The sequence below is a fragment of the Lissotriton vulgaris genome, chromosome 2_1 (genome assembly GCF_964263255.1).
Source record: "Lissotriton vulgaris chromosome 2_1, aLisVul1.2, whole genome shotgun sequence".
Lineage (NCBI taxonomy): Eukaryota > Metazoa > Chordata > Amphibia > Caudata > Salamandridae > Lissotriton > Lissotriton vulgaris.
The window spans coordinates 184,839,262-184,983,440 of NC_141687.1; the positions used below are offsets into that span (position 1 = coordinate 184,839,262).

Below are 144,179 nucleotides of genomic sequence, written 5' to 3' on the forward strand. Positions count from 1 at the left end.
CCATACCCACTGCACGCTCTTACATCTTCAGCGGGCGACATTCCAGGGCTTTATACACCTTCCTACAACCGGCCCTTGCTGGTTTCTTTTGTGTTAGGGCAGGTGTCCTGGACACGAGATATCTTACACACCTCTGCTTGCCTGGATTGCCACGCCAGAACACTATCACCTATCCTACTACACAGTCATGAACTGCCTCTTCGTTGCTACCTAGTTGGGGTGTTTTGTTTACTGTTCTGACCTTCAACAAAACGGGGAGAATCTTCTCTCGAAAAAACTCTGTTCAACTGCTGCTCATCCTTGCTTGTCCTACACCACCAGCTGCGGAACAAGTTTACCATGTATGTATGACGCGCCGCCGGGCCCCCGGGATGCCGGCTACATGGCTGTGTACTGACCATTCCATTCTGCTGCCGGCCTCCTGGTTGTGGGCAAAACAAGCTGTGTATTGCACTTCGTCTCATACAATAAAGCAGATTTGAACCCCCCCCAAAAAAAAAAAGAATTTAAAATATGTTCATCCTCGGCCCAGGACCAAATCTTATTAAACAGGATTCTCCCAAGTATTGTTGTATTATCAATCAGGGAGATCGGTCTGTAGCAGCTAGGGTCGGAACGATCACCTTTTTTTAAAAATAGGGACAATAATACTGGTAGACCATGTGCAAGGAATTGAGGCGACAGTTAAATTATTAAAAACATTCAGTAGGAGGGGTGCCCAGAAATCAGGTTTATATTTGATGAGATCTATCGGTAGCCCATCAGGACCGGGGGCTTTATTGCTCATGCTTTGGTGTATAGCATGCTCTACTTCTGATACAGATATCTCAAACTTAGAGGGTCTTCGATAGTTATATAGTTCCTCATTCCTTGATGTGGCTTCATAGATCTTTGAAAAATGGGATACCCACGCTTCACTGGAAATTGGGCAACTTATGGAAGTTAATGTGTGGCTTGCAGTTCTCATATCCTTCACTGAAAACCAAAAGCTATTCCCATTATTAAGTGTAGCAGCACATGCAAGGCTATTCTATCTCTCGTTTAAGACCATGTCTTTCCGTTGTTTCGAGATACACTTATATTGATTTCTCTGGGATTTTACGAGTACTGGGTCCCTCTGGTTCATCGCAAGGGCCTCGCGAAGATCTCTATTAGCTCTAGAGCAAGCACTATTAAACCAGCGTGGACCTTGATTGGACTCAGTTATTGGTCTAGATAGCATTTGTTTGATGCCCCCACACAATTGGAAAAAGGCTTCAATTACCACAGGGTTATGATCACCTGGTGACAAGCAACTGTCAATGAGTGTTGGATGAGTTTTTATCATTCTAGGAAATAGGTCATTACTATCAACACCTCGCCAGGCCAATCTTAGATTGTCAGTGGAGGGCATTGGGTTACTAGCCCCGCATTCTTCCACACATTTTGGCCCGGGGCGACTCTTAATGTTGTGGCAATAGGATTGTGATCGCCCAAGAAGGTTGGTATGACCTCAGCCATTAACAGACATTCTTCCAGTGGGGCAGATATAAACACGCAGTCGATAGTGGAGGCGCAACCTCGCCCTCTATATGTTGGTACATTATGACTATCTTTATGGGATACAGCCGCAATTTCCATTACATTTATCAAATTGTAATTGGACAAACGAACTAACAATTTTGCCCCCCTAATACACGGGCGTTTATCTGTGGTGGGTTCCTTGTCTAGTATGTTATTGCTTGCAATCCTGACATTAAAATCACCACCTAGTCAAATAACAACTAGCTTATCAAACAACCTTTGCAAATTTAAAAGAAAATTAAACAAATTTGTAAAATTGGCATTTGGGATAGTATGAAAATCATTATTATAAAAATTAATAAAACAAATGGAAACGCCCGAGTATAAATTAGCCCCTGAAAGTTGTCATTGTCAGTTGGCAGGGCCCTGATGCTGCAAACCTGCGGAGATTTTGATAGAAAGACCGCCTGATGGGCGGCCGATCTAAGGGGCAATTATATTATATTGTGGAGAAGTGTGGCTCACTGGTTATAGCAGGCAGACCCTGAAGCAGAGGGGAGACCTGGGACCAGGGTTCAATTCCCGACGCGGCAGGGTCTTGAGCTCAAATGTCCACGGACTCGATAATTCTCGCTTCGGTGCCTGACCTAATCATGGGTTCACACTCTGCAACTCTGGGCATTAAGCTTGCTTAATCTCCACAATGGCCCCCCGCGGCGGGATGCCTGGCTTTAACCTTGGGGATGCCCTGTAGGGGCTATCTCACAGGGAAAAACAGGACGGGTTCCCAAGGCAAGCGCTTAGAGACCCCTGGGTGATAAGCGCTATATAAATTCCAATATACAATACAATACAATACAATAACATTCGAACCCATCTTGATGTAATTCCTGTGTTGCCCAGGTTTCTTGCAACATAAGAATGTTATATGCCTGAACTGTTTTTGCCCATTCATTCAATTCAATTTTAGAGGCCATGCAAGCAATATTCCAACTCAAAATGTTTAAATTAAGTTTGTTGTGTATTTGTATTTGAGCTTGTAAAGCGCACTGCTACCCGTAGGTTTCCTGACGCTGTATAACGCTGGGGAACCCGTCCTGGCTTTCCCTGTGAGATGGTCCCTATTGGGCACCCCCAAGGTGAAGCCAGGCATCCCCGGAGTTGATGGGGCCGTTTGTGGAGATTAAGCAAGCTATTGCCCAGAGTTGCTGAGTGGAACCCATGGTTAGAGTGGCACCGAAGACGAGATTTATCAAGCCCGCTGACATTGGCCCAACACCCTGCTGCGTCGGGAATTGAACCCTGGTCCTGGGCCGACCTCTGCTTCTGGGTCTGCCGCCTCTAACCAGTGAGCCAACCGATTGTTCTCAACAATCGGTTGGGGATCTTGGCCTGGGCATACAAGCATGGTTGGTGAGGGAATAATCGTGTCAGATAATGATAGAGGTGCCAGTCAATCCTGGTTATCAAGGCCGGAAAGGGTGGAAAACCTTTTATGCATAGTCAATGGAGGGGCCCCATGAATTACTGTTCCTGGCACTGGCTTGTAAAAACAACCCAGTGGCAATGACCAAATAAGGGTGGGATGCACTGTGTTGAGCTCCTCCATGGTTAATAATATTTTTTTTACCAGTGCTGGTTTTCTAAAATTGATGACTATGCAGTCACCCTTGATTTTCTTTGGTGAGTTACCAACCAATCCTATACTCCGTACCATGATAATATCATTAATGTTTGATGCCTGCAGCCCTCTGTGTTTTCCAAGCCAGTCAGCACATTTATTGCGTAACTGGACCCAAGATTCTGTCTGGTCGTTTCTGAGGTGGCGTACTCCAGCTAAAACCAATACATATGGGCAAGCTGCCTGGGGAAGACTGAGAACTTCCCTACTGCCTTCTGTCATTTCCCTGCTCAGGCAACTGGGGACTCCACCACTTTGTGTATTATACATGCTATGTGGGCTATCCCTTGAACTTGCCGAGTTTACTTGCGCTGCAGTGCTCACTTGGGCATTGTGTGGGGCTGATGGCCCACGTAATGGGATAACAGGTGGGCAGCTCATTAGCCCTGTACTAAGTTGGTCACCGTGGATAGTGATAGATTTAGATAAAAACATTCCTTAACTTTGTGGCATGTGACAAGTTTCTGAAGAGGCTGTAGCTGTTGTGACTGGTGTCTGTGATTGCTGACCATCAGTCGATATACCAACAAAACTAGAATTTGACCCATGTTGTGAAATAGCTTTAGGGGTGATTATTTGGGAATTCGACTTGTCTGACAGTATCTCCAAATGATCTAATCATCGCCAAAGAGCGGAAAAGTTCTTATCCACAATATCTTTAAAGCGTTCACATACAGTCTCCACAATGGAATTGATTGAGGCCTCACCCAGTCCGTAGCTGGTGGAAAAGGTTGTGGCGGCGTCAGTTTGTGTGCTGGTGGAGCAAGTTGTTACCTTAGTTTGTGTTGGCTCTGCTATTAAATCAGCCGCGGCGCCGTCGGAAGCGTTTGCAGTACCGTGGATCCATGCACTGATAGCAGTGCAGGGATGGGTTAAACGGGGCGGTTGTTTCCTCTTGGAGACAATAGGTTTTGTTGGCTTCCTTTTCCGATTTGCTCCTGTTGATGTTGTTATGGGAAGGACAACACCATCCAAAGCGCCGTTACAGGGTGCCACCAATACATCCTCATTGTTACAGTCACTAGATCTTGTTGATGGCTGGGTACTGGACATTGCGGACTGTGTATTGAGTGCCATTAACTTATCGGCATTGTCTGTGGCTTCCCCGACACTGAGGCTGCATGGTGGTGCCGCTAAACCCAATGACAAGTGCCTCTCAGTCAGTTCTATTTCGTATTGACTGCTTTCTCCAACATGCTATTGATACTTGTCGTGGTCCGAGGGTTTAAGCTTAATACTCAATTGCGTTTCCCCATATATATGTATTTAGCAGCACTTGCAGGAGGTTAGATGGGATTTTATCACACCTCCTGGCGCGCTGCCCCATGTCAGAGTTGTGGTCCCGGCACGGAAGAAACCACAGTGTTGTTGCCCTCACGGCGATGGTGCTGGCGTTGTTGCCCTCACGGCAGTGACGGTAGCTGTCCGGTTCACCCTCAGCTCAGTTTCGGCATCTCACGCTGCGGGAGGTTAGATGGGATTTTATCACGTCTCCTGGCGCTGCCCCGCATCAGAGCAGGAGACAAAACCAGGATTCCTGGGAGTTGTGGTCCCAGCAAGGAAGAAACCACAGTGCTGTTGCCCTCATGGCGATGGTGCTGGCGTTGTTGCCCTCACGGCAATGGCGGTAGTTGTCCGGTTCACCCTCAGTTCACCATGCAGGACATCTGCATAGATCTTCTTCTGCCTTACTATGGTTTTCCTGTGAAATATTTGATACAGAAATCATATGGTTATTTCCTGTTCAACAACTGTTGACATTGGATAACAAATAATTAGTGGTGACTCGTGGCTGTAGACTCATTTCGCCCTGAGGAAGTCCTAGGTCAAGAGAACAAAACATGTTGGCTGACGATTTTGTACAAACAGAACAATAAAGAGGAATGAGATTCTTTTGACTACCTGGGAGACAGGGTAAATAGCCGGATGAAATGGAAAGATCACTTGGCCAAAATTGTTATTAAACCACAAAAGAGTCTCAGGGGTGGTATTAAGGGAACAGCGGTAGTCGATTAGTAAACCTGTGGCCCCGACCCTAGCAATATATGATGGCCAAGTATTACCGGCAGCTCTATACAGCTCTGAGCTATGGGGGTTTGAGAACATAACGGTGTTAGCCACATCGGAAAATAAATTCATGTGAGATCTGGTGGCCCTCCCAGTCTCCACCCCGTTAATCCCGCTAGACCTAGGTAGGCGCACCCTTAAAGATAAAGTACGTTTGCGCCCACTACTTTTTTGGGTGCGACTAAGAAGGACCCAAGAGCTACATAATTATGCTGCAGTTCTAGATGAACTTATTTTGCTCAATACAGGTAACAAAATCAAGTGGCTGTGCAACCTGAGACAGCTGGTTGTGCAACTGGGCCTAGGCGAAACATGGTTGAGCCAAACACCGCCCCCTAAGGCAGTGATTAAGAAACTCTATTGGGACTGGTACAGGAGACGTCCATATGCAGGAGCGAAGGGGGGCCCCTCTCCCAGCGATTTTTGGAGATCAAATGGATAAGGAAGTCGGAACCCTTCCTTGACTTTATTGAGAAACCCTTGGACAGAGCACTTTACCTCAAACTCAGGCATAGGACTTTGCCGGTGAATGACTTTTCTTCTGGGTGGAAAAATAATTGTGTTCGTCCTAAATCATGCCCCGGCTGTGCAGCCCCTAATGAGTCAGTAGCGCACTTTTTGTTTGCTTGCCCGGCTTATAGGGTTGCTAGGAAAATATGGTTAAAACCTTTATGCATGGGGCTGGGCCTTAGATGTCACAAAATGGCCCTACGGGTCCTTCGTACTGACACATCTTCTACTGCTGTGGTGTGTGGGGTAGCCAAATTTCTGGGTAGTGCATGGCAGACCCGCACTAGGAGGGCCAAGCGTTCCACCCATTTAACCTAACTGACGGACAGTATTACTGACGGACAGTATTATGACATGAATTGTTTTTTATGGTTTTTATGTAACAAGCCTTGAGCTTGATTTTAGATAATTTAAACTGAGTAGTATAGGAGGATGTTTGTATATACACGAGTGTTATGTCCCTCCTCTTTTATTTTTTTTATGTATTGTATAAACTGTATACTTTTATGATGAATTTTCCATCGAATAAAGTAAATACAACAACACAACCTTACTATAGCAACCACTTTCAGCATGGAATCAGATTATTTGATTATTCAGGCGTATGTATATATATATATTTTTTTTTTTAATGGACGTCTACTTTGACAATTTGTGGTGCAGTTCTGATTAAGTGGCTTTATATTGTATCCCCTAGTGGGGGGGGGGCGCTTCTGGACAGGGGGTGCATTTAGGACTTAGCACACAAAATTGTCTTCTGCACATACCATTTGGGTCATTGATGGTAAGGGTGCGTACTTTTCATATGGCCCACTGTCCAATTTGTTTAGTCTTAAATAGTTTGTGTTTACTGTTGTTTTAATTGGCTAGTGTCTGTAATTGTATTTATATTGTGTTTACTACCCTTGACAAGGCATCAAAGCACTTTTCGGCGAGTAGCACGCTACCCCAGAACCCAAAAGGAGTAGTTAATTAGTATAGCGAAATATTAATTAATTTGAACAGTGGACATGTGAGTCTGTAAATTGGATTGGAAAGCATAAGGGAGCGATAGAAGAGGGAAGAGTCTAGAAAGTTTTTAGTGGGAGTTTTTGTAGTAGGTTTGGGATAAGTAAAGGAAAGATGGAGGAGGTGTAGGAAGCTGGCTCTGTACATACTACACCAAAGTAAGGTATAGTTTGCACAGAGTGCAGTGGATCCCCAAAGGCTTACAGAGGTAAAAGTAGATAATACCTTACTCTCTATTTGTGGTAGGGTGAAGGAGCAGTAAGGCTTTATTGGAGGGTAGTGTTCAGCATTTATTGTACAGACTCAGGCAAGAAATGATGTCATACACTTAAAGACTGAACTCAGACCAATTGTTTGTAGTAAAAATATTTCTTTAGTTGTATTTTATTTTTAGAACCAAGCAGGATTTGGTACAGGTAAATAGAATTGTACAATTGAATTTCAAGACAGATTGACCAAAAAAGCAAGCTGGATGAAAATTACTTTTGTAACAGGTTTGTAAAATATTTCAAAACAGTATGTATTTGTAATTTCTTTGTGATTACACATTACTTTTTAGAGTACTTTTTCTACTCAGTGTGATATGCCTAAATATCACACGGGGACATTTTCTAAATAAAACATAGGTAAAACACTTTTGCAATAAAATACAGTTTCTTATGTTTCCATATAAATGCCCTCAACACGAACGTTTTTCAGAAGAAAACAGTCAATGCAATCCTATGGAGAAAAATTAGGTTATCGGTTTGCAGGTAAGTTTGTCTTGAGGGTTGAGTTTCTGGTAAGGGTTCCCTAGGGTCAAGGATGCACTCAGAAATCACCCACAGCGGCACTAGGGTGGCCGGGTGCAGAGTGCTGAGTGCTGAGGTCCAATTTCAGCCTATGGGGCTAGGTGGCCGTTGGTTGGTGGCTGCTCTTGGGCAAGCCACAAGGTTGAGGGAGCAAAGCTCCTAGGGTTAAGCTCAGGGCAAAGGGGAATATTCCAAGTTAGCACACAACGTTCACCCACAGCTGTACAAGGGCGGGCGTGTACAGGGTGCTGGATCAGCGTTGGGTGCTCTGTTGTTTTAAATGGTTGGAACAAACACTGCAGGTTCGGGCAACGATCTTTCTTGGAGGCGACTACTGGTTGGAGAGCTAAGCTGGGATGCTGGGGGTTGCCTGGACACCATTGGTTGGGCCACCCAGGGCCGTGAGGCCTCGGGTGCAGGGGTGTCTTTAAGCATCGGGTTTCCTTACCAGCTCCGGAAGCGGTCAGGTCTCCAGATAGAATCTGCAGGTGGCGTCGGGAGGCTTGTGGTATGTCAGGGGTCACCAGGGCCCAGGTCAGGATCACTGGGGGACCTCCTCGTGGAGTTGGGCTACTCAAACTCGAGCCGTGGGCGTTGGGTGCAGAGCGGTGCCGACTCACGGATTAGGCGGGACCGAGAGTCTGGTTCTTGAGCAAGTCCGATGCTCACAGGAGACAAAGTCTTGGCAGAGAAGGCAGGGCAGGCCCTCCAGGTTTTGGGGGACTGCTGGCTGCAGGACACGCCGGGATTCTGTTGGAGCAGGTCGCGGTCGGGACAGGCCGAAAGGGCTGGTGTCAAGGCAGTTGGTGTCTTCCTCTTCTTCCTTCAGCACGGCTCTTCAGTCCTTCTTCTTCTTGTTTGGCTGAGGAGGCAAGGTTTGGGGTTGCCCCTAAATACTACATTTAGCGTCGTTTTAGGTAGGTACAGGTCGAGATCAATGGGTCCCTCCCTTGGGATGTGTTTACCTCTTACTATGTCACCCTCCAGTGGGAGGGGGCATAAGCCTCACTCTGGTGCTGGGTCCCCCCATCTTCAAGATGGCAAGGACTGAGAGTTGTACTTTGCCTTGCCTCCCCCAACTGTGGGGTGGGGTTGGCTAAGGTGAGCACACCTCTCCTTTTAACTTGGTTTCCCGCCGATTCTTCGGCCAAAGTGGGGGTCAGAACCGGTGGGAGCCAGTTGCTGAGAGCAGCAAATGGCTGGATCAGCTCACAAAGGCAGCAGGCTTCGTGATTTTAATGTGCTGAGAAGTTTGATACAAAACTTCTCAGAATTCAGTAAAGCCATGATGGTGCTGTAGAGTTCGTAATGACAAACTCCCAGATCATATACTCTTTATGGCTTTACTGCACTTACAATGTCTAAGAATGGACTTAAGACACTGTAGAGTACCGGGCTCATGCACCTGTACCCTCGCCAGCGGTATAGTGCCCCCAGCTAGACAAGACGGAAGTCCTCATCCTCGGCTCCACCTCCTCCGCATGGGACGAATCCTGGTGGCCGACTACGCTGGGAGATGCCCCGGCACCCACAAACCACGAACACAATCTGGGGTTCATCCTGAACTCAACGCTCTCTTCGACTCAGCAATTCAATGCTGTTTCCTCCTCCTGCTTAAACCCTCCGCATGCTCCACAAGAACTTCAGATGGATCCCCACCGTGACAAGGAGAACGGTCACCCAAGCACTCGTCAGCAGCAGGCTGGACTACAGCAAAGCCGTGGTTCCTGCATAGAGCGCAGGAACCACGGCTACACTCCAGAAGAGACTCCAACGCATACAAAGCACCTCTACGCGCCTCAACCTCGGACTCCCTTGCCACAGCCACATCACCACCCATCTAAGAGATCTGGATTGGCTCCCGGTCAACAAGAGGATCACCTTCGAGCTCCTCACCCACGCTCACAAAGCATTCCACAACGCAGGACCAGCATACCTCAACGAACGACTGTCCTTCTACACCCCGAACCTCCAGCTTCGCTCAGCCGACCTTGCCCTCGCCACCATCCCACGCATCCGCTGAGCGACCACAGGCAGAAGGAGTAGTTTCTTACCTGTAACACCAGTTCTGTAGTAGGGGTATCTCTGTGATAGTCATAATCTGTGAATAGCCCCTCCCATGTGCGGGGACCCCGGAACAATCAAAATAGTCTCTTAAGTTGTCTTCTCCTGCAGTCCTGCATATAGACACTTAAGAGAAAATGAAAGACAAATAATGCAGCCTGACATTAATAGGGCTACATTGGCCAGCACTTCATCCTGAAGTGAAAAAGGATAGCCAAATAATATAGAAATTTACACGTTTTACAGAGTTTCACACATAGAGAAACTCCCCTTCACAAAAATCCTTTGTCATGATAGAGAGGAAGGGTTGGACAGACAAGCCCGATAGGCTGCCATAATCTGTCTGGAAAAGGGATACCGTGCCTTTAAGGAACCCTCCAGAGACCCTCGGTATCCCATGATGCACAGCCAAAGGCAAGTTACTTTCAGCTCTTTTATAAGGTCTCTTAAAGCCAGGCCTATAGCATCCAGGAAAACAATGTTTCTTCCACCGGGGAGGAGGGTGGGTCGCTTATGACTATCACCGAGATACCCCTACTACAGAACTGGAGTTACAGGTAAGAAACTACTCCTTCTGTAGTAGGGGATCTCTGTGTATAGTCATAATCTGTGAATAGAATGGCAAGCCCATCCACAACAACCAAACCCAGCGGTGGAAGAAACTTAAAAGAAAATCCCTACTGAGCAAATAAATTCCTCAGCGAAGCCTGCCCAACTTGCGCATCTGTCCTGGCATCAGAATCCAGGCAGTACTGCTTAGCAAAGGTGAGGACAGATTCTCACGTAGCCGCCCTACAGATGTCTGCAATGGGAACGTTATGCAACAAAGCCGCTGTAGCCGCTATGCCCCTAGTTGAATGAGCCTTAGGCTTACCCCCTAGATTCTTGTTAGCCTTCTGGTAACATAGTTGTATACAGGACACAATCCACCTAGATTTGGACTGTTTGGAGGTGGCAAGACCAGTCCTGACTGAACCGTAATTTGTGTAGGAGGGTGGATACCTGACTATGGTTGCCCCAACTTTTTGCCTGGTGTTTTGCTGGTTTTCCGACTTAGTTGACCTGGGACCCTGCTATTCAGGGCCCCAGGCCTACTGCTCTCTCTGTAAAATGGATTCCATGTACCTTAGGTACATATCTAATTGGTACTGGGCCACCTTATCAGACCCTGTAACTCAGGGCATAGGTGTACCCAGGGCCTACCAGGGGCTGCAGCATGTATTATGCCACCCCTGGTTGGCCATCTAAATCTGACACAACTGGCTGCACGACAGCTGGGGCAAGGTGGTGTAATCACCCTTTGCTTTAGATATAGTATACCTATATCTAACCCTAAAATGGACACATGGATTCCTATCAGTCACTCCTATGGCAGGCCTTAACAATCCTGAAGGCAGAGTGCTTGGAATCATGTGAGATGGTGCTCTGGCATGAGCTGAGCCCGTTTGCAGCTTGCGGAACCAAGTCCTAATAGCTGCTCCATGATAACGCATACCATATACTCTTAAGTGCATTATAATCCTCGCGGTTATATGCCAACTTTGGTATCGCTTTATCAAAACATGTCGAGTAAGGTGTCATACGAATTGGAATACTAACCCCTCGCCAATTCTGGCGACAGGGTTAGCATTCCACCCTTCTAGAGGGACACAACATGTATGTAAACTGTGAACCCCGGTTAAAGTTAACTCGAGCCTCAGCATCACAAAATGGATGCTGCCACCACAGACACAAGTCTGACCTCCTGCTGCTGGGAGTCGTTCCAGCGAGGAGAGCTTGGACAAAGGGTTGCACCATCCCAGACAGGGTTTTGTGTATCCTGGGTAGGCAGGGCTGAATAGGAAGGTGACTGCAAGTGGCACCCCGGTGCTCACTATGCATAGGCCGGCTTGAACCAGTTCCAGGGGCACACCAGCCCCTGAGCTGGGGAAAGTCCGGCATGGGAGAGGGGTGTAACCACCCCCCTTCCTGGTCCCACCCATGGGCAGGACCTAGTCCCGTACCAGCCCCTTTCTTTAGTATAAAGGTGGGAGCGGGGACCCTTCCAAATTAGATCATCTTTGAATCCTGAAACTACTTTCTACGAAAAGAACTCAAGACTTCTTCCTAAGATTTCTCCCTTGTGACCAAGGAGTAGTCACCCTGCATCAGCGGGCACCAACTAAGTAACCTGCGGTTTGCTGCACGTCCTTCCTCCGGAATCCGACCGACCAGCACGACGAGACCCGGCTTCCCTGGCACCTCTGACCTCAACCTGCATCATCAGCCCAGCTGAGATTCGTGGGTGTGACGAGACCTCGAGGGACCGGCCATCTTCAGAACTGCACTAAGCTTATCCAGCACGACCGCCGAGAGATCCTCGAGTGGGTGCTTTGGGGTTCGAGAAGCCCTAACCCTGAGTAGCTCCAGCACCGAAGTTCAGTCCCCCAGCATCCACGAGATCTGCGTGGGGCCCTTCTGCTCCTTGCTGCTCACCGCGTTTTCCGGCTACTTGCCTGCTGGCTTGTGGCCCTCCTGACGACGCACCCCGACGACAACACCGCTGGTCTGGTTGCTCCAGAATGGCCCTTGCTCCCCTCCAACTGAGGAGCATCCCGGAGCCTCCTGGTCCACTCCAGACGCCATTTTGAGTCCACCGCGTGGGCTCGCATTTGCCAAGACTTGTTGCCCCAATCCTGGGTCCAGGATGTTGACAGCAGATACCTTCGTGGGACAGCTCGCACCTCCATCCTGATCGCCGACAACGCCTCCTGGTCCGAGAGACTGCAGAGCCCAGCGTCGCCCACTCACCTGGTCGAGGTGACTTCATCCGGTGCCATCCTGGTGCCCATCTAATCACTGGCTAGTGATTCAGAACTTGGTCCCCTCTGCTTACAGGTATCCTCCATCACCGATCCAGGCATGGATCCCATCGAACTTCAACACTGGTCGCCTGCCAGCAACTTCTTCTTTCAGGCTCCATAGACTGCAACAAGGATTCCCGACGTCTTTTGAGACCTATGCAGCCGCAGCCCCTGGGCTAGGTAACCTGAGCATTTCGGTGCTCCAGCATAGCTTAACTATCCAAAGGTCCAGATCCTTTTTCGTTTCAGCTCTACCTAGTCGGATTCGTCCGATAACACTAACTTTACGAAATCTAGCATCCATAGACTTTGTCCCGCATCCCGCGTGAGAGTGCACACTCTGCACCCGATCTCCCTAGGCCTCCTGCTAGTAATCTGAAGGTTCAGTAGTCCAGTCCAAGCGATCCTAAAGTCTATTAGAGTAGTACTTGCCTGCTAGTAATTTCGCCTTCCACTTTCAGAGTATATGGTTTTTCGTGCCCCTCGGGCATTTGTGTAAATTGTGCGACTTTCAGTATTTTTCTAAGAGCTTTGTATTGTGCTTAGAGCCCTGTCCTCATAAAGAGTCCAGGGCTCTTGTGTTCTAAATAAATATACTTTTATTTTCATAACAACTTGTGTGGTGTCCTTTCACTTGGTATTCAAGGGGTATATGTGATGGTACAACAGCTGGCTTAACACGCCCTCTAGAGTCTAGCATAAAGACTGCTCTTGTCCATGCTACTAGGATAGCTGGTCTACGGTTGACTTACAACCAATCATCAATAAGGGTTGTTTGGACTGATACATAGTGATCACTAGAATAGTGAGCACTGCATATCAGGCCAACTTCTCACATTGGTGAGCAGCGGTTGGGATTTGAGCTTGCTGTTGTTTTACCACACGTATCCTAAGAATATCATTTGAAAGATCACATAAGTACCAAGGTACATATAACTTAGCTTAGAATACTCTGAGTTCTACTGAACCAGCTGTTGTAGTTCAACAGGGATTAGCGCACCCTGACTATAACTCTTAGCAAGGGATCCGTAGGCAAACAAATAGTGTAGGTAGGTGCATCACTTACACCACACTAGAAGCAATGTCGGACAAAGGAGGGAACTCAGAAGCCCCCCTTGTGTCAGTGGACCCTCCACAGATCACTTCACAATATGCAGCTCTTAGCTTCCAGGAGATGAGACAAATCTGTACATCCAGGAAGCTAAAACAGGGTTCTAACCCTAGCATTGCCTTTCTGATTGGTCTCTTAGAGACTTATGATGCCAGAAGGACTGCTAACACAGGACTGCTAACACAGATCCTTCTAATGCAGATGGGAACATGCCCCCCTTAGAGGGAACCCTTGGGGACCCTGACCTCAACCTCTGCTAGCACCATCCCAGACAGGGTTTTGTGTATCCTGGGTAGGCAGGGCTGAATAGGAAAGTGACTGCAAGTGGCACCCCGGTGCTCACTATGCATAGGCCGGCTTGAACCAGTTCCAGGGGCACACCAACCCCTGAGCTGGGGAAGGTCCGGCATGGGTGAGGGGTGTAACCACCCCCCTTCCTGGTCCCACCCATGGGCAGGACCTAGTCCCGTACCAGCCCCTTTCTTTAGTAAAAATCTGGGAGCTGGGAACCCTTCCACATTAGATCATCTTTGAATCCTGAAACTACTTTCTACGAAAGGAACTCAAGACTTCTTCCTAAGATTTCTCCCTTGTGACTAAGGAGTAGTCACCCTGCATCAGCGGGCATCAACTAAGTAACCTGCGGTTTGCTGCACGTCCTTCCTCCGGAATCCGACCGACCAGCACGACGAGACCAGGCTTCCCTGGCACCTCTGACCTCAACCTGCATCATCAGCCCAGCTGAGATTCGTGGGTGTGACGAGACCTCGAGGGACCGGCCATCTTCAGAACTGCACTAAGCTTATCCAGCACGACCGCCGAGAGATCCTCGAGTGGGTGCTTTGGGGTTCGAGAAGCCCTAACCCTGAGTAGCTCCAGCACCGAAGTTCAGTCCCCCAGCATCCACGAGATCTGCGTGGGGCCCTTCTGCTCCTTGCTGCTCACCGCGTTTTCCGGCTACTTGCCTGCTGGCTTGTGGCCCTCCTGACGACGCACCCCGACGACAACACCGCTGGTCTGGTTGCTCCAGAATGGCCCTTGCTCCCCTCCAACTGAGGAGCATCCCGGAGCCTCCTGGTCCACTCCAGACGCCATTTTGAGTCCACCGCGTGGGCTCGCATTTGCCAAGACTTGTTGCCCCAATCCTGGGTCCAGGATGTTGACAGCAGATACCTTCGTGGGACAGCTCGCACCTCCATCCTGATCGCCGACAACGCCTCCTGGTCCGAGAGACTGCAGAGCCCAGCGTCGCCCACTCACCTGGTCGAGGTGACTTCATCCGGTGCCATCCTGGTGCCCATCTAATCACTGGCTAGTGATTCAGAACTTGGTCCCCTCTGCTTACAGGTATCCTCCATCACCGATCCAGGCATGGATCCCATCGAACTTCAACACTGGTCGCCTGCCAGCAACTTCTTCTTTCAGGCTCCATAGACTGCAACAAGGATTCCCGACGTCTTTTGAGACCTATGCAGCCGCAGCCCCTGGGCTAGGTAACCTGAGCATTTCGGTGCTCCAGCATAGCTTAACTATCCAAAGGTCCAGATCCTTTTTCGTTTCAGCTCTACCTAGTCGGATTCGTCCGATAACACTAACTTTACGAAATCTAGCATCCATAGACTTTGTCCCGCATCCCGCGTGAGAGTGCACACTCTGCACCCGATCTCCCTAGGCCTCCTGCTAGTAATCTGAAGGTTCAGTAGTCCAGTCCAAGCGATCCTAAAGTCTATTAGAGTAGTACTTGCCTGCTAGTAATTTCGCCTTCCACTTTCAGAGTATATGGTTTTTCGTGCCCCTCGGGCATTTGTGTAAATTGTGCGACTTTCAGTATTTTTCTAAGAGCTTTGTATTGTGCTTAGAGCCCTGTCCTCATAAAGAGTCCAGGGCTCTTGTGTTCTAAATAAATATACTTTTATTTTCATAACAACTTGTGTGGTGTCCTTTCACTTGGTATTCAAGGGGTATATGTGATGGTACAACAGCTGGCTTAACACGCCCTCTAGAGTCTAGCATAAAGACTGCTCTTGTCCATGCTACTAGGATAGCTGGTCTACGGTTGACTTACAACCAATCATCAATAAGGGTTGTTTGGACTGATACATAGTGATCACTAGAATAGTGAGCACTGCATATCAGGCCAACTTCTCACATTGGTGAGCAGCGGTTGGGATTTGAGCTTGCTGTTGTTTTACCACACGTATCCTAAGAATATCATTTGAAAGATCACATAAGTACCAAGGTACATATAACTTAGCTTAGAATACTCTGAGTTCTACTGAACCAGCTGTTGTAGTTCAACAGGGATTAGCGCACCCTGACTATAACTCTTAGCAAGGGATCCGTAGGCAAACAAATAGTGTAGGTAGGTGCATCACTTACACCACACTAGAAGCAATGTCGGACAAAGGAGGGAACTCAGAAGCCCCCCTTGTGTCAGTGGACCCTCCACAGATCACTTCACAATATGCAGCTCTTAGCTTCCAGGAGATGAGACAAATCTGTACATCCAGGAAGCTAAAACAGGGTTCTAACCCTAGCATTGCCTTTCTGATTGGTCTCTTAGAGACTTATGATGCCAGAAGGACTGCTAACACAGGACTGCTAACACAGATCCTTCTAATGCAGATGGGAACATGCCCCCCTTAGAGGGAACCCTTGGGGACCCTGACCTCAACCTCTGCTAGCACCATCCCAGACAGGGTTTTGTGTATCCTGGGTAGGCAGGGCTGAATAGGAAAGTGACTGCAAGTGGCACCCCGGTGCTCACTATGCATAGGCCGGCTTGAACCAGTTCCAGGGGCACACCAACCCCTGAGCTGGGGAAGGTCCGGCATGGGTGAGGGGTGTAACCACCCCCCTTCCTGGTCCCACCCATGGGCAGGACCTAGTCCCGTACCAGCCCCTTTCTTTAGTAAAAATCTGGGAGCTGGGAACCCTTCCACATTAGATCATCTTTGAATCCTGAAACTACTTTCTACGAAAGGAACTCAAGACTTCTTCCTAAGATTTCTCCCTTGTGACTAAGGAGTAGTCACCCTGCATCAGCGGGCATCAACTAAGTAACCTGCGGTTTGCTGCACGTCCTTCCTCCGGAATCCGACCGACCAGCACGACGAGACCAGGCTTCCCTGGCACCTCTGACCTCAACCTGCATCATCAGCCCATCTGAGATTCGTGGGTGTGACGAGACCTCGAGGGACCGGCCATCTTCAGAACTGCACTAAGCTTATCCAGCACGACCGCCGAGAGATCCTCGAGTGGGTGCTTTGGAGTTCGAGAAGCCCTAACCCTGAGTAGCTCCAGCACCGAAGTTCAGTCCCCCAGCATCCACGAGATCTGCGTGGGGCCCTTCTGCTCCTTGCTGCTCACCGCGTTGTCCGGCAACTTGCCTGCTGGCTTGTGGCCCTCCTGACGACGCACCCCGACGACAACACCGCTGGTCTGGTTGCTCCAGACTGGCCCTTGCTCCCCTCCAACAGAGGAGCACCCCGGACCCTCCTGGTCCACTCCAGACGCCATTTTGAGTTCACCGCGTGGGCTCGCATTTGCCAAGACTTGTTGCCCCAATCCTGGGTCCAGCGACGTCGACAGCAGATACCTTCGTGGGACAGCTCGCACCTCCATCCTGATCGCCGACAACGCCTCCTGGTCCGAGAGACTGCAGAGCCCAGCTTCGCCCACTCACCTGGTCGAGGTGACTTCCTCCGGTGCCATCCTGGTGCCCATCTAATCACTGGCTAGTGATTCAGAACTTGGTCTCCTCTGCTTACAGGTATCCTCCATCACCGATCCAGGCTTGGATCCCATCGAACTTCAACACTGGTCGCCTGCCAGCAACTTCTTCTTTCAGGCTCCATAGACTACAACGAGGATTCCCGACGTCTTTTGAGACCTATGCAGCCGCAGCCCCTGGGCTAGGTAACCTGAGCATTTCGGTGCTCCAGCATAGCTTAACTATCCAAAGGTCCAGATCCTTTTTCGTTTCAGCTCTACCTAGTCGGATTCGTCCGATAACACTAACTTTACGAAATCTAGCATCCATAGACTTTGTCCCGCATCCCGCGTGAGAGTGCACACTCTGCACCCGATCTCCCTAGGCCTCCTGCTAGTAATCTGAAGGTTCAGTAGTCCAGTCCTAGCGATCCTAAAGTCTATTAGAGTAGTACTTGCCTGCTAGTAATTTCGCATTCCACTTTCAGAGTATATGGTTTTTCGTGCCCCTCTGGCATTTGTGTAAATTGTGCGACTTTCAGTATTTTTCTAAGAGCTTTGTATTGTGCTTAGCGCCCTGTCCTCATAAAGAGTCCAGGGCTGTTGTGTTCTAAATAAATATACTTTTATTTTCATAACAACTTGTGTGGTGTCCTTTCACTTGGTGTTCAAGGGGTATATGTGATGGTATAACAGCTGGCTTAACACGCCCTCTAGAGTCTAGCCTAAAGACTGCTCTTGTCCATGCTACTAGGATAGCTGGTCTACGGTTGACTTACAACCAATCATCAATAAGGGTTGTTTGGACTGATACATAGTGATCACTAGAATAGTGAGCACTGCATATCAGGCCAACTTCTCACATTGGTGAGCAGCGGTTGGGATTTGAGCTTGCTGTTGTTTTACCACACGTATCCTAAGAATATCATTTGAAAGATCACATAAGTACCAAGGTACATATAACTTAGCTTAGAATACTCTGAGTTCTACTGAACCAGCTGTTGTAGTTCAACAGGGCTTAGCGCACCCAGACTACAACTCTTAGCAAGGGATCAGTAGGCAAACAAATAGTGTAGGTAGGTGCATCACTTATACCACACTAGAAGCAATGTCGGACAAAGGAGAGAACTCAGAAGCCCCCCTTGTGTCAGTGGACCCTCCACAGGTCACTTCACGATATGCAGCTCTTAGCTTCCAGGAGATGAGACAAATCTGTACATCCAGGAAGCTAAAACAGGGTTCTAACCCTACCATTCCCTTTCTGATTGGTCTCTTAGAGACTTATGATGCCAGAAGGACTGCTAACACAGATCCTTCTAATTCAGATGGGAACACGTCCCCCTTAGAGGGAACCCTTGGGGACCCTGACCTCAACTTCCATGCAGCAGTTAGTGAAGGTGAAAAAGAGGATCAGGAGTAGTCAGGGGATGAGGCAGACAAGGGTCAGGTAGAAGTCAGTAGACTCACCAGGACCAACTTAAGCAGGCATGAGAATGGATTTGGGGGACCCCCAGGGCCACTCTCAGGCAGGCTTAACATTGGGAATGGACGAGATAGGTCTCTATCCAGAGGCTCTAACAGATCCATTCGAACCAATGGCTCTCAGACCTCTTCTCACAGAGGGATGACATCCCCTCAGAGAAGAGAGCATGAAGCTAAGATGAGGGAAGTCAATCTGAGGATTAAAAGGGAAGAACTTGCCCTGGCCAAAGAAAGACTTGCCCTTGCTAGAGAGCAGAAATTGTGTGGGCTAGGCCCCACTGGTGGCAGCATTTTACCTAGAGAAAAGGACAGGAGTTTAGACACTAGACACCTGAGTAAGATACAAACAAGGGGATGATATCCACAAATGGATAACTGCTTTGGAGAGGGCCTGCACTGTCCAGTGCGTCCCCCAGAGTCAGTGGGCAGCTGTCTTGTGGCTCTCCTTTGAAGGCAAAGGTAGAGATAAGCTCCTCACTTATAGAGCTGAGGATGCTAACAATTACCAAGTCCTGAAAAATACACTGATAGATGGGTTTGGCTTAACCACTGAGCAGTACAGGTTGCTGTTCAGGGATACCCAGAAAACTCAGTCTCAGGATTGGTCTGACTTTGTTGATTGTGCCACTAAGGCTTTTGAATGCTGGCTACTGGGAAGGAAGGTTACTGATTTCAAAGGATTGTACAATCTAATTATGAGAGAGCAAGTCTTAAGTAATTGTCAGAACCAGTTATTACACCAGCACCTGGTAGACTCTGATCTGACCTCTCCACAATAATTGGGTAAGAGGGCAGACAAATGGGTCAGAACCAGGATTAGGCCTAAGAACCAGGGTGGTGACCAAAAGAAGGAATCAACCAAGCCTCAAGAGAAGGGTGGGAATAAATCTTCTGATCAAACCACAGGGCCCCAAAAATCCTCTGAAAAGGGTGGGTCCCAAACTACTCCCAACACCCAAAAGAAACCTTATTGTCATACCTGCAAACAGGTAGGCCATTACAAAACTGACAGCAGTTGCCCAAAGGCCAACAACAATAAGGAGAACATACCCCCAAATAAAAATTTGCAGCCTCCTGTTACTACTAGTAGTAATCCCCCAGGTGGTGGGAGTGCCCCCAAGAATCTGGGTGCATTTTCTTTGGGAGTTCCTGGGGACTCTGGCCTAACCAGGTCCCCTGACTTAGATACTCTTGTCTGTGAGACTGGCATGGGGTTTGCCAACTTCACAGCTTGTCCCAACACTTTGGGCAAGTACAGACAGGAGACCCTCATCAATGGTTCAAAAGTTGAGGCCTACAGAGACACAGGGGCTAGCATCACCATGGTGACTGAGAGCCTTGTCCCCTCAAGGCAACTTATACCTGGGGCCACATACCAGGTAATGAACATTGATGGAGCGCAGAGAGATCATCCCATAGCAGTGGTAAATCTCAGCTGGGGAGGTGTCACTGGCCACAAGAGAGTGGCAGTGTCACCAAACTTGCTTGTAGATTGCCTACTGGGGAATGATTTAGAGATCTCAGCCTGGGCTGAGGTAGAGCAAGAAACCCATTTTAATATGGTAAACCTCCATGGTAAGGTTAGTGGGGCAGTGATAGCCACAGCCCCAGTCCAAGATGTCCTCCCTGAAAAGGTCAGGAAGGCTGTGCCAGTCACAGCCCTATCCCAGAAAGATGCCTTTCCTGCACAGGTTGGCAAGGCTGTGATGGTCACAGCCCATACCCAAACTGAGTCCCTTCCTGAAAAGGTTGGTGGAGTTGTGATGGCCACAGCTCAAACTCAGACAGATAATAGTGTTGTGAAGCCTGAGACTATGGATCACTCCACTCAGACAGAGAGCATTGAGGAGGAAGAGAAATCTCCCTCCCACCAGACTTTAGGAAGGGATCAGCCTCCTCAGGGAACTGATCTGACCCCTTGTGAAGGAACTGCCCCAGAGGTAGTCAGGCCTAGCCTGGCAGAGCCCCTGATGTCAGTGGACCCTTCCAAGGTGGGACCCAGTCTGGAGCAGGTAACCTGCCCTCTCTACCCTGCCTCAGTCAGCCTAGGGCTGTAGAGGTCAGGGAGGCCAGTGGTGGACCCCAAAGAGCCCCCTGTCCAAAATAACTCCCCAATCAGCAGATTAAGGGCACTGAAGCTAGTAGTCCTAGCCCAGTGAAAATAAAACAAACTCCTGAGGGATCCCCCTTAAAATTAGCTAGGGACCTCCCACAGATGGACACTGTTGGGCACAGCCAAACCTGGGGCCTAAAAACCCCAAACCTGACCTGTCCCTCCAGTAAGCCAAACAGAGAGACTCAGCCTCCAGCTTTAGGTAGCCAGAGGTTGACCCTGAGAGCTCACAGCAACTCAGTACTGGAAAGAAAGGCACATATGGCGGATAGTGATTGGAGGAAGTTGAGCCCAACAGTAGTGGAGTCTCACTTCAGTACTCCATTCCCACACCAGCCTTTTACTTTGCCAAAACACACCACAGGTAGATATTCCCTATGGTGGAGACCCTCAGATACCCTTAGGGTGAGGGATTGCTTAGTGGACCATGATATAGGGGGTAACCATGCCAGTGCAGGTACCACCTCATATGGCCACTCAGGCAATAGAGGCTTACCTGGTCAAGGATAGCCTTTTCTCCTTTCGTTTGGGGGGGGGGTTGTGTAGGAGGGTGGATACCTGACTATGGTTGCCCCCAACTTTTTGCCTGGTGTTTTGCTGGTTTTCCGACTTAGTTGACCTGGGACACTGCTATTCAGGGCCCCAGGCCTACTGCTCTCTCTGTAAAATGGATTCCATGTACCTTAGGTACATATCTAATTGGTACTGGGCCACCTTATCAGACCCTGTAACTCAGGGCATAGGTGTACCCAGGGCCTACCAGGGGCTGCAGCATGTATTATGCCACCCCTGGCTGGCCATCTAAATCTGACACAACTGGCTGCACGACAGCTGGGGCAAGGTGGTGTAATCACCCTTTGCTTTAGATATAGTATACCTATATCTAACCCTAAAATGGACACATGAATTCCTATCAGTCACTCCTATGGCAGGCCTTAACAATCCTGAAGGCAGAGTGCTTGGAATCATGTGAGATGGTGCTCTGGCATGAGCTGAGCCCGTTTGCAGCTTGCGGAACCAAGTCCTAATAGCTGTTCCATGATAACGCATACCATATACTCTTAAGTGCATTATAATCCTCGCGGTTATATGCCAACTTTGGTATCGCTTTATCAAAACATGTCGAGTAAGGTGTCATACGAATTGGAATACTAACCTCTCGCCAATTCTGGCGACGGGGTTAGCATTCCACCCTACTAGAGGGACACGACATGTATGTAACTGTGAACCCCGGTTAAAGTTAACTCGAGCCTCAGCATCACAAAATGGATGCTGCCACCACAGACACAAGTCTGACCTCCTGCTGCTGGGAGTCCTTCCAGCGAGGAGAGCTTGGACAAAGGGTTTCCTGTCAGGGGCGGTGCTAGCACCATCCCAGACAGGGTTTTGTGTATCCTGGGTAGGCAGGGCTGAATAGGAAGGTGACTGCAAGTGGCACCCCGGTGCTCACTATGCATAGGCCGGCTTGAACCAGTTCCAGGGGCACACAAGCTCCTGAGCTGGGGAAAGTCCGGCATGGGAGAGGGGTGTAACCACCCCCCTTCCTGGTCCCACCCATGGGCAGGACCTAGTCCCGTACTTGCCCCTTTCTTTAATATAAAGGTGGGAGCGGGGACCCTTCCAAATTAGATCATCTTTGAATCCTGAAACTACTTTCTACGAAAGGAACTCAAGACTTCTTCCTAAGATTTCTCCCTTGTGACTAAGGAGTAGTCACCCTGCATCAGCGGGCACCAACTAAGTAACCTGCGGTTTGCTGCACGCCCTTCCTCCGGAATCCGACCGACCAGCACGACGAGACCCGGCTTCCCTGGCACCTCTGACCTCAACCTGCATCATCAGCCCAGCTGAGATTCGTGGGTGTGACGAGACTTCGAGGGACCGGCCATCTTCAGAACTGCACTAAGCTTATCCAGCACGACCGCCGAGGGATCCTCGAGTGGGTGCTTTGGGGTTCGAGAAGCCCTAACCCTGAGCAGCTCCAGCACCGAAGTTCAGTCCCCCAGCATCCACGAGATCTGCGTGGGGCCCTTCTGCTCCTTGCTGCTCACCGCGTTGTCCAGCTACTTGCCTGCTGGCTTGTGGCCGTCCTGACGATGCACCCCGACGACAACACCGCTGGTCTGGTTGCTCCAGACTGGCCCTTGCTCCCCTCCAACAGAGGAGCACCCCGGACCCTCCTGGTCCACTCCAGACGCCATTTTCAGTCCACCGCGTGGGCTCGCATTTGCCAAGACTTGTTGCCCCAATCCTGGGTCCAGCGACGTCGACAGCAGATACCTTCGTGGGACAGCTCGCACCTCCATCCTGATCGCCGACAACGCCTCCTGGTCCGAGAGACTGCAGAGCCCAGCGTCGCCCACTCACCTGGTCGAGGTGACTCCATCCGGTGCCATCCTGGTGCCCATCTAATCACTGGCTAGTGATTCAGAACTTGGTCCCCTCTGCTTACAGGTATCCTCCATCACCGATCCAGGCTTGGATCCCATCGAACTTCAACACTGGTCGCCTGCCAGCAACTTCTTCTTTCAGGCTCCATAGACTGCAACGAGGATTCCCGACGTCTTTTGAGACCTATGCAGCCGCAGCCCCTGGGCTAGGTAACCTGAGCATTTCGGTGCTCCAGCATAGCTTAACTATCCAAAGGTCCAGATCCTTTTTCGTTTCAGCTCTACCTAGTCGGATTCGTCCGATAACACTAACTTTACGAAATCTAGCATCCATAGACTTTGTCCCGCATCCCGCGTGAGAGTGCACACTCTGCACCCGATCTCCCTAGGCCTCCTGCTAGTAATCTGAAGGTTCAGTAGTCCAGTCCTAGCGATCCTAAAGTCTATTAGAGTAGTACTTACCTGCTAGTAATTTCGCATTCCACTTTCAGAGTATATGGTTTTTTGTGCCCCTCGGGCATTTGTGTAAATTGTGCGACTTTCAGTATTTTTCTAAGAGCTTTGTATTGTGCTTAGCGCCCTGTCCTCATAAAGAGTCCAGGGCTGTTGTGTTCTAAATAAATATACTTTTATTTTCATAACAACTTGTGTGGCGTCCTTTCACTTGGTGTTCAAGGAGTATATGTGATGGTATAACAGCTGGCTTAACACGCCCTCTAGAGTCTAGCCTAAAGACTGCTCTTGTCCATGCTACTAGGATAGCTGGTCTACGGTTGACTTACAACCAATCATCAATAAGGGTTGTTTGGACTGATACATAGTGATCACTAGAATAGTGAGCACTGCATATCAGGCCAACTTCTCACAACAAACAACTGATCTGACCTACGAATATCTTTGGTTTTATCTAAGTAGAATTTCAACAACCGTCTCACATCAAGTGAATGAAGGGACCTCTCCGCCGGAGAGGAAGGATGTTGAAAAAACGTAGGTAAAGTGATTGTCTGATTGACATGGAAGTCAGATATCACCTTAGGGAGAAACTTAGGGTGAGTCCTCATGACAACCTTAGAAGCATGAAATACAGTATAGGGCTCCTGACAACACAGAGCCTGAATCTTACTCACCCTGCGAGCCGATGTTATAGCCACAAGGAAAGCCGCCTTCCAGGATAAGTGCTGTAACAAAGCCTTATGAATAGGCTCAAAAGGCTCCTTCATCAACCTACACAGAACCACATTCAGCTGACACGAAGGCGAAGGATGCCTAATGGGCGGGGGGGTTTAATAACATGTATTTGGAAAAAGGATGTTTGTGAAGGGCATTTCCTATACGCAGTTAATGCTGTGAGGTGAACCTTAATAGAATGGAAATTAAGGCCAGATTGAGCTAAATGCAGTAGGTATGGAAGGATGACATCTTCCTTGCAAGATGTAGGGTCAGCATTCTTGTACTTCTTGTACATCTTCCACTTGTAGGTGTAGGAGGTCCTTATAGACGGTCTCTCTGCCTACTTTAGTATTTCCATGCAGTTGTCAGACAGGTTCAAGTGTCCGAACTGCACTATCTCAGGAGCAATGCTGCCAAACTCAACGATGAGAGGTTGGGGTGCACCATCTGCCCCCCGAACTTCGTGAGAAGGTCCGGCCAACATGGAAGCCGCAGATGGGACTGGAGAGACCGGTGTAGCAGGTCGGTGAACCACCACTGCCGAGGCCACTCCGGAGCAATGAGGATCATCCGGCCCTGGATTGGGACAGCTTGATCAGCACTGCTGGAATCAGAGGAACGGGCGGAAAAGCGTACAGAAAGCTGTTGGACCAGCTGTTCCACAGTGCATTCCCCAGAGACCCCGATTAGTAAAACCTGGAGGCGAACACTCGGCATTTGCTGTTGTCGGCGGTGGCAAACAGATTTATGTATGGAGTGCCCCACCTTGCGAAGATGTTTTCTAACACCTCGTTGTTTAAGACCCACTTGTAGTTTTCCTGAACGAGCCTGCTGAGTGCGTCTGCCTGAGCATTTTGCACACCTGGTAGATGGGTAGCCGTTATCGTCAGTCCCCTGGCTAACAGCCAGTGTCAGATCGCTTGCGCTACCTGAGACAGTGTGTGCGATCTCGAGCCCCCCTGCTTGTTGAGGTAATACATTGTGTTGTCATGTTGTCCATCTGTACAAGCAGGGAGCTGGTCCTGAAGGATGGATGAAAGGCTTTCAGCGCCAAATGAACAGCTCTGAGCTCCAGAAAATTGATGTGATACGTGGATTCCGCCTGGGACCACGTGCCTTGGACCTGGAGATGGTCCTAATGCGCTTGCCAGCCCTGGAGAGAAGCATCCGTCACAATAGTCTGTATGGGAATGTCCTTGTGGAATTGAACCCCCTTGAAGAGATTCTCTGCTGAACACCACCACTTCAGGGATTGCTGAGCGTGTTGAGACAGTTGGATCCTGTCCTCCCAGAACCCTCGTTTCTGGTCCCATTGATCCTCCAGAAATTCCTGCAGCGGCCTCATGTGGAGGCATGCATGTGGTGTGAGAAAGATGCAAGAAGCCATCGACCCCAGGAGAGAAGACACCGTCCTCACGGTCGTTGATGGAACGTACATGAGAGTCTGAGCCTTCTGAAGGATCGATCAGAGTCGCTCCTCCGAAGGACACATGCTTGCTCTGAGAGTATCGATGGAGGCTCCTAAGTACTGCAAACACTGAACAGGAGTCGGGACAGACTTGGACATGTTGATGTGCAGACCCAGTTGGTTCAACAGAACAGCCATCCTGTTCAAATGCAGTTGCGCTTCCTGGAAGGTGGATGCTTTGATCAACCAGTCGTCCAGGTACAGGTAGACAAACACCTTGTTCTTCCTCAAGTGCGCTGCCAACACTGCCATGCATTTTGAAAACGTCCTGGGTGCAGACTTCAGACCAAACGGAAGTACGGTGTACTGATAGTGATAGGTGCCGAAGAGGAAGCGCAGGAAATTTCGATGCTTCTGTGCAATGGGCACGTGGAAATACGCGTCCTGCAGATCTATTGCGCAAAGCCAGTCTCCTAGATGCAGCTGAGGATAAATCTGGTGCAAGGACGGCATGCAAAATTTTTCTCTGCAATCCATTTGTTTGCTTGTCGCAAATCCAGAATGGGCCTGAACTTGTTTTTGTCCTTTTTGCGCACAAGAAATTACCTTGAGTATAGACCCTTTCCCCTTTGAGACAGATGGACGTATTCTAGCCCTTTTTCTTAACAGGGTATTGACCTCCGCTTGGACTACGCGCAGCAGGTATTGTGAGCGAACCGGTGGAATAGCTGGAGGAAGGCTCAGAAAACGCAGACTATATCCATTGCAAACAATATTCAGCTTGTCCCAAGTAATTTTCCTCCACTCTGCCAGGTAGTTCTGAATGCTTCCCACCACCGGAGCGGGTAACAGAATAGGGGGAAGTAATCCCTCAGGGCTTAGACCCAGCCAGGCCCTTATTCCCCGATGTGGACTGTTGGTTGCCTCTGCCCCTCTGACGCCTTTGGAAGGGCTGCCTCTGATATTGTTGTTGCTGCTGCTGCTGTTGCCCAGCTTGGCGTCTCTGCCCACGTTGAAACCGCTGCGAGGAATAGCGCCGTTGGTAGGGACGGAAAGTCTTCTGCTGTTCCCTGGGCTTCTCCAAGAGTGTCTCAATTTCCACCTTCATACGGGCCATTTCCTCGTCTGCATGGGTCCCGAAGAGCATGGAACCCGAAAAGGGCAGGTTGGCAATCCGCTGATGTGCTTCCGGCTTTAGGAAGGTAAGCCCCAGCAAGGCGTGCCGCCTCAAAGTCACACCGTGACAGTATCCATGGGCTGATAGGAGAGATGTGTCCGCAGCCGCACTAATGATTTGGTTTGCACCATCATGCCTTCATAAACAACCTCCTGAAACTCCTCACATTTATCCCTCTGGAGGAGTTCAATAAACTGCTAGAGAGACTCCCACAAAGAGTGGTCATAGCGTCCTAAGAGGGCAATCGAACTTGCTGCCTTCAGGGAAGTGGATGCTGTACTGCAGACCTTCCTCCCCGCTGAGTCCAGCCTTCGGCTCTCTTTGTCCGGTGGAACCGTAGACGAGGGAGCCGTAGAGTGCTGTTTCTTGGCCGCCACCACTATCACCGAGTCCGGAGGAGGATCAGTCCGCAGAAATGCGGGGTCCGAGTCCCTGTATTTTTTCTGAAGTCGAGATGGAGCTGACTTCGCAGAGGCAGGCGTCAAGAAAAGTTCCATCTTGACTGCAGAAAAAATACAGGGAGCAGGGGACGTGAGAGCTGCTTCCTCTGCAACGTTTCAAAGATCACAGAAGTGGAAGGGTTAGGCGCAGTCAGCGCAATCCCCAGCTTAGCCGCTCCCCTCAGCAGAACATCATGGAAGGTAGTAATGTCATCAACTGGAGACACCCTCGTGGAAGGTGAGTCTGACAAGGTCGGCGAATATCTCCGATCATCAGAGGAATCTGTGTCCCTAATGTATCTGGAGTGTGATCTCTCCCGGTGGCGACGATGTCGAGACCTGTTGGAAGATTTGTGCTGGCTACGAGAACGATGTTGTGTTCGGGAGCGAGATCTCGGCCGTCTAGGCACAGGCGGAACCACTGGCACCAGTGGTTGAGGTGGCGGTGGCCTGGGCAGAGCCAGAGGCGGCGGTGGAGGACGAGGAGGAGGTGGAGGAGGAGGAGTCAGAGTCCGAGGCCGTGGCGGCGACAGACGAAGGACCACAGGTTGGTCCATCCCCGGAGACCTAGTTGGTAAGTAGGTCCTAGAGTACTCAGAATCCGGTGAAGGCGTCACTCTTCTCCTCTTCCGGGCTGGACCTTGAAGAGGGTCTGGAGGCTGTGTCCCTTGATGGAGACCGCCTGCGCCGCTCTGACTTAGAGCTGGCAGATGTGGAAATGGTGACCACCGAGCTTGACCTGCTCCTGGAAGGAGTCCTCTTCCTAGACGTTTAATTTTCTCCTCGACATCGATCTTCCTGACTTCGACGTCCTCCTCGACGTCGATGTCCTGTGTGACGTCGACTGTCTTCTCAGCGTCAACGGCGAAGATCTCCTTCTCGACGCCGACCTGCGCGTTGACAGCAAACGGTAGTGTCGCCTCGATGCCTTTGGGACTCAGATCGATGACGATGATGTGTCGACGTCGTCTGCAAAGTTCTTGACGTCGACCTCGTCCGAGGTCTCGATGTCCTGCCCCTTGACGCCGAACGTCGACGTCGCTTAGACCCAGAGCCCTGGGTCAATGGGGAACATATCGTCATCATACCTTTCGACGTCATAGCCATCGATGGCGACCGGGACCGATGATGTTTCTGGGCCTTCTTGTGACTGGGGAGCCCCGTAGAGGCCGATTCATGGGAAATGGAAAGAGATAGATTCCCTCCACGCCCTGAGGTCCTACCTGCACCCTGATGTCTTCTCTGCTCTCGGCCTTGAAGTCGAATCTTCTCCCTGTCACGAAGGGTCCTCCGGGAGAATGACTTGCAGATTAAACAGGAGTCAGGAATATGAGAAGATGGAAGACAGAGTATACACACTCTGTGAGAGTCTGACTTGGCCTTCTTCCTGCCACACTCAGGGCACTTGTCAAATAAAGCTGGCATTTTGACAAGAAAAAGGTGGCTTAGCTGCTCAAAAAAGGCAGCAAAAGGAAGAGAAAGCCCACAGACATCGAGTGAAACACTAAAACATATCAAAAAGCTCCAAAAATTGAAGTTATACCAATAAAAGTAGAGCTCAATGCTCCAGGGTCCTGCTAGCAGAAGCCGGAAAAAAGAACTGAAAGTATCTTGCCTTTGACTGTGCATCATGGCATACCGAGGGTCTCTGGAGGGTTCCTTAAAGGCATGGTATCCGTTTTCCGGACACATAATTGCAGCCTATAGGGCTTGTCTGTCCAACCCTTCATCTCTATCATGAAAAAGGATTTTTGTGAAGGGGAGTTTCTCTATGTGTGAAACTCTGTAAAATGTGCAAATTTCTATATTATTTGGCTATCCCTTTTCACTTCAGGATGAAGTGCTGGTCAATGTAGCTTTGTCTTTCATTGTCTTTCATTTTCTCTTAAGTGTCTATATGCAGGACTGCAGAAGAAGACAACTTAAGAGACTATTTTAATTGCTCCGGGGTCCTGCTCCGGGGTCCCGCACATGGGCAGATTAGGACTATACACAGAGATCCCCTACTTCAGAAGATCCTTTTCCCACCTCGCTGCAGTGACGTGGAACACTCTCCCCACCCACTTGCGCTGGACCCAGGACCTCCTGACCTTCAGGAGACTCCTCAAGATCTGGCTGTTCGACCAGTAGCTGCCTCACCCCCACCCCCTCTTAACGCCTGGAGACCCTCACGGGTGAGTAGTACGCTCTACAAATGCTTGATTGATTGATTGATTTGCCCTCACATGTAAGATGATGCACCCTTCCTTAGGGCTACAAGGCCTGATATAGGGGTGACTTGCATATATTATATGCATTGACTTTGGCATGGTTTGCACCATGAAACGCAGTCTGCAATGGCAGACTGCATGCAATTTTTAGGGAGGTTCCTAAGGGTGGCATAATACATGCCGAAGCCTTGAGGGACCCTCTCTACTACCCAAGCCCTAGGTATCAGGGGTACCACTTACTAGGGACTTACAAGGGTGCTCTATTGTGTGCCACCTGTCCATTTTACCTTGTTTTTAGGTAAGAAGCACTTGCACTGTGGCTTGGTTAGCAGGGACCCAGAGCACATCAGCCGAAAAACATCAGTACCAGTGGCAAAAAGTGTGGGTAACCATTACAATAAGGGGAACTTTCCTATACTATATAGACTAAAATTAATTGGCCCCTCATATCTCCTTGTATGGACACACACATAAGTACCACTGGCGTAACTCACAAAAAATGACTAAGATTTTCCATAGTTGGAGTTACATATTACACTAACGAGTTCACTCATTTGTAACAGGGAAATTCAAAAAACTTTGATAAAGAGTCTGCACAGAATTCCTACGATCACAGAGAATTACCTGGTGAATCAAGAACCTTGGCTAATCTGAATCAACACTCTTTTGGCCTATGTTTGTAGGAATGCTTGTGAAAATGTGTTCTTTATCAAATCAGAGGATTAGATTCATTAGGGTACGAGAGCTCTTAAGGTACCAACCTGCATGCAATACAGCAGAGCCTCCTTTGTTTAATGTACCTTTAAACCATCAGTAGATCGGAATAACGATACTTTGAAACATGTAACGTTTTTGGTCATACGTTTGATATTTCATCTTGGAGACTATTTGTTAATAGCAAATAACATGTGGCCCTTTTTGACAATACTTATCTAGACATTAAACATGTTAATACTGCTTAGGTTTAAATATTCAGATATGGCAACAAAATAATCAAGCTAGTTAACTTACATCAACAGCATCGCGGCCAACTCAACTGCCCACTTTCTTCATATTCATCCATATCAATTAAAGTAAAGAGATAAGGAAAAGAAGCATAAACCTCGCCTCTTTGTCCCTAATATTTGTTTGTCCAAATGAGACTGTTGTAGCTGCTAGAAAGAGATTTTTACAACCAATCAGAACAAATTGCAAAATTAACTCTGTTCAGAATTTGATTTCTCTCTGCAAGGTACCACCCAACGAATCTGTGTGTATTAATATGTAAAAACTGTTTTTATCATTTTTAAATTTGTATTAGAATGATCATTTTATTACCAAACTGTAATTTTATTCCTCAAATATTTGTTGTTCTCAGATGAGAACTAAATCAAATAAACTTAAACTTGAAACTTGTCCTTAATAGAATTTATTTTTTTACGTAAAAGCTAGATTTTTGTTAATGCCTGTTGGGTGTGGTACTTTTGTGTAAGCCGATGGAAACTACCTTACATCCATCCACCTATCGACCGTGGAACAAACTCAATTTGTAACACTTGGAAACACAACTAACATCCAGTATAAATCTGGAAACCATAAATTCTGTTCAGAATCTATATGAGTGGCTACAGGAAGCTTTTGACATCCTGATACCACTCAAAACCACACAACAGAACAAAAGAAAAAAAGCGCCTTGGAGAAACATAGAATTAAAAGACATAGAACAACAAATTAGAAAGCTGCAACGTACCTGGCTCAAAACAAACACCAAACAAGACAAACTTCACCTACAGAAAATTAACAGATTATATAAGTCGGCTATCAAAAAAGCTAAGAAAAGGTACTATTCAGACAGAATTCAAAACGCTAAATGTGCAAATAAAGAATTCTATAAAATACTCAATGAATTTCGAAAACCAAAATGCCTAGAAGGAACCCATCCTGTTACTCAAGATTTCACAGACAAACTGGCAAATCATTACACGGACAAAGCAGACACGTTGGACTCGTACTTAAAACAGAAACAAAGCACCAGCACTAACCCTTGTACAAAACAACTATCCAAGAATTTTCTAATCAAGCCTCTCCGTTCCTTCCAACACATCTCACACAATGTATTTATGGACCTGGTCAAAGCAAGCACGCCTGCCGGCAGCCCTTCTGACCCCTATCCCCCACAAACTTTCAAGACAATTCTTTTAACAACCTCTGCTGCCATTCCAGTAAGAAGAATCATCAACGATTCCTTAACTACTGGAATATTTCCAGAAGAACTGAAAAAGTCATACATACGCCCTTTACTGAAGAAAACAAACTTGGACCCGCTGAACCCTGACAACTACAGACCCATTACAAATGGACCTTTCCTGGGCAAACTGATAGAAAGAGCAGCGTTCGCCCAGATGTCACAATTCATTAAAAAGAATGACATACTTTCAGATTTCCAAACAGGATTCCGTCCGGGAAGAGGCACTGAATCTGCCCTCCTTGCCATCTGGGATGACCTACAGAATACAGTTGACCGCAACAGGGTTGCTGCGCTACTCCTCTTGGACCTATCAGCTGCCTTAGACACGGTTGACCATGACACTCTGAAACAAAGACTTTATGAAGCCGGCACAGAGGGTACTGGCCTAGACTGGATTGCGTCCTACCTTCGAAACAGAACTAATGTCTTCCATACCCCACATTTCTTGTCCAAACCGTACTCCATAAGAGCAGGGGTCCCTCAAGGTTCTATCATCTCGCCCATGCGTTTCAACATCTACATGAAGTCTTTACCAGTACTGATCAATAAATTTCAACTCACGTGCTACAACTATGCAGATGACACACAAATACTCCTTCAACTGGAATGCCGAAAAGACATTGGAAAATCACCAATTTTAAGCTGTCTCAGAGCCGTGGATCAGTGGATGACTTGGAGCCATCTCAAATTGAATGCTTCGAAAACTGAAATACTCACGAGTGTCGATTGGAAAAATTACAACCCGCTTGCCGCATGCCCTGATGAACTGGGATCACTGTCAAAAGTTTTGAAGGAAATAAGAAACCTCAGAATGACCATGGACTCCAAGCTGTCGATGAATGCCCAAGTGGATAAACTAGCAAGATCAAGCTTTGCTACTATAAAAACGCTGCAACAAATTTTCCCTTATTTGGGATTTCCACACAAGGTCCAAGCTACCATCTCCCTTGTTCAATCCAAACGCGATTACGCCAAAAGCCTCTACCACGGATCACCTTTAACGACCATGAAAAGACTACAACAGATTCAGAACTCGGCTGCCAGAGTACTCTTACATATCAAACCACGAGACCACATCTCCCCTGCCTTGAAAGCCCTGCATCGGTTACCGGTTGCCAGAAGATCCACGTACAAGCTGCTTTGTATCACCCACAAAGCAATACATGGAATAGGACCACTCTTCATCAGGAATAAAATCACCAAACACATTCAACTAAGGTACCTGTGCTCTAAAGGAGCATCTCACCTCAAAATATCACCATACAAGAAAAAAACCATGAGTGGCACATCCTTCTCTGTTCAAGCAGCCAAACAATGGAACTCTTTACCCCTCAGCATAAGATCCACGACAACCACCTTATCTTCAGAAAACTACTCAAGATTTGGGTCTTCCCAACATAAGCACCAAACGCAAACAAATTTACAGCGTATCCCTCTGTATATAAGCATTTGTTTTCACTATAGATATGTACCTATCTTTGTGTATTACTTTATAAAGCGTGTAAAATAATTATGTTGTTAAGAGAAAAGAAAAAAAATCATAATAAAATAATAAATATATCAAAATCATCTTTGGTCTACATGTACATACTTCCATTGTGCATCTATGTACCTTCCATGTACTTGGATCTGTGTGTCTGTTATTTTTTCTCCTGAAAAAAGCATATCCAATGCACTTCCCTATTTCTCATCCTATGCCTCTATCAATATATTTAATCTAAATATACTTACTTCCTTTATGTATCTATATACTTTCAATGTACTTATGGATCTATATATTTATCACTTTCTTCTAATTTAGCATTTCCAATGCACTACCCTATTTCTCAGCCTATACTTCGCTCAATATATCTTCTAGCCCAACCTTCTGACTCATCTCAAACTTCTTTCTACTACTCCTTCCAATGCACTCCCTTATCTCTCATCCTATACATCTATCCATATATCCTCTACATCCACTCTCTCATTTATCCCAAACCCCATATCACTACTATGATCGCCAAAATAACCCTTTCTAGACTCTCTCCTGCTCTACCCCTCCTTGCATAATCTGACACCTCTTTTTACTATACCGATCCCCTAAAACAAACCTTTGTAAACTCTTCCCTCTGACTCCTCCCCTCCAAAACTCATTTTTACTCATCCAAAAGCCTCTGTCTACTGCTAAGACCTAAAAAACCTTCACTCTTATCCTTCCCTTTTCAATCAAAATTAACAGACTAATATGTTCACTTCTCAAATTCCATATTCAACTATAATAATATACTGCCCAAATAACTGAATAACATATGTACTACTCAAATTACTTATACGATACTAATTTTCAACACTAATCCTTTATGGGTTCTGGAGTGGCGTGCTACTCGCCAGTAAAGCGCTTCAACACCCATCAGGGGTAACAAGTGCTATATGAATGCAAATCTTTCTTCCCCTTTTATCCCTCCGCTATCCTTCTCACTCCAAGTAACAAACTAATATCCACCACTGAAATTACCTCATATTTCACCATATTAATTCACCACTAATCCTTTACAGGCTTCCTGAATAGTGTGCATCAACAAGCGATAAATAAATACAAAACTTTGTCCTCCTCTATCCTTCTGCTATCATTCCAAATCCAAATAAATGACTAACCTATCCACCACTTAAAATGTACTTGCATGTTTCACTATACCAATTCAATATTAATCCTCATGGGTCCCGGAGTAGCGTGCTACCCGCCGAAAAAGCGCTTTGACGCCTCGTCAGGGGTAGTAAGCGCTATATAAATGCAATTACAATACAATACAATATTACAAATACCGAATTTCGTTCTTCTACTGCAGCGACATTCCAATGGCCATGGCTAAAATACAAACATACTTGCATAAAGCAAAATTATACTGGAAAGAGTATAAGAAATCATATCGATGAAAGACGCGAGCAAATTTCACAGGGACTGCACAGCCTTGTCTAAAACAGACATGCCAACCCTCCCGATTCAGGCGTGAGACTACCGATTGAAAGGCTAGTCTCCCGCCTCCCGATTCCTGCAAGAAAAAACCCGATTCCTCGGGGTTTCAGCTGACAGGGCTTGGTATTGTGTTAAGTGCCAATTCTTCCAGCAATAGTCAGAGTAGCCATGCAGGGGCTCTAGAAGGGGTGAAAAAACAACAAAGCGTCATTAACGAGGGAATGGTCTTTTTAAGACCTGTGAAGTATTGGGGGGGGGGGGCTGTGTGTGTGCACAGGAAGCTGTTTTAGCCCGGGCTGTCAAACGGGGATGGGGGGAGCATGCACTGCCAGCAACCTGCCAGGCCAGTGCACGACACTTGCATCACACTCTCTCTCCCTGCCATTGCGCACCATGCTTCTGAAAGATATGAAAATACATGCATTTGTGTTTCATATGTCAAGTCCTGAAGCAGCACACTTCAAAAGCCCATACATGTAAGTAACCCGATTCGAGGCCCCATTCTCCCGATTTTTTTTTTTAAATCTCCCTCTTTGCTCTTCTTAAATGTTGGCATGTATGCTAAAAGTATGAACCCGTTACCTTGCTTCAGATTAATTAAACGCAGAAAATTAACACTGTCCAATAAATCAAAGATAGGTCTGCCATGCAAAGTTGAAACGCGGCGTTTCGAGGAAAGGTCGAAATGTATATCGCAGAGCTAACGCTAAATCAAGTCAGAAAATAAAAACAAGTCTCAAAATAAATGTTAATTTCTTAGTTGTCACTTGACTTGTGAATGACCGATATTGTTTTTTTTAATAAAAAACTATCCTTATTTCCTTCATGGGTTGCGACTAGGGCATTAACGTCCCTGAAGTCTGTCGTCTCTGCCTATGAATCCTGCAGTCCGTCGTTCATTTCCAGGACTGTAGTCTCTCCTCTCTGTTAATGACCCTCGTGCTGCTCTGGTCCCACTGTTGTTGGTCGTTCGGGGTACCGATGCCTGAGCAGCCATGGCTCTGTACCAAGTTGCGGCCGGGATCTTGGAGCGGACGCAGCGGAAGGAGGGAGCAGTGAAGGGGCTGGTGTACGAAAGCGGCTACAAGGTGATCTGCCGCGGAGCCCATACGCTGTCCTTTTACAAGTACACCTTTTTGAATCTGCACCTACTACACCAACACACGCTGCGATTTTAACTATTTATTATTTATTTATTTATGCATTTTTATATAGCGCGGACATTACCCGAAGGCGTCAGAGCGCTTCACATTCGGAACAGAAATGAAACATAATGAGAAACATTACAAAAGAGCAGATTACTAAAACATACGTTACTTACATAAGGTAATAGTGACAATTGTGAGCAAACAAAAAACATGAGGTAGTAAAAATTGTGAGCAACCAAAAATACGTGAGGTAGTAAGGGTAATAATGACAATTGTGAGCAAACAAAATACTTGAGGTAGTAAAAATTGTGAGCAACCAAAAATACATGAGGTAGTAAAGGTAATAGTGACAATTGTGAGCAAACAAAATACTTGAGGTAGTAAAAAATGATGAACAACCAAAAATACATGAGGTAGTCAAAAGTGCACAAGAGGAAAATTGACAAGTGTGCAGTTATAAGAGAAAACAGAGTATAATTTGAGGTATAATACTGCAATAAGTGCTCGGCACAAGAACAGGCGTTACGTAGGCAAGGTGGCACTTGTGCAAGTATCAGAGGTAAAAACATGTGAGAGGTAGCAACCGTGTGTTACAAGGGCAAAGTGTTATGTGCATGTTACAAAAGGGCACCGAACACAAGTACATGGAGAATACTGCAAAAAGGCAGACACTCCCATCACAGGAGAACACTGGGAAGGCACTCCCATGGTCATGGAAAGTAGTAAATATCAGTAGTGGGAAGCCTTCCTCCAAATAGCAAGAGGACGTGAATTACTATTGGAGGTGTCTCTGGAGGAGGAGAACTTTGAGGTCCCTTTTGAAGGCCTGGGAGGAGGTGGTGGTCCGGAGCTCAGGCGGAAACTAGTTCCAGATTCTCACTGCGTTGCCTGAAAAGGATTGGGCCATTGTTCTTTCCTTCTTGAAAGTGGGAGGTTCAAGCAGTAGATTCTCGGCATTGCGTGAAGGTCTAGAGCCTCCAGAGAGTTTCAGTTTATTCGCCAGGTAGCGGGGAGTGGAGGAGTGCAAGGCTTTGTGAGTGATACAAGCGGTCTTGTAGATGGCTCTAGCCTCGAAGGGAAGCCAGCGGAGGGTGGATAACATCGGTGTGATGTGATCGCTTTTTTTTGCCCCATAGATGAAACGAGCTGCTGAATGGAAGACAGACTTAAGTGGGAACAGGTGAGATTTGGGGAGGCCAGTAAGAAGAGAATTGCAGTAGTCTAGTCTGGAGAGGACCAGCGCTTGCACCAGGGTTATAAGGTCCTGCTCCGGGAAGAAGCGACGGATTCCCCAAAGAAGGCGCAGTTGGTAGCGAGCAGATTTTGCAATAGAATTGATGTGGGGAGTTAGATTGAGTTTTTTGTCTAGAATGACACCAAGAGATTTTGCGCTGTCGACAATGATGGGTTTGTTGTTTAGTAGATTCATCTGATCCATCCATGATTGAACCGTGGGAGGAGAGAGTGAGGAGGAGAAGAGGAGGAATTCAGTTTTGGAGGGATTCAGAATCAATTGATGAGATGACATCCAGTTTTGAATGGAGTCAAGAGTAGATCTTAGGATGGAGAGATCATGAGTGGAGGCAACCTTGAGGTAGAGTTGAGTGTCCTCTGCATAGAGATGATAGTGAATCCCGGATTTGCTTAGGAGGTTTCCCAGTGGTTCTAAGTAGAGATTGAACAGTGTGGGTGCAAGTATAGAGCCTTGGGGAACACCTTGACCCACCGCCACAGGGGAAGAAAGACTGTTCGCTATTTTGATCATTTGAGATCTGTCAGAGAGGAAGGATTCAAACCATTTAAGCACAGTGCCCTCCATGCCCATTCTCTGTTGAAGAATATTGAGGAGGGTGTTGTGATTAACAGTGTCGAAGGCTGCGGAGAGGTCAAGGAGAACTAGGCTTACCCTACTACAGGGCTCACTATGTTAGACACGCCATCGTCCATTACACCGCTTTTAGGACTGTTGCAACCGAAGTACACATCAAAGTAGACACGGCGGCGCCCATTGATCCAGTACTACCAGGGCTTTAAGTGGGATGAAAAAACTGGGGGGTCTCCCAAAGGGGCGTGGTCTGTGTAATTAGGGTCATGGCTTTAAATCACTTACGTAAAAAATCTGTGCTTAGCATAGTGTGCTGCCCGACTTGAATTTTGCTGTTTCTGTCATTGCATCCAGATATTTGATACAAGTAACATCATACCTACATTAAGTAAGGGATATTGGCTTTGTCAATGGTTATTACTTGCAGAAGATAAAGAAGCTGCAACTATGACTTGTATATAATATTGACAAAGCTTCCAAATAAATCCCTGGTGACCCTACCATGTTGCTGTTCCTGAGTTTCAGAAAGAGAAGGGAACTCCAAAAAGAAAATGACTCTTAAAGGATTTCCCTTCCCCCACAACGCTCTCCTGGCATGACGTCATGCTGTAAGTTCTCTACTACTGAGAAGTGAGCAGTGTGAGCAGAGCACATCCATGTGCCTGCTGTCTCGAAACCGGTCTCTATCAGGCTTTGTTTTGCGCCCTGGCACTTTTTTCCGGACTGCAGTGACAGCAGCTGTCACTGCAGTCTGGGAGAAAAAACGGACTGGTTGTGTCAGGGCACAAAACAGAGCCTGATAGAGACCCGTTTTGAGGCCACATGAAAAAAACTGCCGGTGCTCAGACCCCTTGAGACCTGGCCCATTTAAAGCCCTGAGTACTACAGATTTGCCAGAACAACAAATGCAACACTTCAACACATACGCCGCACCTTCTGTCCTTTATCAACTCTCACAACGTCATTTTGCACTATTACTGCACTCTCCAGTGTTGCCAGATTGGGCTACTTCCCGCACAAATTGGTGATATTTTTCCCACTAGTGTTGGTTGACACTATGGGGCAGATGTATCAAAATACCTATTTGCGAAAATTCAAGTAGCGATTTTTTGAGAATCGCTATTTGAGAATTGCAAAATGGTATGTATATAAAAAAATCGTAATTTTTTAGCAATTTCTTAAAATTCCTTAATTGCGATTAGCAAATTGCTAATGCAATTAAGGAATAATTTCCCATTCATTTCTATGGGCCAGGGGGCCCAGAGGAATGAATGTGAAGTTATTCTCAATTTGGATTCGCAATTTGAGAATCGCAAATTGATAATAATTTCAAGAGTTCAAGGGTGTCGTAAGGACACCCTGATGCACCCCTGAAATTTACATGTCTGTGCATATGGCGCACATACATGCCCTAAGGGCATGTATGTTCACCATATGGCACCTTCACAAATGCCAAAAATTGCATTTGTGAAACAAATCGCAAATTACCACCAATGGTAATTTGTGATTTCTTAAGGAGAAATCGCAATAATTGAATGCTTGATGCATAGCATTTAAGGAATCGCAAATTGCGATTCCTTAAATGCTTACGCAAAATTAAGGAATCGCTAATCTTGCGATTCCTTAATTTTGCTATGCAATTTCCTTCATACATACCGTTTAGCGAATTTTTAGTCGCAAACGCTGCTTTTTTGCGAATCGCAGCGTTTGCGACTAAAAATTGCTTTGATACATCTGCCCCAATATCATCATTGGCAACCATCCACCACTCACCACTGATTGCTCGTGGCCATGTGAATCATTAGACACGTGATGCAAGCTGAGCGTGTAGTATGCAGCATGGCTCGGTGTTATTGGAGAACAGGACGCGCACGTTGATACACGTGCAACAGCAGTACCTCATCTCATGTGTACTGCCACCCTAGCTGAGATGGTACAGTGTGTATGGGAAATAGGGCAGCCAATCTAGTAGCGTGCAAAAGCGCTACCAATGCAAGCCAGCACAAAAATGATTGCCCAGCACCTGCTCAGTCTTTAAAAGCCTGATGACGTGCACAGGCTCCTGCTCTTCTCTGACTTAGTCATTAGTAGCGGACTCTCTTGTGCTGTGCAGTAGTAAACTTACTAGACTGACACACATTGACTCAACTTGAATCAACTGACTCGTGTGTGGTTGAGACATTGTCAGACTCACTTGAACTTCAGCGAGTTGAGCAGGCAGCCCGCAGGGTAATGTCAGTGTGAGAGACAGGTAATCTTGACTCTCCAACTTCCTCATGGTGGTGGTCTTGAGCAGTGGCAAACAATACAAAGTAAATTATTTTTTGGAAATGCACATATTAAATCACTGCTTGCTTGGATGTCATGTAATTGCATTTGCGACTCGAGTCACCAGCTTGACATCGTGTATGGTGTAGTGTAGCCTAGCTGGGCACTGTGACTGGGGGCACGGCCCAGGTAGTGCCAGTGGCTTAAAGTTGCTCGCTCATGCGAGTCCACGACTAACACTAAGCTGGACCATGGCAGGTGTACCCTGGCATTGAATTGGGGGCGCAGTGGCCTGAAGTGGGTCTCTGCCTCTTTGCTCACATGAGTGAGTCCAGGGGCTTGGCAGGCCTTGCCACACGGGTCGGCTGGTGTAGCCTGGCATGTAATTACTTGGAGAAACTGCTCCATATTCTATGAAAACATCATTGGTTGCTCTGATTTCGATGGCACTTGCGTATGCCTGTGTGAGTGTATATATATAAATATATATATTCGAACACAACAGATTTCTTACAATCAGAAGAATCCACTCGAGCCCAGACTTATGTCGCAACCTCTTCTCGAGCCTGCCGCCATTAAGTGACAAAGAGACCCGCGAACTGTATGCTGATAAATATATATATATATATATATATATATATATACGTTTTTCATTGTACTCCACCTTCCGCCGCACCTCACGTCCTGGGTACAACTCCAGCAGTGGTGAACCGCGGAACAGCAACAAATTCCAACAGCCACAATAACGGGTGCACTCGTGGGTGATTGTCAATAAAATGTTTTTATTGGCTTAGTCAACAAGCACTGACAGACACGTTTCGGCACAATGCCCTTTTCAATGTTGAAATTTTATATATATATATTTTTTTTCACTGAAAAACAAAGGTTAAATGGATGTTATAGTTAGGTGAAAATGTCAGGTAAAACATACCGTTTGAAACTAACAAAACAACTGAAAGGGTCCAGGCCTGCCCCTGTCATTTAGCCTGCGTGCTTAGCTTGCGGACACCGGCTTCCTCCCTTTTGCCCACCATGTTCCATGGACCTGCCACTGTTATGTTGAGCTGTCACTGCCCCTCCTGCCTGATCAGCATGGTCAGATGGCAGCTGCCTGTTCCTTTTAGGTTTAAAGTATTTTATTAAGGCATAAAAAAACACGGGGAGGGGAGCAGGAGGTCAGGCAAACATACAATACAAGAAGCAAAACGTTGCAGCGAGTCAGAAGAAGAAGAGGGAGGCAGGGTGCCCCAGAGGGTAATAAGGCAAAAAAAAACATAAGGCAGTAAGGCACTGTAAACAGCCCCCCGTAGGCCCCCACTCCCTAGGCAAGGCCAAGCCAGAATAGCACTCTGCGACACAGCAAAAGAGAAGCATACCATACCACCAGCCCCTCGACCCCAGAAAAGGAGAAGAAAGAAAAGCAAGGAGGAAAGAAAAGAAAATAACACCCCAACATCTCCGTCCGAAAGCAGCATTGGAAGCATATAACCCCACTTCCCACCCCCAGCCCCCGGTCCCCAATCCGCACAATCACTCCGCCGCTGGCGCCGGCGGTGTCAGCCTAAGGAGGCGCAAGTACCGTGGGCACGTAAGCTCGCGAAATTCCGTGGACAGCAGTGCCAAAAAGGGATGCCAGAGCTCCTCAAACTGGTCAACATTCCCAGCCACCGTTAGCGATATCTTCTCCATACCCAGTACCTGCCAGAGCCTATGCAACCAACCAGTGATAGAGGGGGCAGTGGGGGTGCGCCAAAGGACAAGTATGTTCTGAACGGCTGAGCCTAGCGCAATCGCGATCTGCCTGCCCCTGCGGGATTTCAGCGGGTACATCAAGTCATTGGGGAGGCCAAGCAAGACATACGCGGGGAAGCGCGGGAGCTCAATCTCAAAATGCCTATCCACCTCATCTAAGACTTCCTTCCAGTAGGCCGACAGCACCGGGCACTCCCAGAGAATGTGCGTGAGGGTGCCCTCCTGTCCGCAGCCGCGCCAACAGCCCTTATCGCCTAGTTTGCGCATCTCGCAGAGCCGCTCCGGGGTGTAGTACCAATAGGTGGACACTTTAGTGAAGGTTTCCGTCAGCCCAGTGTGGTATGCAGAGTGCCTCGCCCGATACGCAATCTTGTCCCATTCTTTGTGGCTCAGGGTCCTGCCCAATTCCCTGTGCCAGCGCTCCCTCCCTGGGTTATGGTAGTGAAACGGCGGGGGTTGGAGAAATTTATACAAATCAGTGATGAGTTTGGCATCCGAGGCCCGGGTCACCAACCATCGCTCATAGGGCGTAATTGTACGGGCGGCGACATCACGCACCGAGGGTTGAAGAGCCCAGTGGCGAACTTGCATGTAACGCAGTCTATCCCCCTCCGTCAGGCCAAACTCCTGTCGGAGCTGCTGGAAGGGGAGCACGCCCTCCGGCCCGTAGATCTGGAAAAGCGCTCTACATCCTGCACTCACCCAGTGGGAGAAGGCCCCCGGCTCCAGGCCCGGAGTGAAGTCCGGGTTGTCAGCAATGGGAGAGAACGGCGACGGAAAAGTGGTGAGCTCCCGTAGCTCACACACCGCGTCCCACACTCTTAGCGGGACCCGGGTGATAAAGGAGGCGTAGAGATTCGGCGGGCGGTGAACGCGCTTTAGGAACGGGACCTCCTGGAGGGTACGGCCCGCAACTGCCTGGTCCTGAAAGAGCCAGTGTTTGTCCGACTCCCACCGGCTCCACTCCACCAGGTACCGGAGCTGTGCCGCCTGAAAGTACTTCCGGAGGTCCGGGACCCCGAGACCTCCCGCCTCCGGGGCAAGCATGGAGAGGACCCGCTTCATCCGAGGCCTACGGCCTTGCCACACAAAGCGGGAGATGTCTGCCTGCGCCTGCCGTATCCAGCCCACGGGGGGCTGAAGAGGTAGAGCGCGGAAAAGATACAGGATCTGGGGCAGTATCGTCATCTTCACCGCCGCAATACGGCCCAGCCACGAGAGTAGGCCCTTGTTCCATCGGCCGAGTTCCTCCTTTATCTTTTGGCCTAGAGAGGAGTAGTTAGCTGCGACCATGGCAGGCAGGGTGGGAGCAAGCAAAATGCCCAAGTAAGGCACCGTAGAGGAGGACCACTGCAAAGGGAAAAGACTTTGAAGGTCCCGTCTGGTGTCGGCAGAGAGCGACACATCCAGTGCAGCCGACTTAGTCATGTTCATTTTAAAGCCCGCAACGCGGGCAAAAGCGTCCAGCTCCTGGACACAGGCAGGGAGCGACCGCCTGGGGTCATCCAGGGTCAACAAGACATCGTCCGCGTATAGGCTGACAGCGTGTGTGTATTGCCCCATCTTCACCCCAATGGCGTCCGGGTTGTCGCGGATCCTCTGCGCAAACGGCTCCATATAAAGGGCGAAGAGGAGCGGCGAGAGAGGGCAGCCCTGTCTCGTGCCGCGCTCAATGGTGAAGCTGCTGGAACTGTGTCCATTGACGCGCACTGACGCCGACGGTCTCCTATAGCAGTTAAAGACCATAGTGCGGAACTTCTCGCCGATCCCTAGTTTCCCAAGGACCAGCTCGAGGTATGGCCAATGAACCCTATCAAAGGCCTTCTCCGCGTCGACCGATAGCAGCATCCGCTCCCCCGGGACGCGTGAGGCCTTTTCCAGGACGTGCGTCACTCTCTTCGTGTTGTCGACCGTCTGCCTACCGGGTACAAAACCGGCTTGATCTGCCTCCACCAAACCTGGTAAGTGTAGACCCAGTCTGGCCGCCAAGATTCCGGTGTAAAGCTTGAGGTCCACATTTAGGAGCGAAATGGGCCGGTACGAGCCGCACAAGGTCCGGTCCTTCCCTGGCTTGGGGATAACCGACACAGTCGCCGAGAGGAGGTCCGGTGGGATGGCGCCCGGCTCGGAGAAGGAGTTGAACAAGCGAGCCAGGAGAGGAGCGACAGTGGGACAGAAGGTCTTGTAGAACAAGGCCGTGTAGCCATCCGGGCCCGGGGCTTTGCCATGCTTCAGCCGTGCGATCGCGGAGATGACCTCCTCCACGTGAATGTCCCTCTCTAGGTGGTCCGCCTGGGAGGGGTCCAAGACCGGGAGGGTCACGGAATCCAGATAGGCCTCAGCCTCTCCCGGTGGGGAAGATTCTGAAGCGTATAGTGCCTCGTAAAAGGATCGAAAGGTATCTGCCACCTCCGCGTCACCGGAAACCGGGATCCCGTCCACTCCCACCAGCTCCTTCACCACATTGCGTTGCTGCGCAACCCTAAGCCTATGGGCCAGGAGCTTACCGCACCTGTCTCCGCCGGTGTAAAAGGCGTGTTTCAGGCGCAGCGCTGCGTACTCCGCTCGATCTAGATCCAACGCAGAGAGGAGTTTTCGTGCCGCCTTCAGTTGCTTCCAAACCCGAGGTGCCCCCGTCCGGCGGTGGACCTGCTCAAGCTCCCTAACCTGCGCCGTCAGTTCTTCCCTCTTGCGCTGGCGTTCCTTATTTTCAGCCGAGGAAATGGAGATAAATTCTCCCCTGACGACTGTTTTCAAAGCCGCCCACTGTGTAGCCAGGGACGTGTCAGAGTTGTTATTGTGGGTCAGGTAGTCTTGGATGACCTCCTCCACTCGCCTCACCACCGATTTCTTATGGAGAAGCGTGTCCCGAAGCCGCCACATCCCTCTCGAGGGGGGGGGCGCAGGCCACGCAAAAACTCCGGAGACCGGCGCATGATCGGACAGGGACAAGACCCCGATGTCCGCCGCCATGGCGGCCGAGCGAAGTGGGCCGCTCACCAAAAGATAATCCAACCGCGAATAAGTGCGGTGTGCGTGGGAAAAGTAGGAGTAGTCCCTATCGGAGGGATGCATGGTGCGCCAGAGGTCATGCAGGTCCATCTCTGCAATCTGGTCCCGCACCGCTTTAGAAAGCTCCCCTGTCTGCGGAAAACGCCGGGCAGACCTGTCTAGAGTGGAGTCGAAGACCATATTCAGGTCTCCCCCCAGGATGACATGGCGATCGGGCGAGGCAGCAACATCCACCAACACCGAGTCCAGGAAACGATCCTGGTGATCGTTTGGGCTGTAAACCGAACCAACCGTAAAGGTAACACCTCCTAAGCGCATGCGATACACTAAGAGCCTCCCCTTCTGCTCGGCATGTTTATACAGCACCTCCCCTCTAAAGGAGCTGGCTATAAGAATGGCCACCCCAGCGGTCTTAGTCGCAGCAGAGGAAAAAAGTTGAGTGGGGAACTTGGCAGAGCGCAGCCTATGGCAATCTCTGGAGAGTAGATGGGTCTCCTGCAGGAGGCAAATATCCGCCTGCGACCCCTCCAATAGGGAGAGGATCGCCCTACGCTTTACGGGGTTATTCAGACCCTTGACATTAAGGGTCACTACCTTCAGGGGTGGCATCGCCTCCAGTGAAACAGCGCGCTATGCAGCAGGCGGGGGATCAGCGGAGGGGGCGCGCGGGGCAGGGGCGCAGGGAAGGCCAAAGGCGGCATCGTACTCGTTCGGACAGCTTCGGACGGGACCCCCCCCACAACAAACCAACAATGAAACCCCCCCAAAACCCACTGATGGCAACCGGCCAAAACAAAAAGCAAAAAACAACACCCCATAGTCCCAGTCTAGCCCAAATGGGCGAGTCTGCAGAAAACAGTCAAGTGGACGTCCAGCCACACACCACCCCCCCGCCCCCCCAACCCCCAGCCCAGCATCGTGAAAGCTAAGAGCCTCTCCCCCCGGAGAAAAATTAGGCCGTCAAGGCCACACCAGTAGACTCAGGCAAGTTCCTGGCCGCAGTCCTCAGGGCCTCCGCCATGTCAGCTCTGATGGTGGGCGAGTCCGGGCGACTCACTGGCGCTGACGATGGGCGCCTTCTCGACCTCCGTCGGCTCCGCCGCTCGGGGCGCCTCCATGCGGGTGTAGCCCCTTCCTCCTCCGTAGCAGTAAGACCCAGCACCCCGCAAACATCTTGTAAGGAGCGCAGCTGATGCAGTACCCCATTCCATCGAAAGATAAGACGGAAGGGGTGACCCCAGGAGTAGGCTGTCTCGTGCTCTCGCAGAAAGTCCGTAGCGATGCGGAAGGACCTGCGCTTTTGCAGTGTGATGGCAGACAGGTCCTGGTAGAGCGCCACAGGTCTTTCGCGGAAGGTCAATGGTTGCTTCCTACGGGCCTCAGTCATGATGCGCTCCTTTAGAGAGAAATCCGGCAAGAATGCCAGGATATCAGGCGGGGTTGCTGATGACTGGCGCTGGCGGCCCACCCTGTGTGCCCTGTCGATGCGGATGGGGAAATCCGCTCCCTCCTCCAAGATGTCGCGGAACAGATCCTGCAGATAAGCCACTAGGTCCGCACCTTCATCGGCGGATGGAACACCCCGGACCCGGATGTTGTTCCTCCTGGACCTGTTCTCGAGGTCCTCCGAGTGGGCCTGGAGCTCGACACATTGCTCCCGGAGGCGGAGGACGTCCTGCTGGAGATGGGTTATCTCCTCATCGCGGCGTTGAGCCGCCGTCTCCACAGTGTCGACCCGTTCGCCCAGGCCCTCGACCTCCCTGCGCACCTCCCGGACCTCTCCAGCCACTTCGGTCTTAAGAGTCTGAAATTCCTCCTTGAGGGAGGTGAATAAGTCCTCCATGAAGGACCGCGTGACCGGCGGCTCGCTCGCAGTTGCGTCCGTTGATACCCGGGAGGCCCCCGGGGACGGCTGCGTCCTGTCGCGTAGTTGCTGGGACCTGCCGAGCATTTCCGGCAAGGTGCGATCACCCCGTGCCGCGCCACGTCTCCCAGTCATCTTGGGGCCCGGCAAAGCCCGGGATTAGTTGCTGTAGGCGAGCGCCACCGCTCGCAGGCACCAGATGTGAGGCCTTCGCCGAGGACAAGGATAGTGCGTCACAGGCGACAAAATGGCGGTCCGGGCATGGGCAAGACGGCCCTCAGGCCAGCAGGGCAGGCAGCAACGTCCGAAGAGTAGGCCTTCCGTCTCGTGTTTCCAGGGAGGGCAGTAGACGAGCTGGCGCCAGAACGAGTCGAGGCTCCCGTGTGGGAAGGGCGCGGGCAGGGGCCACCAAGCTCAGCCACACAAAGACAAGATGGCGGGAGGGTGGGACCCAAGAAGGCAGCCCGGGCCAGCAAGTCCGTGGGCAACTCACAAATGATAACGGGTCCGGAAAGTGCGGAACCGGTGCCTCCCCCCATCACCAGTCGATTGCCCGGCTCGGGCACTGCCCCAACTCCGCCATCCAGCGCCTCCGGGCGCGGAGTTCGCAAGGCGCCGCCCCCGAGATCCTGGGCAGTGGGGGGATCACCGGTACAGGGCTAAAGTCCGTCGCCCGGCAATGGTGCTTGCCACCAGGGCACCGCCAGGAAGCCACCTCGCTCCGCGGAGTCCTTCTAGTCCGCTCCTCCGGGATCTCCGGCGTTCCGCTTTTCAGCACTCGGGCCAGCCAAGGCGCGCGGACAGCGCCGCACTACGCTCCGCCTCCAGGCTCCTCTCCTCGGGGCGACCCGGGCTCTGGTCCTCGGAGCGATCTCCGAATAAACTTTTCGGGAACTTCCCCCGGGGCTCCAGAAGTCAAAGTGGCACCAAAATGTGCCCCAGGAACTCCGGCACAATTCTCTCACCCGCAGTGCAGCTGCGGGGGGAGAGAGGCGCAGGAATCGGGGCTCGAGCTGAGCCGGGCCGGAGGAGCTACGGGAGGAAGCGTCCGCTCACCCCGCCATCTTGGCCACGCCCCCTGCCTGTTCCTTTTGTGCATGTCCCTGCCACTTCCCTCTTGCTCACCATTGCTGTTGTGCTGCCACTGCCCTTCCCACCTTCCCTGTGTGATCAACTTGCTGCCCGACCTTCTCCCACCTTCCCTCCGTTGTCTGTGTATATGCCATTACAGTCTTCCCTGTTGCCCTCCAAGGTGTGTTGGGCTTCCAGTGCCCATCCCCCCTGCCCATCATGATGATTTGCAGCCCCCTGCCCTCAGTTTTACATGCGCGGGCCCCAATCCCCTTCCATGGTCCTTTGAATTGATAAAGACATACGCTTTTTTTTAAATTTAAAGCAACTTATAATATTCTAAAATGTTTGTGACATCATTTAGATGGTTAATTTTTGCAAACCTTGGTTTGTGCAAATGATCTTCAAGCCAGTGCCAACCCTTGGCTTGTATCTCCCTGATAGTTTGCTGATTTACCCATTTGTATTGTGCAGTGCAAATGGTGTGCTAAAGTGATTTAATGCACTGTCAAGTGCTAGTGAGGTCATTCACACATGAGAGCATCTTGAAAAGCTTGTGCTTAGGAGATATGCTGCACAAAAGATTCACTTTCATTGTAAGGCATGAAATCCATTAAAGGGAAACGTCACTTTTTAAAGTGCATTTGAGAGATTATCACAGATGAATGGATTTATAAATTGTGTAAAGTTTTGCTTCAGTAGCAATGGTTAATGGAGTCATTTTTAAATGTGGACTGTAATAGCTGCATTTGCAAAGCGCACATTCACGCTGTTTGGTATTTTGGCTGGCAAATAATGTTTGTTGCTGGTAAGGTATGTTGTTTCACATAAGATTACCTATTAGGCGCACTACTTTATACTGCCTTTAATTCTGATCTGTTTTTGAGGCACCATGTTTGTGTCTTTGCTGAAGAGAGTGGTGGGACAGTACATGAAAAGTGAGTGACTATTTTTCCATGTCTACTTATAATGTGCGTAATGCAGTGAATGATTGAGGAACTGAGTTATATATATTTGTTTAAAATAGAAACTAGGTTTATTCTTCTAAATATTTGCTTCAGTCTATTACATTATTTGAGTGTTACAAGTTTGGGCTTAGACTGGTTCGTTTTGGGCTTACTTTGGGCTGGTAATTAAACAGCTCTGGAAGGATTTCAAAGTCTGTCAACACTGTCTGCACCACCTACCTGAGGCAATCGCCAAACTAGCGCTCAAGAACATCTCCACGACCACATCACTATGACACTTGCAGTATAATTGCTACAATAGTCATTACAGTTGCAATATTAGCAGCAAAATCGACTGCACTACTGTTACAGTGCTGCCATTGCATAACTCAATGAAACATCCATTGTACTTACGCAACAGATCGAAGTGAATCGCTTCAACAGCACTCGCCACACTACTCTGCAGAAATCTTACTGAGCCACTCCCGATCAAAGCTCCTCCCACACACTATCGAATTCACCTCAGACTGTTCCAATATTCTACCACTCGTTGCACAGTGCTCACTTCTCATCCATTACACTATTCAATGCAACACTGATTGCAACAACACTTGCTGCACACCAGAAACAGCAACTCTCACTGAATAAGTACTTTGTCTATCCACAGTTACTACACTGTGACACCTGCTGAAGTACTTCACTTCCATTTAGGGTGACCAGATTTTGAGAAGCAAAATACCGGGACAGGTCAGATATAAAAAAAGGCCTAAAGTTTTTCGCGTTACTTTTATGGCTGGCCTGCCCTGGCTTATATAAATATATTATAAATCTACATTTACAATGGTCCTCCTATATATAATATTATCTGTGGTAGGACCTCCACCCGAGCCCCCTTTCCCTTCTTCCCACTCTGTCTTCCCTCTGCTACGAGCATGCAGCAGACCTCCTCCTGGGCTGCCTGAAAGAAACAGCTAGTAACTTAAATCACTTCAGAGGTGCTTGTTGAGACTAGAGTATAGTTTCAATTCCACTTTGCAGAATGACTTGGCCCTTGTCCCAAAAACCAGGACATGAACTGAAAATGAAGAAAAGAGTTAGGACGCCAGTACAGTCCTCTATAAAACTGGGCTGTCTGGGGAAATTCGGGTCATCCGGTCACTTGTGTTACAAATACCGCATCACACCTTAGCTGCAACCACCTGAAGTATTTATTACACAAATGCTATACAACTCACTGCTGCACCTCTACTTAAGCATGAGATTTCTGATCCTGCCATGACAGTATTGCTCCACGTCATTCCCTGTATTGCCAATACAGCAAAACTAGATGTAACATTCATTGCAAAACTCAGCAGACTTCAACTGCAGCACGCTCTATGATATACCTTGAAGCGTTTACAGTACTACCACTATTGGATCCTATTGTGGTACTGATCACAATTCCCAGTGCAATCGCGGCAGCTGCTTTGCAGAACTGGTACAGCAGAATTCACTACTCTATCCACAGAAGGACTCGATGCAGCCCCACAACCCCTAAATCACCACCATCTGCTGCACATTTACTGTTGTCTTCCTTCGATGCCGATGTCTTATGGACGCTATGGTCCTCAATATAGCAGAGTCCCATTCACATACCATCGTATTTGATTATAGCACGAGCTCTGAATACAGTTTCCTAGAATTTTACTTTTTACCATCAGTTTAGAAATTACATTAAGTTTCCTGGTAGTTCTCCTGGAACAGGGCACACCCTTGTCTTTTCCTGTGATCTGAAAACTAGTCAGGTTATTAAAGTCCTAATGAGGATCTACTTTAAATGGAGTTATTGCACTGTAAGAAGTGATATTCATCATACAAACCACAAAAAAAGCCAGCTACCAGCACTCAGCAGCCAATTACCTATGTAATGCAATCATATCAAAATTGTATGGATGCTACTTTCCTCGCCTATCAATCCCCCTTGAATGTCATTTACCCCCTGTACTAACGTCCCATGGACACCGTTTTCTTCTCGCATTAAAGATCAATGGATGTCCTCTTCGTCCTTTGCCCAACAGAATGTCGTCGTTTTTCTCTCACCGGTGATCTATGAATGCTACCTACCTCCTATTCCAATTTCCCATGGCCACCTTCGTCCTCTATACCAGTGACCCTGTGATCGCCATTTTTCCCACTTTTAATGTCCATGGATGTTGTCTTCCTCGTACCAGTGTTCCATGGAGCTAAACTTCATTGCCTACCATAGTTTCTGGATGCCATCTTTGTCCAATACAGTGGCCAAGCATACCTTAACAACCGCATCTGCTTTCACGAACCGTCCATACACCACTACTCGTCTGGACTCCTACTTGCACAAATTCCACGCATATGGAAAACAAGATCTGGTGGTCGAGCCTTGTCCTACATCACTCCTAAAGTGTACAACGCCCTGTCGCTACACATAACAGCCTCCTCCTCACAAACTGAATTCCGTAACAATCTGAAGACTTGGCTTTTGAAGTAGTCCCACTAGGCCCAAACTGTGCCTAAATTAACACTTGCTCTGTGCCGGGATAGTCTCCTGGATGATTGTGTGCTCTACAAAGCTGTATAACATGCATTAATGTAGGGCTAAATTATGATTCACGGTTGACCAAATTATGCAGGAAGAAAGGGCAAATTAGGCGGCATACTGCTGTGCAATGTGTGATGTTATTATTTTGTTATTTTGTCATTTTTACACCCATTAATACTGTTTGGTTAAAGTTGCACTCAATTAGTATGAATTTAGCCCCTGGATACAACAATCAGTAACTGAAAAGTCATCAGTTAACCTTTGCAAAGAGAACTGTTTTTCCCTTATTAGGGTTATGAGGAAGATTCTTCCTTTGCTCCCTGCTCAAACACGCCCCCTGGTAGTTAGGAGCTTGATTCTGATCAGATTAGACTATTGTAATTCCCTATTGTTGGAATCCCCTAAGTTTATAACTGGCGGAATACAGAGAATTTAGAACATGGCAGCTAAGTTGGCCCTGTCGCGTCCTCGGCATTCCTCCCCTTCCCAGGCCCTTGTGTCGCAGCATTGGCTCCCCATAGTGCAGAGAATTCACTTTAAATCGTCCTGTGTCGTGTTCAAGGCGCTACATGGATTGGGCCCTATACCACTGCAGAGTAAATTCTGCTGGTATGTTCCTCCCGGCTGCCTTCGGTCCTCTTCAGCCTTCTTGGTGAAAATTCCCCAGACCATTAGAGCTAAGTTGGGGGGTCAAGCTTGCAGTGTTGCTGCTGCAAGATTCTGGAATAAGCTGCCTCCAGAGCTGCGACATATGAGTGATCTCTTACCCTTTTGCAAACAAATAAAAACTTGTCTCTTTCCAACAATCTAACCTCTAGCTGTTCAGATCCCAGTGGTTCATTACTGCTTCCTTCTTCTAGCACCAGGATGCCTGTTGGGTTAGAGTGCGCTGTACAAATTCTTTTTACAATTACAAAGGGTCCACAAAGGGACAGAACAATATTTTGGTGTTTTTTGATCACTTATTTGAGCTAGAAACAGTTTTTATGATATCTGTAAATCATACAGCAGATGATAGATTTTGTGTCAGATGTGTCAAACACATAAGCCACAGAATCACACAATGTCATTGGCCCTGCCAGTTTACCATGGAATTAGTCTCCCACATCTTACATGATTGTCCCATTCACTTCATCTCTCTCATATTGATGTTCCATGCAAGTCACCTTTGCATATCTTTTGTCCTCTGAAGGTCTTCTTCCTTTCCTAGCAGTGTCTTATCCCATTAGCTTATCGTCATATCATCCCATTGCCTTATTGTCATATCGCTGAACCCATGGGAGCCATCATCACTTCATACCACAGCTCCTAGGATGTGACAGTCTTATACTGACAGCTGGACCCTTTACTCAGGGCCTTGTTTGCGTTTTGTCATTTTTGTGGGTTACTGGTTGCCATGATGTGATTGTCCTAGTGAACGACGGAGGCAATTTTGTGATACAAATGACTAAAAAATGACGCAGTTGTAAAGCGCTCTATGTTCCTTAGTGTATTCTTTTTGGTGTTCAACAGCACTATTATAACTGTCTGTATCTCCACCATTTTGGAGCTTTCCCTAGGGGTTGGCTCCAGCGCTCCATTTTTTCTTGGCTAATTCAAAATGTGCACATATATGTGTTTAGTAAAGGTTTAATCATGGTCTCTTTTTCCTTCACTAGAACATTAAACAACTATATGCATTGGTTTGTGAAACTCTTCGTTATTCATCCATTCTGGAAGGGATCATAAACCGCACCAACCTACTGCGCGAGGAAAAGAAATTGAAGATGAACGTAGCAAAGGTAACTTCTTTCCTGCTGGTCATGCTTTACAACTCTACTGTGAGCGGGTGCCGTCCTCTAAATGGCTATTTCATGCCTCTGCTTCACCATGTAAGTTTCTTAACATGGAGGCTGTAGAACGTTTGCCTATTCTTTGTGATAATAGACCATTTTCCTACAGGTGCTGGTCTATGACATCCTCTTTGGGAAGGGACTGAAGTGTGGCGGAGTCTGGAAGATGATTGCTCGGAAGCACCAGGCCAGACTAAAAGCTGATCTTGCCCGTCTGAAAGTCAAGAAGAAAGTGAGCTGCAATGAGGATCTCTTGGCTCCTGCAGCAGGAGCAGTAAAAGGTGTGTGACTCAGCTGTTCTTAAACAGGCAATCAGAACCCTACCATGTAAAGGACTATTGTCTGCAGCAACCAGATGTCCATGTTGTCTAACTTTTGCATAATTCTCATATTCCAACATGGCACTATTCAGTTGCATATGCTTGAGGCCTACTACATCTGAGTTGGTAGTGCTGCTTTTTTGTGGGATGTTTTGTGACACTCCTTAATTAACCCTCCAAGAACAAACACAAAATATGTTCTTATATTTAAAAAAAAATGTGCAAGTTATATTCCAACCATTTTCAAATACATCTGTTTGATATTTATCCTCCAGTATCCTTGTAAAACCAAATAATGTTTCTTTACTAACTTTTAATGTTGGTATGCTAACTTTACTACACCATTAACTATGTGGTATCTTAACCAAGCAGGCTTCAAATTGCAGGTAAATGCAGTACATACTATTTCAGTTATTTTGCACTGCAGGACTTCACCACACAAAGAAGTTATTATTTATTTAGGTCAACACGTTGTATTATATGCATTGTAATGACTGCATTGTAAATGTCTGTAGTGGTAACAACTGATATTCTTGCAGTTTAAATATTCCCTTTGCTGTATATAGACCTAATCCTCCTTGTTCAATGATGGCCTTCACTGATGCCCGTTTCCCATATGCCACATACATCTTTCTTTTAAAATGGTAGCAGAACTTAATTATGAGAAAGTAATTTTATCAGGAACTTTATTATAGTCCAAGTTCCCCACAACACAAAGCCTTGCTGCCATATTTTATCATATGGTTCTGCCTATGCAGTGGTGTAATTTCATGTAAACAGATATGCATGGAGGAGAGCTTGGCTTATCTTGCCACAACAAAAATCAGTACGCCAAAGAAAGAGGACAAGCACTATTTATCTCCCACGTACCAGAAGCAAAAGGCATGTGTATGTATGTGCGTATGCACAAACCTGAATGCAAAAAAAATAGATGATGGCCTGAATCAATCACATTCACCCCCAGTCACAGATCTGGGTTAAATCCATGATTTTATTTTTTGCACGCCACACCGTTCCAGTTTAGACCCAGCCATATGCAAATCAGTCTTGACCCTGCTCCTCATGGGAACAGTTCAGCCCGAACTGCCAGGCCAGGTCCTCCCTGGACCAGAAACAATGATCCTAGGATTGTGTTGGAAAACCAGGCAGCATCTGTGAGGCCTGCACAAATAACATGACTTCGTCAGTCCTTCACTGGGAACCAAACACCCAATTGTTGCGCCTGACTCTCAGAGGGGATCATTGCAGAGCAATCTGAGGCTTACTCAAGGGAGGTGGTGTGGGCTAGTAATCGCCACTTGCAGGTGCACAAAAATAACACTCAATACTTGATTGTCCAGTCTGTACTTTGCTTTATAAAAGTAAGAGTACATTTATTAAACACACGCACTACTCAATACTATGCACCAATTTACAAATATACATAAGCTATTGTAGTGACATTGCATAACATCTCCACCCCTCTCTCGGGGGTGGGGTCTAGTACCACCACTCCCATGTATGCACATCATCTTGCTGCCCCCAAAGAAGTTAGTTGAACATAACCTGGAGCGAGGGCCCTGCGCACTGGCACCAACCTCCCTCCCCCCATTATCCCAACAAGCATTTAAAATAGGTAACCCTGCCTTGGTGACACACAACCCTGACTGAGCATTTCCTACTGACCATGAAGTATACACCTCTACATCTTAAGGGCTAGCAGTCTGGGTTCTTCACCTAAGCGCAGCAGCAAGAATATATGTTTAAGCATCACTTTAGAATGACAGTACTCATCACATTTGTGTATCATTTGAATGCATTGCAATTAAAGCCTCTAAAGACATCATAGATGAAATCACAGGATTACGCATATACAGCCAGACACCCTAGCAGGAATATCTGGCAACATAACCCCACTTTGCTTATGACATCACCTTACACAGGCCCTTCACATTACACATGTGATCTTCAGCCCCTCTAACAGAAATAATATTAGTAAATTCACAAGGGTTCAATTACACCTCTTCACCTCCAGGGGGATGCCCTTCTCCAGACATCCCCAACTCAGCCTTTCACTACTTGATGCACTTCTCAACCCTCCTCTAGCTTTAGAACAAAAGTTTCAGCTTAAGAAGAGTTAAAATGCTAGCTGAGCCCTTTAGGGTTTATTCTTTTCAAGTCCCCCTAAGACTTAGGGAGGGGCTTTTCTTAATGCTGGGGGGGAGACTGTGCTTCTCCGGCAGCTCCCCAAGTGCCTCTTTCACAAATGAGGGTGACCCCCCTCCTCTGGTTGCCACCAGGCACCAAAAACTATGGATTTCCCCATGCCTTGCAAAGCATTATGGGGCGCTTCAGGCTCCTTTCTATGCATATTATAACAGCGGCTCTCCAGCTGCGTCGGGGAGAGCCGCGAAATGGGCCTCCGGCCGTGGCGTCCCTCGTTGGAGGGTCCGGTCCCACCCGGACCCCCAGGTGAGTGTAACGGCTCAGAGAGCCCATCCCCGGGCGCCTTTGCCAACTTTTGGGGCCCCGGTCTCACCCGGGCCCCCCACATGCCTGCCCGGTGAAGGGCAGTTCAGGGAGCCTGCCCCCGCTGGCTCCCCGCTTGGCCAGCATCCTCACGTGCTGCCGCGGGACACGGCTTCCTCTTCTGGTCTGCCCGCTCCCGTGGGCAGACGCTCTGATCTTTTCCGGCTCCTCTGGCTTCCTGGGTGCAACACCAGTCCCGACTCACTTTCCAACAATCGGGCCTGGGGATGGGATCCGGGCCCCTTAACATCCTTGGGGGGGAGGGGGGAGGGACATGACAGCGCCCCCCACCACCAACCCCCCCAATTCAAGCGTCAGCGCGAGCCAGGGTGGGCTCCTTGGGGGCATCTTCACTGGGAGCGCAACGTTGCTCCCCGATTTTTGGTTTGGGCACGGCGATGGGGTCCAGGGCCCTCAAGACCTCTTTGCGGGGAGCTTCAGCTCCTCTTCATCTTCGAGACCTCCGGACTCCTTGTGCATGTTTTCGAGGTGGCGCGACGGCACTCCCCCGCCTCTTCGTCTCACATGGGGTCTTGTGTTGGGATCCCAGGCCCCTCCTCCCATTCCCAGGGGGGCGCGACAGTGCTCCCCTGCCTCCAGTTTCGTCGGGGGCCAGGGTGGGCTCCTGGCACCCAGAGAAGGGCATTTTTCACATGACTTTTCTTCTTGTGGGGTCAGCCCCTGGGACCTGACCCACCCCGGGGGTATTATCTGAACCGGCGGCGGAGCCCCACGCGCTTCATCGGCGGTTGGCCACAGCTCAAAGGTCACTCACCTTCTGGGGGGCATATCTCATCCCCCAGGGGTCCGATCTTCCTGCTTTTGGCCTCTTCTTGCTCCTGGTTGCGCTCCCCAGCCACTTGGAGCACTCTCCTTCGCCCTCTGCGTCTCTGAGAGGGGGGATTTAGCAGGGAGCTGTCTTCACTGGCTCCCTGCGCCAGCCTTTCGACTGCTCTCCTCCTGGACCTCTCTTCTCCCTGCGCAGAGGCCCCTGCTTCTGCGCCCTGGTCCTGGACTCTTCTCCTGGCACTGTTCAGGAACCTGGGGGCAGTCAGGGTGTTCCTCCTTCCAACTGCCATTGCACCAGGCTCCGCACCTTCTGCCTCAGCAGACCACACCCCAGAGAGAGCTTTTCTTCCTGTCCAAGCACTTTTAAAAAGTTGAGTAGGGGGCTGGCACGACGTCTCTGTTTGTCCTATCAAACAGTGACACGTCACTTAACTGCCCCAGCTCCCTCCTTCCTGCCCAGGCCTCTGGGTTGGTTCAGGATGATGTTGTCCAGGGTCTCTGGCCACATGATCTCTGAAAAAGCCCCACCCCCCCTCTCTGCCTTCTCTCTTTGGTGCAGCCTGGTGCCTGGCATCCAGTGATAGCTGCTGATGGATGAGCCTGTAGCCCCACCCATCTTCTTTTAGTCGAGAGATGAGGTCTTCGCTCTGGGAAGAAAGGTTTTCAATCCAGGCCACCGAGATCAGCCCCGAGCCAGGGCCTGGTTATGGCTGGCTAAGAGAAATATGACCGTTCTGGATGACCCAAAAGCTGTACAAATATCACTTGGACTCTGCAGAATACTTCTTCTCACACCCCCTTCAGTGGAATTTAATGCGTGTGTGGAATTTTTAGGCCTTAGGAAAGTAAAGCTAGCACATGTGCTCCCTATTCCCATAAGAGAATATTGGAATACACACTGTAAAGCACAATGGCTTTCCCTGGCATGTTTCTTCCCACTGTATAAATCCTATTCCATGTCACCACCCCATTCTACATAAGTCCTGCCACACCAGTCTATCTGCCCTGCTCCTTGGCTGCGCACGCTAGGAATCTGCCCTGCGCAGCCCCTACACGTGTGCACACGCATGTACACATGTGTCTGCATGTAACCAGCCCGGTGTCTTTTATTCCAGCTGTTGTGCAGCGGCCTGGTCAAGCCAGGGGGACACCAGTAAAATCCCCATGCAGTCTCTTTCATTATGCGGTCACTGTGGGTGAGTCCCAACTTATGAGGCTCCCCACAGTAAAAGCTCAACAATTAGGTGCTCAAAAGGTGAAAAATCCAGGCAGCCCATAGTGTCAGAACCACCTTCTAACAGACCGGTTTTGGGGTTTTACCCCTCATCAACCAGGTTAGCTTGAATCTGGTGGCGTGGCGAGCACAGGACCCACATCTGGGCATACCCTTCCCACTTAGGGCAGCAAATACAAAACAAACAGATGGTGCCCTGCCAAGTGTCACATATCTCTCGTTATACTAACGCATTTTAAGTCCATATACCGCATTACTGTAAGAAAAAATATTGTCGCACACATAAGCTTATTCTAAAAATTGAGGTTGTTACCTCCTTTTGAGATATTTAGTATCAGCTCCCAATTTATTTCGGGAGTCTAACTATACACACACGTGGGTCAAGGTAACTCAGCAGCCAATTGATGTTCTTGCAAGTTATGATGAGGCTGCCTGATTCACCTTGATTGGACGGCATTTTATTTGTTAGCACAGTGATTGGTCACTACCACTACCCACATGCGTGCTCTGTGCAGCCTGTCCTGCACCACGAGATTTACTGCTGCTCCGCCAGTAGAGTGTGTGCTGGTGAGGGAAGTTTGGCAGCCACTTAAGTGTGGTCCACAGGGTTGGGTATACAACATGAGACAAAAAGCATCAGAATCCTAGCAAGAGTGTTCTGACCGCAAGACACTGATATCCACTAACAGCAACTGTTTGGGGTTTTTCCGAGGCTCGATAGTGCCAAGTGAGTAGAGTATTATGGGCCCTTTTTTATGACGTATAATTTCTCTGCATTCGTGAGACACTTGGACTGCTAATGGCTTTTCAGTAGCTCTGTATGAAAATGAGGCTTGCACTGCCATTCCCTTTGCTGGGCCTGTTTGTGAAGATTTCTCTGCTGCTGTCTATTCTGCTCAACTTTATGGGATTGGGAACAAAGTTTACTCCGTCACATTTGTTGAGTTGCCTGTTCTGTGCATCTTTTGTATGCATATGTTGCTTGCACTGCCACCCCAAAAGGCCTCTGTGCCCTTGGGCAGGTCAGTGCACCAGTGCAGTGTCAGACCCAGATCAGCACCGGAGCAGTCTATGGCTACCGTAAAGAATACCCACAAGTGGCGACGAGAGGCAAAAGGAGCTTTAATTTGCACAGCTCTAGGTCCAGAGGCAGTCGGTCAGTGACACATAGACAGTGCAGTATATATGAGAGAATGGGATTGTTGTGTGGGGCAGTAACCACCACTGAAGCACCGAATCCACGTTAAGTAAACTATTAGTGATTGGAAGCGTGCTCATCAGTCATACACAGGTCTCTCACTGCAAAAGCTTAGACAAGCTACTCTGTAATCCATTCTTTCCGAAGATGTCAAGAGAACAGGCCTCTTTGTGCTCATGTGAGACCTGTTTTGACACAGATGCACCTTACTGGAACCAGCTCAGCCAGCCTCTCACAGAAATCAGATAAGCTAGTTCAGTTAATATAGCTGCCAAGTGGCTGTGTCGTCTTTTCATACTTCTAGCCAGTAGTATCAAGAGTCCCAAAATTTAACATCATGTAGGTTAATAAGTTAGAACTATAATAAGATGTTACACAGGATAAAGAGCAATTTAGGAAATAAACATTAAATAAGAGTCTTTCTGACTAAAAGAGGCAGTAGTGCTAAATATGAACAGGAGTCATCAAGACTTGGGAGAGTGAAGGAGAGAGGTAGACAAGGGTAAAAGTGATGCAACAGGTGGAGGTACGGACAAAAGGAAGAGGGTGAAATAAGTAGAGAGAAAGGATGCAAGAAACAAAGGGTGTTGGAAGAGAGCTGGGTGGAGAGAGACAGTTTCCCCCGTCTTCATTGCTTGATTTTTCTCGCAATAGAGTGTCACTCATAGTCATTGAAATGGCACTCATATTTACACTGGAATTATGGAAATATCACACAAAGTAATCCAATACCTTGGCAGCTATGCAGATGATGGATGGAATGCTGAATCAAACGAAGATTCACCCCCTGTCACAGATCTGGGTTAAATTCATAATTTGTTTTGCACGCCACGCCGTTCCAGTTTAGAACCAGCCATATTCAAATCAGTCTTGACCCTGTTCCCCATTAGAACAGTCCAGCCCGAACTGCCAGGCCAGGTCCTCCCTAGATCAGAAACAAGCATCCAAGGGCCAGTTTCTGGGTTTCACTCCTAATCGTTGAGGATAGCTTGAATCTGGTGGTGCAGCAATCATGGGGCCCACGTCTGGGCATACCTTTCCCACTTAGGGCAACAAATGCAAATAGAACAGATGATGGACGGAATGCTGAATCAATCGAACATTGACCCCAAGTCACAGATCTAGGTTAAATCCATCATTTCTTTTGCACGCCACGGCGTTCCAGTTTAGACCGAGCCAAATGCAAATCAGTCTTGACCCTGTTCCCCATGGGAACAGTCCAGCCCAAACTGGCAGGCCAGGTCCTCCCTGGACCAGAAACAAGCAATTCCCTTGCTCACTGTTCCACTGTATTCAAACTACCCTGGCTGATGAGGAGTGATACCCTGAAACCAGTACCAGGATGCTTTTTTTTCCTATCCAGGGAAGACCCGGCTTGGTAGTTCGGGTTGGACTGCTCCCATGAGGAACAGTGTCAAGTCTGATTTGCATATGGCTAGGTCTGAACTGGGGTGGCGAAGTGAGCTAAATGACGATGATGGATTTAACCCAGATATAATAGTGTCTGGGTGTGTGTGACGGAAATGTTTCACCACTCCGTCCATCATCTTATTGTGTTTGCATTGTTCGCACTAAAATGGCTTGGTATTCCCAGACGTGGGTCCCTTGCTCAGCGTATTACGGATTGGCTACCTGTTGGAATTGTTCGAGAATAATGGCGATTGAAGCAAATCTCATATGGATGGATATCTTCTGCCATTGAGTTTGTAGTTCATTTTATAATCTTCAGACAATTCAAGTTAGTGTTAGTCCCGGCTGGCACATACATAATTGCCCACACTAAGGGACTTAGTACCCTATTTTATATCCAGGAGCGGTCCGTATAAGTTATTGGTATTGCGCGTTGTGCCTTGGATTTAATGCACCGTCTTCCACACTGTGATGCTTTGTCAAACTTACCCAGCATCCTTTGCTTCTTCCTTGAAAGCAGACCTATTCAAAATGTAAATTGATACATCGCCCCCTACACTGTATATCCAACTTTAGTGTATGATACACAGATGGCCTGCGGCCACTGGTTTATTGGTTCGCTCAGTGCCTGATGAAGGAATTTGTTGTGTACCTTACATTTCCGAAACACGCGTCGGCGTATTTCCTGTTCATATGTATTTAATGTTGAGAATTGTGTATTGTACATTTTGTGTTTTTATGTAATAGTGCTGTCTTCACATATATTTTATGTCCAGTTTTGACCTATGTGTATTGACAAATCTGTGTTGCCTTTTTTCATGTCTTTTTTTCTTTTTCCTTTCTCTCTGATGTGTATATCACGTTCGCTGTTCCTCATCTTGTTAATGGGGCTCCTTCAAGGTTGATGTTTTCAAGATACTTTTATATATAATTGTAATATCAAAATTGAATTTATAAAAATTATTTGTACTTTTTGATAATAAATTTGGATACATAACTGGTCTATGGGACATGTGTATTTTTGGATACACTACCTTGCTTCAAAGTATGTATTAGGGAGAAGTGCTTGTTGTTATTTATCCCTTGCTCACTTTGCCACTGGAATCAACCTAGTCTGGCTGATGAAGGGTGTTACCCCGAAACCGGTCTCAGGATGCTTGTTTCTGGTCCAGTGAAGACCTGGCTTGGTAGTTCGGGCTGGATTGTTCCCATAAGGAACAGGGTCAAGACTGATTTGCATATAGCTGGGTCTGAACTGAGGTGGTGAAGTGAGCTAAATAATGATGATGGATTTAACCCAGATCAAATAGTGACTGTCTGAAATGTTTCTGCGCTCCGTACATCATCCTATTATGTTTGCATTGTTCACCCTAAGTTGGCAGGGTATGCTCAGAAGTGGGTCCCTTGCTCACTATGCCACTGGATTCAAGCTAGGCTGGCTGATGAGGGGTGTTACCCCGAAATAAGTCCAAGGATGTTTGTTTCCGATCCAGGGAAGACCTAGCTTGGCAGTACGGCTGGACTGTTGACATGAGGAACAGGGTCAAGACTGATTTGTATATGACTGGGTCTGAACTGGTGTTGTGAAGTGGGCTAAAGAATGATGATGGATTCAGCCCAGATCTAATAGTGATTGGAGGTGAGAGTCTGAAATCTTTCAGCGCTCCGTCTATCATCTTATTGTGTTTGCAGTATAGACATACCTGTCAACCCATTAGTCTAAAAGGCTTAAATAGACTTTGCAAGAACTTCACACTGGCAACATTTAATCATGTATTTATTAATATTTTTATAATGCCTGAACTAGATCTACATGGTGTGAGAGCGATGTACAGATAGTTGACATGTTGCACATTGATTTCAGAATAACATAAAATAAATAGTATGTTGCAGATATGCAGAGTCCCTTCTTGGAGATGATCCTGTTTGCTAAAGGTGATCTGCCTGTCCGTGTGCTATTAGCAGTAGGTGCTTAGACAGAGAACTGGCAATGGCAGGTGTTTGCCATTCTGGGTTGTAGTCCAGATCCTGATGCAAAGAATGTGTGAAATTTTAGGCATGTAAGACCAGCCTTAAGTCAGGCCTGGTGGTTCTGGACAAACATCTTCCAGACACCGACGCACTTCAGTCCCTTCCCATAGAGGATATGAAAGACCAGCACCTGAAGGCAAATAGTCCATTACCACAAAGATCATCACATGCAGACCAGAGCGCGCACACACCACAGCAGATCCTAATACAAAGAATGGGCGGTAGCTCCACAGCCCCCATGTTAAGAAACTTGCATTGTGAGGCAGAGGCATGAAATATCTATATTTGAAAAAGGCAAGCCTGATTTGTGTCTACCCAGGTGATTAGGGTTAATCTGGCTTTGGGTTTGAAAAGTTCCCCTTTGTTACATAGCTTTGTATACTAAAGTGAACACTAAGAAATAGGACAGTTCAGGTAACATTCAATGCCCATTTTGAGAGAAAATGGTTCGATTTTTCTTTGCTGATATTCTTACCTGTTTCCTCCTTCCTCTCTTCAGCTCAAGCACTGCCCCGCTACATCCGAATCAACACACTGAAGACAAATGCGGAAAATGTAATTGATTACTTTAAGCGACAAGGCTATGGCTACCTTGGCCGAGCCTCCAGGTGAGTTATGAATGCTGAGTGGGTCCCAGATGGTTTTACTGGCAGGAGGCACGGGAGGGAGTGTGTTGATGTTCTCGACAGTTTCTGGGAGTTACATGTGTTGTTGCAGAGAAGTGTTGCATGCATCTTCTAGAGGGGTTTCAGGTCACCTTCATATCAGCGATGGACGGTACCGCAGAGGCATTTGGTTTGTGTAGATTGTCCTCCACCCATACCCCTGTAGTTCTGTCTTATTTGCCCAGTACTCCTGTCACTAGCCCTTCCCTATACACACTAGGCTTTATTTTATGTTCCGGTCAATTGATTTTGGTTTGAGGAAGTGAATCGCTCTATTTATAATTAATTTATTTTTCTGCATTCACAGCGAAGCGGGGTTAGCTAGGTAGGTCCTTATGTGAGATGGGGAGGGAAGGTCTGCACATAGATAACTCTTACGCTGTGTTTGCTGTGTTTCTGCTTATCCTTCCCATTGCAAGGATGCTGATAATATACTCGCATTGCTTTTTTTCTGCCCCTGCAGTGTAAGGGTCCGAGGTCATCCTGTGAGCATGTATTTTATTTATTTATTTATTTTGAAAGTTTTATATAGCGCGAACAAGATCTTTGCAGATATCAGAGCACATTGACAGTGAGCCGGGAGGCCACGCCCACTCGAGGCCACGCCCCCCACCTCGCTCTGCATAAAACGCTGAAAACAAGCGTCCTGCAGTCAGAATCCGTTTACTCTTGAGGCGAAAAGCCGGGAGTTTGTTATGCTCATCTTTTTATTCATGTCACCACTTACTTGTTGATTTTAAAAGCACTTTCTTCCTGGCACCACTGAACTCTGGCAAAGGAAAGTCTCTACACAGCGGATCCTAGCGCTGGCTGGAGAATCGAATTTCCTTAACCACTCGCGCCGCCATTGACAGCGAGCCGAGAGGCCACGCCCACTCGAGGCCACGCCCCCCACCTCGCTCTGCATAAAACGCTGAAAACAAGCGTCCTGCAGTCAGAATCTGTTTACTCTTGAGGCGAAAAGCCGGGAGTTTGTTATGCTCATTTTCTAATTCATGTCACCACTTACTTGTTGATTTTAAAAGCACTTTCTTCCTGGCACCACTGAACTCTGGCAAAGGAAAGTCTCTACACAGCGGATCCTAGCGCTGGCTGGAGAATCGAATTTCCTTAACCACTCGCGCCGCCATTGACAGCGAGCCGAGAGGCCACGCCCACTCGAGGCCACGCCCCCCACCTCGCTCTGCATAAAACGCTGAAAACAAGCGTCCTGCAGTCAGAATCTGTTTACTCTTGAGGCGAAAAGCCGGGAGTTTGTTATGCTCATTTTCTAATTCATGTCACCACTTACTTGTTGATTTTAAAAGCACTTTCTTCCTGGCACCACTGAACTCTGGCAAAGGAAAGTCTCTACACAGCGGATCCTAGCGCTGGCTGGAGAATCGAATTTCCTTAACCACTCGCGCCGCCATTGACAGCGAGCCGAGAGGCCACGCCCACTCGAGGCCACGCCCCCCACCTCGCTCTGCATAAAACGCTGAAAACAAGCGTCCTGCAGTCAGAATCTGTTTACTCTTGAGGCGAAAAGCCGGGAGTTTGTTATGCTCATCTTTTAATTCATGTCACCACTTACTTGTTGATTTTAAAAGCACTTTCTTCCTGGCACCACTGAACTCTGGCAAAGGAAAGTCTCTACACAGCGGATCCTAGCGCTGGCTGGAGAATCGAATTTCCTTAACCACTCGCGCCGCCATTGACAGCGAGCCGAGAGGCCACGCCCACTCGAGGCCACGCCCCCCACCTCGCTCTGCATAAAACGCTGAAAACAAGCGTCCTGCAGTCAGAATCTGTTTACTCTTGAGGCGAAAACCCGGGAGTTTGCTATGCTCATCTTTTAATTCATGTCACCACTTACTTGTTGATTTTAAAAGCACTTTCTTCCTGGCACCACTGAACTCTGGCAAAGGAAAGTCTCTACACAGCGGATCCTAGCGCTGGCTGGAGAATCGAATTTCCTTAACCACTCGCGCCGCCATTGACAGTGAGCCGAGAGGCCACGCCCACTCGAGGCCACGCCCCCCACCTCGCTTCCTCCCTTAATAGTATGTGCTTACACCGTACGCGCAGCGGACGGGCGCAGCGGGCGCCCCGTTTGCGCGCCGAAGGCGCGCCTAAGGCAAGCCCGTCTGGGCCCGTCTGGGCCCGGACGGTCCCAGGCCCAGCCACTATGCCCATTTCTCATAGGCTATACCCTGCCTATACCCGAGATATGCTTCTGGCCTTGAACTCAAAAAAACATCCTACCTGCAACTACATCCATATGGGCGATAACCCATTCACCGGCTGCAGTCTCTGCAATCCACCCTGCGCAGAAACTGAACGGGGTGGCCTACAATTAGGCCTACTCAATTGCAGGTCGCTTGCTAAACATGCCCACGAAGTAAACCTCCTGATCTCCAACCACGCCATGGATATTCTGTTTCTCACTGAAACATGGCTCACCCCCAACAATGGTCCTGACATTGTCAACGCACTCCCTCCTGGCTACCAAATGTGCTCACTGAACAGACCGCGGGGCAGAGGAGGCGGTCTAGCGATAATATTCAAAGACTCCCTCACCTGCAGAATACGGGATGGCAACATCAAAGACTGCGAAAGCTGCCACTTTACCATTCAAATCACCCCAGTAACATCTCTGTCGGGGCTGCTTGTATATCGCCCCCCTGGCCAACCCGCCGAGTTTCTCAGTAAACTCATTGACCATGTCTCTCTCGAGTCTACAACTTCCTCAAACTACCTCTTATTAGGGGATCTCAATCTTCACTTCCTGGCCCCAGACGATACTTCTGCTGTTGAACTGCTACTCGACATCTCCTCTATTGGTCTCTGCCTAAAGAACCCACAAGCCACTCACGACAAAGGACAGTTACTAGACCCAATCTTTACAAACATTCAAGACCTTACCACCCGCGCGCACCTCTCTCTCCCCTGGACTGACCACTTCCTGGTCCCTTTCGAATGGCACATCAATATCCCTCCTCCCCAACCGCCCAAAATCAGAACGCTTATCAGGCGCTGGCACAAACTGGTCCCTGAAGAATGGGCAGCCAAACTTAGGGAAAACACCCCCCCTCCCACTCAAAACCCCATCAGGGCCGACACTGAATTTAATACTTGGCTTACCCATTCACTGGACTGCCTCCTACCAAGATCCAGTACCCTTAAACGTACCAAGAGAGTCAACCCCTCCCCCTGGTACACCCCCGAACTGAACCTACTACGGAAGGAATGCAAAAGAAATGAACGCATATGGAGGAAAGACAAGACAGCAGACAAGAAAGACATGTTTTGGGCCGCCATAAAAACCTATAAATGCGCGCTCCTTAAAACCAAGAGCTTATTCTACGAAGACAGAATTAAAAACTCGTCCTGCTCTGCTCAGGAAACCTTCTCCATTCTCAAAGAACTTCTTCACGCCCCAGATCCCCCCGCGAAACCCCTGGACCCCAAAGCAGCGGAAAGTAAATGTATTAAACTGGCCACTTTCTTCGGCGAGAAAATCCAAAAAATTCTCGCTTCCCTTCCCCCCTTCGACGCCGGTCGCACAGACAGAGACCGCTCCAACTCCCCCCACAGCCCCGACGCCCCCATACTCCTTCTCGATACTTTCGGCCCAGTATCCATGGAAGAGGTAGCCACGACATTGGCTACAATTAAAAGTGGTTCCCCCAGCGACCCGGCTCCGCTACGCTTCCTGAAAAAAGTATCCTCCACTATTATCCCTCCTCTCACGTCCCTCATCAACGCCTCCCTGACACAAGGAGTAGTCCCTCCCAGCTGGAAAGCAGCGGTGGTTAAAGGTCTTCTGAAAAAAACCTTCACTGGACCCCCAGGACCTAGCCAACTATAGGCCAATCTCCCTTCTCCCAGGAAATAGTAAAATCACGGAGAAGCTAGTGAATAAAAAACTATCACTATTCCTAGAAAGCAACAACTTACTCAAGAACTCCCAGACAGGCTTCCGCCCTGGCCAGGGCACTGACACCGCCCTCCTGGCGGCAGTAGAGAAGGCTAGAAGCATCCTGGATACAGGAGGATCAGTGGCAGTGATCCTCCTGGACCTCAGTGCGGCCTTCGACACTGTCAATCACCAGGTTTTAATCCAGCGCCTGAGAGACACTGGAGTAAGGGGCATGGCCCTTAAATGGCTCATGTCTTTTCTCGACGGCCGCTCCTTCCAAGTCTGGGAGAATGACAGCCACTCCCCCGCGACTCACCTCCGCTGTGGAGTACCGCAGGGCTCTTCTCTTAGCCCGACGTTATTTAACGTTTATATGTCTCCGTTGGAGGAATTGGTCACCCCGTTCGGCGTGACGATCATCAATTACGCCGACGATACCCAGCTGGTGGTGACCCTCGCTCACCCCCACCAAGACCCCTCCGATCTACACAGCTGTCTCACTGAAATTCACAGCTGGATGAACACCTCAGCACTGAAATTGAATGGATTCAAGACCGAAATCCTGCTGCTCGGACACAAAGGGCCCTCCCTGCCGCCTAACATCTGGCCCGATTGCTTAGGTGACCCCCCTGCCCCTAAGGAGGAGGTTAAGAGCCTTGGCGTATGGCTCGAAAAGGACCTAAGCTTTAGAACTCAGGCCAAAAAGACAGCAGGAATATGTTTCGGACTTCTCAGGGCTTGCAGGAAGGTCTTCCCCCCTGCTTCCCGCCACCTCCCGGAAATTATTAATCCAGGGCCTCATCTTGGCGAGGCTAGATTACAGCAATGCAATCTACCTGGGTGCCCCAGAAGCCACATTCAACACCCTGCAGAGAATCCATAACGCCGCGGCCCGACTACTCACTCACACCCCGGCCAGAGCTTCGGCCAAACCAGCTTTGAAGCTTCTTCACTGGCTCCCAGTCCGAGAGAGGGTTGCTTTCAAAGCCCTCTGCCTGGCTCATAAACTTCTCCATAACAAAGGTCCACCCATTCTCAATAATTTCATCATTCCTTATAAACCTACAAGAGATCTTCGATCAAACAACGAGAACTTTATCACTGTTCCCAGAGTGAAAAAAACTCGATCAGGAGGACGCCGCTTCTCGGTACACACTGCTAAACACTGGAACAGTCTCCCCCGGAGACTAAGAACCGAACCAAACCTCCTCCAGTTTAGGAAGGCACTGAAAACGCTTCTCTTCCCTTGACTCTTCGTCCCTTCCGCTGCTGTTCCCTCCTGAAACTCAGGTTCTAGCGCTGGAATGCTCTAGGGTTACTACGCGCTCTACAAAAACCTTAAATAAAATAAAAAGAGCGCTTTACAAAGCCGGGAATACCAACAAGAGAGTGAATTTAAACATAATAAGTGGGAAGGGTAGGTACGTGAGGGAGCAAATTAGTACAGCAAATCAATAATATAAATATTACAGTTAAATGTGTGCATAGATAGTCAGTAGCGTCAATAATACAGTGAAATACATAGTCATAGAGTTCGAACATAATAATACAGATCGGTGTAGAGTCTTTCCAGATCCATGCTAATAGGTCAAGTGTATTTGGCCATAAAAATAGCTTTCACTTCTTTCTTAAAAAGTGTGATGGAGGAGATGAGCCTAGTTTCAGGAGGGAGTGAGTTCCAGATCCTGGGTGCCATTCCTGAGAAAGAGCGTTTATAAGTTTTTTCCTTCCGGAATCTTCGAGGTTTTAGCAGAAGATTGTTTGTGCCTCTGGTGTTTCTAGAGCCGCCAGAGATTGACAGCTTCTGAGTGAGGTATCCGGGAGAGCTCAGGTGTAGAGCCTTGTGTGTCATGCAGGCGATTTTCAAATGTATTCTGGCTTCAAAAGGCAGCCAGTCTAGTGATTTCAGGTCAGGGGAGATATGCGAGTGCTTTTTTGATCCAGTGATGAGTCTCGCTGCAGCGTTTAGAGAGGCTCTTAGGGGTGCAGTAGTGGTTAACGGGAGACCGCAGAGGGCGGTGCTGCCGTATTCAATTTGTGGGATGACTAGTGCTTGTACTGCAGTTTGGAAGTCTTTGGCTGGTAGGAAGGGTTTAAGTTTCCTTAGGGTATTGATTTGGAAGTTCGCTCCCTTAGTAGCCTTGCTGATATGATGCTGCATGTTGAGATTGGAGTCGAGAGTTATGCCTAGGGATTTCGCTGAATCCACTATGGTGGGTTGGACATTGAGTGCAGTTAACTGTTTAAGCCAGGTTTGAGTGGTAGAGATCTTCGCTGGAGGTGAGATCAGCAGGAATTCTGTTTTCAGAGCATTGAGTTTGAGATGATTATCAGCAAGCCAGGATTGGGTGCTTCTGATCGTTGAGTTCAGGAGTAAAATGTCATTGGGGGATTGTACTTTGAGATATAGTTGGGTGTCATCTGCGTACATGTGAAAAAGTACATTGGAGGCTTGAAGCAAGGTGGAGAGAGGTTCCATAACTAAGTTGAACAAAGTTGGTGAAAGGGAGGATCCTTGGGGGACACCTAACGAAACAGGTATTGGAGAGGACATCAGGTTGTTACTCTTGAATTTCTGTGACATGTTGTGTAGAAAGGAGGTGAACCACTTGAGAACAGTCCCGGAAAGACCCATTCTTGTGTTCAACAGATCGAGTAATTTCTCATGTTTAACAGTGTCGAATGCTGAAGAGAGATCAAGAAGGATGAGGAGGCAGGTATCCCCTTGATCTAGGATTTGAAGGGCGTCGTCAATTATATGAGTCATAGCAGTTTCGGTGCTGTGACCTGCTCGGAAGCCTGATTGATGAGGGTTGAGGAGATCAAACAGATCAATGTGTTTAGTCAGTTGTAGTTGTGCGCATTTTTCCAATAATTTGGTGAGAGTGGGAGTATTGGTAATGGGACGGTAGTTGTTTAGGTCGGATGGGTCGGCAGTAGGTTTCTTTAGCAGAGGTGTGACTTGTCCAACTTTAAGGGAGTCAGGGATGGTTCCTTCTTGGAGCGAGCTGTTGATAATCTTAGTCCAGAGTGGAAGGAGCAGTGGGGTGAAATCTTTGATCGCGTTAGCAGGGAGGGGATCCGTTTGGTGATTGGAAGGTTTCAGGGTGCTGAGCAGTTTGCCTATTTCTTCTTCGGAGTAGGTTTCAAAGGTTGACCATGTAGCATTGTTTTTAGGTCCGGTGGGTGTTATGCAGTTGAGTGTGGTGTGGAGTCTTGCGTCAGCGCGGTGATCATTCTTTATGTTGTCAGTTTTTTGGGTAAAGAAAGCGGCGAAGTCTTCACAGGAGGGTGCTTCGTGCAAGGTACTGAGAGGTTGGGGTTGTTCCTTGGCTTGTGTTCTGATTAACTCAAACAGTTTTCTTGGGCGGTTTTTTGCTTGGTCGAGCTGGAGGCTGAAGAAGTTTGCTTTTGAGCGCTTTATTTTCCTGAAGTAGGTGTTTCTCTTTTTCTTCAGGGTTTTCAGGTGCAGTGCAGAGGGAGCTGCCCTCCAGGTGCGCTCTGCCATTCGCATGGCTCGTCTATCTTCATTGAGACTCCCGTCGTACCATGGATTGGAGATTTTAGCGGAGACTCTTTTTAGCTGCATAGGAGCAGCCTCATTAATTATTGAGGTCATGGCGTTGAGATAGTGGTCAGTCAGGGATTGTACATCTGTAGCGCCCGTGGGCGGGAGTAGGATGTCGCGTCTGTTCGGGGGTAAGGAGACTGGGTTGAGTTTTTTCAGGTCCTTTTCCAGACTTTAGGTCTGGAGGGTTGAACCGGGTTGAGTTTGACTTTTTCATTGATGTGGAATGTGACAATATGATGGTCTGACCAGTCACAGGGTTGGATAGACTCAAGTTGAGTAGCGTCCTCTTTGGCGATGATAAGGTTGAGGATAGAACCTTTCTCGTGGGTCGGGCTGTTGCATAATTGTGTGAGGTCCAGGGCGCTGAGGAAGCTTTTGAGACTATTTACCATCGCATCATTGAGATCGTTCCAATGGAGGTTGAAGTCACCAAGGTATATTTGGTGAGCAGTCGTCCGGCGTTGGATGAAATCAAGTCCATCATTTGTTGGGCGAAGATGAGGTTGTCTCTTGGTGGGTGGTAAATGCCATGAAGAGAGCATATCGGTTTGCCATCACTGATGATATCGCGGCAGATGTATTCGTAGGAAGTTGGAGAGGGTAGGGAAGGCGCGGAGACTTTCAGAACAGAAAGGCTGTTCCTGTATATGCATGCGATTCCGCCGCCTATCTTGCCAGACCTGTCAAGCCTAATGATGTGGTAGTTGGGGGGAACCTGTAGAGACTGTAGATAGGTCAGGGTACAGTGCTGTTGGGACAGGAATGTTCCCTGCATGCTTTTCAGTTGTGTTCCCAAACTACGAATATCTGATATACTGTTTTTTGACTTTGTCTCCAGCCTCACACTGATCTACTGTGTGTGGGAAGGTTTAGGTCTGTCTCTTAACATGAGTCAGGTTTTGGGCCTTTTCTGTGACCTGGTGGCGCAGGATAAGCATACCTTCATTTGACTGCTCTCAGACTACTGTCCTCGTTATGGGTATAGTACGTAGAGCAGTTTACCATGTTTTGTTTTTCTGTATTTGTGACTAGATCTTTTTATCTCTGTCAGTACACGAGTGGGCCAGTTGACCTCCATTCCGAAGTATCACTTCTGTGTGCTAACCTAAACCCTAGCACTAACATCCCAAGTGTGTGTTCTGGTCTTTTGGCCTGGTTCATACACTGCGTGCATGAGTGAATCAGAGTAATGAAGGCTTCTAGGTACCATATTTGAAGCCCCTGGTCTGTTCATGTACAAAAGTTGAATATAAGGTTCTTTTCCCAGACATTGGAAGTATATTGCTGATATTCATATATTCCTGAAGCTGGAGGTAGAAGACCTAGACATTGAAGTAGGGTAAGAGGAGTTAAGGTTCCCTTTAGAAATTAAATTCGGCCTTTTTGCTGAGCGAGTCCGCTGATTAGTCTTCCAGCGCACTGCTGGTGGGGGTTAAGGCTTGGACTGCAGTTTCTGTTCAGATTGTGAGGGTCCTTTAGAAGAAGACCTCTTTTTCTCTCTTTCTTGGTCACTGTTTAATAGGCTATTGATGGCCAGGTGCCGAACGAACACACCTTTTTGTGCCTCTGTTGTGGGTATTCCCAACTAGAGACAACCCTGCTTATAAGGAGCACACACTACACAAAGGCTGTGTCTGGAGTACAGCCTGGAGATGACCCCTTTAAAACACATCTTACTGGTTCTAAATGTGCCAACAAAGAATCCATATCACCTGTCTACTTTGATTGTATACAAATGGGAGCCACTGGCCCAGTTGTTCCAATGAAATGTTCTGTTTTACAAAAGATGGGAGTGCTCAGCAGAGACAAAAGACAGGAGTGCTCAGCAGGGGGCTGCTGTGTAACTAGAGATGATATCTGCATGACAGCATACTTTGCAGAGGTGAGGGGACATTTCATAGAGACTGACCTGGAAGGACAAAACTATCCTGTCCCGAAACACCTGGATGCCATCCTGCCTGCTGAGAGGGAACAAGCATGAAAAACTTGCAGGAGGTGTAATTGTTCTGGGTAAGGAGCTGACCTCAGAGTTTGATTTCCCATCCGTCCAGGTAGGAGAGCGCTCTGCATTCTCCATTGATCATATCTACATCGTGAATTGTGTCAGTGCAAAATGTGTCATTACACCATTGTGAAGCAGCGCCGCTAACCCAGCCTTGTGAGCTGTGGGAGGTTGTGCAGATCCAAGACGAGCGCTTTAAGTTTACCCTGCAGCCATGGCCCATCATTCCACCTCAATTGAAGCCCAGAAGCAGGATTTCAACCAACTGGATATCTGCGACAGTGCTGGAGCCTGCACAAAATCTGATTGGCATTCTTTACTGCTGCTTTCCATTGGCTAGATCTTATTGCAGAAACGCTCGCAGCTAGCGCATTTCCTCCCAGAATGGAGGAAGAGAAACTAATATATACTATGGATCCCTGCCATGGCTGAAGAATAGACAAAACTCAACAGAGGTGACCTAAGGACAATTGAAACTAATAAGATTTACTGAGTGCACAAACAATAGAGGGGTGTTAAATTCCTCATTTACATTTTTATTTATCTATTTTGCTTTATTCAAGTCTGCATCTTTCAATGTTTTCTGTTGCCTATCAATGTAGAATGTTCCTCTCTTGTAAGCTCCAGTCTGCAGTTAGTGAGTGGATGCTGATGAAGAGAGACACTCTGTTGGATCTTGAGTGCCGTACTTCTATCAAGAATAAATCTTCCTTTTATTTACCTCCTGGACTCCTGCAATTTTATTCCAGGATACAACATACATTTGGCGATGAGTGGGCGAAGAAAGCACTCCATGAACTCACCATTTTATTAATTTATCAACTCATTCTACAATCCTACAGGATTACCTCAGTGTCATCTCTTGCTTCCACATATATTTTTCAATTCAAATACTATGGAATTTGCTGGATTGTAACTTCTTTTAAACCTTTCCTGCCTAGTTTTCAACTATCAATTACATGCTGATCCTACAACTTCATTGAACATCATATCATCTTTTAGCTGACGTTCTTTATCTACATTGATCGAGCGAGTTCAATTTTGATATGTGGACTTAGCCTATTTCTAAAGAACAATTTTTCAGCTTAATTTACTGTCAGCTGATGCTCCACTTATTTGTTGAGACTTGATACGTTTCCCTTGCTGAAAACTAATTACACGTATCTTATCGACGTGTTTAAATTTGGATTTCTTCAGTCTCTGAAACAGTCACTTGTGCGCTGAAGATCGGATATTTCCAATCTAGCGACATTGCTTAGGTTCAACTCAACGAAGATTCCCAACGACTTGATACTTTTCCCTTGCTAAAAACCATTTACACGCATTTCATTGTTGTGTTTAAATTTGCATTTCTTCACTCTGACACGGTCATTTGTGCACTGAAGATTGGATATTTTCAAATCTAGCAATATTGTTTGGTTTCAACTTAACGAAGATTACCAACGACTTACCGAACTTTTGGAATCTTTTAGAATCTTCATTCTACACTCTTAATTTTTTGTCATCTGTTTATTGGCATTTTTATATTTTTTTAAAACAGTACAATACTCATTAGTTTCCATACATTGCATTGCTGTAAATATGGCAAGTGACTGTTCATACACAGCATATTGTGTCCCCTAGTATTACATTGTGCCGCATGGGTATAACTGGGCCGAGTACGTGTACCTGAAAACGTCTACCACCTCAATGGGGCTCGTGAGGCCCAGCCCGGTACACAGAATTGCTTTTTATACAAGAACAATAAAACTGCTGTTTTGAAAAACAGAACAAATAAACTGCGGCATAGTCACAGGTATACAATGAGTGCTGTCCCCCACCAATCCCTGCCCCCCGGTCGTCCCCCCTCTCTGTCCCCCAGCCACAGGCGCTTCCAACCTCCACTAGTTCCCTGCACTGTTACACCTTGTGTTGCACTGATCGAGATGTTAGGTGTATCGCCCGCAGTGTGCCACTCCAGCTTCCAATGCATTCGGCTAATCCTCTGCCGCTCCCCCAGCTGGTTGTAGGGCGTTAATCATACGTTCCCAGTGCTCTGCAATAGGTTCCCTGCGGAGTTCCACCATTTCCTCACGCCGTATTGCAGTCCATTCCGCTCGGGCCCAGGCTTGGAGGGACATGATCCTGGCCTGTGTGCTAGGGGGGTCCCACGCCTTCCACCTCTTGGTGAGGAGGCGCGCTGCCACAACCATCCCCAGGAACCGGGACGATACCTTGTCTTTGGGTGGTCTTTTAAAATGGTGTAAGAGGTATTCGGGCCAGTTACATGGCATTATGCGTCCAGGGCATTGCTGCAGGAGCCCACTAATGTCCCCCCAGTACGTGCCCAGCCCTGGACAATTCGTCAGAAGGTGGAGAAGATCGACATTCACCTCATCGCACCGAGGGTAAGACTCATCTGTTCTGTGGAAGTATTTGTTGATTAAGGCAGGAGTGAGGTAGGCCCTGTGAACAATATAGACCTGGATCTGGCGGAAGCGCATATTCCTGGGGATGCGCACTGGACTCTTAAGGATTTTCTCCCACTCTTTATCTGCAAATGCTTGCCCCAAAACTCGTTCATTTGCCCCGCAGTGGGTCCAAATTTAGTTCCGTATGCGCTCTCAAGGATGCAGCGAACCACCTGACTAAGTGCCGACCCCCACCCATGACATGAAGATACTGCAGGGTTAGATGTTGCTTAGGTTCTTCCGCAACATCCCCCCACCTAGCCGTCATGTGCACCAGAAGGGAGCGGTGCAGCAGGAAGCCCCCCGGAGGTAGCCTGTCCTCAGCAACTAGTGTCTCATAGGGTATCAGCTTCCCATCCCTATACAATTCGCCTAGCGACTGGATGCCAGCTTCATGCCATCTTTCCAACATGTGGCCCATAAGGACCCCCTTACTCCCGGGTGAGCCCTCTAAAGGCACCGCCGGTGCATATGGGAGCACTGACCGCGTAAGCTGCAGCGCCCTGCGGAAGCACTTGTATGCCACTGCCAGCAGCAGCGGGGTGGGACGCGCCGGTGTCGCCAACGGGTGGAACAGCGCGAGGACTCGCTCTAATGTGTATGGCGGCTCGCCCGTAGCCGTGTCCTCCCTCCCCTTGATCCATTGGAGTTGCGCAGCCAGGTAATAATGCTCGAAGCAGGGAGCAGCTAATCCACCTCAGTCAGTGGGGATTAACAATTCCCCGAGCCCTAGTCGGTGTCGGGACGAGCCCCAAATAAAGTCGCGCAGGACTTTGTTGAGCATGGAGAAGAAGGGAGCGGGTATAAATAGAGGCAGATTGGTGAAGTGGTATAGAAGGCGAGGGAGCATGACCATTTTGGCTAAGGCCACTCTGCCCATGGGCGTCAGCGGGAGCGTGGACCAGAAGCCGATCTGAGATCTGAGCGCTGTCACCGCCCGTCCCAGGTTCCCGTGGCGATAGATCTGGATCCCCAGGTACATAAATGTGTTCGCCTTCCCTCGGACTCTCGTACCATGCAGCTGGAACCCCGGATCATCTACCCGCCACTAAATGCAAATAGGCAGGACTTGCCTGCGTTCACCCGGAGCCCGGTGAGCTCTGCAAAACAGGAGGTGGTCAAGCCGGTCCGGGATGTGGCTCACATCCATGACAAACACCAGCAGATCATCGGCGTATAGGGACACCTGGTGGGTGCCGCTCCCCAGAGGAATGCCGTCACCCAGCGTCTGTCTCATGGCCGCAGCCAGGGGCTCCATGGCAGCGGGAACAGAGGGCACCCCTGCCCACCGCCACTGCCTCCGAGTCGTAAGGTCCCAACCACACACGAACCACTGGGTCCCGGTACAAGAGGTCCACCATCTGCAGGAAGTCCAAATCTACCTCATACTTCCTCAACACTGACTTCAGGTAGCCCCACTCCAGGCTGTTGAAGGACTGTTCTAGGGCTAACACCAGGCACCCCTCTCTAGGCCAGTCTCTTGTTGCTTCCGCCGCCACCCTGAAATATCTCCTGAGGTTCAGGGAGGTGGATTGTGCTGGCACAAAGCCATTTTGGTCCGGAAGAACTAAGTGAGGGACCACCGGCGCCAGTCGTTCTGCAAGGATTTTGGCATATACTTTGTAGTCTACATTTAGCATTGCCAGTGGGCGATATGAGCCCAATGCTGTAGGATCTGAGATACTGGGTTTTTCGGAACCGATACTATTACAATAACCCAGCGGTGTCAGGGCAACACCCAAAGACCCCGGATTCCCCTGTCTTGGCAAACAGAGACACAGGATACTTCTTGATGACGTCAAAGACCAAAGTTTATTGGTTGCAACCAGGGACAGAGGTCTACGAAGTACACACGGGTAGTTCGACAGAGACTGCACCACTTCAATGAACGAAACTCGGTCTTTTATGCCGAAAATTACGCCTCTGGGAGCATTACAATTTACATTTGGTGCATACAAACTGACCAATGACCAAGTAGCATTTCAAAAAGTAACGAATGACGACAGTCAAAGTTAATCCCACTTTCCGTTGTCCAGCCGACCAAAACGATCGCACACATGCTTAGTTTCCTGTTCGATCAGGCCGGACAAACCCATCATAAAACCTTCAACCCAGATCGATGAACATGTCGTAAAGGAAAGGCAGAAACAGATGGAAAGGAGATAGAGGAGTGGGAACGGTGTGCCATAAACTCGGGGCACGTCCTGCCCTTTGATCTTTATCAGGCCAGCTGCCGAACAAGCTCAGCGGGGTTCGCCCCAGGCGAGGAGTCAGTTCGGCCAGGTCAACCAGAAGTCAGCTAAGGCGTACGTGTCAAGGACTCGTTCGGCCACAGTCATCGGGCCTATGTTAGGGCAACCACACAAAATGGCTGCCACATACAAAATGGAACCCGAGGGTTCAGACTAAATCCTCAAATGCAGAGTGCTCGCCTATATCGATTCATACGAAAACACTCAGACACGCTACACTCGCCATTTGCGGTCTGTAGAGACCAAAATCGTCCCTTTCCAACGATCTTTATAAATCGGGTTTCGGAACTATCGAACCCAATTCGGGACCACGGAACCACAGACCCTCCTTTTGCCCTATCATAGGCAATAAACCCAGACTCATTTTAATCTGAATCCGGATCTATATTCATCAGGTCATCGATATGCTGCTGTAGAATCATCTTATTACTATGCATCTCTCTCCGGACAGGTTTCCGTACGCACAGAGTAGCACAGAGGCCACAAATAGCCGGAGCACACTGTACACAGAGACAGAACATGAACAGAATTGCTAAGACCATCCCAATGACCATCAGAATCTTCCAACCCCAAGTGGATATCAATTCCCATAACCATCCCATCAAAGACCAATCTCCTTTGTCCAGATGGACAAAATCGGAGATTTTGTGCAATTTGGAAGTGGCCTGGAGGACTGACGGAGCGTTGTCTGGAATAAAAACGCAGCAGCTTGATTGAATCAAACTACAAACTCCACCTTGATCTGCTAGAATAACGTCTAGGGCAACTCTATTCTGAAGTGTCATAAGTCTATCCGACTGGAGCTCAGCAGTCAGGTTGCCAAGGGCACTGGCAGTCTCCACTATGGAGGACTCAACCACTCTCGTAAGCTGACGAATATGCCTACTGTTAGCCATAGGTCCCCAGAACGGCAGAAAACCCTTGAAGAAATCGCCCAATTCTTGTCCTGCAATGTCTTCTTGGTTAAAGACACCTCTCGCAATTCTCGTCTTGTGGTAATCTGCTGCAGCTGTAAAAGTGGGGGGTAACAGAAAGGAAACAAAACATGTGCCCGAAAAGTCAGAGGGCAACCATGTATACGCTTTGTCATAGCAAACAAAGTAAGTACCCTTAGCAGCTAGGAACGCTGGGGAAGACTGAGACGGAAACACGTAAGTCTCAGCACAAACGCTCTTCCCTAACTGAGCCTTCGGATTCTTACCGTTGCCCTGCAGACAATAGTAGCCTTTATGGGGCACTATCCAGAACGGTAGAGGACTTTTCGCTCGCTGGTTAATACTCAGACTTACTCCATATCCAGTAACGTTCCAACCACTATATGGTTGCCTCTCATCTTTCGGAATAGTCTCTACTGCATTAGTCCCTTTAATCATGTCGACTATGCCTCTAGCTATAGGACTATTCTTCGGATTATCTCTCGGTGAACGTAAGGGGTCAACACTGTGGGCATATATGAACATGGTTCTGTAAGCTCGGATCGAACCATTCAGACTGAAGGGCAAAACCAAATAAGGAATACCTTTATCGGTTGTATGAGGCATCAAACCACAAATCCAGCAGTTCGTTGTATTGATCACTAACTGATGCTGGTGCAAAAGCTATATGAAAGAATTATTAGAGAATTCCTTACGTCTGACTACCTCATATTCGGGCAAAGGGTGGAAAGAATGAGAAGAAATAGTAGGTGAAGGTGTAGGCTGCACAGTGGAATTAAACGTCATTTTAAAAACAAATACTACATAACCAACTATGAAAATTACGAAACTCAATAGCAAAAATATGCATGGTATCAAAAAGCATTTCTTCAACATTATTTTGCATATACGTTTTCTAAAAGTCAGTGTCTGCACAGGTCTCTCCAACTCAAAGAAATCCATCCTAAACTAAGGGTGCTGCCCGCGGTGGTTGGTTGATTCTGCTTGAGAGTGCCTCTGCTGCACCCAGGAAGGCTGCCTCGGACCAACAGAACCCTCGACCTAGTGTCTCAGGCTTACACTCCCAAGACTGGTAGCAACCCCGACCCCAGCAGCGAGAACCGGATGGCAGTTCAGAAAAACAAAAATGAGTAGATCCTTGGTGGAGAGTTAACCTGCAAACAGTAAAAAAATCAACTTTATTAATCTTTTATTTGTCCTTAATTCTCGATCTCAAATTGTATCGATTTCTTCTAGGTAGTTCTTGATCGACAAACAAAAGATGAGGCTCGGTAGTGTCCAATCGCTCTGCAGGAGGTATTGATGCTTGCAAAAGTCGATCACTTTCCTGTTCTGAGCTAGTTCCAATCAAGCGAGCATCACTGAACGGTACAAACTTCGGGATTGTCTCGGTCTCAGAATCTGCGAGACCATCCTGAATCCACTTATCATAAGGCAAAGGTAAGGGTGCCTTCTTCGTGTGGGAGCTGTGAATCCAATGGCGCTTCCCACGCACTCGCACCGCAGATCTCGTGGATAGTAGGACTTGGTAGGGTCCCATCCAGCGGGGCTGCTCGTTCTTCGTACGCTGGAAATTTCTGATAAAAACCCAGGCACCGGGTTCAATCGCGTGGCCTGGATCTTCTGTAGCTTGTGGAAGAGTGTCATATACCTGTTGGCGTAAAACACTAATTTTAGTTGTCAATTCACGCTAATAGTCAAGCAAAACAGGGTATTCGAGGTTACTAAACCTCGTCGGTTTTGGTACGCCCCAAATATTCGCCGGGCGACCAAACACTACTTCATATGGACTCAAACCCATTCTCGAGTGCACAGTCATTCGGGTGGACAAAAGTGCTAATGGTAAAGCATCTGGCCATTGTAAACCAGTGCTTTCCTGAATTTTGGTTAGTTTTAACTTAAGAGTGCCATTATAGCACTCGACTAAACCAGCTGATTGGGGATGATTTGCAGCGTGGAATTTCGGCCTAATCCCGAGACCATCACACACTCTCTTCATCACTTGACCCACAAACTCACTTCCGTTATCACTCCAAATGATTCTCGGCAAACCAAATCTCGGAAAAAACTCTTATAAAAACTTTCGCTGTGGACAAGGCAGTATTGTCCTTAAGGGGGTAAGCTTCTACCCATCTAGAAAAAGAGCAAACAACCACTAACACATACTTTAAGTTGTTGCATCTTTCCATATGGATAAAATCTAGCTGCAAAGCCTCGAACGGATACGTAGGAGGAGCAAAATGACCAGCTGGTGTTGGAGTTCCCTTACCAGGATTATGCATCAAACACACCATACAATTCTTGACTAAATTCTCTGCACATCTGGGAATCCCTACATTCTGCCAAACCGGAGCCAACAACTTGCAAATCCCTTTCACACTAATGTGTGCCAATCCATGTGCCATTGTAACAACTGGAAGCACATACGCGTTAGGCAACAACCATCTCTGATGTTCGGACAAATCAGTCCAACAACCATTCGAATCCAACCTACCCTTACTCTCTCTCCATTCATCCAACTCTTTCTCTGTAGCCTCACTCTGAATAACTTTCACGCTCTCAATGGTGTCTTCGCACATACTCTTCTCTGGAACCCATCTCGCTGGACCCGCAACATACACTCGACTCGTCACATTCCTAGCAGTTTCTTTCGCAACTTCATCCGCAAACGCATTACCACGACCAACATCATCCGTAACCTTTTTATGGGCACTGCATTTCACAATCGCTACTTGCAAAGGTAACGTAAGAGATTCAAGAAGTTCAGTCACCAGTTGTCCATGTTGGATTTTCGTTCCGTGGGACGTCAAAAATCCACGTTCACGCCACAATCGTCCAAAGCTATGAGCCACACCAAACGCATACTGACTATCTGTATACACATTCACTCGTTTCCCTTTCGCCAACACACATGCTCTCGTTAGTGCAATCAGTTCAGCCGCTTGTGCGGAATTGTGTGGGATACGTGCAGCTTCGACAACTGTATATAAAGTCGTCACAGCATATGCTGCAGTGGTATCACCATTTGGTAATTTAAAACACTAACCGTCAACCCACAAGGCATCATCACAGTCAGGAAGAGGAGTATCCCTTAAATCTATTCTCCCTTTCGTCTCTTCTTCAGTTCTCAGAAAACAATTGTGTTGCTCTTCGCTATCATCGTTTGTCTCAAGCGAAATCGGCAACAATGTAGCCGGGTTTAGAGTATTGCACCTCTTGATGTGCACATGGCTCGCTAACAGCGTAAGTTCATACCCTGACAACCGAGCACTAGTTAAGTGCTGTGTCTTCGTACGATTCAGCAAGGTGTCCACTGCATGTGGAACCATGACCACTAGCGTATTGTCCATAACCAAACCAGCAGACTGTCGAATCGAAACAGCCGCTGCTACTGTTGCTCTCAAGCAACTCGGCAACGCTCTAGCTACAGGGTCTAAAGTCGACGAAAAGTACGCACATGGGCGTTGCTTTTCGCCAAATTGTTGAGTCAGGACCGATAATGCACATCCCTCTCTCTCATGGACATACAATGTGAAAGGCATGCTGTAGTCGGGAGTACCTAACACAGGAGCCGAACACTACGCATTTCGTAATTCAGAGAAACTCTTTTGGCATTCATCAGTCCAAGGAATAGGATTTGGAGTATCCTTAACCGTAAGGGCTATCAAAGGCTTCGCTAGAAGAGAAAAATTTGGGATCCACTGTCTACAGTACGATGTAATACCCAAAAACGCACGTACTTCTCTCTGTGTCGTAGGGACACTCATTCTCGCAATAGTCTGGATTCTTTCTGGGGTCAGTTTCCTTCCCTCCTTCGATAAGAGGTGACCTAAATAGGTTACTTCTTGGCGACAGAATTGTAATTTCGAGAGAGAAACTTTGTGATGGCAATCAGACAAATGAGACAACAAGGACACAGTGGCATCCTTACATATGTCTTCAGTATCGGCAGAGACCAACAAATCATCAACATACTGGATAAGGGCTGCTAACAAGGTAAAGCTAACAAGTCAAGTTGCGTCTTCAGAGCGTGACTGTAAATCGATGGACTCTCACAATAGCCTTGAGGAGCGCGCTTAAAGCGGAAACTTCGTCCTCCTAAAGAGAATCCAAAGATATCTCTACTCTCTATGGCAATCGGAATGCTGAAGAAAGCATTCTTCAAACCGATCACCGAAAACCAAGTGGCAGAAGCTGGAATCAATGTCAATAATGCAGTAATGTCGGGTACAACAGGGAATTGTGGAACAACAATTTTGTTCACTTCACGAAGGTCGATAACAAACCTATACACAGGAGGCTGTGAAGAATCAGTTCTCTTTAAAACAGGCAAAACCGGACTATTACACACATTACCTAGAGTCTCTTCAATAACGCCCTTTTCAATCAGATCATAAATGATCGCCAAAAAAGCTTGTTCACCATCACTCGAAATACGATATTGCGGAATGCGCGGTAACTGAGCATTCGCCTTCAACGTCACAACATATGGGGGAATGTCTTATAGGCCCACATCATTTGGGTCCGTAGCCCATAACAAATCCGGTAACTAAGACAATTCAGGTGGGAGGCAATCTTTCGAAACATATATTGGAGAAATCACATTCTCACCCAAAGTAATATGTACTCCTGACGGAGAACAGTACAAAGTCGCATACAATCTCTTCAACAAGTCAAGGCCTAGTAAGTTCTCATTACAACCTGTAGTCAAAAGAAGGGGTGCTTCAAACCTACGAGGACCAACAGAAAGAGGCAATGGAACGGAAATCGGATTCATAACAGGGGCGCCAGAAAAACCTATAGAAACATTATGAAAGCCAGACAAAGGTGCGCCAGGGAGTTTAGAATGCATAATAGAACTCTTCGTAGCACCAGTGTCTAGCAGAAAAGGCTCTGACACACCTTATACAATCACTTCCACGTAGGGTCCACTCTGATCTACCGGAACTGAAACAACTCCCTCTCTTTGTCTATGGCTGTCCTAACAATCATTTCCTTGCTCTCCATCGCCTTCAACATAGTAATCATCTACGTAGTACTGTGTAGACCTACCAGACGAATTCTGCTGTTGGTCAAAGCTATTCATTGAATTCTGCGGAGGCAAAGGGCGCGCGTTCTGTCCGCGACCTCGACCTCTAGGCGCTTGTTGAGTACCTCTACCTCTAACACCAGGAGCACTATTTGCACGTTGCAACAGAACCAGACAACTGTTCTTATAATGGCCTTCTTCTCTACAATATGCACACTGATTAGGCCCATACTGAATACGCTGTTGAGGAGTCTCGTCTCTCTGCGAGTTCCTCGAATACTGTTGAGGCTGCTGATAATCGCGCTGATTATTAACACGGGGTGGATAAGCTTGTTGTAGAAGAACTTTAGTCTTCAATTCCTTAGTCTTCTTATCCGCTTTCTCTAACTCATCCTTGCGCCTATTCTCGTAGTACTGAGCCGTAGCAAGAATTTGCGCCGAAGTAGAAACAGGCCAAGCACTCTCGGAATCCTTCAACTTGGTACACAACTCAGGAAGAAGATTGTGCACGAATTTATCAACGAATAATCTCTGACCACCCTCGGTAGCCATATCCTGACCACTATGATCGACAAATGTTTCCTCGAAACGCGAGAAAAAGTCCGAAACAGACTCATCTTTCTTCTGCTTACAAGCAGACAATTTGTCCCAATTAACACGGACCTCAGGCATCAAAGTTTTCATGAAAGTGATAATCCTACCAGGAAGTTCAGCAATAACATCTTCAGGCTTAGCACCTCCAACTTGTCTATCGTTTGCAGCAACCAGATTCACCCACGATTCACCCAATTCATTATCATGATCTGTATGTCGAATGACATTCCAGATGGGCTGTGGAACAACATTCCCAAACAGCATGTCTATGTCCGCCAAATTCATAACGCACGAACTCACAGTTTGCGTAAGTTCTTTATAATATCCTGCCGGATTCTTCCGCGGATCTGGCAAAGTCTGCTTAAGCGCTAGAACTTCTGCACGCTTCCATGGAACATGAACCCATACACGCTGAAAGTGTGCTTGAACAGGTGGATGAGCATTTGCATCAGCAGGTCTCCATACCGGAGGAACCTCTTGCATCGGATACTGACGCGCATGTCTCCTAACTGATGAATCTGGCTCAAACAGCCGTTCAGAAGGGACATTGCTTCGGAGCGACAGTAACGTCGACACCGCTTTCTCGACATCATGTAGACTCACAATCGTTCCTTTAGCAAACTCGGAACGTAATCGGAACAATTCTGCAGGAACTCTACCCAATTCGTCCATCCATTGTTCATGGAGGAACGCACACATAAGCTCAAAAACATAACGTTGCTTTGGTGCTTCCCATTGTCGGAAAACATCCATAATGCCTTCTAGATCATACTGGGACTTATACGTCACCCATCTACGTGCCATATGATCCAAGACCACTCGCTCATCTGTATCGGGCAATTGGCTACGCAACTGTCTACGCTCACTCACAGGAGACATACCCATTTGTCCCAACCAAGGAGTTAGAAAATTAGAAAAGGCAGCGGTCATCCGCTGTCTAGGAGAAGGAGTAGTCGGAAGGACAAGAGGAGACAAAGCAGTAGTAGTAGGATCCATAGTCGGAACAGGCATAGAGACAGTAGTAGCAGGAAGAGGCAAAGTTGGCAACCCTTGAGAAGGCTGCGCATAAGGAACAACAGCCAACGAAGGAGCTGGCTGTGGAGGAATAACAGGAGGCAAAGCAATCGGTGCTTGCGCGGCAACAACCGGTGGTGGTGGTGCCGTAGCATTCTGCACATAAGGTGGCGGTGAATTCAACAAACGCGACATTAAAGGGTCTTTCACAAGATCCTTCTCGTCTTTCTGCTCTTTAGCCGGCAAGACTGGGTAGCATCTGTCTACCGCTAACTTCCTCACTCTAAGCATCTGCTCACTTTCCTTCTCTTCTTCATTATCTCTGTATGCAACATCAGCTTGTACCATTGACATACCCTTTCTAATTTTCTTTGCTAACTTAATTTCTTTCTGTTTGGCTTCTTTGCGCCATATGCGGAAAGAGTCAAACATCGCCGGCCGGGCTTTCTTCTTGAACAATTTCACTTCAAGGTTATCTAAGACTTCTGTCTCAGAACTACCATAACAGGGCCACTGTAGGACACCGTCATTCTTCGTATATTTTACCCAAATCTCATTATAGCTAATAGGACCCACACCATGTTTCACATATAGGTCGTAGGTAGGAGTTCCAATTGGAGGAACCGGACACGAATCCTCTAACCGGGAATCCCTCAAAGTACCACAACTAAACAAATTCCTAATACTGCTAAAACCAGGCATCTTGCTCACTAGTCTAGCTTCAAACAACAAGGGCAATCTAAATAGATATTCTCGTGAATACACGAATCCCTTGGCTTTGGGGCCTGCAGGTACCAAATCAAAGCTATCCACTAAAGGATACAAAACAAACTAAGGACTAGGAGACGCTCCGTTTATACTTAACTGAGTTGTCGATGGCGTCACCAGAAGACCCGTCAATCGTCTCGCTCTACAAACGTCTAAGGCTCCAAAACAGGGCGACAGTCAGGGCAGCAGTCCTTCGTAGCCGTCGGGACGCGGGAAACCTCGCAGCAAAGACCTTCGGAACCACGTCGACATACAGGGGTCGCTGAAGTGGCTGGCCGTCCTCTGGAATTTTCACACGAAGCTCCTCACAAACCTCTGGCTTGGACCGGTACCGCTGAAGTCGCCCCACGCTGGGCGCCAATTGAGGAACTGGGTTTTTCGGAACTGATACTATTACAATAACCCAGCGGTATCAGGGTAACACCCAAAGACCCCGGATTCCCTTGTCTTGGCAAACAGAGACACGGGATACTTCTTGAAGACGTCAAAGACCAAAGTTTATTGGTTGCAACCAGGGACAGAGGTCTACGAAGTACACACGGGTAGTTCGACAGAGACTGCACCACTTCAATGAACGAAACTCGGTCTTTTATGCCGAAAATTACGCCTCTGGGAGCATTACAATTTACATTTGGTGCAAACAAACTGACCAATGACCAAGTAGCATTTCAAAAAGTAACGAATGACGACAGTCAAAGTTAATCCCGTTTTCCGTTGTCCAGCCCACCAAAACGATCGCACACATGCTTAGTTTCCTGTTCGATCAGGCCGGACAAACCCATCATAAAACCTTCAACCCAGATCAATGAACATGTCGTAAAGGAAAGGCAGAAACAGATGGAAAGGGGATAGAGGAGTGGGAACGGTGTGCCATAAACTCGGGGCACGTCCTGCCCTTTGATCTTTATCAGGCCAGCTGCTGAACAAGGAACTGGCTCAGCGGGGTTCGCCCCAGGCGAGGAGTCAGTTCGGCCAGGTCAACCAGAAGTCAGCTAAGGCGTACGTGTCAAGGACTCGTTCGGCCACAGTCATCGGGCCTATGTTAGGGCAACCACACAAAATGGCTGCCACATACAAAATGGAACCCGAGGGTTCAGACTAAATCCTCAAATGCAGAGTGTTCTCCTATATCGATTCATACGAAAACACTCAGACACGCTACACTCGCCATTTGCGGTCTGTAGAGACCAAAATAGTCCCTTTCCAACGATCTTTATAAATCGGGTTTCGGAACTATCGAACCCAATTCGGGACCACGGAACCACAGATCCCTGTCAGGCTTGGGCAGCGATACCAGAAATGCCTCCTGCAAAGACGGCGGGAACAGACCTGTGTCGTATCGCTGCATTATGCAGTTGGAGGAGCCGAGGCGCAAGGAACTCCCTGTTTGCCTTTTAGTATTTGTCCGGCAGGCCGTCAGGCCCGAGGATTTCCCAGTAGCCAAAGCTTGTATCGCGTCTCCCACCTCCTCAAGAGTGAGAGGGGCATTCAGTGTGTCATTCTGATCGTCAGTGGCAATTGGCAAGGCAATCGATGCCAGAAACTCGTCCAGCTCGTGGCTAGGGCCAGAACCTCGGGCCATATATAATTGTCTGTAGTGATCAGTCGGCGCCCAATGGATTTCGTGCTGTGTATATACCATCTCTCCACCCCCTGTGCGGATGGCCCCCACCTGGACTCCACGGCTCGCCCTCTGCACCAACCAGGCCAATAGGCGGCCAGCCCTATTATCCGCTTTAGCGTGTGTCTTGGCCATATTTGCTGCATAGTTGTGGCATCTCAGCCTCTCCATGAGGGCCGCGTGTTCACCTCTGAGGCCACTGAGCTTGGCCGAATACCTGCCAGCCCCCTCACCCTCCCTCTCATAGCGCAGAAGCTCGGATTCTTGCCTAGTCCGGGAATCAGACCCTGTTTTCCTGATGTTCCACGTGGCACCCATACAGTGTCCGCGGATGGTCGCTTTATTTGCGTCCCATTCCACCATGGGATCGCTCGCTGTCTCAGCGTTCTCCTCAAAATAAGCAAGGATGGCAGTGCCCAAGGAAGAGCGAAACTCAGTGTCTTCGAGCGCGGCTGTCTGCAACCACCATGTGGGCACAGGGGGCCGGTCCGCTTCCCAGCTGAGCTGGAACAATAGGGGGTTATGATCTGAGTGTGTCCTGCCCAGATACTCAGACCTTGTCAGGAGTGGGAGCAGTGACTGGGAGCCTATTATGCGGTCCAAACGGACATGCAGGTCATGGACTGGTGAATAGTATGAGCATATTTTATCGGCGGGAGGCTGTACAAGCCAAAGATCGTGTATTCCCCAGTGTGCAAGCCAGTCCTGGAGTGCCTTTGCGTTCGATGTTACTGCTGCAGCACGAAGAGGGGGGAAGGACCGATCTAATTGTGTGTCGAGAACCATATTAAAGTCCCAGCCCAGTAACCAGGGATGGCCTGCGTATGGATGGAGGGTGTGATTAAGGCTTTCCAGGAATAGGTGTTGGCCTGTGTTGGGGGCATATAAAGTCCCTAATAGAACCTCCTGCCCATTTAGCTTTCCCTTGGCTAGAGTGTATCTCCCCTCCGGGTCTACCTGAGCATCTTCGCAGATGAACGGGACGCCAGCCCTAACCCAGATCAGTGTGCCACGCGTGTGTGCAAAAAATGCCGTGCCATATATCTGTCCCCTCCAGCACCCCCGTAGTCTATCGAGTTCAGTTCGGGACATGTGTGTCTCTTGAAGGAGTGCAATCCCCCGCCAGCTTCCTAGTGTCACGGAGTGCCGCTGAAGATAGGAGATGACAGAGTAGTGGCGCGCCGGGATGTGCATGCCACGATGTTAGTGCATGCCCTGTATGGGGTCGTGGTATCGCCGCGCGGGAGCTAAAGGGGGACGCCCCGAGTGGGACCAGTGGGCAGCCTCTCGGTGTTGGTTATCGGTGAGCCATCTGAACCATGTAAACAATAATCAATAATGCAACAGAGTGGGCGAGTTCCCAACGGGGCATATGTCCAAACCAAAAAGGTGGGGTCTACCCCTTAGTGTTGTGTGATCTCAACTCACGCGGTGGAGCAGAAATCCAGCAATCGAGCCAAGGTATACCCCTGACGAAGGCCCTTAGACAGCTTGGAGGTGCCTGAGTAATGCTAGGGTGAACAGCGCGCGAGCCAATGTGAGCTTCCCATAGTGGGACACTGCCCGCGCCGGGCACCTAGCGTCTCCCAAGTACGGGTCTGTGAGCGCTTCTGTATATTCTAGGCTGTTCATGCGCTATAGGCAGCGTCTGCGGGGGTGACTAGTGACTCATACTGGCAGCGAACTTCGCAGCAGCTTGACAAAGGATATAAGGAACAGAGCATTTAGGAACAGAGTCTGCAGGCCAGCCACCACAGTTCATCATCCTGTCACATAATGTGGTCAGCTGTCTGGGGCGTCACCACGGGCAGGCCTGCATCTTCGGACAACACAGTGGAGGGGGAGGATGAACCGCTCGTGTCCAAGTCACTCTGTGTGAGCAGGCAGCACTGTTCACCACTCCAAATGTCGCAACCGCCTCAAGCGCCTCCTGCCTCTCCTGCTGCATCTTCTCCGGGCTGGGCGTGACCTTTCCTTGCCCTGTGCCTCGGCAAGCCTTCCTCTTTCTCCGCCTCCTGGAACGCTGCTCCTACCACCCGCCCTCCCAACCACTGCCCTGTCTCCTCCAGCCAGTCCCAGACGTCTGACGGGTCGTCAAAGAAGTGGGTGCCATCCTTGGTGACTATCCGAAGGCGAGAGGGGAACAGCAAAGAGTAAGGTAGCTCCAGTTCTCGCAACTGTCTCTTGACTGCTAAGTAAGTGCTCCTCCTTCTCTGCACCGATGCCGTATAGTCTGGGAAAAACATCACTCGACTATTACCCACTTTGATGACACACACCTAGTGTCACGGAGTACCACATCACGGTCTCTGTAGTTGAGGAGTTTGAAAAGTTTGAACAGAAACGGGTGGGGCTGAGCCCCCGGTCGCTGGGCCTGTGCCGGCACTCGGTGCGCTCTTTCCACCGCAAAGTGTGAGGACAGCGCCCCAGACGGCAAGAGTGTGTGCAACCAGGCCTCCGTGTACTGCTCCGGGTCCGTCCCTTCCTCCCCCTCCGGCAGTCCAACCACCTGGACGTTGCTGCGCCGAGAACGCCCTTTCGCATCTTCTGCGCGGTCCTCCAGTGCGTGGACCCTATCAATCAAGTCCTGTAGGGCCGAGGTGTGGCTTTGCACCACCGGTTGCAGCTCCTGGGCCGACTGGCGTTGCGTGGCTACTGATTCCGCCAGCTTACGATGGTCCGCGTGTAGTAGTGTGAAGTCGGAGGTGACTTTGTCGATATGGGCTTCTAAGGATGTTTTGGTTTGCTCCAGTGTGGTTCCGATGCATTCCACAACCACCAGGACTGCTGCAGGCTCCATGTCAACCCGTCTGTGCTCCTGCGTGGGGCCAGGGTCGCCCGTCGCTTCGGCTGGGATCTATCCCTTATCTTGCCCATCACCAATTGCTGTGCTGTTGGCATCAACGCCCAATGTCCGGCTGCCAGTACTGAGTGAGAGGGCGCCTCCCCTACTCGGTCGGCGTTGCGACAGGACCAGGAGAAAGGCGGATTGTCACTACCAGAGGGCTCCTCAAAAGTCCCCGGGGTGGGACGGCGCCCAAGCCGGCCCCACCTCCTTGTGCGTTTGCCTCCCCCGATGCAAGCAGCCTCCGGTTGTGCCTCGCACCTATGGGCACAGCAACTTTGGCAATTCAGAAGGGTGGGTCTGATGCACCCAACACGGCCTCTGGGCGTCAGCTTCCTGGCAGAGCACCCGTGTCGCCCCCAAGACAGAGTCCACAGTTCAAGATGGCGCCCGTCGAAAAAAATGGCACGCCTCCTCCAAGCTGTGCTCCCTGTGAAGACTCCATGTATTTGTCTTCATTTATCTTGAATTCTTTCAGTCAATAAATTCTCATCATTCCAACATCAGTGACAATTATTCCTTTGTATTCCAATGCATTTCGGGCGATATCATAACGCCCTTCATCAGGGAATCAATACTATAGAAAAACACAAAATCGTAAAAAAATTGTCAAAAAAATAGTAATGGTGATCTAAATACTCAAAAAGAATGACTGTGCATACCTAAACAAAAAACTAGAAGTCTACAATTGTATATGACATTGTTTGCACCTATTACCCTTTATCTACCCGTGTTCCTATCTAACATATCGGAAGTGCATGCATACACTCACGTGTCACTGTTCTTCTCTTTAGAGGATTATATCTGAAAAAACAATATCATGGGTACAGCGCGTAAGCACATCGCTCTGACCGGGACTCTTAAAGAATCAAAAAGCAGTAATTGCCGGTTTTTCTTAGGAGACACTGACCTGGTTCTCGCTAACTCGGCGTTTCATTCTGCATTCTCTACAACTCCATTGCCGATGGTTGTCAAGGTTACCAACAAGCTATGCTTCTATTTGATACCGTTCCGCTCACGTGACACCGAGCGTCACCATGAAGTAAAGGTTTAACAGCAACATTTCCTCCTCTAGTACTTAGAAGTGGTTTAACATTGGTTAAAAAGCTACTGCACTAGTCAATAATATGTTAAAGAACTTTGAAAAAATTAAACCATACTATTTTCGAAAAAAATACTATCCCTGCTGGGGATTCGAACACCTTGAGTCAGGTGATCAAAAATCTAAGCTCAAACACGGTGTGCTATAGAGGACAAGTGGGGTGTTGTGGTGAAATAATAAAGGTGAAGGGTTGATTCTGTGAACAAAACAATGGCTCAGAAAGCACTAAATGATAATATTAAATGAAAATACAATAGACATTATAGTATATGGTATCACAGGTCTCCTGTCCAGAGTAAGGAAAAAGAACAGACTCTATATTAAATGTTCGATTATAAGTAACATGACAGTTCACTCCGTTCGTTGAGCCCATTCGGGCTCTGAGTACACAGTTTATGTATCCAGTAGTTCTCTCGTTGTAGCAGATGTTTGGTGTTGTCTCTTCCTTCTGTTTTATCTGCTACTTCCAACACTATGTATTGCAATTGGGAGATGTTATGTTTTGCCTCCATGAAATGGGCGGCTACAGTGGATTTTGCATTTTTGAGTCTAATGTTCGATTTATGCTCTGTTAGTCGTATCTTTATACTTCTTTCAGTTTTTCCAACATATAGTTTCCCACACGGGCATTTCAGTGCGTATATAACATTTTTAGTATTGCATGTGGCATTGACTTTGACCTTGATATTGTATCCTTTCATCGGATGATTTATGGTGTTGCCTTTTATGATGTTGTTACAACTTCCACAACTTAGACATGGCTTAGTTCCTTTGAATAATTTGGTTTGAGGTTTTCACTGCTTGAGGATTTCTCCCACATTTTGGGCTCTTGTGTGTGCGAATATTGGGACTTGGTCAAAAGCATGTTGGAAGTCGGGTTCTGACTTCAGCATATTCCAATGTTTGGTAATGATTCTTTTGAAGTTGTGACTTTGAGTAGAGAATTTGGATACCGCTACTATGCGAGCTTCCTCATGTTTATTGGACGGTTTTAGGAGATCCTTTCTGTCCATCATATCCACTCTTTTTCTCGCTTTGTCTATAACCTCTCTTGGGTAACCTCTATTCGAGAATCTTGTGGCCATTTCATCCAATGAACTTTTCACCTTGATGCTGTCCGATGTGATTCTCTTGACTCTTGTCATTTGAGAATATGGCAAATGTTGTTTTAGACTTGGTTGGTGGAAGCTGGTGTAGTGTAGCATATTGTTTCTGTCTGTCTCCTTTCGATATATAGTTGTTTCAAAGCCTTTGTTGGTTATGTTGATTCTCATATCCAAAAATGTTATTGTGGAATCTGACATTTCAGATTCCACAATAAATAAATAATAAAATAAATAAATAAAAACATTTGAGTAATGAAATACAAATATGTGTGGAATCCTCTGATTGCAAGGGAGGAGGCTAAGGTGTGCCCAAGGGGATGTCCCTAATGTTCCATTAGGGACACAACATTGAATCTGTTAATTAGGCGCCCTGGGACGTTGGCCGCCACCCACAGAGCACCCAAAAACAAACGAACTGTGTTAAACATAGGTTGTGCACTCACCCCACTGTATATATATCCCTGTGAAGACTCGCCACAGACTCCTCCTGTGCCCAATGTCTGCAGCCCGTCCGGCTCAGCGAAGCGTCACTCCCTGTCGTCGGTCCGAGACCCCGCAGGATGGAGCCAGTATACGGCGGCCCCCGGTCCCGCGCGTGGTCCTCCCTCAGGTAGCACCCACGGGCAGCCCCCTTCGGCCAGTGTCCAGCGCCCGGCGCAAGGGCGGCCACTCGGTGGGCTCTCGCTGTCTCCCCTAGTCTGCAGTGGCCCCGTGGTTCGCCTCCGCGCCGCATCGCGGGGTGTCCCAGCGCACCGCCAATGTTTGCCCAGGCAGTTGGTGGGCCCCCTCTGTCTCGTGGCAGCGCCTGTTGGCAGGCGTCTCCGGGCAGCCCCCCAACCGGTCTCCTCACCGTCCGTCTGTTTGAGCGCCAGCCGCTTCTCGCACTCCGGCCCCTCAGCACCTCCAGTGAGGCAGTGGCCCGGGGGAGCGCGCGTGGACTCCGTTACACCAGGCCCGAGGTCTAGGAGCTCGCTGCGTCAGGCCTCCATGTCTCTCCTTCCGCCGCCGCAGGTACAGCGTATTCTGCCGCCCCCAGTCCTCGCCGTCTCTGCAGCCATTGGCGGGAGGGCCCGCTCAGACCCCCGACCGCTCACCAGTGCCTCCGGGGCCCGCCGCGGCACGCCTCACACGCCACCAGGTCTAAGGGCCATCCTTCCCCCGGCAGGCAGTCCTCTCGCCGCAGTCCCGGGGGATCCGGAGCTCAAGGCGGTCCCCGCTTCCACAAGGGGCTGTCCTCACAGCCACACAAGAGCCGCCACAGGGACGCCGAGGCCTCGGGTGATCTTTCGCGCCTCTGCCCCCCGGGCCGAGACACCTCTGCACGTCACAGCAGCGTCGCCTCCGCAGCCTCAATTTGGGGGGTCGCTGCCCCACAATGGCTCCCCAGCGCTTCCCTTCACCAGCTCCGCTCGGCAGGACACAGGCGAGCGCCTTCACAGGATAAATGTCGAAGATTAGGGGCCCCCTGGACGGAGCTCTAAGAAGTCGCGTCCGCCATGTTTACCGGCTGGCCACGCCCCCTTCATTCTACACTCTTCATGATTGGAATCCTCATTCTTCACGATCTGGCTGCAGGTGACGTCTCATCACTACGTGGCACTTCTTTCATAATTACGTTGCGCACGTCATTCACGTTACACTACGTTCTCCTCATGTCTCCTATCAACTAGCCTAATCTACATCGTACTGCAGTTCTCTTCAAGCGTGGTGATGCACACACCTTAATACGACTTACAATTCAGCCTGATTTACATCGTACGGCAGTTCTCATCAAGCGCGGTGACTCGCACACCTTAATATGACTTATAATTCCTTCTGCAGTTTTTTGCATTATTTTATCCTTATATTTCAGCGTTCGTAAGTACTTTGAGCGCGGTGATGCGCACACCATATTCAGTAATATTTTTATAAGTTTACCTGTATAATGACTATACTATTGCGCGGTGATGCGCACACCTTTTATTGAACATTCAATTTAATTTTTTTAAGCCATTTATTTATTGCACATTATTTTTACTCAATTATATTAATATTTTTACTGTGGTGACACTATTTATTCCTTTCTCTAATACATTCACATTCACTTTCTGTTTACCGTGAACTATTACATTTACTTCTATATTACATTGTATTTAAAGATATGGCTGTTCAAACTGCTGTTCTTCCTTCTCCTTTTCTCCCTGAACCTGGCACTCCTAAAATCAAATGGACCCAATGGTATAAATCCTTCAATAGTTACATTATAGCTATATATGGTGTAAAATGTTCTGTTAGGACTCCTGCAAAACAAGGGGGTAACACTGCACCTATGCTGATACTTGTATATGGCAGAACTCAAAACCTGGAGATGGAGAGAGTGAGGGGAGGCTGGAAGAGGAAATTACCAGTGCCATCTACAGTTACCCTTGTCAGTGAAGCATCAGTTTCAATGACCTGTAGTATATAGTATTGCGTTTTCTTTTAACAAAGACAAGCATTGGATTGGATAATCCTTTATAACGCTGCTAGTTGATTGTTGAGTTCTGCACTTGAAGCATCCCAAAACTACATACCTGTTAATCCTGTGACTATTCACCATCTCTACTATATTGAGTCATGGGCTGAAGCCTTGTACTTGACCCTGTTTGCAGATCCATAGTAGGACTGATCCAGGACATCCGAAGCAAACAACTCCAGACCCACACGGTAAGACCCACTAGCCCCAACTTGCCCAGTGGCCCCCAAACTTGGTCTGACAAATGCATTGCTTTTCCTAGCATACTGCATGAATGATGTGGGCAGGGAAGGAGGAATGAATGTGTCAGCTTGGGATAGGTTCCATGTGGTGTTTTCTGTTTACATCTTTCTGTCTTTAGCTTGCAGGAGCTGGGTCGTCTCTCTGGCAAACACTTCCTTATGGATCTACACCTTCCAGACATTCTAGTTTTCCCACCACGAACAGATTTCCACAAGAACTATCTATACACTGCTGGTCACATCATCCTACAAGATAAGGTGAGGTGTTCAGGGAAGTTGACTAGTAAAGGAAAGGAACATACAATATACTACTGCTCTCCGTCGTCTTAATCAGAGGGGGGCTTTACATGTTTGCATGGATCATTCTGTGGCTTTCAATTTAAAGTTATTACCGAAATGTAACTGGTCTGGTTCTGCAAGCATTTTATTGGATGTTATATGTTTTTTAGGCCAGCAGCCTTCCAGCCTTTCTCCTGAATCCCTCCTCCGGTTCCCACGTCATTGATGCTTGCGCAGCTCCTGGCAACAAGACCAGCCACTTGGCTGCACTCCTAAAAAATAAAGGGTGAGTATCTTGCAGTGGAGAAAGTACAACAGAGGGCTGAGTCGTCAGGTAGTAGGTATGTGTGATCAGTGGTAAGGTTCAAGATAAAGTGAAATATTTAGTCATACGTAATTTGCAGGCATTTGTGCTGGACGGTTTTTTCACCCTTTTTTTTTGTATTCGTTACTTAATATCTTCTGTCGGTGCTAACATTTGGAAGGAACTCACCTTCTCATGTTAGGTAGCTGGTACCCTTCCAATTCTTAGTTTGAATTTGCTGCTTCCTACTCTCGATGTTTCATACATAAACAACCTTATCTTGTGGCGTTCCTTGAGTGACTTATGCCGCAGTACTGCATGCTTCCAGTAGTAGTCCTGCTTTGCACCTTATCTAAAATCCAGACCCCTCGAGTGTATGAAACTCCGATTTACTGCCTTCCTCATCATCTGTCAGAGTTCCCTCCATCAACCCTGTACCTCCCACACCTCTACTTTTTACAGCAGCTATCCAAGTCCTAGCAACTGCGTGCCTCCTGATTCACTGTGCTGAGATGTATTTGTTGATGGCTCTAGGGACCATGGGGCCACACGTACGACGTGAAAAATAGTATGTATAACAGTGGGTTTAACACGGTTTGCGATTCCCAATGGGGTTGCAAATTGCAAGGCTCATGAATATTAATGAGCCTCTCATAATTTGCGAGCCAATTGGGAATGACAGGTCTCCCAGGGATGGTAGCCTGCTGGGCTCAGCAGACCACCATGTCTGGGACTGCCTTTACATAAAGCAGTTTTTTTTACAATGCTGCCTGTTTTCCTTAAAGGAAAACAAGATGCATTTAAAAAAAAATATATATATATAAAACATTTTCGTTTTTTTTTAAGGGCAGGCAGTGGTCCCTGGGACCACTGCCTGCCCGTAAAAAATATTTTTAGAGACAGAGTGGAAGGGGTCCCCTGGGGATCCCTTCCAAATTTCGACTGCATTACCACCCTCTTGAAGAGGGTGATCATTTGCGAGTGTTTTGCGACTGCAATAGCGATCGCAAAACATTCGTCCTAGGGTTGCGGTTGTTATTAGGAAGGGAATGCCCCTGCCTAATAGCGACTCGCAGTTCCTAAGTAGCGACTCGCAAATAATTGTGTCTCGCTATTTAGTAATTGTACATAGCCCTTTCACATTTTGCATGCATACAAGGGTTGCAAACCCGTTTGCGCATGCAAAATAAGGCCGTGAATCTGAACCATGTGAGGAAGTAGTGTGCAAAACCCTCATTGTGTTTGTTGTAAATACTTCCACCTTACAGCAGATGTAGACGAGCGGATGTTCAGATTTGGGTGGTGGCTGAAGGGAAGACATTACACTCAGAAGAAGCCAATGGAGTCCGAACGAAAACCCGTGCAGACCAGTAGTGGATGGAAGTGGTAACTCGTTTTCTAGATACTGAGCAGCAATAATGTAGTGGAGACAATAGACACCCTTGACTTATCCCAACGCCAACACCGCCCCCCCCCCCCCCCCCCCCCAACCACCACCCCCTCCTCCCGGGAGAACAACCCCTCCTATCCGCTCGACTGACAATGAGACATTAAATATTATGTGATTACTGAGCCCAAGCACCGTATTAGATATTGACTGGCAAGATAGGGTGTTTTTTATAGGTTTTATTTTCAGTATTTTTTTATGTTTCTGTTGGTCACGACTATGCACTGAACAATTAGAGATCGGTTACTCACTCGACTCCTACATATTTAAGGGTTAAGAAGGAGGAGACTGGGAGCGGGGCTGAGGAATATGAATGAACTACGATCCAATGATAAATGTGTGACTAAATTCTATGTATACACCAAACGCACGTTTTGTAAAAGACAATACATGTTTGCTGCACAGGCGAAGAACGAGCTGTGTGCACAAGTGTACATCAGTTTCTCGCTCTGCAGCCAATTGGCACAGTAGTGTTGTATATGTCTAAGGCTGATAGCTGTGCAGTACCCTTACACTAGAATGTTGAGATTAGAAATTTGCAGCCCTCTTTTGTGTAACGCGTGACTTTGAAACTCACTGCTAATTTGTTTAAATTTAGGAAGATTTTCGCCTTTGATATGGACACTAAGCGGTTAGCCACCATGAGTACCCTACTGCTGCGTGCCGGGGTCACATGTCATCAGCTGGCCAATGAAGATTTTCTTAAAGTTGAACCCAGCGACCCCAAATACAGCAGTGTCCGGCACATCTTGCTTGACCCATCCTGCAGCGGGTCTGGTAAGGAGTCAAGAGTAGGTGATAAGGGAAGAGGGTCATGGTGGGCGGGATCACTCCTTGCATTCCTCACTTGATTTTCATTTCTGTGGTACTCTCGTATAGTGGTCAGTATATTTGAATTCATAAATAATGTTTGTGTGGATTTAGTGCGCAGTCCCCCACAGCAGTGGTAGCTTCGCACACAGCCTACTGGTATACATCAGACTAGCTCAAGAGAGCCAGTGAAAAAGGAAGGCTGTTTCTCTTGTCGGTTCTTTGCCTCTGCAGAGACTACCAGACCTCTTCCAATTATATTAGGGGTGGGGTGGGGTTGCAGAACAAGCAGAAGATTTAATGCAATATGGGAGGGGGCATTATGGCTAACTATGATGGTTATATGGCCAACATGTGGTCACCAAGAGATACTGGTACAGCATGTGTTCAGATAGAGTCTGAGCGGCGAATGTGATGGACTGGAGAAGGAAGGAGGGGGTGGTGAGATGATGGGTAAGTGCCCAGGAGGAGGTTCTCCAAGACCTCAATTAAAAAGCTTTTATTTGTTCACTTGGCCACAGGGATTGTGGACCGCCTGAATGAGCTCACGGATGATGACGGCTCGTCGTCGGCAGAGCGGCTGCAGGCACTGGCCTCGTTCCAGCGCAAGGTGCTGAGCCACGCCCTGAGATTTCCGGCTGTGGAGCATCTGGTCTACTCCACGTGCTCGGTGCACCAGGAGGAGAATGAGGATGTGGTGCGAGATACGCTGCAGGAGAACAGTGCTTTTAGGTACCTGTTGGTGGGATGGAGAGGTCCTCTATTGCATGCTCACCTTTTGGGGGGGTTTCAACGGGGGGAGGAGGCAGAATGCTGCATGCTTCAAACTGCTGTCTGAATTGTGATGAACTGAAGCCATCCTGTGCTGAAAGTCAGAGTCGGAAAGTCTATAACACATCGATGGCCGGAGGTGAAATGATGAGTATCTGTGTGACTTGGAGTCCTGCAGGTGAAAAGTCCTGTATTCCTGAGCTATCCAATTCAGAGATGAGATTAACCCTCGTTTCCCTAGTGGCGGTACGCGTAGCTACATGAAGTGCGCTACGCGTAGCTAAACGAAGTGCACTTCGCGAGCTACACGAAGTGCACTACGCAAACTAGGCCTAGGTACGCGAACTGCGTAGTGCGGTAGGGAAAATGTTGTTCGCACTGATTGCACAGTGCCAGATGCTTGTCCGCACTGTGCAATCATTGCAAATCACATCTTGCACAGTGCAAGCTGTCGTTTTCTGCCGCTCGAGTTGATTTGTACTCGAGCTGCAGCTTTCTCAAAACGGACTGGTAGTTTCTCATCGCAAGCGGTCGCGAGCATATGCAAACACTCGTAATGAGAAACCTGACCTCCCCGCGTTGAGAATCTCGCAGCGAGGTTTATTTGCCCCGCTCGCGATCGGCAACCTGATCCCGAACAAGGAAAAATTCTTGCCGGGATGTTGATTTTGCTCGTTCGTGGTCGTCAACTTGACGTTGAGGACCACGAGCAAGCAAAAAAAGCCTGCTACGCTCCGCGTTTTTGCACTGTGCTACGTGCAATTTGCGTAGTAGCGCAAACTACGCACGCTCCGCAAGCGTAGGGTAGTCCTACGCCCAAGGTTAGATGAGATGCTCTGTGTCCTACACATACACGTAGTATTGGAAGTAAGAGACTTTTTATGTCAAAACCATTCGATCTTAGCGCTATGAGGCACTCTGATCCTGAGAAGCGAGAGCCTGAATAGCCGAGACATCAATTCCTAGAGACATACCGCTCTGTCGCACAGTAATTCATGGCTGGGCCAGGCGGGGGAGCATCTCGGTAAACGTGTGACATGACTTGGATATTGACAGTCTCCTTTCGGAGTGGAAGGGCCACTCAGACAGTGAATTGACCATAATTGTTTGAATAAACATGTATTTTCTTCTTCCTGCAGGCTGGTGAATGCTCTGCCTCCCTGGCCCCAAAGGGGCCTGCCAGTCTTCCCCGGAGCAGGGTGCTGTTTAAGAGCATCACCGACCGAGACACTGACAAATGGCTTCTTTGTTGCCCTGTTTGAGAGGAAGAAGGGGGGAGAAGCGCTTCTGCCAGGGTAAGAGCCTCTCCGTGGGAAAGGCGGGGTTGTCACAGTCTTTAGGCACCTTTCCTATGCATGGCGCTCGGACTTGCTTTGGAGTGGCTTGATTTTGCTTTGAGAAGGCAGGTTGTTTAGTCGATTGGTAGTGGGTCAGAGCCAGGCTGTGAAGCGGAGGAGTTTTCTATTGTCGTGGGGACATACAAGAGTAATCTGGCATATAATGCTGGAAACCCTGGCGCTGCAAGCATGTTTTTGTGTAGGATGGCCAGTTCTGTCCACGCAGAAAAATACACCACCAGAAAAAGAATATAATCAAAGAGAAAATAAGAGAACCGATACAGTGGATAAAAAAATTGTTTGCGGAGGAGGGCTATTATTAGAGTGCTTGGAAGCTTATCTTTTTAAATTAAGATGTCACTTGTAATGCTACTTTTCCAAGCCGATCCCTCAATTTGTTTGCTGCCTTGTTCAGTTTGTATGATTTAGATGGTATCCACAATAGTTCTCTCTGTGTGATTGCTGTTTGATGTACTTTCTTATTCCCCCGGTAGAGGTACTTGCAAGACTGCTGAACAAGCGGATAATGACGAACAAGTGGAAAAGACAGAAGGGCATCCTCTCTCAGCGGCCAAAAAAAGAAAGAAAAAGAAGAAAAATCAGCAGGCACCATTGGAGAAGATACAAAAATCTGAGACATTCTGAGGATGCCAATTTCCAGAGGACACTGGAGAGTAATTCAGGAGTACCGCCCATTAAAGTGGATTAGGTCCACGGCCCCTGTGGTTATTGTCGTACAAAGTGCAGATGCACAGGAAAATAAACCCTCTGAGGATTTCTCTCTATGTGGATCTAATGTTTTCCTTCAGGAGAAGAGCAGTCTACGGGGTGGGTGTAATAGGGGATGGGCTTTTATGAAGACTCAAAGGCCGCCGCCAGGTTTAACAGAACCCTCCAATCCATCTTTAAACCAGGGTGTTCTTGAAGTATTGTTTCAACCACTGGTTTCTGACGAGCTTGCCTTCCAGTAAAGGGCCGGTCCACCTCCGACACCAGTTATTTACCAGAAAGTGCACATTAGTGAGCCCCAAGGGTTATTATGGTTAAGTCCGAGCAGTGTGTGATGAAGGCAGTTCATAATGCACTGGGCACACTTTAGTAACCATTTGAAGATGGGCGTAGTTCATTTATACCGCAGGTCTCTGCATAACAAATTGACCTACCGCATAACTGCTGTATTGTGCGACCTGTAGAGACAAATAACCCTCTTTTTAATGTATTCAGTCATTTTCTAATTTGAGGGAGGGTGGCAACCAAAACAGTGATCTATGCAAGGCTTGTTGTAATTATTGACATTTGTGCTTTACAAGCAAGTAGGATTTCGTATTGCCCTTTTAAAATAAAATATGAAAACAAATTATTGAAGCATTCGTCAGGAATGTTAGTTGTTTTGGTTATTTTATTGTGGCTAAGAAAACTATGAAACTATTTGTACATTATGTCTGTGAAAAGAAAGAATACTTGTGGGGGCAAAGCTCATTTATATTTTTTATAAACTGATTATTGCCAAAACGACTTATTGGTAATTTTGTCCTTTGTAGTCCTCTGTGTTTAATGTGAGGAGATATAGATGTTTCAGCCAGCCCTCCTCATCCATTGGTCAGTTGTTGCATCATTCAATTTTATCTTCCGCCCACTAAAGCATAGGGCAAAGGTTCAGCCATTGGCTAATTTCACTGCGAGTGACAGCATTCTACTCTTTCTACAAGGAGCACATAGCTCCCTTCCATGCTAGAGACTACCATGGCAATCCGTCACTCGTTTTCCCACCATTTAGCTGGATCCCTCTTGGCCTTTTTCTGCCTCCAAGAGCCCCTCCCTCCTTCTGGGACCTACTTCATGGCGGCCAAAGCGCTAGTGCGCTAAAGGCAGGCTTATCTTCGCCTCTCCGTATCAGGAACCTTAGATCTCCTGCCATAACCTTGGCTCTCCTACCACCCGAAGCTACCCCACAACAACCTCTGCCACCGCACCTCGAACTACAGTGGGACCTTTCACCTGCTGGAATGTCTTTTCACCTGCTGGAATGTCTTTTCACCTGCTGGAATGTCTTTTCACCTGCAACATCGGAGCACCCGCTCCAACAGCCTCCACTGCAATGCTGACCTCAACCACCTCGGAGTATCTCCACTGCGTTCTGCTCAACGCAGAGTCTCCCTGAAAACACCATAGAGATCTGGGACACCATCTCCTGCCACATCGTCTTCTCCCTCACCAAGACATGGTTCAACCCTGCATCGCCCCCCGACATACTTGACAGATACATGATAACATACCAAGAGACGCGTAGGCATGCTTCCCATCAGTAACAAGGAAACCATCCACTGCACCACCACCACAGACGACGACAGCCCGGTCATTGAGCACCTAAAACTTCCAACTTCATACTGATGCCAAAATCAAACTCAGAGGCTCAGTCGCCTACAGACTGCCAAGACCTCGCTTCAACTTCTGCAAAGTCATCCCCGATTTTCATACGCCCGCTCGTCCTCGACTTCAAGTACTACATCTTCCTCATAGACCTTAATTTCCATCCCGCCAACCCTGACGAAACCAACCTCCTCAAAAGCATAAGCAACCTCGGTCTCACTAAACTAATCACCAGCCCCACTCACATTGCAGGACATGTACTCGACCAAATCTTCACGGCCAGGGACGGAGTCCAGTACGGCACATCACTGAACTCACCTGGACACACCACGCCTTCGTCCACTTCACCATCACACCCCCTTCCCCTTCCACCCCCACGGCTACATCACGGAACTACCTAGCACCTCTCACAGAAGCTGGAACAAAGTATCAGAGAGAGTCAGAAAGTGCCCCTTTTGACATGGTCACCCCCACTTTTTGCCTAGTATTTGATGCAATTTTGACAGAAGTGCACTGGGTTCCAACTATCCAGGTCCTCAGTGCCAGATCTCTCTACCTAAAACTGTACATGGTCAGTCCCAGGTTTGTGCTCCACTCTAAAGTCCATACCCTGTAAGGAGATGGACCACCTCAACAGTTAGGGGTTTTCAACTTTCATTTCCATCTGAGAGACCTATGGTCAGTTTGAACAAGGAGGTTAGAACCAAATAGCTATGGTCTCAACTTATTCAGGCACCAAACCACAGCAAAGGCTTCCCTCACAATGGCACTACAACATTGTTCCCTGGGGAGTAAACCCCTGTTAATGAAAGCAACAGGCAGGTCATGGCCATCATCATTGGTCTGTTATAGGACCGCTTCTATTTGATGTTCAGAGGCATCTGTCTGCACCACGAACTGCTTAAAATAATCTAGAGCTTTCAGAATGGGTGCTGAGCACATTGATTCCTGCAGAGTGTCAAAGGCCTTTTGACCGCTCACTGTCTAGTTTATCTTCATTGGTATTTATTTTCTCGGAAGTCAAATATGTGAGTAGTGTCAAAATGGTACCCCCTTATTTGAGTCTGGGTGGTTGGAGCTAGCATCTTGTCGACTTCCCACCTGATGCTTTCCTTTACTTGGTAGAATGTCAGTATATTTTACTTTTGAAAGGCATACTGTCACCAGACATCATGGGTTCACCAGCTAGTTTGGCCAGGGGTGAGCGAAAAGAGCCCAGCATACTGCTCCAAGACTTGCCTGCAGTCATCTTGCTGTTGGGCAGAGAGGGTGTCTGGAAAGACAAATCCAACAACTGACCCATCTTTAGGACGGTGGGAGAAGTTGTCAAGGAGAGGTTTACTCTTTACGTCCTGCTCCTCATCAGTGTCCATAAGCATTACCACATCAGCCCCATCATAGAAAGGTTTTAGGCGGTTTATATGGACGACCCTCAGGGTTCCTGCTAGTGCCTAGGTCAACCAGGTAAGTGACCTCACCTTTCCTTTCAAGGATAGAGTAAGGGCCACTCCATTCTCCTGGAGTGCCCTGGGAGCCACAGCCTCTAGTACCCACACCTTCCGGCCTGGTTGGAACTCCACCAGTTCAGCCTTTTGATCATACCAGAGCTTCTGGAACTCTTGGCTGGCCTCAAGGGTTTTGGATGCTTACTCCATGTACTTAGCTATCTTTGAAAGTAGGCCAAGTACATAGTCCATAATGTCTCGTTTAGGCTCTTTGAAAGGTCTCTCCCAGCCTTACTTCACTACACAAAATTGGTCCCCTCACAGGATGACCAAACAGCAGCCCAAAGAGGGAAAAATCGACTTCCTTCTGCAGTACTTCTCTGTAAGCGAAAAGTAGGCATGGCAAAAGGACATCTCATCTCCTTAAGAGTTTTGCAGGGAGTCCTATGATTATGCCTTTCATGGTATGGTTGAATCTCTCAACTAAACCATTGGTTTGTGGATGATATGGGGTTTGGCGCAGGTTGATAGGTCACTAGCAAGGGCCTTGGTGCCAATGGCGGGACCAGCCATTGCCAACTGTGTACCTCGAGGTATGGAACATATGGAATCAAATGGTGAACCTGCTTGTGGTGTCCCAACTGGAGCCCCGAACACTCTATGGGGCCAGTTCGCCGAAGGGAACCCCTGTATTCCTGAAAATGATCATTATTGCATGGAGGAAGCGCAGCAAAAACTCCAGATAATTTACAATAGAAAAAATGATAATAAATCACTCCAAAAGGCAACTTCAAACAGTGTGACCCACATTACATGTGTTGGTCACAACATCCCTGCCTCCACGCACCACGAATCAGCAAAATGGCAGCATACTCTTCCACCGGTGATCCTCCCTGGGAACAACGCCATTGACTGCAGCCACAACCAACTTGCCTGTCTCCCAGTTCCATACAACACCAGCCACACTCCGAATCTGCTCATCTCAAATGTCTATTTTTTTTATGTTAATGGATTCAGAGTTTCACAGATGCTGCAGAGTGCGCTATACAGGAACTGCTCTCCACCCAAATTTGGGAACCACCCAGAGTTAGCTCCTTGCCCTTCTGCATAACGTATGAAAGGGTATTGTTTTGATGTATATATATTTATATTTGTTTTCTTTCATGTCGGGGGTCCACGTAGTAGGGACTATTTTACGTTTATGACCAACAGTGAGAATCCTACAATGCAGAAGCACTCGTTTAGTTTAGTTGCTCCATAGCAATCTGAAATTCCCTAGCTATAGTGGACATCGAGTCAGAAAAAGATAATGGGTCATTCGGAATAGACTCTGTAGTAGTAACTGCAGCATAATGTTGGGGTCCCTCCAAATCTGGTCTTGCATCACAGAGAATCGCATGAGGGCTTCATAGGGTATGAATCATCAGAAAGTGTTTGTGAAAAGAAACCAGAAGATCAGCCACATCCGTGTGTTTGTTCAGCTCTTTGTGCACCTGCAAAAAGGTAGCACATGTTTCAAAAATAAAGGTAATCGTTTCCTAAGCACATCACATAGTCCCTGTCAGAAAACTCTTCCTTGCCGCAGAGGGAGTCACTCAGCTCCAAACTTCCCACAGCGCTGAAGGAAAAACTAGACTCTGCCCAACGGGAGAGCCTTCATTGGAAGGAAAAAACCTCCAAGGGAGGAGTCTATTCTCTTTATTGGAACAGCAGTATACAGAATAATACTTGCTGCTCGTTGGAAAGACATTGACCGGCCAAGCTTTCAAATGTGGCTTACCCACTTTTTAGGTTTTGACTAGCGATGCATGCGTACGAAGTACGCATGCGCTAGGAAAAAATCTTATGAGCTGTGTTTGGAGTCGGGTCTACGCCCCCTCCTCCCATTGGCTAGCTCCATAAATGGAGACTAGCCATTGGGAGGAGGGGGCGTCCGTCAATCTCGGACCAATTTCGGGGGCGTTCCCGAGAATTTTAGGCTTTTGGCTACGTCACGCGACGTCAGCCAAAAGCTGGGAACGCCCCCGAATCTGGTCCGGCATGGTCACCCTGCCTGCCAGACGCTGCTCCCTCATTCCTCGCTCTGCTCGCAGCCCTCCGTGCCCACGCCTCATTGTCCTTTGCACATTTTATACAAACACGCACGTGCGCTTTTCGAACCTTTTTACTCCGCATTCGAGATGCCGCCCCAAAGGTTCTTACGATGCAGGATGTTATTCAGGCAATACAAGGTTCTTACAGTGTTGGACGGTATTCAAGCCGCTACTCTACCATCTCCAGACTAAAGAGTGATGTTCAGACCAACTTACTCCGCATTCAAGATTCCACCCCAAGGGTTCTTACCATGTAGGGCGTTATTCTAGCAAACCAAGCGTCCTTACGACATAGGACGTCATTCAGACAACTCGAGGTTTCTTACTATGTAGGGCGTTATTCCAGAAACTTAAGGATTCCACTGATGTAGGGAGTTATTGAAACAACCCAGTGGTACTTGTGGTGTGGGACTTTACTCCTGTGTGCCCAGGTTGCAGAGTGGGGTTCTGTCCATTCGAGAGGAGGGAAGGATGGATGTTCAGACAGCTGCGCGTCTGGGCAGGCGCGTCAATAGGACAGCAGAGCCATCGGAGACCCCAAGCCAGAGCCAGCCCCGTCCTGGGAGCGGCTAATGGGCGCAGGGAAGAGTCACGAAAGCTAAGAGGGCTGAGACCCCTTTTAATTGCAATCTCCAGGGGGTGTCCATCACTGCGCTGTCACCATACGTCTGCCGGCGCTGGTCGCCTAAGTACAAGCATGTACTAAGAGGCAAGCGTGTGCGACCGCAGCCGCGCCCCCTGCTCTCTCACCCCCACCCCCGCCCGCCTGCGAGGTGCCGAGCCAGAGTTCAAACCGCAGCAGCCTGCACTTACTCCGGTCTGAGAGGATGAGACCGATGCGCAGCAGCAGGCCGCACTTATTGCCGTCTGTGAGGACGAGACGGGCGCGCAGCAGCAGCCTGCACTTACTCCTGCCTGAGAGTACGAGGCGGGTGCACAGCAGCAGCCTGAACGTACAGCTGTCAGAGGTGTGACATGGGCGTGTGTAGGCTGCATACTCCTGTCTGAGAAGATGAGACGGGCATGCCCAGGCTGCATTTACACCTGTCTGAAGAGTGAGACGGGCGCGGCACTTACTCCTGTGTGGGGAGTGAGACGGGCATGCACTTACTCCTCTTTGAGCGGGTGAGACAGACGTGCACTTACTCCTCTCTGAGGGGATGAGACGTAGCAGGCGTGCACTTACTCCTCTCTGAGGGGGTGACACGGGTGTGCACTTGATTTACTCCTGCCTCCGAGGATGAGCAGGGCACGCGCAGGCAAGGGGCGTCTCCCGAGTGTCTTCGCCTCATTTGAATGAATGATTAAACACCAGAGGGAAGTTGTACTGACTGCCGACGATGTATCTAGTGGGCTCAAGGTCGTCTACATATTGTGATATTTTAAAAACTATGTTTCCGTATGGGATACACGCACGTGCGCTTTTCGAACCTTTCACGAGTCTGTGGACTCTTTGGTCTTCACGCACTTCTTCAAATTGTGTCAATGCTTGTACGTACAAACACAAGCCACCTCAGAAACTCCCACTACGGCGTCTCTTACGATGTAGGACGTTATTCCAGCATGCCCGAGCTGAGCGCCTCAAAGAGGGAAGGACGGATGTTTAATCCCATCACTTCGTGTACGTACAAAAATACCAATCCAAATGGTGGTTTGTGATGTTGGACATTATCCCGACAGCCCCAACCATGAATGACTCCCAGTTCCTTCATTTCTACTCCATATTGGAGAGGTCAGCCCGAGGCTTCTTGTGATGTAGGGAGTTATTCTAGCAAACCAAGCGTTCTTAAGACGGTGGACGTCATTCAGACAACACAAGGGTTCTTACTATGAAGGGCGTTATTCGAACATCCCAAGGATACTTGTATGGTGGGAAGTTTGTCTAGCACGCCTAGACTGAAGGGGGGTGTTCCGTCCATCGCTTAAGTACAAACTTACTCCGCATTCGAGATGCCACCCCAAAGGTTCTTACGATGCAGGACGTTATTCAGGCAATACAAGGTTCTTACAGTGTTGGACGGTATTCAAGCCGCTACTTCACCATCTCCAGACTAAAGAGTGATGTTCAGACCAACTTACACCGCATTCAAGATTCCACCCCAAGGGTTCTTACCATGTAGGGCGTTATTCTAGCAAACCAAGCGTCCTTACGACATAGGACGTCATTCAGACAACTCGAGGTTTCTTACTATGTAGGGCGTTATTCCAGAAACTTAAGGATTCCACTGATGTAGGGAGTTATTGAAACAACCCAGTGGTACTTGTGGTGTGGGACTTTACTCCTGTGTGCCCAGGTTGCAGAGTGGGGTTCTGTCCATTCGAGAGGAGGGAAGGATGGATGTTCAGACAGCTGCGCGTCTGGGCAGGCGCGTCAATAGGACAGCAGCGCCATCCATCGGAGACCCCAAGCCAGAGCCAGCCCCGTTCTGGGAGCGGCTAATGGGCGCAGGGAAGAGTCACGAAAGCTAAGAGGGCTGAGACCCCTTTTAATTGCAATCTCCAGGGGGTGTCCATCACTGCGCTGTCACCATACGTCTGCCGGCGCTGGTCGCCTAAGTACAAGCATGTACTAAGAGGCAAGCGTGTGCGACCGCAGCCGCGCCCCCTGCCCTCTCACCCCCACCCCCGCCCGCCTGCGAGGTGCCGAGCCAGAGTTCAAACCGCAGCAGCCTGCACTTACTCCGGTCTGAGAGGATGAGACCGATGCGCAGCAGCAGGCCGCACTTATTGCCGTCTGTGAGGACGAGACGGGCGCGCAGCAGCAGCCTGCACTTACTCCTGCCTGAGAGTACGAGGCGGGTGCACAGCAGCAGCCTGAACGTACAGCTGTCAGAGGTGTGACATGGGCGTGTGTAGGCTGCATACTCCTGTCTGATAAGATGAGACGGGCATGCCCAGGCTGCATTTACACCTGTCTGAAGAGTGAGACGGGCGCGGCACTTACTCCTGTGTGGGGAGTGAGACGGGCATGCACTTACTCCACTTTGAGCGGGTGAGACAGACGTGCACTTACTCCTCTCTGAGGGGATGAGACGTAGCAGGCGTGCACTTACTCCTCTCTGAGGGGGTGACACGGGTGTGCACTTGATTTACTCCTGCCTCCGAGGATGAGCAGGGCACGCGCAGGCTAAGGGCGTCTCCCGAGTGTCTTCGCCTCATTTGAATGAATGATTAAACACCAGAGGGAAGTTGTACTGACTGCCGACGATGTATCTAGTGGGCTCAAGGTCGTCTACATATTGTGATATTTTAAAAACTATGTTTCCTTATGGGATAACCTAGAACACGAGAATCATCATCCCTGGCGCATCCAGGGCCACTGCTGAGTGCCTACAAGGTCGGCCCGCTATACAAACATACTTCACAAACTCTGAATTCCATGGAGGTGGAGTCATCTACACTGCTGGGGTGGGCACAGTTGGCATGACGTGCCATCCATCCATTTGGGAATATGAACATTCCACCGCTATGATGGGTTTCCGCAAGGGCAAATTGAGTCCAATGGGACTTTTTCGCGCAGGCGAAAACCTATTGAGATAAATACGGGAGACAGGAACGGCCCCCGTCTTTCATTGGCTAGCTCCATAAATGGAGGCTAGCCATTGGAAGACGGGCCTGTCCGTCAATGCCGGACCACATTCGGGGGCGTTCCCGAGAATTTTTGGCTTTTGGCTACGTCACGCGACGTCAGCCAAAAGCCGGGAACGCCCCCGAATCTGGTCCGGCATGGTCACCCTGCCTGTCAGACGCTGCTCCCTCATTCCTCGCTCTGCTCGCAGCCCTCCGTGCCCACGCCTCATTGTCCTTTGCACATTTTATACAAACACGCACATGCGCTTTTCGAACCTTTCACGAGTCTGTGGACTCTTTGGTCTTCACGCACTTCTTCAAATTGTGTCAATGCTTGTACGTACAAACACAAGCCACCTCAGAAACTCCCACTACGGCGTCTCTTACGATGTAGTGTAGTGTAACATCCACGCTAAGGCAAGTCTTTCATTTGATCACGGCGATATTTTGTTTCCGAATGCTAGTAGCGCGTGCGGTGATATCTTACACAGAGAATAGCCATTGACATTGACAGCCAATGTTTCCCAGGGTCAATCCTGGAATTATTGTATTGAATCGAATCTATTAACATGCAAAGCGCTTTCCGCGTGTGTAAAGAAACACCGTGAACATTTATGCAAAAAACTTGCAATAGTGAAGCTGCACTTTAAAACTTTTTATTCTCTACGGGGAAAATATTATTCTCCATGGAGAAGCCCACTCTCAAAAGGTTCTCTGTACTTATAAAAGAGCCTTCGGGTCACCTAACTTTAACTTGTGTGCGCAAAAAGCTTTGTGAATCTGGCGCATCTGGTGTGCTTCCAAAGCACCAGAACCTGTCCTCAGAATGGAGACAGTATTGCTCCCGGTTATTTTTAGAGAATACGAAATATTTACCAAAAATGTGCTGGCATTTGTATAACTTTCTTAGTTCTTCAGGTCAGCCGTTCCTTAATTCATACCAAATGCACATACAACGTTCCCCCAAACGTGTCTTTCTGTGCATCGATGACAGACGCAATTTGTACCTAAATAAACTGTCATTTCCCGAGGAATTGAATTACTGAGTCATCCCTCTGGGGATCAGATCCAGCAGTGACCCCGAGGTCTCTGCAGCAGGCGCATTTACCCACGGAGCTGGCTAGAGCCCAGGATGTTTAAGGCCATGTATCCTGCTGGGTACAAGGGGCCCCCGAGCCCGATAAAGTGCCAGGACCGCGTGTACCGCCGCGCTTCCCAGAGCCACCAGAGATCAGCCCCGCAGCCCACCCTCTCCCCCTTATAAGGCGGCTGCCCTCGCAGGCCGCCCTGCCATTGGGCGGGCTCAGCCCTGTCTCCAGAAATCAGAGTAATCCTCGATGACTTTATCCCACTCACTCCACCTCCGGGAGATGCTGTTGCTGCGCGCTGTGGGATTAGCGCCCGTGGATTATTGCTGCGCACGGAGGGACAGAAGACCCTGCGCGCTCTCTGCTGACTGCGGCTCCCTCGGGCGCAGCGGCCCCCTCCTCGGCGGGACCCCGTCCTTCACCTCCGGTCCTCGCGGCTCCCGGGACAGCGCGCAGCGCTCCAGAGACTTTTGGGCTCCTTGAAGACTCGCTGGCTTTTCACTCCCGGGGCCCCGCAACGGGCTGTCTCAGATAGACCACTCATCACATCTCCTTCTTTGGATGAGCCCTAGCAGTGCACCCCGGGGCAGAGAGACGGTCACCCCCGTTCGTGAGTCTCACGTGCATGCCAACACAAGCGCCTCGAGGTCGGAGCTGCGCATCCTTCACTCTGCACAGTGTAGTAGTGTGGCTCACTGGTTAGAGGCGGCAGACCCGGGAGCAGAGGACGGCCCGGGACCAGGGTTCGATTCCCGGCGCGGCATGTTTCTGGACCAGGGTCAGCGGACTCGATAATTCTCTCGCCTCGGTGCCCACTCTGATCAGCGATCACACTCGGCAACTCTGGGCATTAGCTTGCCTCATCTTCACTAACGGCCCCACCAGACTGCCGGGGATGCCTGGTCTCACCCTGGAAATACCCATTAAGGGACCATCTCTCAGGGAAGCCAGGAAGGGTTTCGCAGCGGTCGAAGCGCCTTGGGACCCTACGGGTAAGTAGTGCGCTATATAAATGCCAATACATTTACATTTACATTTACACAAGTCTTCGCGCCAGGCCAGCGGTGCCTGGACTGACAGCAACAGACAGGTGTGCCCTGGCCCCCTGAGCGGGCACGGAGCCTTCCATAGCCAAACACCGCCACCAGGGCACCTGGAAACACACCTTGGCCTGCAACTTCATAGGGGCCCGCGCCCTATGACTCTTAAGTGCACGAGCGAGTACAGAGGCTTGTGAGGGGCTTCAGCAACATGAACAGCCCCCGGGTTCTCCCCAGCTTGCATTGCTTACCTTAGGAATCAGGAGACATCTTCGAAGCAAACTTTGACCACGAGGGTGGGATGAGCCAACATCCAGAAGCCATTTAAATGTACCAAAGAAACTCAGTAACCTGGATACCAAGTTTGCTTTGCCTAGCGCCTTATTGCAATTGACATGCACTTTATATATTGACACTACACTTATCAATGCCCACATCGATGATACTCCTTCTGTTATCTTCGAATGAATGAATTGTTCAGTTGGGCCCACCTTCTTTCGAACCTTTGGCCAACTGGGTCGGTCACACACAAATTTTCATACCCCGCATTCAACCTACCAGTCTGGCACCAGCTGGGTGAGATGGCGCTGCCCGCTGACCTGCCTTTGATGATTGACACCAAGCGGACACCCCACCTTCTTCTGTAACCCCCATGGGAGGGTTCCACGCCGGTCTTGCGTTGGGCAGATGAATTGTCTTGCAGACTGTTGGCGCCTCAGCTGGTGGTCGCTAACCATGGATTGGCAGAGGAAGCCGTCAGGGCACCATGGCTGGTGCCAGGGGTGGCGGACGTGGAAGCTGTGGGCCTTGCTGTGGATTGTGGCCTCCAGCTGTCCGATGCCCGCGGCGGCTGCGCTGAAGCCAGGGACCCTGCCGGTGGAAACGTAAGCTCTCCGTCTATCTATCCATAGACTTCAGGCAACCCCGACGCAAAATTATCCCCTTTTTAATCGTTTCGGCTTATGTTTTAATACTGCCAAAGAGTCGAGCATGGCGGAATAGTCATTTAGCGCTTAAACAAAGGTCCTTTCGCGCGAGGCGCATGGCTTGTTCGATTGCATTTATTTTATTTAGTTATGATCTTGTCACAGGCCCGTTTCTTGGCGCTAGCGTAGATTGTAATCAGATGAGAGACGCTGCTCGTCGCCAGAGACATTTTGAGGCTGGTTCCAATCCGGGGGAGGATGGGTTAATGAGAGTCCGCAGCCAGAGAGGTGCCTTTATTCCATTTCACATGCAATCTCTGCAACTTATTTTTCTGCGATTTTTCCAATTCCATTTGTTGTAGTGTACAGAAAACAGGAACATTTGGCACGGTGGGCCCGGGGCCTGCTGTTGCATCACTCCTACGGCGCTGTGCTGCCGGCCAGGAGTTCGTTCGCTTGCTTTGCAATGGAGATATGTGCGCTGTGGCAGTGTCGCTGGCTGTGGGCTTATCTGTGTGCGCGTGCATGAGCATGTCATGTATGTAAGCATTTCTAGCTGGGAGAGTCTGTGAGACCATGTGCTGCGCGTGTGCTTTTCAGTGTCAATCATGTCTGCATGCGATGTGTGTGTTTCTTCAATGTGGGTGATGTGCCGCCGTGTTACCGCACGTGTGCTCTTGATGGCTGCATGACAGTAGATGCACAGGAAAACATCCTGCCTTTGCTTGTAGGCGCATAGACGTATGTCACACAGGCGCTGGTATTCAAACACCGATTCGGTACTGGCACGACCTTTACATTCGCAAGTGTTGTGGGAGCGCCCCACATTCAGAAAGGGCACCCTTTTTCTTGTTTAAAAGGTTTTTATTGTTTTAATAGTTAACTTCAGCTGCTGGTTTGTTTCGTTTTTTCCCCTGGGCGTCTGGTGGTGTGTATGTATAATGTCAGTTGGTCTGTGTGAGTCTTATGGTGTCTGTTGGTTTGTGGGTGTCTAGCCGTGTCCCCTAGTGTTGAATGACTTTTATTGGCCGCTGAGTCTCTGCCGGCGTCTGCTGGTGTGTGGGCATGTAATAATGAGTTCGTCTTTGACTTCTGACAGCTTAAATTGTGTTTTTTCAATGGTTGCTGGTTTCCGGCGTGCTTTTTTGATGTATAACTGTTGGTCAATGTGCAACTCAGTGTATTGATCTTTTGTGTCTGAGCTGCGTTCCCGTTTCTGGGTGTCTGGTCTGTGTTGGTCTTTTATAGTATGATGATGATGTTTGCTTTTGTGTTGTTGGGCAGTTTTTTGTCTTGTGTGTGACAATGTCTCTTCATTCTTTGAGTACCTGACAGTGAATGTGTTTGTCGTGTGTTTGGCAGTGCCTGCGTGTTATATCACACCTGTTACTGTTGTGCCTGTCTGTCCATTGGTGTGTAACTATCTAAGTGTCAGTGAGTGCTTGATGGGTGTCAGACATTTTTCATTGGTCTTTGGTTGTCTGATAGTGGTTGCTCATCTTCGGTTAATTTTGTACTTTATATTTGTCTTTGACGCGAAATGTTGTTTGTTCATGATAAGTTTCTGACTTGAGGTTAACAGTTCCTCCTCTTACCCTGGATCTCCACGTGATGTGACCGGCCTAGTTGGCGCTGTGGGTGTATTTCAGTTTGTTAGACGCCATGGCTGCATAGGTGTTTGCATGTCTCTACAAAGAAAGCAGGGGCTTGGAAACATATTTATGACGTGTGCATGCTGTGCTGTGCCGAGTATTACACAGTACCTGCATAATGTTTGCTGTGCAGAAAACTGCAACACAACATGTATATTTTTAAGAGCTACACAAAGTTAGCAGTTATGCATAAAGGGGGTTCACCACTCACCCAGTCCCCCTTGTGCTGAATAGGACTGAACATGTTAATGGAATGACATCCATGCATCCACCAACTCATCCATGCAAGCATTACAACAAGAGCCCGCAGCTCTCCTTCTCTCCTCGCCCCCCCCCCCTTCCCTGAGCCCGCAGCTCTCCTTCGTCTCTCCTCGCCCCCCTTCCCTGTGCCCTGCTATTGTAAATGACAAGGCCATTTATTTATGTTGCAAAAAAAAACATAAATAAAAATAATGTCAAGAGCAATGCCAATAGCTCTAACTTTAACAAAGGCAAAACCATTGCATTGTAAATGCTTGTTGGGTGTATACAATCATGAAAGAGCAATTTACGCCACCAGGGGCAGACAATCTAGACTGCGGGGTGACAAGATCTGGTCTCCTATTACAGCTTGGAGTGCAGCATTAAGGCTAATTTAAGACTTCTTTTATTATTCTAGCTACTTTTCATATAATGAAGACATTTTCCTGGGTTTGTTTTTCTAATTCAGTTCTAAGCATTAATTGTATGTGTTTTCTGTGTTTTCTCTTTCTTTTTAATTAGTCGTATATGGTCTAAATGTTCTCATAAATGGATTTGTCTTGTTTTGTATTTTCATGTATTATCTGGAGTTGTTTAATAAAATTTTTTTTAAAAAATGCATACTTTAGCCAAACAGTAAAACAGCTTAAACACTGGAGATTTACCCTTCCGCTAAAAAGAAATAGGACCATCATGCTTTGTATTTCCCTGTTGACCTATAGGTCCTTATCAGGCCAATGAGAAAATGTTTAAACTATGGAAACTGCTCAAAGCCTTTTAAGCAAGCTTGTCACAGCAGCTGAACTTATTTTAAAATGTTGGCTCTGGTGGATGCAGCTCAAATCAGTTTAAAGGTAGCATTACACTGAGTGATAATCCATGTGTGAAGCTTTCTCTCTATAGGGGTCTAAAATCCAGAATTACAACTACGAAATAAATTGAGTTTTCCACAGAACCTTCTTTCTGAACAGTGGAACAAATTGCTTTCGTAATTAATGAGTCATACTGGAGAATTTGTTATCTAGCAATCCTGTTGCATCCTCTAACAAGGAATGCATTTCCTCATTAAATGGATCGCAAAACACTGCAGCCCTTTGTACGTAGCAGTTATTTTTTATCCTATCTGAAAAGAAAAATTAAACTTACTGATTATTCCATGATAAAAAAAAGAAAAAAAACTCCAAGTAGGGGAGATGTGACTGAGACATTGAGAACATCGCAAAAAGGTGTGAATGCTGCATCTGAGGAATCAAAGATAAAAAGATTGGGTTGTCACCACTGTTCCCCTATAAGGTGAATGCGAGCGCACTGAAATCACCCAGAGTGCGCAGTGTCCCATATTTGGAGCGCAGACACAGCACATCCCAGTAGACTGTGTGCGCCGCTGCTTTTAAAATGCAAGCGGCACAAAAAACTGTCATTTCCTGGTTGCGGGAGGCAGAGGAAGAGACAACTGTGATGAGGTAAACACGAAGGAGCGGCAGGTAAATGTGTGGGGTTAGGGAGGGCTTGCATTCACCAGCAAGTGGCTCTGGCACTTGCTCCCTTCCTTTTCCTAATAGTGCACGGCTGTGGGGCAGATTGTGGGCCTTTGTGAAAGTATTTGTGTTAATCGCAGTGCCGTCATGCGCTGTAATTAACACGAATACTTTTACAAAGGTCCACAATCAGTCTCACAGCCGCGCTCTATTAGGAAAAGTAATACAGCAAATCTTGAGCACGACATGTGCTACCAAATCAGGCTCTCCCCTGGACCCTTGTCCCCCTTCCATTCTTAATCGCATACCGGAAGCAATTTCCCCTTCACTATCCACAATTTGTAATGCCATGTTCGCTACGGGTACATATCCTTCAGTTTGGAAAGAAGCGATCATAAAACCATTGCTGAAAAAACCCACGTTAGACCCTCTTCTTCCAGCAAGCTATAGACCTATCGCTTGTCTCCCATTCCCAGCAAAGATTTTTGAAAAGTCCATGAATCTGCAGCTGTCAAAATACATAAATGACAACAATCTGTTAGATGACACGCAGTTCGGTTTTAGGCAGGGACACGGGACTGAGACGGCACTACTGAAAGCCGCGGACGAAATTAGAACAACTATGGACAAGGGAGGATCAGCTGTCCTGATACTCCTAGATCTCTCCGCCGCATTTGACACGGTCGATCATATCACTTTGATCGACCGTGTCGCGGCCCTGGGAATAGGAGGAACAGCCAAGGACCTGATCGCCTCATTTCTCGCCAACCGGCCACAGATTGTCAAAATGGGCAACTACACCTCCCAGACTTTCTCTCTCCCCTGTGGAGTCCCACAAGGATCCTCGCTAAGTCCGACGCTTTTTAATATCTATGTATCGGACTTGGCGAGGGTGATCAAATCCTATGGCATTGCACTGACCACATACGCCGATGACACGCAATTAGTGCTATCGGTACATGATAACGGAGCTAGCATAGCAGCCAACTTCCAGGAGGGTATGAAGGCAATAAGCTCCTGGATGTCATCAAACTGCCTCAAGCTTAACTCCGACAAAACGGAGGTGATGACATTCGGGAGCTTGAAACCAGCATGGTCCCCACAATGGTGGCCACCGGAGCTGGGACCCCCCCCCCGAACCGGTGACTAAGGTTCGCAATTTGGGAGTTATCTTCGATAACAAACTGACCTTCCACCATCACGCCAATGCCGTAACATCATCTGCTTTCTTTATACTAAAAAAAATTAAGAAACTTCTTCCATATCTACCTCAGTCAGCTGGCAAAACTCTCATCAGTACTCTTGTGTTCTCAAAAACGGACTACTGCAACTCTCTGCTTCTTAATGCGCAGGAAGGAGTCCTTAACAAATTCCAGACCGTCCAAAATGCGGCTGCAAGAATTTTACTCTCAATCCCCAAATTCACTTCAGTATCACACCGTATCAAAGAGCTTCACTGGCTCCCAATTAGGAACCGAATAAAATTCAAGGCTCTTTGTATAGCTTACAAGACCCTTAATTACCCAGGGCCTAAGTTCCTAAAAATAGCTCTCCATCCTCTAGAGCATCGCAGAACACTTCGATCCTCTACTACTTGCATGCTGTCTGTCCCTAGGACAAAAAAAGCCACTTGGGGAGACAGGTGCTTTACTACAGCTACTGCCAAATTATGGAATACCCTCCCACTGCATATCAAAACTGCCCCCACACTCATCAAATTCCGAAAGAGCCTCAAGACATGGCTTTTCTCCTCTGTCTAACCACCCTCAAAGAGCAAGGAGTTCTCTGATCATTAGCGCCGAGACACCCGTATGGGTATTTGCGCGCTTTAAAAATAGCAATAAATAAATAAATAAATAAATAAATATCAGATTCTGAAAGCACACGTCGTGTTTGAGTCTGCATTTCTTTTAATAGTGCGCAGCTGATTGTGGGCATTTACAATAGTATTAATGTTAATTGCACCACACATGGGCGCTGCGATTAACATGAATACTATCTCAAAGGCCCACAATCAGCCGTGCACTATTAGGAAATGGAAAGCTGCAAATCTAAAGCACAACGTGTGCTTTCAGAACCGGAAAGCACACGTCGCGATTGAGACTCTGCATTTCTTTTAGTAATAGTTCGGGCTGCAAGGCTGATTGTGGGACTTTAAGATGGTATCATAGCTGCCAATGTTTCAGATTGCTTATGTGTGACATAATCACAATCCAAGTGTAATTATGAGTGACATTCAACAACTATGGGTGGCACTTTCTCGCTGTCAAAAATCAAGCAAGGAAGAGGAGGGAAACATAAATATCAGGCATTACACCTTCACTGAGGGCGTCAGACTCTACATAGGTACAGCATAAAAGCGGGACATGTGACCGGCACCAGGGTACATTCATGCAGTTATATCAGTGATTCTAAAATGTTTTGGGAATAATCAATAAGCTATTTATGATTACAACTGTGCTCAAGGCCGCTGCCCTTTTGTATAATATACAATAAGAACCTTAAGCTGGCCACTGAAACTTTGCTTAAGGACAAGCCTCACCATTGACTTAAAAAATAAAAACGCCAAAATCTGAAAAATTGCTGATTTACTAAATGTACTTAATTGAATACTTCTATTTTATTAAAGTACTGAGGCTTGACAACCTGATGTCAGTGAATTTATGCAATGTATGCAAACTAATGAACAATTCAATGATGCAGACTAGAGTAGAGGGCTACAGAGTTTCTGCTTCGACACACAAAAGTACTCGAAACTCATAGCTGAAAGTGAAAAAGCGGGCTGTTTGACAACTAACTGAAAGGAATTTTCACACATGTTCATCATCGACTCGAATGCCTGTGTCCAGTAAGGCGCTTCAAGCAGGCCCTTTGCAAGTGCATTTTAAAATACACTGACTCTAAGGCTGCATTGGAGCCACAAGAAAAACCCTCCTTTTGAATGAGTAAAAAGAGCTCCGGACGACGATGTGGCAGACAGTCACCGCCTTTGCCACCCTCAGGCCCCATACCCCCCTAGCCAACCTTTCAACACTCCGACCCTCACCCTGCTGCATTGGTGTTGGCCTCTGGAAGCCAAAGACAGTACTTTGTGGTCCCTCATGAAATGTTTGTGTGTACCCATGAGATAGATGAGGAAGTTGAATTTCCTAAATTGGAATGTTAGAGGTTTGAATGACTGTTAAACAGGGCTGGACTGGCCGTAGCTGGCACCGGGCATTTCCCCGGTGGGACGCCAGAGTGGGGGCTGGTTTTAGGCCCATGGGGGGCCGTTTTTGTTACCGGGGGCTGGCAACATTGGACCCATGTAACAAAATCGACCAAAACCGGCCCTAGCAAACAGCTCAGCCGAACCCTCCTTTCACCCCCAGGGGGAAGGCCGAGCAGTTTGACAGGGCCGGTTTTGGTTCCCACTCCAGCCCTGCTGTCGAAAAATTCATAAGGTGGTATCGTACTTGCAGCGTCACATGATTGATGTAGCCATATTTCAGGAGACACATTTGGCCCCTAGCACCAGACTCCTCACACTATAACAAATGCTTGGTGAATGTTGGGCTGCAAGGTTTCCAATCATGTGCATGGGATTTTAATATGGGCGTGAAGGGGTGCAGGGATTAAGTTCCGAGAAGTGCTTACGGACACCGAATGGTGCTATGTGGTAGTACGTTGTCATAAAGAACATTCGGACATACTTCTGATGGGTCTATACGGATCTAATTATGACGATCCCCAATTCTATTACTCATTATATGTTAAACTCACTGCATACAGCTCTTTACCACAGATATGAGGTGGTGACTTTAATTGCATCCAGAACCCTGATCTGGACCGTTTCCGAGGCCCTCAACGAAAGCCCTCAGCGGCGGCTCGTGCTAAAGCTGCGATAGCCGAGGAGTTCAGCCTGCTGGACGTGTGGCACTATCGTTCCCCACGTGGAAGGGAGTATACTCATTCCACTGTCCTTGACATACATACACGCATTGATTATTGGCTGGTTTCTCGCAGTCTTTTGTCTGAGATGCAACAATGTAATCATTTACCTCGTACATACTCGTATCACATAACAGTGCGATTGATTATAGGCCTGAAAGGATCACGCTAGTGTGCTTTTTCCTGTGACTTTCCACAATATTCTTTGCTCAATGCAGTGTTTCCTCAGAAATTGGCACACAAGATAGATTCATTTTTTCAGACTAATTCAGGGTCTGTTGCAGAATTTGCCACTATCTGGAAGGCCTTTAAAGTTTATATTCGTGGTGTTACTACATCGAAACATATAGGGTGCTCTGTTCTATTCAAAATCGTCTGCACAGGCTGGAAAATGACTTGGCAGACCTAGAATGTTCTCATAAGGAGAGGACGGCACAGGATTTCTTGGCACAAATCAGAGCTAAATTGGATGAATATAATAAGCTGGCACAAAGCGAGATAACCCACTTAGGCAAATATGCTACTGCTATAGTTTACGGGGAGGGTGAGCGACCGAGTGCTACTCTGGTAGCTCTTGTTCAGCCTAACCATGAAGACTCTGAAGTGCTAACCATGTTGGATGAGAGGGGGGACTCTGTGTATGGTGCAGTAAAGGTAGTAGAGAGATTTCAAAACTATTACACTGATTTTTACACATCGCACATTAATTTCGAAGAGCAAGGCACTGCTGACTACCTGTCCCATATTTCTATGAAGTGGCTTACAGATGCTTACATGGAGTGGCTAATGGCACCTTTCCATCCTACCGAAATAGTGGCTGCTTTAAAGGATATGCCCAGTGGCAAGGTGCAGGGCTCCGACTGCCGTACAGTTGCATTTTATAAAGCATATCATGAAAACTTATTCCTCACCTGGTTAATCTCTTTGAGGAAATGGTGGCCATTGCATTATGCCCAGACTATGTATGAGGCGTTATTGAACATGCTGCTAAAACCTGGCAAGACCACTGAACATTGTTCTTCTTACTGTCCGTTGTCACTCGTAAATACCGATACAAATTTAAAATACCAGCAATGACAGTGAAACCTCTACCGCAACCAACACCGAACCCACGTATATAATGGTAAGGGGAATATCCCAAAGTTTGTGCACACAGTTCAAGCACCCACTGTCAAGGTGCAGTCGTCGACTGGACTAAACAAGTTTACAATACAAAACATAAGGTGCACCACTGAGAGTTTGCATATTAAACAATAGAGAACAGAATCCATGTCCAACAGAGTATATTCTTTAAACCTTTTTTTGTTTAATTCATTCATAAGTGATTCAGCCGTGACAAACGTTATGTAGTAAGGAAACAGCCACGTTTCGTCCAGTGCAATGGACTTCTTCAGGGCATGAGCAGAATATTCATTAACTGATTATACAGGTGATAAGAAATCCTCAACCGGTTTTGAAAAGGACAGATAAGTCCTGTTGATTAAAGACACTATACTAGTAGCAAATTCTTTATTCTAATATGCAAATGTAGATAAGATCCAAACCAATGAGTTAAAATGATATGTGAGGTTAATAAACATTAGAGTAAAGTCAGGCCAGGGTGGCCTGTCAATACAGCACGCTGATGAGTGCTGATACGTTGTTTCATTTCAATGTCTCCCAACGAAGTGCTACAATTGTTTGCAAAGGTTCTAGCCAATCAGCTGGTGCCTCTATTCCCTGGTATTTTGAGTCCTGAACAACCAGGCTTTATATCCAGGTGCTCTGTTAAGTTCAATCCTCGCACCCTCTTTGGTACTATTTCTCAAATTGATCCTGGTGTACATGCTCTAGCTATTTTTTTAGATGCTGAAAAAGCATTTGATTCTGATGGGTGGGAATTTATGTTGTCTGTATTATGTTGTATGGGAGTTGGTGACATTATTTAGAAATTGATCCGATTCCTTCATATAGACCCAACAGCTCATGTGAAGGTTAATGGCTTGGTTTCTACCCCAATAACTATTACTAGAAGCACGCAACAGGGTTGTCCACTGTCACCATTAGTACGGTTAGGTGGCAGAACCCCTAGCTTGTGCATTGCAGGAATATCATTCCCACAGAAGCATCCGGTTTTTGAAATACAATTGAATAATTTCTGTGAATGCTGATGATGTGCTATTGTATGTTCGTGACCCTGACAAGCATCTTGCTCCAGTACTTGGGGAGATAGTACACTTTGGTGCTCATTCAGGACTACGTATAAATTGAGATAAATCTTTACGTTTCCTCTTACTGATAGTACGAAAACTCTGACAGCTCTTAAATGGACTACTGACCCGATATGTTACCTGGGAATAATGATCCACACTGATACAGAAGTGGTATCATGAGACAATTATGGAAAAGCGATTCAGCAACTCGCCGAGATGGTAGACCGGTGGATACACCTTCCATTTCACTTATTGGACTTACAGCTATCATACAAGTGGTTGAACTTCCACGATATCTGTTCTTATTTGCCAATATCCCAATTTTAATAACGTGCACTGTTCAGGACCTTACACTCCTTGATATGTTTGGCGTGGGGTGTTAAGTAGCCTCAAGGGCAGTGGACTACACTTACTCTCCCTTATTTAGCAGAGGGCCTTAATGCTCCTGATTTTGACGCATACTACAGAGCAGCACAGACATTGTTTTCACATTTGTGGTTACATGCACTGGCTGAGTTACAACATGTGTGTCTAGAATGCGATGGAGTATCTCCTTTGTCTCCAACTCCTTTTACGTTTAGTAAACGAGTTAGTCGTTTCCATGTGATAGACCAGGTGGTTACCAGAGACTTTGCTGTATTCCCCGAAATTGCCGTTGGAATGGTGAGAGTGGTTTCTATTGGGTAGGGAGTGTGCCGTAGTAGACACCCTACGTGCCTTGGGGATAATGTATGGGTGATTTCTTTGATGGAACGGTGTATCGCAGCTGGGAACAGGTCACAACAACGCAGGCCGAAACACCAACCTTGTTAATGCAATTTCATTATTATCGTACCTGCCATGCATGGGGACCATTATTGGATAGCGAACTGTCTGAACCCCCGGAAAGTTCTACTCTTACTTATTTGTTGAAAACAGGCACATAGATGTGCTTATGCGCTTGTGCAGGAGGTTCACTGTCCCAGGACCTCTAAGGCTTGTACTGAATTGCAGGCCGACCCGGCTATAGAAATGACTAAGAGGCAGTGGGAATATTATTGTTCTGTGATCCATACGGTTTCCCTGAATGGTCTCCATCAATTAATAACAAGCATTTCCAATGCAATAGGTCTCGCATTAGGAAAGTTTGAGCTATTGGTATTGTAAATGACAATTTTTTTTATTTATGTTTTGTTTTGTTTTGAAAATAGCGAAATTAAAAGATTTGTTATTTACAATGCCAATAGTTATAACTTTCGCAAATGTGACACCTATAGCATTTGTAATGCAATATGTGTTGTATTTACGTGACTTACATGTATTGATATTACAAATAACAATGGCTTTTCATTTTTTTTCAATAATTAATACTTAAATAAAAGTAGGCAATAGCTTAAAGCTTTGTAAATAACTTTTTTGAAGATTATATTCAGTGTATTTTATTGTGATGAAAATCCAAGAACAGAAGTGAAATATTAACATCTTTTTGTTACATTTGTAATAATGCTTGAAACATTGAGAGAACATATTTGAACCAGGTGTTGTTGAATGGTTGCACATATTGATGCTGTGTTGGCGCTGAGTGATGTTGTGATGGCGAACGAGTGATGTTGAGGTAGCGCTCAGTGATGCTGTGGTAGCGCATAGTGATGTGGTGGTGCGGAGTGATGCTGTATGCTACGCTATGTTTTCTTTTGCTATCCTATGTTTTGCTATCCTATGCTTTGATTTCTTATGCTTTGATTTGTTATGCTATACTGTTTTGTTATGCTATGTTATGTTTTGTTATGCTATGCTTTGTTATACTATGCTATGTTTTGTTGTGTTTTATTATGCTATGCTTTGTTTTGCTATGCTACGCTCCTTAAAACCCATCTATACTCGACCTCATAATCTGCTGGTAGTCTAATTATTCAGTTATCAGTCCTACATCTGTATTAACCCCTTCAGTGCTGATGACGAGCCCAGGCTCGTCATGCAGCACAGTGCTCGTGTGCTCATGACGAGCCTGGGCTCGTCATGAGCCGTGGAACGCTCACACGCGGGGCTAATTCCCCCGCTGTGCTGAGCGTTCCATTGCGCGGGCGGGTTCATGACGAGCCCAGGCTCGTCATGAGCACACGAGCACCGTGCTGCATGACGAGCCTGGGCTAGTCATCAGCACAGCGGCGCCGTGCGCGGCCCCCCTTCCCCGCGGGGAAATTAGCCCCGCAGCGAAGGGGTTCAAAGCGCAAGCGCGGAGATAACCCTTTGGGGGTTGAATCCTGCGCTATATAAGAAAATAAATAAATAAATAAATGTTTTGTTGTGTTTGGTATGCTATGTTTTGCTATGCTATATATGTTTTGTTATGCTATTTTTTGGTTCGTTTTGCTATGTTTTGTTATGTGTTGTGTTTTGTTGTGCTATGTTTTGTTGTTATGCTTTTTTTTGTTGTGCTATGTTTTGTTTTGCTAATTAAACAACAAGGGGTGGTGATGGACAGAGTTTCTGAATTACGCAGAATACTCTCACCCAGTCAAGAGATCAGGGCTAGATCCAACACCGTTTTTTAGCTCACTGCACCATCCCAGCTCAGAACCTGGCTATATGCAAATTAGTCTGTTCCTGTCCCAGTGCATGATGGGAACAGGGCAAACCAAACTACAAAGCCAATTCTTTCACTGGGAAGGAAACAAGCTTCCGGGGACCGGTTTCTGGCATTACAGCCGTCTTCGGCCCGGCTTGCTTGAATCCTGATGGTGCAATGAGCAAGGGACTCACATCTGAGTATACCCTTCCACGCTTATGGTGGACAAAATAATTAGACAACAAGGGGTGGTGATGGACAGAGTTTCTGAATTAAGCAGAATACTCTCACCCAGTCAAGAGATCAGGGCTAGATCCAACACCGTTTTTTAGCTCACTGCACCATCCCAGCTCAGAACCTGGCTATATGCAAATTAGTCTGTTCCTGTCCCAGTGCATGATGGGAACAGGGCAAACCAAACTACCAAGCCAATTCTTTCACTGGGAAGGAAACAAGCTTCCGGGGACCGGTTTCTGGCATTTCAGCCGTCTTCGGCCCGGCTTGCTTGAATCCTGATGGTGCAATGAGCAAGGGACTCACATCTGAGTATACCCTTCCACGCTTATGGTGAACAAAATAATTAAACAACAAGGGGTGGTGATGGACAGAGTTTCTGAATTAAGCAGAATACCCTCACCCAGTCAAGAGGTCAGGGCTAGATCCAACACCGTTTTTTAGCTCACTGCACCATCCCAGCTCAGAACCTGGCTATATGCAAATTAGTCTGTTCCTGTCCCAGTGCATGATGGGAACAGGGCAAACCAAACTACAAAGCCAATTCTTTCACTGGGAAGGAAACAAGCTTCCGGGGACCGGTTTCTGGCATTACAGCCGTCTTCGGCCCGGCTTGCTTGAATCCTGATGGTGCAATGAGCAAGGGACTCACATCTGAGTATACCCTTCCACGCTTATGGTTTGTTTTGCTATCCTATGCTTTGTTTTGTTATGCTATGCTGTTTAGTTTTGCTATCCTATGCTTTGTTTTGTTATGCTATGCTATATTTTGTTGTGTAATCCTATGCTATGTTTTGTGTTTTGCTATGCTATGCTTTGTTATGCTATGCTATGTTGTGTTGTGCTATGCTATCTTTTGTTGTGTTTGGTATGCTATGTTTTGCTATGCTATATATGTTTTGTTAAGCTATGCTATGTTTTGTTGTGTTTTGCTATGTGTTGTGTTTTGTTATGCTATGTTTTGTTATGATATGCTATGTTTTGTTTTGCCATCCTATGCTTTGTTTTGTTATGCTATGATCTGTTTAGTTTTACTATCCTATGCTTTGTTTTGTTATGCTATATTTTGTTGTGTTTTGTAATGTCATGCTATGTTTTGTTGTGCTTTGCTATGCTATGCTTGGTTATGTTATGCTATGTTTTGTTGTGATTTATTATGCTATGCTTTGTTTTGCTATGCTATGCTATGTTTTGTTATGCTATGCTAAGCTTTGTTTTGTTATGCTATGTTTTGCTGTGATTTGTTCTACTATGCTATGCTTTGTTATGCTTTGTTATGTTATGCTATGCTATCTTGTGTTTTGTTATGCTATGCTATCTTGTGTTTTGTTATGCTATGTTGTGTTTTGCTATGATATGTTTTGTTTTGTTTTGCTATCCTATGCTTTGTTACGCAATGCTATGTTTTGCTATCCTATGCTTTTTTTGTTATGCTATGCTGTGTTTTGTTGTGCTGTGAGGGTGAGTGAGTGTGAGGGTGAGGGGGTGTGAGGGTGAAGGGGTATGAGGGTGGGTGAGGGGGTGTGTGGGTGAGGGGGTGTGTGGGTGGGGGGGTGTGAGGGTGAGGGGGTGTGAGGGTGAGAGGGGTGTGAGGGTGAGGTGTGGGGGTGTGAGTGTGTGGGGGTGTGAGGGTTAAGGGTGTGAGAGTGAGGGGGGTAAGTGGGGGTGAGGGGGTGTGGGGGTGAGATGTGCGAGGGTGTGGGGGTGTAAGGGTGTTTGAGGGGGAGGGTGTGGGGTTGTGAGGGTGAGAGGGTCAGGGGGTGTGAGGGAGGGTGAGGATGAGGGGGACGGGGTGAGAGTGACGAGGGTGTGGGTGAGGGTGTGTGAGGGTGAGGGTGTGTGAGGGTGAGGGTGTGTGAAGGTGAGGGTGTGAGGGTGAGAGGGGGTGTGAGTGTGAGAGGATGTGTGAGTGTGAGGGTGTGTAAGGGTGTGTGAGGGTGAGAGTGAGGGTGTGTGAGGGTGAGAGTGAGGGTGTGTGAGGGTGTGTGAGGGTGAGGGGGTGTGAGGGGGTGTGAGGGAGTGGTAGAGTGAGGGGGGGAGAGTGAGGGGGTGTGAGGGTGTGTGGGGGTAAGAGAGTGTGTGAGAGGGTGGGTGAGAGGGTGTGTGAGGGTGTGAAAGGGTGTGTGTGAGGGTGAGAGGGTGGGTGAGGGTGGATGAGAGGGTGAGTGAGGGTGAGGGGGTGTGAGGGTGAGAGGGTGTGTAAGGGTGAAAGGGTGTTTGAGGGTGAGAGGGTGAGTAGGGGGGAGTGAGGGTGAGGGGATGTGAGGGGGTGCGAGGGTCAGGGGGTGCGAGGGTCAGGGGGTACGAGGGTGAGGGGGGTGAGGGGGTGTGTGAGAGGGTGGGTGAGAGGGTGAGTGAGGGGGTGAGGGGGGTAAGGGTGTGTGAGGGTGAGGGTGGGTGAGGGTGTGAGGATGAGGGGGTGTGAGGGGGTGAGGGGTTGTGAGGGTGAGGGTGTGTTATGGTGTGAGGGGGTGAGGGTGAGTGAGGGTGAGAGGGTTGTGAGGGGGTGAGGGTGTGTGAGGGTGTGTGAGGGGGATGAGGGGGGGCGAGGGGGTGTGAGGGGGATGAGGGGGGGCGAGGGTGAGAGGGTGTGTGAGGGTGAGGGTGTGAGGGTGAGAGGGGGTGTGAGGGTGAGAGGGGGTGTGAGGGTGAGAGGGTATCTGAGGGTGAGAGGATGTGTGAGGGAGAGGGGATGTGTGAGGGAGAGGGGATGTGAGGGTGTGTGAGGGTGTGGGGGTGTGAGGGTGAGAGTGAGGGTGGGTGAGGGTGTGTGAGGGTGTGAGAGAGGGGATGTGAGGGTGTGTAAGGGTGAGAGAGTGTGTGAGGGTGAGAGGGTGTGTGAGGGTGAGAGGGTGTGTGAGGGTGAAAGGGTGTGTGAGGGTGAGAGGGTGGGTGAGGGTGGATGAGAGGGTGAGCAAGGGTGAGGGGGTGTGAGGGTGAGGGGGTGTGTAAGGGTTAGAGGGTGGTTGAGGTGAGAGGGTGGATGAGAGGGTGAGGGGGTGTGAGGGGGTGTGAGGGTGAGGGGGAGTGAGGGTGAGAGGGGGTGCGAGGGTGAGAGGGGGTGCGAGGGTGAGAGGGGGTGCGAGGGTGAGAGGGTGTGTGTGGGTGAGAGGGTGTGTGAGGGTGAGGAGGTGTGAGGGTGAGGGTGTGTGAGGGAGTGGTAGAGTGAGGGGGGGAGAGTGAGGGGTGTGAGGGTGTGTGGGGGTAAGAGAGTGTGTGAGAGGGTGGGTGAGAGGGTGTGTGAGGGTGTGTAAGGGTGAAAGGGTGTGTGTGAGGGTGAGAGGGTGGGTGAGGGTGGATGAGAGGGTGAGTGAGGGTGAGGGGGTGTGAGGGTGAGAGGGTGTGTAAGGGTGAAAGGGTGTTTGAGGGTGAGAGGGTGAGTAGGGGGGAGTGAGGGTGAGGGGATGTGAGGGGGTGCGAGGGTCAGGGGGTGCGAGGGTCAGGGGGTACGAGGGTGAGGGGTGTGAGGGTGAGGGGGTGTGTGAGAGGGTGGGTGAGAGGGTGAGTGAGGGGGTGAGGGGGTAAGGGTGTGTGAGGGTGGGTGAGGGTGTGAGGATGAGGGGGTGTGAGGGGGTGAGGGGTTGTGAGGGTGAGGGTGTGTTATGGTGTGAGGGGGTGAGGGTGAGTGAGGGTGAGAGGGTTGTGAGGGGGGTGAGGGTGTGTGAGGGTGTGTGAGGGGGATGAGGGGGGGTGAGGGGGTGTGAGGGGGATGAGGGGGGCGAGGGTGAGAGGGTGTGTGAGGGTGAGGGTGTGAGGGTGAGAGAGGGTGTGAGGGTGATAGGGGGTGTGAGGGTGAGAGGGTATCTGAGGGTGAGAGGATGTGTGAGGGAGAGGGGATGTGTGAGGGAGAGGGGATGTGAGGGTGTGTGAGGGTGTGGGGGTGTGAGGGTGAGAGTGAGGGTGGGTGAGGGTGTGTGAGGGTGTGAGAGAGTGGATGTGAGGGTGTGTAAGGGTGAGAGGGTGTGTGAGGGTGAGGGTGTGTGAGGGTGAGAGGGTGTGTGAGGGTGAAAGGGTGTGTGAGGGTGGGTGAGGGTGGATGAGAGGGTGAGCAAGGGTGAGGGGGTTGAGAGGGTGTGTAAGGGTTAGAGGGTGGTTGAGGTGAGAGGCTGGATGAGAGGGTGAGGGGGTGTGAGGGTGAGGGGGAGTGAGGGTGAGGGGGTGTGAGGGTGAGGGGGAGTGAGGGTGAGAGGGGGTGCGAGGGTGAGAGGGGGTGCGAGGGTGAGAGGGGGTGCGAGGGTGAGGGGGTGTGTGTGGGTGAGAGGGTGTGTGAGGGTGAGGAGGTGTGAGGGTCCGAAGTAAATGGTGGAAGGGCAGACATCATAAGACAGAGAGAAGAGACTGTGTTGGTCAGTTTTAGAATCAGGAGCGGCAGAGTCAGCACAGTCTACAAGGGATCAACGTGTCTAGAGGTAAAGCATTGCAGATGTAGCATTGCAGCTAGCAAGTCGAGTGTTTTCAAGCAGAGTGTCCCTAGAGAGATGGCAACACAGCAACAGCATTTGAGGAGCAAGGCTACTGTAAACAAGCATGGTAGGCTTTCACTTTCGTCCAGAAAAAACAAGCATTTACAATGCAATGGTCTCGTTTTTAAACCAATAAAATATATGGTATTGTCATTTACAATGGCAATAGATAAGCATTAGAGAGTAGTAGAAAGTATTAGCAGTTATTAATAGTTAGTAGAGAGTGACTAGTTGAATAATAGAGTGTACTTTTATAGAGTAGAGTAAGAGTGAGTTGTAGGCAATAGTAGTTAGTGAGTAGTGTAGATTAGTGGAGAGTAGTATAGAGTGAGCAGTAGATAGTGTGCAGAGAGGGTGTAGGATTTAGTGAGTAGTAGAGACAGAGTAGTAGTAAGTAATGAAAAGTACTAGATAGAAATAGATGTAGTGTAGTGAGTTATAGATAGTATATGGAGTAGTATATCTATGTAGTAGAGTGAGTAGCGAATGACTTTTAAAATAGAGAATATATTAGAGAGCAGTAGTTAGTACTTTTTAGTATTAGAGTGTAGTAGAGAGCGAGTATAAAATTGTGGATAGTGTAATTTAGTGAGTTGTGAGGAGTGTGACTTGTATGTAGTAGAGAGTAGTTAGAGGATGTATTAGAGTGCGATTAGTTGAGTTAGTAGTAGTGTGTGAATTGAGAGTATTAGAGAGCAACGGTCTCGCCTTTGCAAAAGTTAGAGCTATTGGCATTGTAAAAGACAAAATGTTTATTTATGTGTTGGTTTTTAAAACAGATGAATAAATGGCATTGTCATTTACAATGCCAATAGCTTAATCTCTTGCAAATGCCACACACACCTAGAGCCACACACCCACCCCGAGACAGACAGACAGAGACACACACACACACACACACATCCCCACCCCCGTTTCAGGACCTAATTCCCAATGCTCCTTTCCTAGCTCTTTAGTGCCTATCTCTGCAAATTCTAACTTATCTAGGGCAAGTCCCAGCTTACTCACAGAGGTTACCTGCAGTTTGAGTAACCCCACCATGACCAACAGGGTCAGGGGGCCAAACTTGCTATTTGGCAGGCAGCTACACTACCATGCCAAGGACAGGTTCTGCCATGAAGGCTAACACCCAGCAGAGGCCACTGACAGATGTCAGTGCCCAGAACAATCAATCAATCAAAGCATTTATATAGCGCACTACTCACTCTCAAGGCGCTAGGGGAGGGGGGGGGGGGAGGGGGTCCGCTACTGCTCGAACAGCCAGGTCTTGAGCTGCTTCCTGAAGGCGAGGTGGTCCTGGGTCAGGCGGATGTGGGTCGGGAGGGAGTTCCAAGTCTTGGCGGCGAGGTAGGAGAAGGACCTCCCCCCTGTGGTGGCTCTTCGGATGCGGGGGACGGCGGCGAGGGCGTGGCCGGTCGATCGAAGCTGGCGTTTGGGAGCGTAGCAGTTGAGGCGGCTGTTGAGGTATCCTGGGCCTTGGTTGTGTAGGGCTTTGTGTGCGTGGTTGAGGAGACGGAAGGTGATTCTCTTGTTGACCGGGAGCCAGTGCAGGTTTCTCAGGTGTCCGGAGATGTGTTGCGGCGGGGGATGTCCAGGATGAGTCGTGCTGAGGCGTTCTGGATCCGCTGGAGTCTCTTCTGGATTTTGGCGGTGGTTCCGGCGTAGAGGGAGTTGCCGTAGTCCAGACGGCTGGTGGCGAGGCCTGGGTGACCGTCTTCCTGGTCTCGGTGGGGATCCACCGGAAGATCTTCCGTAGCATGCGCAGGATGTTGAAGCACGACGAGGAGACGGCGTTGACTTGTCTGGTCATGTAGAGGGAGGAGTCCAGGGTGAAGCCCAGGTTGCGTGCGTGGTCTGTTGGTTTGGGTGCGGTGCCCAGGGCGGGGGGCCACCAGGAGTCGTCCCAGGCGGAGGGCGAGGAGCCCAGGATGAGGACTTCCGTCTTGTCTGAGTTCAGTTTCAGGCAGCTGTTCCTCATCCATTCGGCTACCTCTTTCATCCCTTTGTGTAGGTTGGCTCTGGCGGTGGCGGGGTCGTTGGTGAGGGAGAGGATCAGCTGGGTGTCGTCGGCGTAGGAGATGATGTTGAGGTTGTGCTGGCGTGCGATGGCTGCGAGGGGGCTCATGTAGACGTTGAAGAGGGTTGGGCTGAGCGAGGAACCTTGAGGAACGCCGCAGATGACTTCGGTGGCTTCTGATCTGAACGGGGGGAGGCGGACTCTCTGTGTCCTTCCGGCGAGGAAGGAGATGATCCAATCCAGTGCCTTCTCCTGGATTCCGACATCCCTGAGGAGCTGCACTAGGGTACGGTGGCAGACAGTGTCGAAGGCCGCGGAGAGGTCCAGGAGGATGAGGGCCGCTGTTTCTCCGTTGTCGAGCAGGGCTCGGATGTCATCGGTTGCTGCGATCAGGGCGGTCTCGGTGCTGTGGTTGGCCCGGAAGCCAGACTGCGAGAGGCCGAGGGATCCGTTCGTCTCGAGGAAGGCGGCCAGCTGTTTGTTGACGGTCTTCTCGATAACTTTTGCAGGAAACGGGAGCAGCGAGATGGGGCGGTAGTTCTTGAGGTCAGTGGGGTCGGCTGATGGCTTCTTTAGTAGAGCGCTGAGTTCGGCGTGCTTCCAGCTCTCCGGGAAGGTGGCGGTGTCGAAGGAGGTTTTGATGATGTCCCGCAGGTGGGGTGCGATGACAGCGTCGGCCTTGTTGAAGACGTGGTGAGGGCAGGGGTCGGTCGGAGATCCGGAGTGGATGGAGTTCATCGTGCGGACGGTGTCTTCGGTGCTGGTCGGGGTCCAGGCGTGGAGGGTGGTGGTGGGGGGCGGTGGTTCGGTCGTGGCGTGCGTCGGTTGAGTGCTGAAGCTGTTGTGTATTTCCGCGATCTTGTTGTGGAAGTGGGAGGCGAGGGAGTTGCAGAGGTCTTGCGAAGGGGTGATGTCGTTGTTTCCGGCGTTGGGGTTGGAGAGCTCTTTAACGATGTTGAAGAGTTCCTTGCTGTTGTGTGCGTTGTTGTCCAGTCGATCATTGAATGCAGTTTTCTTGGTGGCGTGGATCAGTTGGTGGTGTTTCCGGGTGGCGAGCTTGAGGGCAGTCATGTTGTCCGGTGTTGGGTCTCTGCGCCAGGCTTTCTCGAGGGCTCTGCAGTTCTTCTTGGAGCTCTTGAGTTAGTCGGTGAACCATGGGGCTTTCTTGCTGCCGGGTCTGCTGGGCGGGGTCTTCAGAGGGGCGAGGTCTTCTGTGCAGTCGCTGATCCACTTCGTGAGGTTGGTGGCCGCTTGGCTGGGGTTTGTCGCGCTGGTGGGTGGGTTCTTGCTCAGGGAAGTCGCGAGTTGGTCGGCTGTGATCTTGTCCCAGCTTCTGCGTGCAACCTGTTGCTGGTGGTGGTGGATCGTGGTCCTTCTGAAGCTGAAGTGGACGCAGCTGTGGTCCGTCCAGTGGAGTCCGGTGGCGTGGCTGAAGGCGATGTCCTTGCTGGATGAGAAGACGGGGTCGAGTGTGTGTCCGGCGTAGTGGGTGGGGGTGGTCACCAGTTGCTTGAGTCCGAGGTTAGCGAGGTTGTCCAGCAGGGTGGCGGTGTTGCGGTCGTTGTTATTCACCAGGTGGAAGTTGAGGTCCCCGAGGACGATGTAGTCAGCGGAGGGGAGGGCGTGCGGGCTGATGAAGTTGGCGATGTCTTCGCTGAATTGTGAGCGCGGTCCCGGGGGTCTGTAGATGAGGGTGCCTCGGAGGGTCGTCTTGGAGTGGATGTGGATCTGGAAGTGCAGGTGTTCGGCGGGTGCGAGGGTGTCGTCGGTGTTGGTCGTGATGCGGATGGTGTTCCTGTGGATGATGGCGATGCCTCCTCCAGTCTGGTTGATGCGGTCCCTCAGGTTTCCGTGAGGAAGGCGACGTCTGGGGCTGTGGTGTCGAGCAGGTTCCAGAGCTCGACGGCGTGTCTGTGGACGGAGAGGAACCAGACCTTTAGCTTTTCACTGGTAGGTGAAGTGGCTAACTTACAGGTTTCTTTGGGTTCTGGTGGCATGTCTGCTGTTTTAGGGCAGGGGGGCATTATACTGTGTACTGAACACCCTCTTCCACCCTCCGTTCTGTGAGCCGAGGAGCCACCAACTCAGGCTGGACAGTTGCCTGATGAGTCAGGTCTTTTTGTGGGCTAGGGAGGACATCACCAGTGCCAATTTTAGAGCTCTCCCTTATTGGGATAGAATCTCCCTGTCCCACTGGAACTGTGCCTAACAGTCGTCCACCTTCTATTATTTTTCCTTTGTGGCTTATCTGCATTAACTGCAGGTTCAGTCTCCCCTAGTTTCCTTGTATGAGGTATGGCACTGGACCAGTACCTCACTTTGGCTCATACCACCCTCTAGGTGGTCATTCCAAAGGAAACAATCAAGGGGGAGGTCTTTATTGACTACCACCTTTCTCAAACTAAGGGGCCAAGCTATTTCTAGGGGCACTACAGCCACTAGCCTAACAGTGACCTCCCCTGGGATAGCCCTTATTCTTTTTGTTTCCCATGAAACATACCGATTTGAGAGTACCAACCTGTCATGCACCACAGTGTGGATGGCACAGGTATTTCTCAGGGAAGTTGCTGGAATTCCATCACCAAGTAGGTGTTGGAAGGGTCTACTCCCCTCTGGAATCTCCAACTCACCTCTTGGGCCCATTTTATAGTTAAAGGCTGGGAGGACTTGCTTATCTATTTACACCCTCCCAAGCTACACTGGCAACCCCTGGAGCAACACTAGGGGCTCTGTTTAGGACAGCTAGGGTCCTTGGGGTGGTGTTCTGTCTTTGACAGTTGTGACACCATACCTTGTCTTGACCCAGTAGTCCGCCTTCTTTCCCAATTCTTGGGGAGAAATTGGACCTAGGTCTACCAGATACTGATGAAACTTTTTATCACTACAATTACTTATTTTGTGTTCTTTCATAAACAAACTATACAAACCATCATAATCTTGCACTTTACTTCATCACCCAGCCACCTAGTGTTTTCATTAAGTAGTCTACAAATTCCACCCATATCTGACTCTGGGTTTTTTGAGCCTGCCTTAATCGAATTCTATACTTCTCAGTAGTGAGCCCAAATCTCTCAATCAGGGAGCACTTCATGAGTTCCTAGAAATCTGCTTTTGCCCCACTAAGGGTCAGAAGTCAGTCTCTGCACTTACTAGAGAACTATTTCCAAAGGAGTCCTCTCCAGTGAGACCGCCTCATCTTTCTGGCTTCACAAGCTCTTTCAAAGTCCGTGAACCACTTGGTGATATCATCACCACCCTCAGATTGGATGACAATCCCTTTGGGAATTTTGGGATCATATGTTTGCTCTCTGTCCCATTTATGGGAGCTAAGCTCACCTCTTCTTTATTTTTCTAGAGGTAGGGAGTCCGGCCTCTAGGTCTCATCTTTTGGCCAATCTCACTAAGAGGTTGGTCTCTTCATTAAAGCTGTCCTCAATGGTCTCTGAATTACCCGACCCACTTGTGTAGAAATTAGGTGCTGTGAGAAGTATTCTTGGAGTCAGGGCACAGGGACCCTCCCCTAGTAAGTGAGGGGGCTTGGAGGTTATCCTCATCTCCTCCTCCTTCTTCCCCATCTGAGAGGTCCTCACTTTGCTCAGAGGGGTGGTCCTTAGCATACCCTGCCAACAGCTCCCGGAGCTTTTGTTTGGAGGGATGGGACCCCATAGCAATGTTTTTGAGTTTACATAGAGACCGTAACTCCCTAAATTCTAAATGGAGGTAAGCGGTGAGGTCTTGCTCCTCAACCATGTCCTTTGGCATATTTTCATTAACAGTTGGGTTCTTGTTAAGAGACATTCTAAACCCTCTTACCCCCAACTATGGTGAGTTTTTATTTTTCTACAAATTATAAAGGGACTTAACCAAAGCACTAACAAGACTTAAAAAATTGGAGAAAGTGTTAATTAAAAAAAAATCAGAATTCTAAAGACAATTTAGGAGTTCTGTTGTATGATCAGGTGTTGACCAAGTCAGTCCAACAAATGCAAAGTTGTGGAACCCACCACTGATCCACCAGTGGATCCCCAAAGACTTACAAAGGTTAAAGTAGATAATACCGTGGTAGTGTGCGCAATCAGTAAGGCTTTATCAGAAGGTAGTGTTAAGGTTAGTGGTATTTATTGTACATACTCAGGCATGAAATGCTGTCACACACTCAAAGACTAAACTCAGACCAATTGCTTGTATCAAAAATATTTCAGCAGGACTTGGCACACGTAAATATGATTGTACCATTCAAGACAAATTTTTAAAAAGCAACCTGGATAAATATTGACATTTCTTACAGGTTTTAAAAATATGAAAATACAGTTGTAATTACTTTTGGATCTCTTTTTCTACTCAATCGGATATGCCTAGAAATCACACTGGGACATTACCTGGATAAAAGGGAAGCAAGTCAGTTTTTGTCAAAACACAGTTTGTTAGGATTTCATACTATTTTTGGCTCCACACTTTTTTCTGTTGAAAAAGTTCTGTCAATGCAGTCCTATAGGAGAAAATCAGGTAATCAGTTTAAAGGTGAGTAATCAGTCTTGGGAGTAGAGTTTATAGGGTTATAACCAGGGTTCCCCCAGGGTCAAGGATGCACTCAAGCACTCTCAGCAGCACTAGGGCAGCCGGGTTCACAAGGCTGATTTGGCGTCAGATGCCCTGTTGTTTTTTTTGGCTGCTGGCTCAGTCCAGGTAGTCTTTCCGGGAGGAACCAACAGATGGGCAGGTATGTTGAAGGGCTCTGGGACGTAGGTGCACCTCAGGTTCTCTTCTACAGGGTGCAGGGTGGCCAGATGCAGGGGTGCCTTTTGAGGGCGGATTTCACCTTACCGGGTCACTCGCGGTTGGGGGGGTCTCTGTGCAGAGGCTACAGGCGACGTCAGGGAGTCCTGGAGGAGTCAACCCACTGTGGACTCTGACTCTTGAGCTCTGGGGGACCTCATTGTGACTGGTGGGCCACTTGGACTCGGGTTGTAGGCGTCTGGTTTCTTTGTCTTCAGCAGGCTCCGAGTCTTTCTTTTGTGATTCTTTTGAACAGAGATGCTGTTCACAGGAGAACTGGTCTTTGTTAAAGGCAGTCCGTCTTCCCCGGGGTTCTGGAAGTCGCTGGCTGCTGGACAAAGCAATTTTTGGTGCAGGATCTCTGGAGACTGCAGAAGGGCCGGTAGGGCTGGGGCCAAGTCAGTTCTTTTCTGCAGTCTCCTCTGCTGGGAGTCTTCTTTCGTCCTTCTTCTTTGTGGTTGCAGGAATCTGTCTTCTTGGTTCATGCCCCCCCCCCAAATACTGCATTTAGGGTGCGTTTTAGGGGTCTAGAGGTTAGTAGCCAATGGGCTCCTGACCGTAGGGTGACTACACCCTTGGTGTGCTCAGCCCACGTGGGGGAGTGGGCACAATCCCTAACCCTGATAGGAGAGGGCCTGCTATCTGCAAGAAGGCGGGCACTGAAGACTGGGCTTCACCTCGCCTCCCCCACCTGAGGGGTGGGGTTGGCAGAGGTGGGCACACCTTCTGGGCTGTTCTAATTTTTCCCACCTGTCTTCCAGCCGAAAAGGAGGGGTAGACAGGAAGGAGGCCTGCTCCTGATAGCAGGAGAGGCTGGAGGTCTCGTTACACAGGCAGCAAGTTCTTTGAATCTCCCCTGCCACAGATGGTTTTTCGTGACCTGGGGAAAGGTGACCACCTGCACCCAGGAAAGGCTTTGCTTCTGGGCCCAGGGAGTGAAGGCTCACGCCCCAGGGGTCCAGAAACCTGTCTTGTGGTGACTGGCTGGTGGTTACCAGTCAGGGAACCCACCAGAGGCTGGTTGTTTTTTCAGGGGGCATCTCTAAGACGCCATGTGAGTGCATGGTATAATAAATCCCACACTGGCATCAGTGTGGGTTTATTATGCTGAAAGATTTGCTACCAAACTTCCCAGAATTCAGTAAAGCCATTAGGGTGCTGTGGAGTTTGTAATGACAAACTTCAAGACCATATACTCTTTATGGCTTCACTGCACTTACAATGTCTAAGAATGGACTTAGATACTGTAGGGGTACAGTGCTCATGCAACTGCACCCTCAACAGTGGTATAGTGCACCCAGCTAGAGGAGTGTCTTACCTATACCATAGGCAGCAGGTTGCAGGCGTCTACTGTTCACAAGGGACTTACATGTGGTCAGAGAGGCAGTGGCGTCACTATGGGGTGCGGGGAGTGCGGACCGCACCGGGTGACACCTTCAGATGGGGTGACACCGACGCTCACAGCACGACTACGGCTACATGGTGAACAAGGAGAAGGCTTCACACACTGAGATTCAAGGTCAAAGTGAGCCTTGTGGTTAGAGTTACGTCCTCCCGCCATACTCGGATTAGCCCTCTCTCTTAAAACCACACACGGAATGTTCCAAGCTTCTCTCACACACTTCCATTTACCTTAAACCGAACACCCTCAAACCGGGACACGCTTGTGGTTTCCCAACTCTGACACAGACGCATTGCTGTCCGCTCCTTAAGCACAAGAACACAACAGGTGGAACCCAGTTACACACAAAGCTCTTATCTGTGTGGATTGGTACTAGATGAATGGCGCTTCCAGCCACTACTCGCACAGATACAGCCGAAGAGCTCGGGTCAAAACAGTTTTAGGCAGACGAAATCTTGCAGCGTTTGGGCATGTTGTGATATTTCACTAGCACAAATGTTTGAGCGTATCCAGCTGAGCAAGACAAGTTCAAGCGTAAAAGGTCTTACTGGAGACAGGTTTTCATCCAACCACTCAAGCACTGGCTCCCAGCATGACTTTTGAAGACGAGAACGCCCCTTGTGTTACATTTACAGACGAAATAGCGACAAGAACAGTTCGCAAAATCTAACAAAGTTGTGCAAAATCCTGTGATATTTAGTGAAAGGTTGTGATTTCACTGACAAATTCGATGTTTCCCATCTATGCATTAGTAGCCCATGCAATCAACAATATTTCATTGAATTTTGGGACTAGTGAGTTACAATAATGGGAAAAATAGGCGTGTAAATATGAGTACGCAAAGAAAAAACTGGCCGGGGTGAGCTACTCATTCAAGTTCATAGCCACCCTCTCCCATCCCCCTTTTACAGCACATATGCAACTTCCTTTCAGACACAATTTCTACTACCTTATATTCCCAGACACATCCTCACCCAAAAATGCGCCTACACACTGTACACACATGCGCACAGCTAGACACATTTTGGACTTGGTTTTCTCTGATTCAGAGTAATCAGCTCTCCATCTTTTCTCTTGTCTTCGACAGCACTGCTTAAAAGCTCTCAGTTTGTCAGTGAAACAGGGAGTAGATATCTTATGTCTCTTTTTTGGTCCTTTTCTCAGGTGCTAACGAGTGGGCAGCAGTGTCCAACACAATGTGTGCACTGTGAGACCGCTAAATCAACATCGTCTGTCAAAGAAAACAAATTCTGTAGTGCTTGGTCAAACACACATGCTTGTATTTTGTGCAAAGCACGAGAGGAAGTCCAAGTTGGATGGGCTGCCAATATTTGGCCAACTTGGATTCATTTTATATCAAAGAAATTGCCCGTGGTCTGACCACAGTGAAGGCAGCGTGGTAATATTCATTATAGATGGTATTTTCACAAATAATCAAAGGTGTGGCAAGCCTGATGGGTGGGACCTGCTATCTGTTGAGACAGGCCAAGACCGGACATGGTTTGAAGCAAGGCGACTGACTCTGTCAGACAGCCCTGGGCAACTGCTTGTGAAAGAAGCCCCTTTAGGGAGTGATTTGGAGCACCCCCGTGGACTTTGCTGTCTCCATAACTTGCCCATCATCTCATCGAAATGAAATGGTACTCACTGTCAAACAGGAAGTTGTGAGGTTGGTAAACATTGGGCATAAACTTGTAGATATGGAGTAAGGAGTAGTGGCTCGAGATTAAGCAAGTATTGATGCTCCTAGAGGCTTTCTCTCCGGAATATAAATCAATGCAATTGTTGGCTTTAGAGAGGACTTTGTCGTCAGACATCTCACCTTGTATAGTGTACTCCTCTGGGAGGTACAACTCCGCCTTCTCTGGGTTCTATTGTTCCGCGAAAGGAGTAGCACACAAAGTTGGCAGTAGCTTGGTCAAAAGTGCCCTTGTGGGCGGTGTGGACCATAGAGTCAAGAAGAACCTGGCCCTTTATGTATACTTAGTCACAATAGGAGGGTTTTAATTTCTTTTTAACACTTGGGGTCACTACCTTGGCCTGGACAGGCTTCCTAAAGCTATCCGGAGCAGATTTTAACATATCCTCCAACATAAGTAAAAATTGTCCTGTGCGCTCGGTCTCTGAGAGCATCTTCATAGGATCTCGTCGTCCTCTTGGGCGAAATGCAAGACCAACTTGTGAAACGTTGCATTCATCTGGAAACTCTGGAAATGGAAGGGGAAATTAAGTTTGTGGGAAAGTTTGTGGAAGAGGTGGACTTTCTGGTAGAGGTAGGGAAATGGTGGCTCGGTCTATCTCCTTTTTTGGTGCTGACTTGTAGTAAGGTTCGCCCTTCAAGGCAACCATCCTCTTTTGAGAAAAGGCCTCCAGTGGTGGGGGTGGTGGTGGTGGTGGTGGTGGTGGTGGGTGGGGGGGGGGGGGGAGGAGTCCTCACTGAGGGTTTGTCCATTACAGTGAGGGTTTGTCCATTACAGGGTGAATTGGCAGTGGACTTCTGTCTGGCACAGTTCCTGTTGAAGAGTCGAGGATCATAGCCTTGACATTCTCAGTTTTGTTTGTAGACATAGGTCTTGAATTCAGCTTTGCTTTGTGTGCGTGTGATCTCGTGCCCAGCTGCTGCTGGAGTCTCCAGTTCACGAAGTTGGATACAGCCCAGGCTCAGCTAATTGCATGGTGGGGTGTTTAAGGCCCAGCACCCTTGGTCAGTTTTTGAACAGCTGTTCAGGTTTAGACTGCAGTCCGAAGACGCAGATGGTCCTTGGCTTGCCTTTTCCTCCCAACTGTGGTTGGCGCATAGTGGCAGACTCCTGCAGAAGCGGTGCTCTGCCTCAGCATGGGACTTCTTTGGGGGCCCTGGTTCGGTGGTGTGAGCCACAGGAGCTGGGACCATACTCAAGACTGTAGGCATGGTCTTAGTGTGCGGGTCGGCTCAATGTCCTTATTGATAGGCTTGCTATAAGACAGCCTCTGGACTGGGCACCAGTTGAAGGGCTGTAGACCACAGGGGCTGGCCTCATGTTCCTTAGGCACCAAGGAAGATCTACTCAAAAGATGTCCAGGGTCTCAACAGAGCTCTCATGGTACACCCTACCCCTCACCGCTTCCTTTGGTATCAAAGCACCCTCGTCGATCTGAAAGCAAGACACACACACAGGAGTAGTCATCGTGGTGCAGCCAAATTACACACTTTGTAAGGGACTGCACACTGGTATTTTGAATTACAGCACAAGCAATTTTGAACAGGTTTCTTTTCATCACCCACTCGACTGGCATCCTGAGGTGACTGGAGGCAGCATCCACCGAGGGTGGCTGGGGTCCTTGAAGTCCAGGGCGTCGAATGTCTTTGTGGTTTCACTTTTGAGAGAGGCGAATGGAAGCAATCAAAATACGATGGAATCGATTAGGAACCACACAATGTCAACAAAACATGTTAAGAACAGAAACTCGGAGCCCACTCTGTATGTGCTTGAACCTGATGACGAAAAAACACTATCAGATTGCCATTATGTATTTTAAATATACACCAAAAGTATGAGACACACTACATAAAGTGGCTCTAGAAACTTCAACCAATTTTTTTTTTAAATATCTGAGCCCAACATTCTAGGCATGAGTATTCTAAGCATGCTGCGTACATTATATATTTTTTGAGTTATAACAGATGAGAATGTGTAATGTTGTAGGGCTCAGACTGTAGACATTCTAGAAAACGACAAGTAACAGTGCAGGTGCCGGTGTGCCTTTCCCTAAGGATATTGTGAATGAACCTGCAAGACAATTCCTTGTGATTCTCTGCCTACAACGCTAAAAAGTGAGCTGAAGAGCACACTATGTTGGAAGGGCTGTCCAAAAAATACAGAAAGGGGTGTAATTCTTGAGGATTAACTTTAAGATCCAGCTATCTTTTGCAATAGTCTTCCATTGATGGAGAGGGGAGAAATTAACAGGGGGAGTGTAGACGGAGGTTTTGAACCACCAGTACCAGTGGAAGATCACACTGAACTTGTGGTGACTGCTGGTGAGGCCGTCCTTTAGCCCCAACTCTGCACCGAAAAGGGCAGAACATACGACAAGTCATTGAGAGGAGGTAGAAAAGTTGGGCTTTTATGCCCCAAAGAAGCCTGTCCTACAAATGAACTTGCTTTGCTAGGAAGGCCACGCACAGCAAGCCTGCCATGGCTGTGCTGTTTTTGCAAAGCTCCAGGACATTGTGCCTACTTGCAAAATAGCTACTCACCATTGACTGGCATCTCATTGAGTGTTGCCAGGAGATCTTAGAAGCCAGTAGATCCCATACAATCATGGAGATGCAATGAGACTGCTGTGCTCAGCGTGAGCCGCAGTATCTTCAAAATATAAATCACATTTAAAGGTTTGGTTGAAAGTATCAAAACCACTATGGACCAGATTGTGAAAAGCTTCTTAGGACCAATGAGGTTGGAGACAGCCAGTTTTGCCCATCCCCACAGGGAAATTACATAGCGGCAGTAAGCATATAGGGATCCCAGGGACAAAACTACCAAAGGCAAAGACTTTTAGCCCCCTACATTCTTGGACTAGAAGTGTTATGACAAATTAATTTGGGTTCTTACTTAGCAGAGAAGGACTAGATCCCTAGACACTTAGGCGAGGGGTGCGACATTTACATCCAGGACAGGCCTTGAATATCAAGACATTTGTTTGTGGACTACGACTCAGGAATGGTTTTAATAAGGCAGCCAGTGTGGGTCCCAAAGGAGCGCTTTTAAAAGACTGAAGAGGCTCTGAAACAGCAGTGAAAAAGGAGTTATACGAGTTAAGGCTAATGTTAACTCCGACACTTTTGCTGTTTTTTGCATCACCAAAGTGGACAAAAGGACTTAATTTGAAGCATGGCCAGCAGCGAAGGCATATTACCTTCTCTTGAAGTATCAAATACACTTGCATTGTGTAAGTTTAAGAATGGCCTGCATCAATGTAAGAAATGAAGAGGTAGTATGCATCTAAATGTTCCTCTGTATAGCAATAACATTTAAGTTATGACCAGATCAGTAAGACCCCTCAAATTCCTCATATTGGCCAATCTCAGGGCCCTAAGCAGGGGTTGCAGCAAAGTTTGGTCAAGCAAATGGGCGCAAACGTGTCTTCTAGGACTCCAATGAGGCCACCCGACTTGGGGATTCAAGTGCCTCGTTTGAATGGCTCCGAGTGCACTGTGATCGCTTTAGGGCATCCCACTATCCCCAAAGGATTCAGAATGCAACTGTGAGAAAAGTCGCAAGAACTTTTGCAGAAAAAGCAGATTTTGTGTAGGTCATACCGGACTTTTTGCATTCTTCACACACTTTCAATTCAGAAGCCTTGTGGCATGATGCGGCTTCCAGATGGGCCTCAATACTGAAAAACTTTAAAACAGATACAGGTGGGGGGTGGGAAAGGGATTAAACTCAGAGCTTCAGATCCTGCGTTTGTAGGAGGCTTTGTTTGAATAAAAACAAAAATCATATCAGGTGCCATCGTCGCTGTGTAGGTTTCGCCATGATCACGTGTAATAAAGTCAAGTTCAGAGCAAAAGCACCACCTGCGCTGACAGACTATAGCCAAAACAAGTTTCCAGATCCTGTTGGTAGTCTGGAAAAAGGTTCGTAGGGTTATAGAGGAACCAGATTCTTCCAATCTCACCCCCCAACTATCTCACCTTTCACCTGCTCTATTCTAATGGACTACTTGAAAAGCCGAATCTTAAGCTTCTTGCAGAATTCAAGTGATGCTCTTATGTATTGGAGCAGGTCTTTCCAAGCATTAGGAGCGATGTAGGAAAAGGCTCAACTGCTGGATATATTTTTCTGTATACAAGGCATGTGTGCGAGTAGGAATGCAACTTTACAGCTCTATCTGCACCCGTTCTTTGCATGTGGGCTGCAGTGTACCTACCATTATATATCAATACAAAAATGGATGTTTGTTTTCTGACTGGCCGCCTCTTGAGGTTACAAGGTTAGCGAGATATACTTGCCACTGGAATTGTGAACTTGTGTTTGTGTTCCAAGGGCTTTTGCATCGGAACCACTATCTTCCAATAAGGAAAAAATTACTTAGTAAGCATCCTTTTGTTCGTTTAGTGCTGTAGATTCACATGCTTACCATAAGTCAGCCATTTCGTGTTGGGCTCGGAAGTCTGCAAGTTGTTTATCTTCGTTAAAGTATTTAGAGTCACAAGGTGTTGCGACTTGTGCTTGCAACGCACCTGACCATCAACCCCATTGTTAGATTGTTTTCCGCTTGGCAGGTGAGGATGGAGTGTGTAAGATGATGTATCCCAGTGAGATGATCATGCAAAGAGTAATACGATTTCTGTAACTGCAACCAACAAAGGTGTCCAGGGAGGACGGTGGGCACATGCAAATCTATAGCACTACATGCCACAACAGATGCTTACTGGGTAACTGTTTCATGGCATGTGTGGCTGTAGATACACATGCTTAGTATAGACTGTAAAGCTGTTTTCCTCCCAAAAGCAGTGGGTAATCTGTGCAGGTTGCATTTATTTGAAATTATGTGTGAAGAACCTT

The 144,179-nt window shown here is 48.2% G+C and overlaps 1 protein-coding gene across 1 annotated transcript; it reads left to right on the forward strand.

Moving 5' to 3' along the window:
* Positions 1-35,691: 35,691 nt before the first annotated feature.
* On the forward strand, positions 35,692-101,676 carry NSUN5 (NOP2/Sun RNA methyltransferase 5). Its single transcript, XM_086954707.1, has 10 exons — positions 35,692-35,947; positions 52,959-53,081; positions 53,242-53,413; positions 63,122-63,230; positions 95,333-95,471; positions 95,663-95,778; positions 97,842-98,020; positions 98,575-98,785; positions 99,964-100,119; positions 100,656-101,676. Exons 1-10 carry the CDS (start codon positions 35,855-35,857, stop codon positions 100,804-100,806), a joined length of 1,449 nt encoding a protein of 482 aa, XP_086810833.1. The 5' UTR covers positions 35,692-35,854; the 3' UTR covers positions 100,807-101,676.
* The last annotated feature ends 42,503 nt before the right edge of the window (positions 101,677-144,179 follow it).

Coding starts and splice junctions, on each gene's coding strand:
- NSUN5 (XM_086954707.1), top strand. CDS start 35,855: ATGGCTCTGTACCAAGTTGCGGCCGGGATCTTGGAGCGGACGCAGCGG. Junction 53,414..63,121: donor TGCAGCAGGAGCAGTAAAAG/GTGTGTGACTCA, acceptor TCCTCTCTTCAG/CTCAAGCACTGCCCCGCTAC. Junction 95,779..97,841: donor GCACTCCTAAAAAATAAAGG/GTGAGTATCTTG, acceptor GTTTAAATTTAG/GAAGATTTTCGCCTTTGATA.